The 105,014-nt window shown below is 51.2% G+C and overlaps 4 protein-coding genes and 1 long non-coding RNA gene across 5 annotated transcripts in view; 2 read left to right on the top strand and 3 right to left on the bottom strand.

The window, feature by feature from the left end:
- Positions 1–4,881, bottom strand: part of CCM2L (CCM2 like scaffold protein) — a 20,123-nt gene extending 15,242 nt beyond the window's left edge. Inside the window, exons 1-4 of the mRNA XM_040638136.1 lie at positions 4,789–4,881; positions 2,391–2,558; positions 761–844; positions 481–664 (exon numbers count right to left, since the gene is read on the bottom strand). Of these exons, the coding sequence (XP_040494070.1) occupies positions 481–664; positions 761–844; positions 2,391–2,558; positions 4,789–4,818 (466 nt within the window). The 5' untranslated portion in view covers positions 4,819–4,881. The remainder of the gene's footprint in view (positions 1–480; positions 665–760; positions 845–2,390; positions 2,559–4,788) is intronic.
- An 11,879-nt stretch (positions 4,882–16,760) lies between these two features.
- XKR7 (XK related 7) lies at positions 16,761–39,443 on the bottom strand. The gene is made up of 3 exons (XM_040638135.1): positions 38,857–39,443; positions 18,943–19,145; positions 16,761–17,716 (listed from the first exon to the last, which is right to left on the bottom strand). Exons 1-3 carry the CDS (start codon positions 39,441–39,443, stop codon positions 16,761–16,763), a joined length of 1,746 nt encoding a protein of 581 aa, XP_040494069.1.
- Positions 18,994–37,793, top strand: LOC121104589. Its single transcript, XR_005836914.1, has 4 exons — positions 18,994–19,126; positions 30,723–30,977; positions 35,980–36,053; positions 37,554–37,793. It is a non-coding gene; the product is annotated as an uncharacterized LOC121104589 (long non-coding RNA).
- A 14,294-nt stretch (positions 39,444–53,737) lies between the features above and the next one.
- PDRG1 (p53 and DNA damage regulated 1) lies at positions 53,738–60,435 on the top strand. Its single transcript, XM_008703229.2, has 5 exons — positions 53,738–53,910; positions 55,689–55,764; positions 56,810–56,884; positions 58,814–58,894; positions 59,508–60,435. Exons 1-5 carry the CDS (start codon positions 53,824–53,826, stop codon positions 59,588–59,590), a joined length of 402 nt encoding a protein of 133 aa, XP_008701451.1. The 5' UTR covers positions 53,738–53,823; the 3' UTR covers positions 59,591–60,435.
- Positions 60,436–62,427: 1,992 nt separating this feature from the next.
- On the bottom strand, positions 62,428–99,915 carry TTLL9 (tubulin tyrosine ligase like 9). Its single transcript, XM_040638134.1, has 15 exons — positions 99,901–99,915; positions 96,928–96,971; positions 91,128–91,220; positions 89,073–89,184; positions 88,195–88,380; positions 78,994–79,062; positions 78,067–78,141; positions 76,846–76,936; positions 75,642–75,682; positions 74,658–74,745; positions 70,555–70,613; positions 69,480–69,676; positions 67,694–67,807; positions 66,322–66,446; positions 62,428–62,504 (listed from the first exon to the last, which is right to left on the bottom strand). The coding sequence occupies exons 1-15, from the start codon at positions 99,913–99,915 to the stop codon at positions 62,428–62,430; spliced, it is 1,386 nt and encodes a 461-aa protein (XP_040494068.1).
- Positions 99,916–105,014: the final 5,099 nt, after the last annotated feature.

The following is a 105,014-nucleotide window of genomic DNA, read 5'->3' as shown; positions in this document are numbered from 1 at the left end:
GGTGCCCTTGCTTTTGGGGCCAGTCCCCGACCTCGGCTCCACCCTCGTCCTGCTCCGGGTCTGACCATCTCTCCCAGCCCGGAGCTCCGCCTCCCCGGCCTCTGGCCCTGCCCCCTAGATCAGACTCCGCCCCTCGCCCGAGCTCTCAGCCAGCCGCGGTCCGGCTCTACGTCCCCGAGCTCCTTAACTTTAGGTCCCAGAATTTGGGCTCCTCCAGCCTTCCCAGCCCCGCTACCTGGCCTCAGGCTGGTGGACCAGGCCGTCCACCCTTCAACCTCGACCTCAACCTTGGGCCGCGTTTTCTTGCGTATGTGGCCATGGCAGGCCCTTAATCTCAGGGTACTGTGGTCAGGCCTTTTCCATCACACACCATCCTCCCGCAGCAACCCATCCCGTCTCCACTCCACGTCACGCCTCTCCCAAAACTAGACGCGAGGGCCCTTTCTCTCCCGGTTTGCCTCCCCGCCCTGCCCACTGTACCGGTCTTAAGCACCAGCAGGTGCAGTGCGTCGTCCTGGAGGTAGGAGGCGGCGGCGATCTCATGCGTGGGGATACGCAGGATTAGCTCCTCGTTGTCGCGCCAGGTGAGCAGCAGGCAGCGGGCCGACAGGCTCAGGATACTGTCCTGCTCCGCCGTGGTCTTCAGCGGCAGCTCTTTCAACTGCTGCAGGGTGGGTCAGAACTCTTGGGTCCCCGAGGGCCTCGGGTGGGAGAGGAAGAAGGGGACAAGACCGAGCCCTAACCCTCCCCAGGGCCTCACCCTGGCCGTGTCCAGCAGCTGCAGGAGCTCATCGCGACTGGAGGGGTTCAGTGAGGAGGTAACCCAGGTGAGGTGGCCCAGGAACTGGACAGGAAATGGGAGGTAGGGGTGGGAGAAAGGCACAGAGAGGTCACCTTAAAGCCTTGGATAACCCAGCCTTGGATAACACTGACCCAATGTATATAGACTGAGGTAGAAATAACTGAATTAATAATAACCTGATAATAACTATTAAGGTGGACACAGAAGCCAGACCCCCAAAAATAATGTCCCAAATCAATACAATAATTCTTCATTCATTCTTAGTTATAACTTAATGTTATCACGAACTTTAATGTTATTTAATGTAAGAAATAAACGTTTTTTTAATTTTTAGTTTTGTTCTTCTAGGTGAATTCCACCAAACTTTTTTCTTCTTTTATTCTCTACGAAATTTCAGTCCCCAATTTTTAAGTAGATTTATTGGTTAGCATTACCCTCCATATATGGTTGCCAGGTAAAATACAAGATGCCAGTTAAATTTGAATTTCACATAAACAGTGAATACTTTTTAAATTTTTTAAAAAGTATTTTTAGTCCCATACAATATTGGGGACATATTAATATTAAACAAGTACTCATTGCTTTTCTGAAATTCACATTTAACTAGGCAGGCTGTGTTTGCCAAATCTAACACGCCCACCCCCGTATCAATCTTCCTTGGGTAGTGAGGATTCTCCGATCCTCCTTCATGGTGCTCACGAAACAGTAAAACCCTTGAGTGAGCTCGGTCCTCTCTGGCTTACTGAACTGGCTTCCTTTAGCAAGCTTATCCACTGCCCGATTAGCAACATTACTGTGGTGAAACCTCACAGGAGGGTATGGCTTTTCCCATCTGCTCTCCCCTCGGGGTAGGCTTTGAGCCCCATGTTGAGATGGAAACACTGAGGCTGAGCCGGTGGAGGTCGTTTGCTGAGGGTCCGCAGCATAAGGCAGGAGCTAGGCTGGCAGGAGCCCAGGTCTCTTTCCCCTGAGCCTCCCCTGTGTAGACAGACTGGTGAGGGCTTCGTGTGAGGGAGAGGTACCGTCGCTCCTCGTGGGATCCAGAACACGCTACCCCCAAATATGGCACCTTGGCACACTGGATATGTTAAGCTTGAAGGAGTCGAAGAAAATGGTAGAAGCAGGAAGGTTACTCTGACCTTCCCCCACCCCCACCCCTCTTCCCTGAAAGCAGGAGATAAATCTCCCACCTGAAAGATACCCTTGTGTCCCTGGAGGGAGACCTCCTTCTCACCAGACACAGGGAATTTAGGGCCGAGAAGGCTGTTTAGACAAACCTTGTTATTTCTTCACCTTTTACTCCCCCAGCCCAAACCCCTCTGCCTTGTCAGTTCTTCATAAATTTATTGTTTGTCTAAAAGATATAAAAGCTTCCTGCTCTGGTCACTTCTTTTGGCCTCCATCTCTTGTGAAGGCTCTCGTGGACGTGTAAACATTGGATAAAATGTGCACACTTCTCTCCTTTCATCTGTGTTTGTCGGCTTCATTTTCAGACCCAGCCAGGGGCCCTGAGAGAGTTGAGGAAAAGACGCCTCCTTTTCTCCTCATCCCAAGATTCTGCCCACCCTTCTCCTCATCCCACACGTACCTTGACCTCTTTCTCCAGATAGTCACACAGTAGAATCTGAGGGTCGATGAGGTAGTCAGGGGGGTAAAGGGGCATCGAGTGCAGGGGCCGGCGGCTCACACTGGTCCGAAAGGCAGCCCGGCGCCCAGCCTTGGGGAACACCAGCCTCCGGATGGGGGATACAAAGCCCTGGGAGGGGGAGAGGCAGGGAGATGGGGGGGGGGGGGACAACAGTAACAACAGCAACTAACTTTATCGAGCACTTCCACATTCGGCATTTTACTTCCTTACATAGTACCTAACTTAATTCTCATAGACTCTGCAAAGGGAGTACCTCTGTGATCCCATTTTACAGATGGAGAAACTAAGCCTCAGAGAAGGAACTAGCTGATAAGGTCACCAGCTAGTAGCAGTCGAACCACTAGTGCAGTCTGGCTCCAACACCTCCATTCTCAACACTCAGGTGATGTGGAGGGCCGGCTAAGGCCCAGGCCCGGGCTGAAGGCGTGAGTCTAGGCTGGGGCAAGTAAGAAAAATATTAAGATTCCATGTGGCTGAGTGGTGAATGCGCAGGTGTTTGTCACCCTATCCTCTGCGCTTTCCCCAAATTAGAAATGGTTGTAAGTATGTTTAAGGACAATCCAGCAGACACCTGCATACAAAATGGCCTACAGCAAGGTTCAAGAAGCCAGTTCCAGGGCTCCAGCGCAGCCCAGAGGAATCTAAATCTCACAGCAAAGTGTGAGCGTTACAGTAGAGCAGTTCTCAGGGAGTATGGTTCCTGGGTCAGCAGCAGCACCGAGGAACTTAGGAGAAATGCACATTCTCCCATTCCATCCTAGATACTGGATCAGAGCTTGGGGGTGAGACCCAGTGATCTATGTTTTAACAAACACTCCAGGTGATTCTGATACAGGCCCAGCTCATATTCTAAGACCAGTATCTTGGAGCTTAGATGAAGTATCTGGAAGTTCTGAGAAATGAGAACAAATGATCAGGGAAAGGGCATTCCAGGCGGAGGGCATTGCGCGTGCAAAGCCCCGGGGCTGGCTGAGGCTGGTCTGTTGAGGCTGAATGATGAGATGAATGGGCCACAGAAGGCCTGAAAGCCAGCTACCGAGCTGGGACTTTACTCTGTGTCTGCGAGTGTGTGTGTGTGTGTGTGTGTGTGTGTGTGTGTGTGTGTGTAGTGGAGAGGTAAGCATTTTGTCTGTGGCCTCTAATGGTCCAGCCCTGCCCACCTCTCCAGCCTCATCTTACCCCGCACGGCCCCTCGCTCCTGCCCTCCAGCTACAGGGCCATCTTTCAGTCCTCCCTACTTGCTCCTTTGCTTCCCACTGTGGAGCTTTTGCACATGCTGTTCTCTGCCTGAAATGCTCTTCCCTACCCCCTTTCCTTCCACGCATCAGATCTCAGCTCACACTGACCAGGCTAGGGCTGGGTCCCCTAATATTCTGTATCCCAGCACCGTGTATGGAGTCTCTTACGCAATTTTGTATTCATTGCTTTTTAAAAAAAAAAAAATTAAGAGTTGCCTTCCCCACCAGACTGCAAGCTCCAGGGAGGGAGCAGAGACCTTGTCTGAATTTGCTCACCATTATATCATCACCAGTACCAACCACCGTGCTTGGCACATTTAAGTGCTCAGTATATCTAGAGAAGGAATGAACCCAGAGAGAAGAAACACTATGTCTTGACTCCCTTCTGAGCCCTCATGATTCACACGGGAGCCCTTCAGACCAGCCTGACCTACGTTTCTTAGAGGAACAGGGCTGGGGTGGGAGTTGGAATCTGAGGGACCCCCTGAATGGCAAAGACAACCAGGTGAGGCGCCCAGGGAACCAGACTAGAACACTTCTGACTGTAAGGAAGGGTGAGGATCTAGGGGGTGGGGGGATGGCCCTCAGGCCGAGGTCTCAGAAGCAGAGCTGTCCTGGCATAAGGATGGGGAGGGGGCAGGCTAGGCTGGAACCCAGCAGAGGAGAAGTGCCTGGGTAGGCAGCTTATAGCACAGAATTTGCCCTGGCTGAGGTCCTCCTGTCTGGGGAGGTAAGGAGCAGAGGAACAGGTCTGTTAGGTGTCTGTTTGTCTCTCAGTCTGAAGAACCCCCAGGAAAGACGTGGAAACAGGTTGGGAGTATCTCCCAAAGTAATCTCTCTGGCTGGGTTTCCCTGGAAGGTGCCCGTCTGTCTGTCTGTCTCTTCCAGGGATGGCAGACGCCACTTGAGAGTGGGGAGACAGGTTAGGGAGCTTGAGCCCAAATGTCTGAGTGCCCAAGTTTGGGAAGGACGGTCTTTTCAGATGAGAGGAAAGACTCTACCCATGCCACTCACTGCCCATCACCCCCACCCCAGGCCTCCCACTTCACCAGCTCCAGGGACATTTCTCTCCCCTGCATCCCTCCCAAACTCCCACTTACCTTTTTCCCTTTCTTGACTTCATATTCCATGGTGAAGTGTCCCCTCCACTCTTGTCACCCTCCTGGCCATCCCCTTCACCCTCTCCCCCCACGCAGTTCCTTTGTTCTTTTTCCTGCCTGGTCGGAAACTCCACCAGCCCCGGAGTTCCTGCCGCTCCCGTCTGATAGCGAGCAGAGGTGGGGGGCTGGAGGCGGGTGGAGGACACGGGCTCAGTTCCCTGTAGCTAAGAGTGGAAGGCAGCCCAGCCAGAGCAGCTGACCCGGGGAGATGCCTCAAGCCTCCCTCCAGAAGCCCTGCTGGTGAGGGAACTTGGGGACTGGGTAAGGCTGGGGAAGGGCCCCCCAATTTGGAGTCCAAGAATCCCAAATTCCAACCCTATTTCTGCCACTGACCTTCTTGTGTGACCTTGGGAAGGCAAGTCAGTTCCCTCTTGCACAGCCTCGGTTGCCCAGTCCTCCCGTGAAGTACGAATAAACGCTGCCTCCCTCTCAGGCTGCTGTGGGGAGAAATAAATGCCGGAGTGGGTAGGAAAATGCTTTCTACCCTATAGAATCCTGTGTCCGAGCAAGTCAGGATTTTAAAAATTAATTGTTACCATTAAGGGAGGCAGTATTCATGGGCTTCCAGGATAAGCTGCCTGAGTTTGAATCCTGATTTTGTCACTTACTAGGGTGATGACCTTAGGTAAGTCCCTTATCCACTTGTCTCCCCATCTATAATAGCCGTGTGACCTCATGGTGACCTTGGATTAAATGCACTTAGAAGAACTCCTGATACATATGAAATGTTCAGTAAATATTAACTATGTACCTATCTATGTGTCTGCGTGTCCTGCGCTGTTTTACTGTTTCCTGGGAGAATATTAGTGAGGCGAGTTTCCCTTTGCGGTTCTCTGCTGAGCACTTTACATATTTCATCTGTCCTTTTCCTTACAACACTGGGGTATCATGATACCTATTATACAGATCGAAAAATCAGGCGCAACTGCAGAGGCTGACCCAAAGAAGTCATCAAGTTTATAAGAGGAGGACCTGGGGTTTCTGGCCAGTCTGGATCTGTAGCCTAGTTCCTTATCTCTAGGGCCCGTGTGGTCAGCATGTCCCACCCAGGACAGCTGTGAAGGTTCCAACGGACCCATCCACACCTTGCCATGACACCTGGGTTCTGGAAGCCCCAGTTCTGGAGCTGATTTGCTATATGGTCTAGGGCAGTCTCTGGGCCTCAGCTTCCTCATCTTTCCAATGGGAACAATAATCCCAAATGCCCTGCCCTGTAGTCAGAGGTGTGGTGAGAAAGACCTCGCACTATGCATGAGAAAGCAGTTGGAAATTGTGACGTGCAGGGGCTAATGCATTGGATTGTTCTGAAAGTTTCTTCTGAAAGCACAGGTGTGAAGGAGGAAAGAAAGAAAGAAAGAAAGAAAGAAAGAAAGAAAGAAAGAAAGAAAGAAAGAAAGAGCAAGCAAGCACATGTGTGTCAGGTCAGTGCCCACTGGAGTGGGAGAGAGCTCCCCACTGCCTCTGGGTGTGGGGGCCACTGGAGCCTCCAGCCACTCGCCTTCCCCCTTCCCTCCCCCTGGGGGAGGGGAAATGGTCCAGGCTGCTTAGTGCTAGCTCACAGAGCCGCTCCCTCCTGCTCCCCTGTATCCGGTGGGTCTGGCCATCACCTCCCAGCAGCAGGAAGTGAGAGCTCCATCAGCCTGCCAAGCCAACAGGAAGAAGCCAGGATGTGCAACCCAATTCCTGACTGCCCCAGACACCAAAACTCCCACTTAATTCCTTGAGCAAGTGCCAAATTCCTCAGTATCCCTATCTGTAAAATGAGGACTTCTGTTATTCCTGAACTAACTCCAGTATCACTGAACTGCTGGGAATATTAAATAGGACAAGAAGTGTTCTGAATGCTGTTAGAAATCGCAATCTGTCTTTGCATAACCTGCAGTGCCTACCCCAGGGCCATGAACAAACAGGTCAAGTGCTTAGTAAATGTCAGTGGAAGCAGGTGGAGACAGGTGGACATCGGTTCAAATGTGTATGACCTTGAGCAGATGATTTCTCAGAGTCCCGGAGTCTCATGTGTCAAAAGCAAGCTAATGATGATGTTTGCCTCGTAAGGCTGCTGCAGGGATTAAATGGGAATAGAAGTATATATGATGGTAACATTGATTATTAAAATTGGCTTGTGAGGATAAAGAAGAAGTTGTACATATATGCATGTATACACACACACACACACACACACACACACACAAACACACGCTGGAATATTACTCAGCCATAAAAATGAACAAAAACTTACTCTTTGCAATGGCGTGGGTGGAACTAGAGGGTATTACGCTAAGTGAGATAAGTCAGTCAGAGAAAGACAAATACCATATGATTTCACTCATATGTGGAATTTAAGAAACAAAAGAGATGAACATACAGGAAAGAAGAAAGAGAGAGAGGCAAACCATAAGAGACTCTTTTAAAGATTTATTTATTTGAGAGAGAGAGTGAGCATGCTCGAGACGGGGGCGGGGCCTGGGGGGGCAGAGGGGGAGGGAGAGAACCCCAAGCACACACCCCCAACTGAGTGCAGAACCAGATGAGGGGCTAAATCCTACAACCCACAGCCCTGAGATCATGACCTGAGCTGAAATCAAGAGTCAGATGCTTAACCGACTGAGCCACCCAGGCGCCCCAGGAGACTCTTAACTATGGGGAACAAACTGAGGGTTGCTGGAGGGAAGGTGGGGGGGGGAGATGGGCTAAATGGGTGATGGGTATTAAGGAGGACACTTGTGTTGAGCACTGGGTGTTATTCGTAGGTGATGAATCACTAAATTCTACTCCTGAAACTAATATTACATTATATGTTAACTAACTAGAATTTAAATAAAAACTTGAAACATTAAAAAAAATTAGGGGCACCTGTCTGTCTCAGTCAGCGGGTGTATGACTCTTGATCTCAGGGTTGTGGTTTCAAGCCCCACGTTGGATGTGGAAATTACTTAAAAATAAAATCTTAAAAAAGTAACTTGCGAATCAAAAAAGATGAGAAAAACGAAGTCCTTGATCTCAAGACTCAACAGTTGTGGCAAATAGGATTCATCTCTTTCGAGCCACCTCCAGTGGATTGGCAGGGGCTGCCGTGGGCTCTGTGTAGAAGATTATAAAAACCATATCTACTGTCAGCATGAAAAAGGGATTGATTACCAATGCCTGCCATGGGACAGGAGGCGGGAACGTAGCAACAGGTGCAGAGTGCATATGCTGACCCTGATCCGGCTAGAGAGAAAAACCCATAAACAAAAATGCTGATTGAGGCCAAGCAACTTGTTTCGAGAAGGCAGGATCAGGAGCCATACACCAAGCCCGTTATATTCAAGCCAAGCCTTGAAGGACATATGGAAGGAAGGTCACTCGAGACAGAGGAAACAGCTAGAGCCAACACACAGTGCCTGGGTTGTGATGCTTTGGGCTGCAGAGAAGAGACTGCCCAATCCAAGGGCTTTGACAATAAGGGAAATATACGACCTCTCAAGACAAGAAGTCCAAAGACCAGTGATTTCAGGGCTGGCTAATCGAGCAGCCCCAAATGGCATCAAGTTCCATACATTTTCTACTGTTTTGCTGTTATGGGCTGAATTATGTCCCCCCAAATGTACATGTTGAAACCCTAACACCTAGTACTTCAGAATGTGGCTGTTTTTGGAAATAAGGCCTTTAAAGTGGTAACTAAGTTAAAATGAGGCTGTAGAGTGGGCTCTAATTGAATCTGACTGGTATCTTGAGAAGAGAAAATCGGACACACAGAGAGATACCAGGGACACACACACACACACACACACACACACACAGGGAACACCACACAAGGACAGAGCCAGAAGGCAGCCGCCTACAAGCCAACGAGGGAGCCAACCAACCCTGCTGACTCCTTGATCTCGGCTCCTAGCCCCCGGGACAGTGAGAAAAGAACGTTTCTGTTGTTTTAAGTCCCCCAGCCCGTGGTATTTTGTTATGGCGGCCCTAACAAACTCCTACGGTTGGCCAGATGGCTGCAGCGGCTTTTGGAGTAATACAGACGTGATGTCATTCGTCATTACCCTGCTTTTGATGCCATCGACCCTTGATGCGGCTGAAGCATTTCCCCTTCTTGTGTGTCTTTTTATTGTGAAGGAACACCTGTCCCACAGATGCTTCAAAAGACTTCCCTTAGGAAGTCTAGGAGCCAGATGTATTAGCCAGGATATATTTTGGCTGCAACAAAGACACAAATAACAGTGGCTTAAACATAATAGAAGTTTCTCTCTTCTATCACCTAAGCAGTTCAGGGCAGCGTACCCGGGACTGCTGGGTCTGGGAACCAGGGGCTTCCTATCTTGTTGCTATGCCATACTAGGATTTTGTTCTCACCTTCAACACAACTATGGTCCAGCCAATAGGAAGGGTAAACCCAGCCGGGAGAGCACAACCCCTCCCTTTAAAGGGATGACCTGTAAGTAGTAACAAAATTCTAGGGCTCACATCCCACTGACTAGAACTGGTTTCCTTGGCCCCACCTAACTGCAAAGGAGGCTGGGAAATGTAGTCTTCTATTCTAGGGGTCTACCCGACCCAGCTAAAAATCCCTCTATAGACAAAAGGGAGCATGGATACTGGGGAGCACATAGCAGTCTCTGCCTCACAGAATTGAGTCATATTGCCCCTGCCCCCACCAATCCTAGGTCAGGGGAATGATCTTGGACCAGTGGTTCTCAAACTTGAGTGAGCATCAGAGTCACCTGAAAGACTTATAAAAACATGTTGCTTTCTACCCAACCCCACAGGTAGCTGATTAGGCGGGTCTGGGTGGGGCCTGAGAATCAGCTTTCTAACAAAATTTCCAGTAATGCTGGTCTAGGGACCATATCTTGATAACCACTGTCTTGGGCCAATTGTGACTTGCCTCCTGGGGCCAAATGGGGGCTACATTCCCTGAGCACTGGGATGGGGGACCCCAGGAAATGGGGCTCCACCTGCATGAGAGTCTAGTTAGAAAGGGTGTTGGGTGGCAGCCAGGAGAGGCTTACAAAAATGGGAGGTTGAATGGTTTGGGGAGGCTATGAGGGCCAGGTGGGGTAATGTTGGAGATAAGGATCAAGAAGTATTTGGGGCCCAGTAGTGAAAAGTCAGCATCACGCAAAGGTTTCAATCTTTACCCTGAAGGCCCTGGGTAGCCATGGAGGATCTAAAGCAAGGAACTGTCATGATCAGATTTGTAAGAGGATGAGGATGCATCAAAGCAGTGGTCCTCAAAGTGAGGTTCTCAAACCCCTTGCACCAGAATCCCCCGGAGAACTTTAAAATGCAGACTTCCGGGCAAGCTCTTTCCACCTCCCTTCAGGAGATAGAAACCTGCATTTAAAACAAACCCCCTCTATGCCCAATGATTCTGTGCGTTTTGAAGTTTGAGAACCACTGGATAGAGGGTGGAAACCCTGCAGGCAGGGAGATCTTTAAGGGCAATACTCACTGGAAAGTAAGCTCTATGAGGGCAGGGACCATGCTTGTTTTATATTTTTCTTGTTCAGGGTACCTAGAAGCGTGCCTGGCACATAATAGGTGCTCAACAAATATTTGGTTTAGTGGCGTTAGGAACTTCAGTCTGGGTTCTGATTTTGTCTCAGATTCATTCTGGGACTCCAGGCGAGTCTGTCCCCAGCCGCATCTCTTTTTCCCCTCATTTGTAAAATGAAGAGTTTGGAGATAATCCCTAAAACCTTGGTGGGGGGGCATTCCAGTTGATTGATTGAAGTTCTGTCCAATCAACAGGGATTTCTGTGTACTCTCCTCTTCCTCTCCCAGCCTAATGCTTTTGTCTCTGTAGGGAGCCAGAGGGAACGGAGGGATCGTGGCAGAAGATGTCCTTCCTTCCTTCCCTCTCCCTACTTCCTCTTCGCCTTCCTCTGGCCAGGAACAACCAAAACAACAGGACACAAGCAGCACGTACTGAAATGACTTTTAATATCTCATGTCGCAGCAAAATTAAAAATATACAAAAAGTTTGTGGTGTACAAAAGAGTTTCAGTACAGACACCCCAGCTTGGGGTCTCCTCCCCCTCCTGGGGGAAGCGCAGAGGGGTGAGTGGGGGCGGCGGGGGGGGGGGTACTAAGGATGGCACAGATGTAGTAAATACCAGAAGGTGGAACCAGGAATGGGAAACAGAGGTGGGCAAGGGTGGGGGCCGATTAGGGAGGGAAGAAAGAACCTGGAGGGGAGAATCACCCGGAATTGTGCTGAGGGAGGGAAATCATTCCCTCAATCATGGCTAGTGGTTCCTGGAGATGGAGACAGTGGAAGGGGAAGCATCAGCTGGGAATGTTCTGGTGGGACCCGGAAGGACATGGGCTCCGGTCCCACCCTGCCACCAACTGGCCGAGTGACCTTGGGCTGGCTGCCTCTGGGCCATCCCCTTCAGGAAAACAAGATGCTGGATGAGTAAACCAGATTCCCACCTTGGGATCCCTAAGGATCAGTGGAGGCAGGAATGGGGGCCCTCGAGTGGTCTTGAGAATTATATGTTAAACCCTCCAATATAATACAAATATTCCCCCACCCTCAAGCCCTGAAAGCTAACTTGAGGCCTGGGTAGCATTTATCTATGATCAGAAGCTCAGCTTGAGTTAATTTAATGTGGGAAGATTAATTATTCTTCAAGAAGTGAGGCTTGTTTGGAAGAAAAATCTCCCAAACTATAGGACCCTCAGGGGTGAAAATTCTAAGAGGGGGCTCTGGGAATCATTCAGGTCCTTTCTAGCTATTTTACTAGTTTGGAAAACCAAGTGGTTGGTTGGGGGTTGTGTTTATCTGAGAGCACCCTCCCTCCCCCTACCAAGTTTGGTGGGTTAGCCCAATGGAGACATGTCTGGTTTGGGTTCTGGGATATTTGGATGAGAGAGAGATGGAGGAATATCCTTTTCCCCCCAGTGCCCTTCTCCCCTGCTTTTGTCTCAGGCTACCTTCCAGTCTGGGATTATTGCCGGTGCCCCGGGGCCCCCACCCCTTCAGCCTGGCCTGGGGGTGCCCTTACAATGATTGTGCATAGAAAAAAAGGCCAGGATTGCTGGGGAGAGGGCAGCGCCCACCTTGCTGTGATCGCGGAAACGTGGATGAGGCCAGGCATTAGAGGACCAGCCTTCTCCCCACTGGGGAGTTTTCTGCCTCCAGGAACCAGGCCATTCCTGAAAGGGGCGCGTTCCTTTCCCACTTCCACAGCTTCCTGCTCTTCCTCCTCTTGCCTCTACCTGTAGCAGCCAAGGACCCAGGAATGTTCTAGCCCCTTCCCAACCAGAATGGCATGTTCTAGTCCCTTTGCCCCACCCCAGATCCAGGGTCTTGTTGGGAAGAGGGCGCTCAGCCACCATGCCCGCTGTTGCCCAGGTGGCTTGGCACTCATTCCGTCCCTTTCAATGAGAACTCACAAAGCAGATCAGTATAGAAATGTGTAGCTCCTCCCCCTGGAGGCCCTACCTCCAGCTTTGAGATGGGGGCCAGCGCGAGATGGGGGCAGCTGGGTCTTAGTTTTCAGTCCTTATCCTTTCCCTGGACTCGCCCTTCACACAATGCAGGTTCCTCCTAACAGGGGACCCCAACCCTGGAGAAGACCCCAGTCTCTAAATTGCCCCCTTCAGGCATGGAGGGGCCTCTAGCCCTTATCAGATGATGTTCCCCAGGCAGGGACCCTGTGAAGGCCCAGGTCTCCCTCCCCTGTCCACTTCTCAGATGAGGGGGAAGAAAGGACAGCTCTCAAGTGGTCAGTTGGTAGGGGTTTAAAAAATTCTCAGAGGGAGCCAGGGCCTCTGTCCTTGACTTCCCCAGAGGGGTTATCACATTCTGCATGGCTTCCTAGAACCTTCTCAACATTTTAAACCAGAGATTTCAAGCTGGTGGCCCATGGGCCAAATCTGAGATTAGTTTGACCAGCACAGGGATTTTCAAAAATGTGAGCTTTGGGTCCTAGCGGCAGGGGCAGGTATTCCCCCGTTTCCCAGAGTCCCCACCACCCCCTGCGGTTTAGCACTTGCTCCTCTTGCCTTTCCTTCATTACCTGAAGGCATTTGAACTTGCAACCCACACACTCCTGTCTGGGAAAACGTCCTCACTGCCTGTGGCTTCTGTGAACTCCAAGCCCAGGTGAGCTCCAAGGGAAGGACCTATGGCACGTTAGCCCCTTAGGAGGGCATCGGGCTGCCAGATAAGAGCTGCCCTAGACACTTCCAGCCCCCTTGGCCCTCATTAGGTCTTGTCCTCCCTGGGCTCTGCTTTCCCCAACTCTTATGGTGACACGCCTCTGTGGGACTCAGAGTAGCAGGGAGCTGGCTGGGGATAAGGCAGATCTGGGGGAGACACAACGGTGGGACAGATGAGAGGAGGGGACCAAGAAAGCCTTCCCTGTTGGCAAACCCCTGCTGGGGGGGGCGGGGTGGAGGTCTGTGCTGTCCAATCGGGGTGACAGTTACAAGGCACATGGTTTATCAGTGCAGGGAGGTGTGATGAGGGGTGTGTGGTCCTGGAGAGGTTTGGGGAGCCCAGTCAATAAGCTGGGGGATCAGTTCAAGAAAACTGAGACAGAAGTCTACCCTGAAAATGGGGACAGTGTCTCCTGTGGGTAGAGATACTGAGGGCGAACTTGGTACTCAGTGACCTGTTCTCTTCCTGACAAAAGTAAGATGGACCCAACGACCTCTCTGCTCCAGGAAAAGCCTAACTCTGCCACTAACTTCCTGTGCGATCTTGGGCAAGTCCCTGGCTTTCTCTGGGCCTCCATTTCTCCTCTGTAATAGATGTGGAGGGCAGGTAGCTTAGGGCACCTCGAGGGTCCCTCTGGGCTGTGGTTCCGGAATATTCTCTCACTGCAAGGACCCTGTAGGGATTCTGGGAAGAATTAAGCAGCCAGGCTGGGGTGCAGGACAGAGAGTGGGGAGCAGGAGGCAGGGACCCAGGGGGTCCAATTCTGGCAGGGAGGAGAGGGACGGGCTGAGGTAGATTGTGTCACAGAAAAAACAACAACACGAATGGGCTGGTGCCCCTCCCCCACTCTGACTCCTCTATATCAGTGAAGGAAGAGGACTGACGGGGACCAGATGAAGTGGGGGGACAGGCCAGTGGAGAGCATGACCTCAGGACAAGAAGGGATGGGGTCCTGAGCTCTTGGGCATATGGTGGTCCTTGGTGGCTAAGCTCTTTCCTGGGGGTGAGGAGAAGGTGACTGAGGCCTCTCTGAGGGCCCTTGACTGTGGCCATTTCCAGGGCTTGGTTGTCCTTGCAGGCAGAGGCCCTGAAGGTGGGTTTTGTGGGACGGAGATGCGGGGGGTGGGATGGAGGAAGGTCCAAAAATGTGGCCCTGGTTTCCCTGAGAGCCTCATGCCATGTCTTAGCACTGCTGGCTCATTCCTATTCCCTGGTTCTCTGGTGGCTTCTGGAGCTGTAAGGACTCCCAGCTCCCAGGGAACTTAACTTTTCCTTCTGGAATGCTGGCTAATGGGGCAGCCAGATGGGCCATTCGAGGACGCTGGGGAGTAAAATAACTTGCCAAGGCTGACCCTGATGTCACTTCTCTGAGCCTCAGTTTCCTCCTCTGTAAGCTGGGTTGCCAAGAGCACTCTTGGAGAGCTGCCACCGGCAGGAGCGAGTTTGGGGGAGAAGTGGTCAGCAGGACCTGGGTCTTCTTCCCCAGTGTTGTCACCTGACAAAGGGATTTAATGCGTAACTGGCCATGGAATTGGGTCTCTGGAGATAGATTTGGGCAGAAGAAAAGGTGTCTGGGTGAACCCACTAGAGGGGGCCTGGGTCAGCCCCGGACCTCCTCCACCACCCATCACCTCAGGCCTGGTTCTTGAGGCTTCTGAGGGGTTGGGGAAGTAGAACAAAGAAAGTAGTAAAAGCATTCTTTGTGTGTTGGCGGGAGGGATGCACACACCATCTGGGCCCGTGTGGATGTCTATGCAGTTGCTGCGTGCTGGGGCGGTGAGGTGACTTGTGTTACAGGTGTGATGTGTGCTTGTATATATGTGTATGTGGACAGTCCTGTCCTCTTTGCCTTTGGGGTCACCCTGCACCCTGAATGTGGCCCTCTCCTTGTATCCTCAGTAAATGCACTATCACCAATTACTATCTGATGGGACAGCAGGATTCTGGGACCCGTGAGACTAGCTGCCACACTGGGCCTCAGTTTCTGCGTTTGTCACCCAAGGGAGGCTGAACCAGAGAGGGCAAAGTGTTGCTCTAATTTGCATAGTCTAGGATTCTCATGGGCCTCCTCACCCCCAGCCCAGGTCTGCAGCTGTCCTTAATATTGCCTGTTGTGCCCTTGTAGGGAACGCTCCTTAGTTGGCATGGGGGAGTAGGGACATGGGGGGGTGGCTCCAAGCTCTGTTTAGAGGCTCTGTTCCCTCACCCCACAGAACTGCCCGCTTCTTTGCTCCCATCCTTCCCAACCCTATCCAGGACTGGCTGTCGCAGACAGAAAGGAGGGGCCATGGGCAAGGGGTCCCATGGGCACCCCAGGATGTTCGGGAATAGACTAGAGGTCCTAGAGATTTGTCATATTGGAAGCGAAACAAGCCAGTTTTCCAGCTGCTATCCCAGGGAGCTGCCTCTGCAGCGTGGCAGAGAGCCAAGATTTATGTCGTGTCCCCAGAGCTAATTTTTTTCAGCTGGAAACCAGCTGGCAGTTGAAATGTCTCAAGGGTTGTGAGGACAATTTCCTCGGGGGAAGATGACTGTGGACCAAGGTGGATGGGGCATAGAACTCCTATAAACCCCAGAAATCTAGAACTGGAGTAACCGTTCCTAGAATATTCCACTCACATGGGGTTCTAGAGCCCCCTCCCCCACCCCCATGGGAGGAGCTAGAATCTCTCAGAGCAGAATAGCAGGGCCTTCACCCTCATCACAGAATCCAGAGCAGAGTGACTCCCTGGACATTTTATCAGCTAAGTGTGCCAAAACTTAACCCAGCATGAGAATGTCTCTCTGGAACAGTTTCCTCTGCTGAATGTGCTAGAACCTCATGTATAATTGAGCCCAGAGTATCTTCCTAGACATTTTATCTGTTGTATTCAAGACCTTTATCTAGAAGAAGCGCTCTAGATACTCGTCTAGAACAAAGAATGGCTCCTGGAAACATTTCACCTGAGGGGTCTGGACCCTCATCCGCAACAGAGCCCACAACAAAGGGTGTCTCCTGAGGAGGTCACTTTGGGAACATTCTCTATGCAGTGAATTGAGGGTTCCCCTCCCCCACACCTGCTGTCCCTTCACGCCTCTGCCGGCCTAGACCCCTCAGTTGCCTCGGGGTTCTTCCTCCTGTCCAGCTGCAGCCCTGTCAGCCCCCGCCCCAACTCCCCAGCCCACCCCAACTCCCTCCTTTAATTCCCCTCTTGCCCAGGCTCCGGACCTCAGACCCCACAGGAACTGTACCAACCTTGTCCACCAGACGCTCCCACCTCCCCTCACATCTTCCACGGCCTCCTCCATCCTTCTCAGAGATCTCCTCTCCCCAGAGAAGCAGCCCACCCCCCACACCCCCAAGGAGCACAGGGCCTGGGTCATGGACCCCAGACAGTGGCCTGTCTCTGGCAGGTCCGCCAGGTGCGACATGTGGGTGACTCCAGGCAGGGCAGAGGGTGGGGTGCCCCCGGCACCAGACGTGGTATGGAGGCCTTCATGAAAGTGGGGGAGCTAATGAGGAGTGTAGCACCAGTTGATTCCCTGGGCCCTAGTTCAGGGGAGTTTAGGAAATGGGCCACAGGGCTGAAAACAGGGCCTAGGGCTGGGGCCTCCACAAGGCTGTCCCCTCCCCTGAAAGAACCCAATGGTGGGCCACTCTACCCTGGGACCAACAGATCCACACCCCTTTTAGCTGGGTGGCCCTGAAATTCTGGGCTCAACACTGTGGTTGATGTGGGGTCAGCCAAGCCTGTCCCTCTTTCCGTGGGAGACTGGCCTACACCGTGGTCTCATACTCCAGCAGCTCCTGGGCGGTCCCCACGCTCCGGTACTGCAACCGAGGCGTGGCCGGAGAGGAGTACTCCAGCGCCAGAATGGTCTTCCGGAGCCGGCGGTCAATAAAATGAGCATCCCAGGCAGGGTACTTCTTCCGGGGCAGGTCAATCCGAATGACAGGCCCTTCTGTCCGCAAAGGACGAGCCACTGGGGTGGGGGGCACGCCAGGCCGCACCTGGAAGACAGGTGGCGTGGGGGTCCCTGCGCGCTCGCCCCCCACCGGGGCCCCATCCCGCTCTGCGCCTGTAGTCCTCGGCAGGGACCTTGGGGGACTTGTGACAGCGTCGGCGGGTGGGCCACAGGGTCCGGGGGTCTCCGGGCAGATGCAGCCAGGCGTCTGGGGACCCAGCATGGGCCCGTTGGGGTGCAGGAGGCAGTAGTAGACGCACATGAAGAAGATGCCCAGCGCGAAGCTGGAGGCCACCACGCAGACCAGGATGAGCGAGCGGAAGTCGGTGGAGAAGTTGCGGCTGGAGTACCAGAAGCCCGTGAGCGCGGCGTTCTCCAGCAGCACGATGCAGTAGTAGAGGGCCATGCGGCGGCGGCTGCGGCCCTCCTTGACGTTGAACCAGCAGAAGACGTAGATGATGCCCACCACCATGTTGTAGATGATCTCCTCCCACTTGGACATGCAGAAGTCCGTCTCGCCCTGGATGACCCAGAAGGTCATGACGCACCAGTGGGCCACGATGAAGATGCCGAAGTAGAGCTTGTAGACGCTGGCGAAGAGCGCGAAGGCCAGACTGCGAGCCGCGATGGTGAACAGGTGCCATAGCACCTGGGCCACGGCGCCCTTGTAGGACAGGGGCCGCTTGTCGTCCCGCGAGTCCCGCAGCACCTTCTGGTAGGAGGCCAGCGTCCAGGCCAGGGACACAAGTGAGGCAGAGGTGGACAGGGCTGCAGAGACAGGGTGAGGGCAGGGTGGGCTGGGTTAGGGGTGGGTCTGGGTGAGGGGGTTCTGGGGAGGGGGGAGGGTGCTGGGTCAGGAGCTGGGTTCTGAGGAGGCGGGCGGGAAGGGTCTATAAATCAGGACGGCTGTGGGGAGGGTCTGGGTGGGCGGTCTTCCAGAGCAATGATGGGAGCAGGGAGAGCGGATGGGGCTGGTACTCCTGCAGGCGCAGGAGCATAAAGGAAGAGGGAAGGTGGGTGACTTTGGTCTTCATAAGGTCGGGGCCAAGTCTCTAGAATAGGGATGTCAGGGTTCAGGGGTCTTGGTGGGAGGGTGGGAAATTAAGGTCCAGGATTCTGGGAGCGAAAAAGAAGGTGAAGAGTTGGGGGGGGAGTCATGATTAGGGCATGGAGGAGCCAAGAGGGGACTGTTAGTAGCTATAGGCCCCCAGGGTGAAGCTAGGGTGTGGGGAGGGGTACCCAAGCTGAGCACAGCTGAGGGCATGGGAAGACATCTGCGGTGGGAAGTTTTGATTGGGTCCCAGTATCCTGGGCAAGGGGTCCTGAGGGGCCTGAGAGGTGGTGATAGAATCTTCCGGGTCATTGAAGGTGGGATGGACAGTGTCTGGGTGGGAGGAGCTTTGGGGGGGCTGTTTCTCTGACAGGGAAGGGGTTGGCCTGGTCTGTCGGAGTTAGGGGAGGGGCAAGGTTGGGGGCAAGTGCAGGGGGACCAGGAATAAGCCTGGGAGGAGTCCCCAGGGAGTAAAGACCAGTGAGAGGGTAGATGAACAGGCTCTCTGGAGACTGAGGGTGACTGAGCAGGTCCGGGAGTCAGGGGTGTCCCCGGGGGACGCAACCTGGGATCAGGACAGTTTGGGGAATGAAGGGCGGGGTCTGAGGTGTGGTGATGGGGTCAAGGGCCTCTTTGGACTTAGCAGAAATGGGGTCCTCTCTGCCCTGGCAAGGGGGAGGGAGGAGGGTGAGATCGGGGAGCACCCAGGGGTCCCAAAGGGAGGAAAGGAGGTGGAGGGAGCAGGCCCCTCGGACTCGAAGGGTTAAGTGGGCCGCTGGAGGGGCCACGGGGATCTGCAGAGGCCGGGAGGGCGGTGAGAGTAGCGGGGGTGGGGCCTCCAAATCCCCGACAGCGAGGGGGCCGGAGTAGGGGGGCCCCTGCAGCGGACTGCGGAAGAGGAGCGAGCCCCGGGGCGAGGGGCGGGTGGGAGGGCGGAGCTCACCGGGCAGCAGGTCGGGCTCGCCTCCGTGGTGCACCAGGAGGCTGAGCTGCAGCACGAGCTGCGGCGCGCTGCGCAGGAAGGTCTCCAGCAGGCGCAGCATGCTCACGTCCGCGCTCTCGAACAACATCCGCCAGTAGAAGTGGCGCCGCAGCCTCTCCCCGCGCCAGCGGCTCTGCAGCCCCAGGTACATGGCGCGCAGGTACCTGCGGGAGGGACGCCGTGCTCAGTCCCCGCCGTGCTCAGCCCCCGCGCGCTCAGCCCGCTCGCGGCTCTCAAGCCGCCCCCAGCCCGCGGGCGAGCGAGCGCCAGGGGCGGGGGGGCAGTGTGTCGTCGCGCGCTGCGCCGCACAGAGCCTGTGTCCTCGGCTGTAGAACCAGCTCCGGGGCTGTGATCGTCGGGGAACTCCAAATGGGCTCATTAGCTTAAAGCACTGGCATAAAGTAAGCCCTTAATTCAGCATTCTCATCATCATTCCCTGCTCTGGGGCCTGCTTTCTTTGCAGGGTTCCTGACCCCTTACAGTGCACTGAGGTTAGCCCCGTTATTGTCCTCACCTGACAGATGAGGAAACTTGAGACCCAGAGAGGTTGCCACCTGTCCAAGGTAACACAACTAGAAAGCAGTGGAACCAGGGTTCAAACCCAGGCAGCCTGGTTCTTTCAGGAACAGTCCCTGGTGCCAACCCCCAGCCTCCCTGCCTGTTCCCCAAGCCCACCTCTAAGTGCCCAGGTCTTCCCCCACAGGGCACAGGGAAGCTGCTCATAGGTCCCCTGGCAGGTGAGACTTGGCTGCTTCCTCTTGAGCCCTTTCTCCCACCAAACTTCATGGCTCTAGCTGCTCTGCACAGGCCACAGACCCCGGCTCCTGGTGTTCTCCCTCATTGCTGGGCTTTTGCACCTGCTGTTCCCTCTGCTGTTCCCTGTCCTCCAACTCCACTCCAGCCCCACCCCTATAACTCCTGCTTTTCTTCCATGGCTCAGCTTTTAAACGTGACCTTTCCCAGGAAAAGATCACTTTCCACCTGGGTTAGGGACCTCTCCAGACAGGCTTCTGTCTAACCCACAGTGGGCTGTGACTGCCTGGGTATGCAGCTGTCTCCCCCAGACTGTGAACTCTGTGAGGATGACTAGGTCAGCCTGATAACTGCTGTACCCTCAGTTCTTAGCACACAGCAGGTGCTCCATCCGTGTTGGCTCGAAGAGTGAATGCAGGCATGATTGCAAGTTTGTTTTAATTGAATGGAACTCTGGTCACCCATGAGCGGGTATGGAAGGGATTCTGAAGTCCTGAGTTCAAGTGCTGACTTTGCTTCTAATTTACTGTGTGCTTTTGAGCCAAACCCTCTCTGAGCCCTAGTGAATCCCTTCCAAAGTGGCTGTGAGGATGAAATGGATTTGAAAATGCTCTGTCCCTATAAAGTGCAGTGCCCATGTAGGATGAGAAGGAGTCTGCCACCCAGATCTACGCCCCCAACCCCCAAATTCTATGATTCATGGAGCAGGCACACGCTTTGCTGAAACCAGAGAGCACTCCTCTAGAAGTTGTCTCCCCAGAAATCAGGGAAGAAAATCCCAACACAGATTCAGTGATCCTATTACTTGAATCTGAGATTGGAGAACCAGGTATTTGGGGGTCTATGCCCAGATGTGAAGTGCTGGCATTTTTAAGGTGTTGTTTGGGAACCTGGGGACCAACTGTATTCAACTGTGTGTTGCCAGCCCAGGAGAGGAATCACGGTACTCCCTGGAATTTGGGATCAATGGATACCCAGAGTTTCCCAGACTGAGTATCCCAGGCATAGCAATGGTGTGGCCCTCACTGGGCCTCAGTTTCTCTAACTGCCAACAAGAAGGATGGGCTTGATGACTCCGGAAATCCTTTTAGAGCTAACGTTCTGGGACTCAAACTCTCCTCCCTAAAACATGGCCAGAAACAGTCCATTGAGGGCCCTCCTCCCCATCCCTGGGTCTTCCTAGCACCGATCAGTGGTGTAGACACACCCTCAACATGACACAGTGTGGGACCAGCAGCTGGGAAGGGTAAGAGCGCTGTTCCCTCAGAAGCAGAATCAACAAAAGCAAAGGCCCCTCCGTCTAACTCTCCCATCCCATGCTGGAATTCCTTCGGCAAATCCTAGCCCCGTGTGTTTACTCCTTCCGCTTGCACGCTCCCCAGGATGGGGAGTCCTTACGTCTTGAGGCAGAGCCTTTGCCTTCTGAGCACCTCCAAAACTCGATTGTGTTTCTTTTGATGCACAGAAATTTGTTTCCCTGTACTTTCCATTCTCTAGGCCCCTGACTTCCCCCCACACAAGGATCCCTGCAGCCCAAATCATTCATTCACTACCAAATATATTTTGATCACTTGTTATATGCCAGGTCCTGTGCTCTTAAGTATCTCACACTCCCATGGGACCGGGACAAGATACCATCTGAAGTAGATGCTCTAAGATGCTGTGGAACCCGGAGAAGAGATGGGCAACTTTAGCTGGAGTGGGGAGGAGATCAGGGAAGACTTCCCAGAGGAAGAAACATTTGATCTCAGCTTTAAAGCATGGGTAGGATTAGAAGGCACACAGGAGGCAAAAGGGCATTCCAGGTGGAAGAATCAGCCGACGCCAAGACATAGAGACATGAGAGGGCGTGGCCTTTTAGGGGAATGGATAGTGGTTTGCTGGGCCTGGAGGGGTGGCTTTTCACTGGAAGGGGCACAGGAAGACTAGAATTGTGAAGGGCATCAAATTCTGGACTGAAGAGTTCATATTTTATTTTAAATCTGAATTCTATCCCACAGTCAGGGGATGTGTGATCAGCTTGCTGGCTTAGAAAGCTCGCTCTGGAGGCTGGCTTGGAGGAAAGCCAGGAGAGGCTGGGGTTTGGTCCAGGCCTGAGCTGAAAGGCTGAACTAAGGCAGGGCACCGAGGAGGGGCAGAGAGCAGAGGCGGAGATGGCCAGGGGTGGGGGGCTACGGGAGAGAGACCAGGACGACCTGTAGGGCTTCTGGGGGCCCAGAACCACAGACCACCTTTTCCAGCCTCTATCTTCCCCCAGACCTATTCTCTTCTCCATTCCTGTGGCTCTGGCTTTGAACAGAAAGGAGAGACCAGCTGGTCCAATGTGAAGGGGCCTGGGGAGTTGGGGGGAGGGCGACACCCTGGAAGTTTCTCTCAGGCTGGAGGACCATCTGTTTCCTGGCCCAGGTCAGCATGAGGGAGGCCCTGGCCGGGCCAGTATCCATCACCACCTGACAGGCTGCCTGCCCACCTCCCCGCCACTCCTGCCCCCTCCTCTGCCAGCTCCCAAGGCCCCTTGCCCCAGATAACCACAGACAAAGGGCTCACCCAGGCCAGGGCTGCTGTGGGCCAAGTGGGGAAGGGGAGGGGAAGAAAGGAGGCCTCTGAATCCCAAAAATGTGGCGTTGGGCAGCGTAGAAGAGTCCGGCACAGTCTGGGGATGAGAGGACCTGGGTTCAACCTCACTGACTCTTTTGGCAACAGGACCCAAAACCGTGCCTGTTCCTTCCAGCCGGCACTAAATGCTCGTTGCCAAGGGCCTGCGAGGTTTTCACGGGCCTAGGAAAACGTTGGAGGCCTGGAAAAAAAATTGGCTCTAAAACACAGGGAAAAACTGCAGAATCAAAATTAATAAATGTTTAATTAAATGTCTGCAAAACAGAACATGATATCAGCCAGTCGACTGCAATTTGGCTTTTATCTGGTTATATATAATTTACATTTGGTGTTTGATGTGGCTGCATTTTAATATGCTTGATAGATATGGGGCCCACAAAGGTTTTAAAACAGCCCTGCCCAGGACATGTAACCTAATTTCCCCGTGCCTCAGTTTTACCTTCTTTAAGAAGGGGCCAGCACTCACCATCCTGCCTGTGTCACAGCCCCTGGGGCGGGGTTCCGAAAGGCAAGATGGCAAAATGCTGGACTTGCGGATTTGCTTCCCAGCCCTGACCTGCATGCTGTGTGGCCTTGGGTGGTCTCTTTGCTTCTCTGAGCCTCATTTTCCTCTTTGTTGTGAGGTGATGGGTTTGAAAATAATTTGTACAGTAGGCGGGGCGTGCACGTAGAGAGAGGGAGTACAGGCTAGGTGGAGGCCCTCGGGCTCCTCCTGATCACCAAGCAGCCTCTCTTGAAACCTCCTCCAGGAAGTCCACCCTATTTCACTCTAGTTGACGGGAAGTTGGAAGAAGTTGATTTTCACCACAAATGGGACCAATACCACCCACAGAGAAGGATGCCTCATCTCAGAGAAAGGAATCCCACCTGGGGGTGGGGTACAATTGGTCTCTAACAAAAGGCATCTCCAGTGCATCCATTCTCTCCACTCTGGTCCAGACCACCACCATCTTTTACCTTCTCGGTGGGTTCCCCGTATCCACTCCTGCCCCCCTGTAGTCCATTCTCCACGTGGCAACAGGTGGGATCCTTTAAAAACCAGTCAGATCATGTCATTCCCCTTCTCAAAACCTTCCAAGGGCCTCCCCTCACACTTGGAATAAAGTCCAAGGGTTTTCCCTTGGCTTGCGGGCCCTACACCATCTGGCCCTGCTTATTTCCTCATCTCGAGCCACTGCCTCATTTGGTGCCGGCCCTCCAGCTGCCCTGGAGGTTCCTCGAACCCAGCCTAACGTTCCTGACTCAGGACCTTTGCACTTGCTACTTGCTCTGCCTGGAAGGCCCTTCCCCCAACACCCTCCTGTGGCTAGTTCCTCCGCGGCTCCCATGTCACCTTCTCAGAGCGCCCCCCCCCCCGGGTCACCTGTCCCACGTGGGCCCTCTGCCCTCACCAAACCACTCTCATCTGCCGCACTGTCCCGTAGGGTCTTCTTGGGAACATACGTTATCAATCTTATTAACGTACACATTGATTTTCTGTTTTACCACTACGGCCCTATGAGGGTAGGGACTCAGTCTGCCTTGGTCACCCCTGTCCCCTCAGCATCCGTGCATGTAGTAGGCACTCAGTAAATATTTGTTGAATGAAAAAGGTGAGAGAGCGTTTGCCTGTGTCTTTCTCCAGACCTTGGAGGCCCCGGGGCTCCTCTGCCTGAGTTGGCTTACTGCCAGGACACCTCGTGGGCAACTCCTGTCCTCACTGACTCATTTCTATCCTTCCTCCTCCAGGAAGGCTTCCCTGATACTTCTTAGCCTGGTTGGGCCCCCCACAACACTGACTTCAACTACCCGAGGCCTGTGTGAACCAGACCTAACAGGTTTACCACCACCCGCTTTACCGTGTGTGGGAGCAGATGCTCAGGGGTCTATTTTGGATCTAATTTGCTGACTGCCTGTCTTGTGCTCAGAGAAGCATGTCCAGGAGGAAATTGGAAGAGCAGATAAATGTGTGTTGTTGAAGATGGGGTTGGGGGCAAAAAAACCACACGACTCTAGGGAAGAGAAAAGGCGGCAGGTAGGGTGTGAAACCTCTTACTCAGGCATCCAGAAAGCTACCTCTTCTGACCCCCGTTGCCTCTGAGAGTAGGCAGCAGGGTCAAGAAATGGACGGAGCTCATTCCTTGTTCCCCGGGTCCGGTCGCCTTTGTCCCCAGACCTGGGGGGGGGGGCTGCTCCTCTGTAATGGGTAGAAGGAAGGAGGAAGGGATCTCATGTCCCTGAGAAGCCAGGAAGCTTCTGGACCCAGTGCCTGGGTCGCCCTGTCTCCCCCTTGGTTTTGGTTCTTGTGTCAGCTGGAGTCTCCAGGACGAGTCAGGATTTCTGGTCTGGGCCTCCATCTCCATGCAGACGGCCAGCTTGGACCCGTCCTTTCGTCTGCCCTCACTTCTGGGTCTGGGTCACTGTCTCTGTCTGTGGCTCAGTCGGCCTGTTGTTGTGTCTGTCTCTTGAACACGGGGTTAGCCTATTTATTTGTTTATCTGTCAATCTGTCTGTCAGTCAGTCTTGCCCTGGGACCCTGGGTCCGTCCACCTGTCTATCCCTCGGACTACAGGTCATGTTGTCTCTCAAATACTATGTCTGTTAGTCAGACCGACCCTAGGGTCCTGGGTCAGCCTGTCTGTCTGCTCTTAAAGGCTGGGAACCTGGGTCTGTCTGCCTGTTGGATGTCAGGATAGCTTATCTGTCCCTTTGGATACTGGGCCTGCTTTTCTGTTTGTCTGTCTGTCTCTAGAATTCTGGGTAGGCCTATTGGTCCGTCTGTCTGTCTTCCAGTGTCTTGGCTGCCTGGTCCATCTGGTGGTCTGTTGCTCAGCTCGTGGCTTGGCATGACTGCCAGCTTTCCTGCCATCCTCCCCTGCCTGCTCCTCCTCTCCCCCGACTCTAGGTCTCTTTCTGTCTGTCTGCGTCTCTCACATCCTCAGCTCCTCCATCTGTCGGTCTCGGCGTTTCTGAGTGTGTGTTCTCGCCCCTTTCCACTCCCCCTCACAGCTCCGGGCCAAAAACACAGCAGCTTCCAGCGGCTCCTGCACTCGGGCTCCATCCAGGAACCGCCCCCCTGCACGGCCAGCTCTCCTGTCTCCCCCACGGGCCAGGCCTGCAGACTCTGGAAGGGGAGCAGGTGGCTCGGGGCAGGCAGGGCTGGCCAGAAGGAGCAGGAACTGCAAAGAGCTGAGCCCCTTACTGTTCTGTGGGTCTGTAGGGGGACAGTGTGCAGGTGTGACTAAGGATGATAATAGCTCACATTTATTGAGCGCTAACCGTATGCTAAGCCTTGTTATACAGAATGTCCATTCCTCACAGCCAGTCTTTGAGGTAGGCACTATTCCTATCCTCATTTTACAGACGAAGAAACTGAGAGCCAGGAAGGGAGTGGGGCTTGTATAACGTCCCACAGCCAGTTAGTGCCAGACCTAGGACTCAGACTTGGCCCTCCATGGGCCCCTGCCTCGGAGAAGGTGGTTGGGTTCCCTGGCAGGTGTGCAGTTTGGCCGCCAGGGAAGAGTTGGATGGGGACAGACCTGAAAGCTTTACCTGGCATGGCATTGGTTCGGAGAAAACAGGAGGAGGGGTGACCGTAGTTGTTGGAGTCAGGGGACCCAGGCTCAATCCTTCACTGGACTTTCTGGGGAAGTCCAAGTCCTCTGGGAGCCTTGGGTCTTCTGAAAAATGAGCCCTAGTAACTGGACACTTGCCTACGGACAGGGGTTTCCATCAGGCCCCTCGCCCCACCCATTCAGTTCTGGTAGCAGTTGTCCTGAATCCAAGTCCTTCCCTCCACCAGGTGGCACCACTCTGGCACCGGCCACTGAACTCCAAGCCGAGCCGGGGCGGCCTCCGGCCTCCCTCCTCCCTGGTCTCCTTCCTTCCTTGCCCTCCCCGAGCTGCTTCTTCACACAGCTGCCTGGGGGGATCCTGTAAAATCCTAGATCAGGTCGTGCCATGCCTTAGAGTAAACTCCTCACCACGACCTTTGAAGCCTAGTGAGAGCCAGTGTCCACCTCCAGGACCTCGTCTCCCTCCACCTTCCCCCTCTCATGAGTGTCCAGCTGTTTCCCGAATATCTCAAGCCCATTCCAGCCTCAGGGCTCTGCCTAGAAGGAGCTTCACCCATGCCTGGCAAATTCTCATTCTTTTCGTCTCAGCTCAGTGTCACTTCCTCAGGGAGGCCTTCCCAGATCCCCCTCACCTCCCTTCCAAAACACTTCTACACGCCCCTCTGGCCACTTTCCGTCCTGTCACCCTGCTTTCTTTTCTTAATTAACACATATCACAACCTGAAATGGTCTAATTTCTCACTTCTGTATTTGTTGTCTGTCTCTCTGACGGTCTGGGGACCCTGGTTGTCCTGTTTTCTGCTATGCTCCTAGGGCCTGGCATAGAGTTACTGTTCAACATATATTTGTTTCTTGAATGAGTGAATGTGTGAATGTACTTTATAAACTCTGCTTTATAAGCTCCCCCAAGTAAAGGCGGTCAAGTGCAGAGGGAAAGGACCCAAGCTTGGGAGTCAGGGAGACCTGGGTTCAGATTCTAGATCCAACATTTACTGTCTGTGTATTCTTGGGCAAGCTGCTTCCTGCTTTGAACCCCTCGGCTCAATGCCCACTTTATGGGGTAGCTATGAAATCAGAAAGTGGTGATAGGCATAAAATTCCTAGCCCAGTGGCGGGCACTCGACCAGCGACCAGCGGGAAGTTTGAGGAGTTGTCTGACTCAGAACTAAGCAGGGAGAGGAGGCCTCAGGGCTTCCAGTTTAGTTCCTGGTAGGCCTGAGACCTGCTCCTGGACTGGCCTTCCCAGCTGCTCATTGAATCTGTCCCCAGGAGGCAGAGGGTCAGAGAAGTTCCTTTGGGGAAAATTCCTAGGGCAGGGTCTTCTTTGGGGGGGTCTTTGTCCTTCCCCTGAAAACAACGGCCACTCATTGAAAGGCCTTCTGAACATACTTGGCTAAAATCCTCACTGCAACCCTGGGGGTTTTGGGGACATGATCCCCATTTTCCAGATGAGGAAACTGAGTCTCAGAAAAGAGGAGGTTTATTTGACATTGATTCACCCAGCATTTTAAAGAACCTACTATGTGCCAAGAACTGTGCTGAAAGGGCTGGTGGTGAGCTAGACAGACCCAGCCCACCTGGTGTGGCCCCAGGAGGAGACCTGGACACTGTTTAGATCAGCATGTAAACTGGTAATGACGAACATTCCATGGGTTCCAGACATGCTCCAAACAGGGCTGTGCTCTAGCACTGAGGAAGCCCGGGCCTGGCCCTGCTGGCAGAGGCGTGGCAGGCAGGGAAAGCTTCTGCAGGAGGGGGCTGCTGAGCCGTGATCTGAAGCAGGCACAGGAATTAACCCAATGAAGGAGGGAGGGTAGGGAATTTCCGGTGGAGGAACAACATGGGGAAAGGTCCTGAGTGGCGAGGAAACAGTAGATGGTCAGAATGGCTGTAGCTCAGAGAAGGAGGCGAGAAAGTGAGACGTGAGGGGGCCATAGTGAAGCCTTTGGCCTTTATCATAAGAATAATGGGGAGCCATGGAGAGGTTTTAAACAAGGGAGCAATGGGAGCAATGGGAGCAATGGTAGAACTAGCTAGAACTTCTGCCTTTTAGAGGGAGCACTCTGTGGGGAACAGAGTGGGGAGAAGCAAGGGGGCAAGGTGGGAGCCCAGTTACAGGTGAGAGGTGAGTATGGCCCCCCAGAAGGGCATGGACTCCAGAGGCAAGTAGCAGGCATTTGGAGAAGTGACTCACCCAAGGTCAAAAGCCAGAAGCATCACAGCTGCATCTCAAATCAGGAACAGTGACTCCCCCATTTCACCACAGGGCGCAAATCAAGCTGAGTCAGGCCCTGAGGACCCAGATGCAGTCCGTGGGTCCTCTGGGAAAAACTGGACTCCCCTCCCCGTTACCTGCAAGGGGGCCCAGGAAGCTCTTGTAGGGAATGGCCTTGAGGCTCCCTTCCCATCTGTCTATCCCTCAATGCTGAGCTCTCCTGTAAGGATGCAAAATAGGACCTTCCTGGGGTTGGCAGCCAAATGAGTCATAAATGTCAGAAAAGAATGTGATTTTACACGTTTGGCTCCCATTTCGTGCAGTGCTGAGAGCTGGGCTGTTTCCCTCCTCCTTAGCAGCCCTCTACGAAGTCACGGCACCTCTTTTTTTGCTGGGCTAAGGCCAAACATTTCCCTGCCACTAATTTTAGGCTCCGGCTGAAAAGCTGAGACCCTCTCCCCTCCCACCCACTGCCACCAGCTCTTCTTTTCACTCAGCCCGGAAGCAGGCAGCCCCTCTCCAGCAAAGCATCTGGGACTGGGTTCCCACCTCCTTTTCCCTTCACTGCATGAATGCAGCCAGATCTCCTCCTCTCTCTGGGTCTCACTTTCCCTATCTGTGAAATGGGTGCAGAGCAGATATTAAAGCCCAGTACCCCATATTCTAGCCCAGGGCTCGTTGCTCCCCCACCCCCCACCCCTGCTTCTCTCTTTTCCTGATATCCCTGGGCGGAGTTGTCCCTGTGAGGCAGGGCATGAGCCAGTGGGGGAAGGGGGTTTGATCCAGTCTCCTGGTGGCATCTGAAAGTACTTGGAGACCAAGGAGGGCAAAAAGTGCCACTTCTATCTGTCCCTGGCCTGTGAGCCCCTAGAAGGTAGAGAGGCCAAGCTGTTATTATGGGGTACTCTGGGGAAGGAGAGATGGGTGCCTTGGCTAGAAAGCAGAGAAGCTCTAGCTGATTGCTGCCCTGGAGAATGTTGAGCCCAGTGTGGATGGAATTTCAATTTTTAAAGAATAGATGGAAATTAGAATATTTGTGCAAAAAAAAATTCCAATTTGGAAATACTGGCAACTCATTTTTTAAAACACCATATGAATTTTTATTTATTTTTATTTTATTTTTTTTAAGAAAGGGATAGAGGATGGGGAAGGGGCAGAGGGAGGGGGAGAAAGAGAATCCCAAGCTGGTTCCATGCCCAGCACAGACCCTGACTTGGGGCTCGATCTCACAACCCTGAGATCATGACCTGAGCTGAAATCAAGAGTTGGATGCTTAACTGACCGAGCCACCCAGGCGCCCCTACCATATGAATTTTTGAGAAATTATTATTCCTTTTTAAAGGTGTAGTAATGGTATAACGTATTTTAGTTATACTTTTTAAAGGTCTTTTTATTTATTTTTTTTAAAGATTTTATTTATTTATTTGAGAGAGAGGGAGAGGGAGAGGGCATGAGCAGGGGGAAGGGCAGAGGGAGAAGCAGACTCCCCTCCAGCAGGGAGCTCAATGCAGGGCTCCGATCCTAGGACTCTGGGATCATGACCTGAGCCCCAGATAGATGCCCAACCGACTGAGCCACCCAGGCACCCAAAGTCTGTCTCTTTAGAGATGTACTGAAATATTTATAGATGCAGTGATATGATGTCTGAGATTGACTTCAAAATAACATGGAAGGGAAAGAAATGGGGTGGGGTCTAGACCTATGGTCTCCAACATCGACGTGTCCTACACTCGCCACACATGGCTATTCAAATTTAAATTCATCAAAATTAAATACAATTTAAAATTCAGCTTCTCAGTCACACTAGGCACACTTCAAATGCTCAATAGTCATGCCTGGCTAGTGGCTACTGTACTGAACAGTGGAGGCATTGAGCATTTCCATCACAGCAGAAAGTTCCATTGGATGCCGCTGGCCCAGATAAAGCAAGATTGGCCAGGAGTGAATTGTTGAAGCAGGGTGGTCGCACAAGGGGGATCATTATCCTGTTGTCTCTACTTTTGTATATTTAAAAGTTTCCCATAATAGGGGCGCCTGGGTAGCACAGTTGTTAAGCGTCTGCCTTCGGCTCAGGGCGTGATCCCGGCGTTATGGGATCGAGCCCCACATCAGGCTCCTCCGCTGGAAGCCTGCTTCTTCCTCTTTCACTCCCCCTGCTTGTGTTCCCTCTCTCGCTGGCTGTCTCTCTCTGTCAAATAAATAAATAAAATCTTTAAAAAAATAAAAATAAAAATAAATAAAAGTTTCCCATAATAAAAAGTTTCATCGAGCAGTAGGGAAAAAGTACTGCGTGGGCCAAACAAACACAACCTCAGGCTGGATTTGCCCACAGGCCACGGATGTGCAACCCATGGTATGGCAGCTAAGCCTCGTAAAGCCCCCAACTTCGATCCACAGAGTCTTAAAACTGTAAGGGGCTTTACAGATCATGTAGTTTACCCTCCAAAGCTACAGCTTCCCTGCCAAAGTCAGCCACTTCCGGCTGCACGCGTGTGGCCCCAAGGAGTTCCCAGCCTCAGGAACAGCCTACTCTGTCCAGGGCAGCGGGGGACAGAGTGATTGTCCTGATGATTGTTCTAGATGTCTTGCTCCTATTCAAACAGAGTCTGCCTCCCTTGGACCTTGGGTTGTCATCTGTCCTCACACTATCTCTGGAGCTAGTCTCCTTCCTTGAAAGACTGTCTGTGGATGACCCTGAGGCCCCTCCTCCACCTGCTGTCTTGTGACTACGTAAGTGCGGTGGGCTCTCCCTGGGCCAACAAGAACAGTGAGAGCAGTAAGTACCTTCTGAGCATCGAGTCTGTGAAAGTCCTGTGCATTTACATCATCTAGGGACGTGTTTACAAGAACCTTAACAGGTGGGTATTATCACCATCCCCATTTCACAGATGACGCTAGAGCTCTGGCTGCTGAGGCCATGTGCCCGGGGTCACACAACGAGGAAGTCCTGGAGCCATGAGCCCACCAGCACCCCACGCTCTCTGCTACCTGCCCTCGCGTCTGAGTCCGAGGGAACTCAGCCAGTGTTCTTGGGCCCCTAACTGGACTTGACAGGTGGGGTAACTGAACCTCAGGCAGGGAAGTGTCCTGCTGAAGATTCTGATTTCAAAGACACCATTTGGTTCACATGAACATTTACTGAGCACATACTAGATCCGGCTTGTAAGCCAGCCCGGTGGCCACACCAGCATCCTCCTGGGAACCTAGCCCCGGCGCTGTTCCTCCCACATCTCATACAAATATAAATGCATTGCCTTTAGCCTGCATTTGTCCACTGCCAGTGTGGAAGGCTGCAGATGGAGGCCTAGCAGACCCCAGCCGTGCCCACAACTGCCCTGGGGTCCCACACTGCCTTTGCACCCCCCCACATCAGCCACGGATACAAAGCCTGCTTCAACAGACTCCTGTTCTAGTAACTGCGAGGGACCTCACCAAAGCTGGCCAGGTGCAGGGTCCCCAACAGCAACAGAGGCCAGTCACCGTGGGGACCAGAGAAAAGAAAGGGCAAGGCCTCAGCTCTCCAAAGGCTTGTAATCTGGTAGGAAAACCAGGAAGGTGGGCAGGCGATCACAACAGAACACCATCAGGGCTGTGGGGCTGAAGAGGACTGAGTAATTGTGCCTAGAGGGAAAGTCTGAGAGGAAGAACCCAGCCTGTTAACAGGGGGTACTTTATATTCAAATCAAATTTGAAAAATATCTGATTTTTTTTCCTCTTCCCAAAGCAATATGTGATTGATTGTGTTGTAGGAATACACTGAACTAGCGGAGGACAGGGTTGCTTGGTGGTCACACATGTGGGCTTGGGAACCTGACTGCATCCCTTTAAACCCCAGCTCTGCTACTTACTAACTGGGAGGCTGTGACCTCTTTGTGCTGTAATTTCCACATCTGTAGGATGGGCCCATAACGCTAGCTCATGCTAATTGAGCACTTATGATATGCTGAGTCCTTTGCAAAGTATGTTCCTTATATTTATCGGTAAGCCTTCACAGTGGCTACCTGCTAGCCATGGGACATTATCCTCCCATCTCACAGATGAGGAAACTGACAGAGGTGAAGTGACTTGCCCAAGGTCATACGGCTCACACGTGGCAGAGCCAGAGGTTGAGCTCCACAGTCCTTGTTCTTTATTGCCAGACCCCCTACTTGACAGAATTGTGGTGAAAAAGAACGATCTCATTGAAGTTTCTATAAATGTAACTAAAATTTTCAATAATATCTGACTTTTTAAAAGCAGGTGAATATATGCTTGTATTTCTTGGTTAATTATAAACAAAAGGAAATCTTTTAGCAGTACAAGAACTATCTAATTAGTAAGTGGAAATCTCCATAACCCCACCTCTGTGCACCCCCCCCCCAGATAATGAGGGGAGAGGAGTCTTCTTTATACCTTTTCTGTGTCGCCCGAAGTTTCAACAAGAGCCTATCGTTCCTTTATAAACAGACAAGACAACTAAACAATTTCCACTTTAAAAACAACAACTGGCTGGACTGAGGGAGTGGGAGGTGGGGGCTGAAGGGCTGAGGGCACAACGGGTTTGTTCAGGGAAAGCTTCTCAGAATAGGTAGCATTTGAGCTTGGCTTTGAAGGATGTGCAGAATTTCACTGGAGGAGAATGGGACAGGGTGTTGCTAGAAGGACCACAGGCAGCGGCTCGCAGGCATGAAGGGAAAAAGTGTGTGGCTTGGTTTTTAGAGCGCTGGAGCAGTGAGGAGACAAAGGGCAAGAGGCCAAGGGCTCCGATGCCAAGCTAAAACATCTGGACCTGCTCAAGGGGCAGAGGGGAGCCTAGGCTGGCCCTCTGGGTCCAGAGTGGTGGCAAGGTCAGATCTGAGCATTCGAAATATCCTTCCGGCTGCAGGTGGAGGCGGGATGGGGTGGAGTGGGGTGGGGAGGGGGGAACTGGAGGCTGATAGGATTTCCCAGGGGAGGAATTTCAAGACCCTAACAAAGGCAGGGTGGTGAATGGAGAGGCCAGAGTGGATCCCAACCCATCCTCCTTCCCCTCCCTAGGGACCTGCGCCCCAGCTGCCTAGGTTCAAAGCCATTTCCTGGCAGCCCTCCATCCTCCCCACAGGGCTTCTCCTGTGTGGTCTTTATAGATCAAACAGGGGGCGCTGGGCCCAACACCCTGCAAAGTCAGAACAGGGAGGAACCTTGAGGATAATCATCGAGTTCGGGGAGGGGGGGGGTTGGGGGTTATAAACATGTTTCAGCTGTGGTACAGTCAAAACAAAATCCTAGATAGGTAACCGAAATATCAGAAATGAGAAACTCAGAGATTTCAGGTTGAAACGATGGTGCGAAGGCAGTGAAAGCGTTTGAAAACCACTATGGAATCCAATCCCTGACCCGTTTTATAAAGAATAATACAAATAGTAAAGGCTGAAGAGAATTGCACACTTCCTGTGTTCTAGGCGCTGTGCTAAACACTACGTATACATTATTTAATTTAATTACCCCCTCAAGCCACATGGGAAATGTACTATCATTAGAATGTCCATTTTGCAGATGAGAAAATCAAGGCATGGACAAGTTATGCCATTTGTCCCAAATCCCAGAAAGTGGCAGACGCAGGATGCATAGGGCTGATTCCAAAGTCCGAGTTCTTAGTCATTAACATTCTGGCCCCCGTGGGGAAAATGACAAAAGAAGGACAGATACCCTGTCCACTGTGCCTGAAACAGACCTCTACCCCTGCGGCTACTACTGTGGTCCAGCCCCCGTCCTCCCTCACCTGGATCACGGAGCAGCGTCCTCCTGGGTCTCCAGGCTTACCCTGGCCTCCCGCCACTCTCTTTTCCAGCAGCCAGCGTGCACGTTGTAAAACAGAAGCCAAGACCCTATTCCTCCCCTGCTCAAATCCTCTGGGGCTCCCACTTCACGCAGAGTGAAAGCCCTAGTCCTCCCGAGGCCTATGAAGCCCTGCGTGATCCAGCCCCAGCCAGCCTGTCCACCATGGTCTCCTCCACTTCCCCTGACTCTCTGCTTCGGCCATACAGGCCTTCTTGCTCCTTCTCTTTCCCTCTGCCTTGGGCATCCTTCCCAAGGCCTCCACATAGCTCACCGTCACCTCATTCAGTCCTCTGCCCACATGCCACCTCCTGGCAGGGCCCTGCCCAGACCACCTTTCCTCAAAGGGCCACAGCCTCCTCCCTGGGACTCCGTAGCCCCCTGCGCTGTTTCACTTTATCCATGGCACTTACCAGTTGACCCGTTAGATTTCGTATTATATTTACAATATATATTATATTTGATTGTACTGGTTTATTGGTTCCCCCCGTTAGACTATGGATCGTCGTGAGAGCAGGGCCTTTGTCTTAGTCACCACTCTATTCCCAGCATGTAGCACAGTGCCTGGTATACAGCAGGTGCTCCATATATTTGTGGAATGTATGACTACAGATGAAATGAACAGGTAGCTTCGAGGCCCTCTTGCCCTCCTGCCCCCTCCTTGGCCATGTGCGAAGTGAACAAATCTTCCACAGGGAACAAAGACCAGGCTGATGGCACTACTCACTCCAAGCGTCCTGAATACTGAACAGTGCGACCAGTCCTTTGCTAAATCCTGGGTACACATTATCAGATGAAAGCTAGAAACAACTCAAGAGGTGGTACTATTATGGCCCCTAGATGACAAAGGCACAACTCAGGCACCGAGAGATTATATAGCTTGTCACCACCACATATAGGAAGTGAACTGAGGACATTTGAATCCAGAGTCCATACTCCTAACCATTAAGCCAAGAATATAGCTTCCCAGAGAGAAGACCCAGAAGCTGACTTTCAAACCCAGCTGGTCACTGATTCATTTCAGAACTTCTCTCAAGTGCAGGTTTGTGAGGAGGTGGAGGGAGAAGTGCTGGGGCAGAGAGGGAGTGGTTAGAAGTAAGGCCTTCCCTCTAAAGGCCTGCCTGCCTCCCTCCCCATTTTGGGTCCCCAGATCCTGACAGCCTCAGAGGAATCCCATGCCAGATCATCTCCCACTAATTGGCTTAGCAAACTATGCTTATCTGGGCAAAGCTTGGCCCAGTGAGTTCAAGATTAGGGAAAGCAGGATTCACGGTTTGCCTCTCTGCTGCTCACAGGGTCAGAGAAGACAGGGTTAGGACTTTAATTGGCTTAACAACCCTGAGTGGCTTAACAGCTGCGAGGGTTAGGGTTGGGGAGGGATGAAAACACAGGTTGCTGTCCAGCTCACAGCCAGCTTCATGTCCCACCAAAGGGTTGATTTTCTCAGGGATCCGTCTTTGTGTGGGGCCACTGCTCTGAGAGCCTCCCATGCAGCCCATGTGGGGTGCCAGAGACAGGGCTTGGGCTTGAGAGCTGGAAAAAGCTGGGTTGGCACCTCCCTTCCCCCCACTTCCTCAGTGGATGACCTTGGACGAGTTACTTGACTTCTCTGAGCCTCATTTTCTTGTCTGATGGGGTATATCAATGGCCAAAGAGGAGAGGTTTCAGGGGAGAACGAGATCCAGTGTCTGGAGACCTCACCTCGGGCTTGTTGGGACGAGGTGGGCACACAGCATCCATGAATTCCTTCCCCCCCTCTGCCTCCTCAGAGACCCATTTTGTGTTTAAAATAATAATAATGACACCCATTTCACAGGGTTGTTTGGGAACAGAATCCAGCCTTATCAGCTGAACCCGTGTGCTGCCAGGTCTGTGTTATCTAGCTCCTCCGAGGACTCAGACTTTTGATTCAGCGTTGTTTAAGTTAGAGAAGTTGAAAGCTATTTTTATAATTCAAATTATTTTATTCAGAAGTGCGGGTGTGGGATCAGAAGGTGGGCTGGCTAGTCTCCCAGCTTGGATCCTGTAGGGCTCAGACACACCTCTCCTTCTTCATTACTCCAGGTTCCAGCACTCAGAACATCTGCACCAAGGCCGGCTGAACAGTGAACATGTTCATTGTGGGAACATTTCACGTGGTAAGCAAACATATGCCAACATTGCTTAATTTCTAGGAATGCCAGCCCCGTGGCTTCTATCTTGTCTGGGTTTTCTTCCATGTAGCCAGAACCTCAGCCATTTTAGAATCCAGAGCTTTAGGGACAGGGGTCCAGAGGCTTTAGCTCTGATAGCCAGTCCCAGAGTCAGAATTCCAGAAAGGGGAAGCTCCTAAGGTCATCGGATCTGATATTCTCATTTCACATACAGGGAAATTGAGGCCCAGAGATGGGAAGAGTCTCACCCAAGGTCACCTAGCAAGCTAGTTACAAACCCTGATGGAGTCATGGGTTTCCTGATCCACACCCCCAGTCCAGCACTTTCACCACAATACACACTTTCTCCTCATCCTCGCCCACAATGTTCAAATCCCTCCCCCTCCTTTCACATTCTTATCTCAGTGCAGCAGAAGCTCTGACTTCCTATCTCCTGGAATCTTGGGATCTCAGACTCATAATTCTTTGAGCCTGGGGGACACTTTAGTGGCAGAACTGCAGGGTGGATAAATTGAACTTGGGCTTTGAAGGCAGAGAGTCCTGAGTCCCAGCTCTTCTACTCCTTAGCTGTGTGACCTTGGGCAAGGATGCCCCCTTTCTGAGCCTCCATTCCCTCAGCTGTTAAGTAGGAATAACAATACAACCACATCCCAGGAGTATTAGGAGGGACGCAGCAGATGAAACAGGTAAAAAAGCAACCAACAGGCTTGGCACAAAGTGAATGCTTCATAAACTAATTGTTATAGAACTATAAATTAGGGCTCTCACACCCCTAATGCCTAAGTGAAATGGTCCATATGTGATCAAAGGGAATGAAACTGGACAAACTGAAACAAATATATACCCTGTCTAAATTGCTACAGGCTCCATACTGCTAGATTTCTTTTTTATTTTCCAGGAGAAGCTAGACCTCTGGATTTTTGAAATACTATACAAGCCACATAAGACACTTCTGTATGCCATATTCAACCCCTGGGCCATTAGTTTGTCATCCCTGCAAAATCATCTCATCCCAACGCCCTCACTTTACAACTGGGGAGAGTGGAAATAGCCCTTTTATCTGGGAAGCTATGGAGCTCCATGGACCCTCAGCCATCTCCAGCCACTCCCCTGAGACCTCCACCCCCATCCCCATGGCCATTTTTTTCCCTGTTTGAGGGAAGCTCAGTTTATGTTCAAGAAGGAAGTATTTGTTTCTTGTAAGTAGATTCAGAACAAGGGAAGGAGGGGGTTTGAGGTACCCAGTGAGTTGAGGGGCAGCTGGCCCACTTTAGGCTAAAGGGAAAGGGGGATGAAGCTTTGGCTACCAAGAATAGGAAGTTACCATTTCAGAATCTAAAAATATCTATCACCATCTGTCCACTCGGGCACAGAATGATAAATGCAGATTAGTTCCTGGATGTAGACATGAATATTTTTATGTGTCAAGCTAATAATAATAACACCACCTTGTGTGGATAGAGCTCCACCTCCGTATTCCCCCAGGGCAAGCTAAATGGAATACACACATCATCTCAGCAAGGCATGGATGGGGAAACCAAGGCAGAGAGAAACTCAGCAACACAACAACGGTGACACAGCAAGTGAGCAGCTGGGACAAACCCTGGGAGTCCTGTTTCCAACCCTCGCCCAGTACTGAATCTTCTGAGTTAGGCAGAATGTGTTAACAAGTAGCAGAATAAATATAACAACAGCAGTAATCACCCTTTACATCTCTATAGTGACTTTGACTTTTTCCATGCTTTCCCCACATCTGTGATCATGATGATTTAGTATGTTCCTAAAATACATTACAGTCTGCCAGACCTTCACACAAACCTCCTCTCACCTGACCAACCATCCCAACAGGTAAGAAAATGTAATGGTAGAACAGTAAGAGGAGATAAGTAGGGATTCTCCCTCATTTCACAGGTGAGGAAACTAAGGCTTGGAGGGAGGTTTATCTAAGATCACATAGTGGGCAAATTCCTTCTGGCAGTGCACAGTACAGCCTAAGCTACCAGAGCAATTCTGATTCAAGGGGAACCCCAGGTTCAGAATTCCCCCTGTCACCAATTAGCTCAGCTCAGCAGACAGCCTGGAAGTGGGCTGCTCATAGAAAGCCTCAGTTTTGTTTTACTGCCCTGGGATTAAATGACAGCTAGTGGCCGTCTAATCTCAGATCGAAGATCCCAAATTCCTTCAGCCCTGTTGGGGTGGGGGAGACACTGGGGGAGTCCTAGGAAACAGAAGAAGCCAGACAGCTTCTCAGCAGGGTCTGGCACTTCCTTAACCAGAAGTCCAAAAGTTTGGGCGGGATATTCATTTAGCTGCCTCCAATTCTGTTTCTCCTGGGAGGTTGGGAATGGACTGCAATTCCAAACAGAATCTTTTGAGAGCAAGGAAGGACTTCTGAGATCTTTCCTAAGCTGAGGCTTGGCATTCAGGCAGAGGAGTGGGTCAAGGCTGGAGGAAGACCTGGGGCCCTGTTCCAAGCTTCACACACCCCCTTCAGCCCCAGGCCCTCCTCATTCACACCCCTGAGGATCACTTTCTCTCTCTTCTTGCCCCATCCCTTCCTCCCTCAATGGCCAGATCAGAGAGGATGGCACGGGGGTTGGTCAGAGTTTGAGGGCAGAGGTCAGAGAGAAGCGGGCAGAGAAGAGATCAGAGCTGCAATAGGGTGGGGCGGGGCGGAGGTCAGGATGCAAGGGGGGCCTGGAGAGGTCAGAGTAGGGCTGGGGCGGCAGGTAGCCCCTTGCCACCCCCACTCCTCAAGCTCAGCTCCCTCCACCTGCGCTTCTCCTACCTCCAGACCTGGCCGAGCTGCAGGAGGTGGACGAGGGTCTGCAGCAGCCAGACGCAGAGGCGGCAGCAGCGGCGGCGGTAGGCGCTGGCCGAGGAGGGCGCGGGCCCGGGACCCAGCTGGGGGCTGACTTCTTTGGTCCGGAAGGCGGTGGCGCTGTCCTTGGTGCTGATGGAGGGCCCGCCGGGGACGCTGTCCTTGGTGCTGACGGCGGGTCCCGGGGCGCCCGCGGGATCCGAGTAATCGTAGACGAACCAGCGGAAGCTGAGCAGCTGCACGACCAGCGAGGGCAGGAGCACGAATAGCAACGTGAGGCCGAAGTAGGTGCGCTGACCGTGCAGGTAGTAGGAGGCCGCCAGCCACAGGTCCGTGGCGCCGTCGGAGAAGAACACGAGCAGCGCGCACAGCACCCAGCAGCAGTCCCGCAGCTCGTAGCGCGGCCCCGAGCCCCCCGCCCCGGTCACTCCGGGGCCCCCGGCCGCCGCAGTCGCCTCCTCCCCGTGCCCGCCCGCACCACTCCGGGCTCCTCCGGCCGCCCCCTCCGGCCCCGGGCCGGCCGCGGCCGCCGCTCCATCCGACTTCGCGGCCATGTTGGCGGAGCAGGAGGCGGGGAGCGACTTCCGGGCGGCGGAGGGGGTGGGGTGCGGAGTGGGGAGGACCCTGTGCGGGAGGCTCCCGCCTCCTCCTCTTCCTCCTCTCTTCTTCTTCCTCCTCCCTCTACTTCAATTATTCATTCCCCTCGGCGCCGCCCCCGTCCCTCCCCCACCCCGCCAGGGCTGCGGCCGGATGGGGGCAGCTCCCCAGGGAAGAGGGGGAGGGGAGGGGAGAGCATCCCAGGTCACCCTCTCCTTCCTTCCTCAGAGGCGTGGGGCCTGAGCCACACGCTTTCTGCCTCTCATCTCCACCCCACTGCACTTCCTTCTGCCTTCTTTTCTTCACCGCTCCCTTCTCCATCCTCTCCTCTTCCATTTATCTCCTCTGTTTACCTCCAGTGGCCTAGGTCTGAGGAGGGTAGAGGTTAGGGGACTTGGAAACAAGGAGCTGCCTAGGCGAGCACCTCAGGAACTCTCTAGCAATCACTGGATGCTAACAAGCCATTTCCTAGTTTCCAGAGTGTTTGCGTATTGTTCCATCCCCGTCTTTGATCTTGAAGAGTCCCTTTTCCTATTGTCTTTTTCTTATTGGTTTGAATGAGAAAATTGCAGCTCTGAGAGTTGCTGTCTCTTCCCCACTCTCCCCTTTCCCTCCCTCAGGGACTGCTTTCATCTGGCCACAGCCCTAGTAGAGTTGGGCAGGGAAGGGGCAACATCAGAGGGAAGGGGATGGGAGGAAGCACCAGGTAGAGGGAAGACCAGGTGCAAAGGCCTGCAGGCCTGAGATTTGAGGGCATATTTTCAAGGAATTCCGGATCACAGATCCAAGGAGGTGGAAAGCTGGAAAAGATGGGGCTGGAGAGTTCTGAGGGATGAGATCCTAAAAGTCCAGAAGATGTACGTTATCCAGGAAGCAATTGGAAACTACTGCAGAATTTGAGCAGGAGACAAATGTGATCAAGTCTGGATTTGGAAAGAAGCCCCTGAAGCCAGAGGAGAGAAATGCTCACTAGGAAACAGCTTGAGGGTGGAGAAGCCAGAGACAGAATATAACAGTAATTCAGCAGAGGAGGTAGGGTTGCTTGTACATCCTGGATACCCCAGCTCACCCCCAAACCTTTTGCTCAGATTGGATGTATCAGGCATTTATTGTAAAAAAAAATTCATGTAGCAGTTTCTCTTTGCCTGGGACACTGGAATCACTATACAATTACTAACTCACTTTATCCTCACAATTTGTGAAGTAGTTTATGTTTTTTTCCTCCCATTTTACAGATGAAGAAATTGAGTCACAGAGAATTCATTTGTTTGGAACCACTCAGTGCTAGAGCAAAATTCAAGCCATCATGTGGCCCTAGAGTAGGCTTTGCTATCTCACAAGGGGAACAGAGTTTGGGAAGAAGGGGAAGAAGTGGGGGGAGGGGAGGCTTGAGGAACACCCTGCATCAGAGTAGCTGGGAAGGGAAGATGAAGGGTGACAGCTGCCCTGGGTCAGAAAGGAGCAGCCATCTGCAGTCCTGCAGCCCAGCATCCCTTTTGTGTCCAGGGACTGTTTTGGTCCCAGCAATGCTCAGGAGGTTGGAGTGCCAGCTGTGGCCCAAGGCTGAACACAGAGAAGGAAGAGTTAGGGATTAAGGGAGTTTTCTAGGCTGCATTCAAAGCTAATAGTCTCTATCCGCAGGCATGTGTAGACTAGTGGGAGTTTTTGTGGATTGGGCTGGAGGGGAATCTGAATCCCAATGTGATTTAGGCAGGAACAGTATCTTCTCCTTTTTTTTTTTTTTCTGTTCTGCAGCCCTAAGCAGGGAGACTCATGGGGTCTTTGGACCCACTATTGGCCCTGGGCCAGTTCTGAACATGTCTGGATCTCTGCCTTCTCATAGGTGCCTGGATGGAGCTGATAGTTAAGTCCTTACCTCTGGGTCCCAGCCCAATGGAGGCAGCTCCTCTACCTCCATGCCTAGCCACATCCTAGGATCAACCTGTTCAAACAGGTAATAGATGACATGCTTTTATGTCTTAGACTCTAGAACCAGGAAGCCTGGGTTCGAAACCTACTCACCTCTTCCTGACTCCATGACCTTGGGCAGTTACTCAATTTCTCTTAGCTTCAGGGAAAAAAGCAAAATGGGGAATGGTAACCAGTGCTCTCCTTGTGGGGCTGGGGTGAGGACAAGTAATGCTAATTACTAGCTAGGGTGATGCCTTCCACAGAAAGCTCTCTTGGATTCCACACCCAACTGTGCTCTGCTTCTTATCCCTCAGAGAAGTCTCCTTGACACTCCCCTATTACGAGCTCCCATGACATTTTAGTCTTTTCCTTCTTAACATCAGTACACTGGCAATTTATCTTTTTATGTGTGCCTGTTTGGAATTGCCTGGGAGCTCCATGAGAGTTTGGACAATTTATCTATTTTCTTCACCAACAAATTGCTGTGTGTCCAGTGTTGTGCCTGGCACCCAACAGGCATTTTATAAACATCACTGAATGCATGAGTGAGTGATCAACTGTATGAAATAGCTTCCGTTGTTCTCCCCATTTTATAAACAGGGTAACTGACCCGGTCAGTGGGCAGTGACTCATAGAACTATCAAGCCCTCCTGTATGTCAGGAATTGTGCTAAGAACTTTATGGATATTACCACATGTTGTCCTCAAACCAGCCCTTTTTTTTGCACGAGGAAACTGAGACCCAGGCGGGTGCTGCCACTTGCCCAAAGCCATTAGTTAGGAAGTAGCAGAGCTAGCATTCAAGAGCTCTACTTCAGGCAACTGGAGCGGTGACAGAAGAAGGATTTGATGGGCTGTCTGAGGTGTGGACCAGGAAAGCGTGACCCATCAGTGGTACTATGGGAGGGGGGCTGATCTGAATGGTTTGGACTGGTGTATTCTGAGTGGCCTGAGATCAAAGATCAGGGATTCAGACTAGAACCGATAAGGGAGTACAGGCATGGTGTTTTAGTGGAAGTGGGGTGGGGCGTGGGGCGCAGAACAGCTTGAGCAAAGGCTCTGCAATGGGACTGAGTCAGGCTCATTCAAGGGCCGAGAAGAGGCTTGGGTGTGACTAATGTGGAAGGAGAAGGTGAACCACAGCTGTTTAGAACTGGACAGGCCCTGAGATCTTGTCCAGTTCCCCAAGCCCCTCTCTCATTTTACAGATGGGAACACTGAGGCCCAGAGAGAAGTCCCACATCCAGCAAGTGGCAGAAACCAATCTGGGAGCCTTTCCTTCGTCCCTAAGGGCATGGTCTCTGAGCTTCTTTAGGAATCTTGGGGATCATTCTGGGGAAAAGTCTTATTTTTATTTTTATTTTTATTTTTATTTGAGAAAGGAGCATGAGCAAGAGAGCACAAGCAGAGGATCAGCAGAGGGGGAAGGAGAAGCAGACTCCCCACTGAGCAGGGAGCCTGATGTGGGGCTCGATCCCAGGACCCTGGGACCATGACCCGAGCCAAAGGCAGCTGCCCAACCGACTGCACCACCAGGCACCCTAAGGGAACAGTCTTTATCATAGCTGCAAGTTCAGTCCATGCCTACTGCACCCTCTACTTGGACCAGTTTCTAATAATGTTCCTTTAGTTCTTGTGTAAACTACGCACAAGATAATTGGCACAGCATTGTTTATAACTTCAAATACTGGGAATGACCCAAATGCCTATCGGTAGGGGATCGGCTAAATAAATCATGGACTTTCTGACAACAGAATAGCACGCGGGAGTAAGGGAGGTGATGGAGCTCTCCGTCTCCTAATACAGAGAGGCCTCCATGGGGACAAGCAAGGGATAGAATGGGAGGGTGGGGAGTGAAGCCGGGTAACAGGGAAGATAATAATCTATCTTTGCGTTTGTTGTATATGCACAAAGAAACTTCGGAAGTCTACGTAAGAAAATGAGATTACCGAAGAAGGCACTGGGCAGAAGGGGAACAGGATGGGAGAGGGAGATTTCATTACATGCCCACTTATAATTTTTCTTTTGGAATCACGTGAATGTATTTACCTATTAATAAAATATAATAATAATGAGGACAGCTGCTACTCAGCTAAGGCTGAAGGCTGTCATATGGGAATAAGCGGTCAGTATGGTCAGATTTTCTAATTACTCGAGAGAAGCCAGAAATCTGGATTTTATTGTTCAATCGCTTGATTTTTAAATGTTGGCTCCACTTTTGCTCAGACATTTTTCAGGCCAAGTAAATAGGTCAGTGGGTCAGACACAGCCTGAGGGCCACCAGTTTCAGCCTCTAATGGCTTCCTGCTCCCAGGGCTGGAGTTCTCAAGCACCCCAGGGCCCCACCCCCATGTGGGCAGTGAAGAACAGAAAAGCACCTCGTCCTGCCCCCTCTCCTGGCACACTCAAACCCTTGCCCCTTGGGGCTGTGGCATTTGGGGCTTTTAACTCAAGATCTGGAAGGCAGAGAGGGGTTACGAACTCTCAGATAATTCCCTCCCCCGGGGCCCTGCCGGCTTCGAGGCCCAGCTGCCTCCTGCTGCCCACCCATCTGTCCCTGGGAGGTGGGGACCGCAGTGAGGCTGGCAGTGATGGGGGTGGGCAGGAGTCCCCGCTCTGAGCCTCAGATCACTGGGCTCTGTCCAGACTCAGAATCCAAAAGGACAAATCTAGAGACTGTGAGAAAAGGAAAACGGGTGTGGCTGCACCTACGTGGTGTACACCGAGCTAATTCGCGGAATTACCCGACGCCAGAACTGGAAAAGCCCGAAGGGACCATGTCATCCAACTCCTTCATTGCACAGACGGGGAGACCCATGTCTACTCCCCACCCACCGCCCCAGGTTGTGGCCTTGTCACCTCTCTCCTGGACAACTGGACGGCACCAGCCTCCTCATTGGGCTCCCTGCAGCCCCTCTTTAGCTCCTAATGTTCAATCTTACCCTTAGCCGGAGGGGCCTTTTTAAAAAAAGAAATCTGATCAGTTTCCCCTGTCTGCTCAAAGCCTTCTGACTACTTCCTGCCCCACTTCAAGCCAAAGTCCTCAGTACTGCCTACAATCTCTCTCCTGCTCTCCTCTCTAACCTCACCTCCTCCTGTCTTTCCCTCCTTCGTTCTGTTCCAGCTACTGGCTCTTGGCTACTCTCTTACCAGGCCAACCTAATCTGTCCTGTGCGGCTTTGTTCCTGCAATTCCCCCAGGTATTCTCAAGGCTCCATCTTTCTTTTCTCTAAAATGTTGCCTCTTCGAGGGATTTTCCTGGTAACTTCCCCCTGACACTCTGTCTCCTCACCTGCCTTATTTTTATCCACAACGTTTATCACTGTACAATGTTATAATACACATTTCTTTGTTTCTTGTCTAGAATATAAGATCTGTGAAGGCAGCAGTCATGCCTATGTCGTTCACCACTGTGTCCTCCACACTTGGGGCAACTTGGCACGTAGATGTATAGAGCTCCCGAGCCAGTCGTGACATGAAAGGACACAGGTCTATAACTGAAATGACAGCCGGTCCTGAGTCTGCTGTTACTTGCTTAGGTGACCTTGAGCAAGTCACCTCACTTATCTTCTCTGGGCCTCAGTTTCCTCATTTGTTAAACAAGACTGTCACTAAGACACCTTCAGTTCAACCATCCTGGAAGGTCTTCCCTGTTCAGATGTCACTTTTTTCTCGATAGAATCTGAAAGGCCTTTAAATAAACATAATTATGTTTATTTATTTACTTATTGAATAGTTAACATAGTCACATGGTTCAAAGTCCAGAGGTGCAAAGGGGACCCATTTGTCTGTCCTACCTTGTCCTCCAGCCATCAGCTCCCCCTTTCAGAGGCAATCAATGACAAGTTTCCTCTCTCAGTCTCTCTCTCTCTTTCTCTTTCTCTCATCTACTTACCTTTAAACCCTATTCCACCATTTTGAAACACATGGTAGCTTAATTATACATAGTTCTGACCTTTGGCTTTTGTTCACGGAATAGCAGTTTGGGAGATCGCTCCTTGTCAGTGCAGAGAGAGTGCCCTTGTTCTTTTTATGGCTTCACAGCATTCCCTTGCATGGGTGGTCCATAGTCTACTTCACCAACCCCCTAAATAACGGGCAGTGAGGTTGTCTCCAGCCTGTTACCACAATCTGCTAGTGAATAATTTTGTGGACATACCATTGTGGGTGTCTGTAGACTAAATCCGCTTGCTGATGGAATGGTATGTATGTATGTTTATGATTTAGATAGATGCCTCTATAGGGACCATACCAATGCCTCCCACACGTACTGGAATTGAGTAAAAGTGCTTGTAAAAGGGCTTTATAAAGGACTGCAATATGGCCTCAAGACTCCTTGCAGATGGGGAGAGCACTCCACCTTGCTAAGCCTGTCTCCTCTTCAAGAAAAGTATCCTACTTCATGATGTGTGGTGGTGAGGATCAAATGAGACAGTGTAGGGAAAGTGCTGTGCACCTTTCCTGGCACACATTAGGACTTCTATAAAGATTAGCCATTCCTCCTCTGCTTAATGTTATTATCTGCCCCCAGACTGTGGGCTCTGTGGGAACAAGGACCTTGTCTGCCTTGTTCACTGCTATAACACAGCTCCAGGATGATGGAAGGTGTCCAATAATTACTTACTAAGGGAATGAGTCCATCTCTCAATGTCACTTTGCCCACCAGGCCCTCCATTGTGACCTAGTCCTGCCTACCCATTCAATTTCATCTCCTATCCCTCTCTCCCCCTCTCCTTGGGCTCTGGCCGCATGGGCTTTCTCTAGGTTCCCTCCTGCCACAGTGCCTTTGCACATGCTATTCCTCCTGCCTGAAACAATTTCTCTACCTCACCTTCACCCATAGCCTCTCCATTTGCTTAGTTTATTTTTATTCATCCTTAGATCTTGGGTCAAATGTCACTTTTTAAAGAAAGCTTCTTTTACCTCCATTTCCTGATTTAGGTTAGGTTAAGATATATAATCTTATTGGACTCTGAGCTTTTCATTTGAGCCTTATTGCAGTTAGGAATGGTACATGCATGAATGTCAATCTTATCCTTGTGACTGAAAGCCTACAAGACTCAGGACTAGGCCTGTCCTGTTTACCAATGGGTCCCCATGGCCTGGCACAGGGTAGACCCTCAGTAACCGTTGCCTTGAGTGAATGAGTGAATGCCAACACCTATTTTACAGATGAGTTGAGCCTCTCATCTCCACCCAAGACAGGGGAAGTCTTGATTGCATGTTCCACCTTCTTTCCAGTGGAATGAACAACTCCTGAAAGGTTCTGGTTGGGGAAGAAGGAGAGGAGAGGGGAGAGAGAGACAGGCGGACAGACAGATTGGAATCTTAATTTCCTCCAACACATGATGAGGACATGGGCCCCCTCAGTTGTTCAGTAGACCTCTCCTGCAAGTCCCGGGCATCCCTAGCCACAGTGGGCTCCAAGGCCAGTGAGAAAGCCAAAACAGTGGCCAAAAAAAAAAAAAAAAAGTAGCCCCAAACAAGAAAGTGATTGATGTCAGAAGAAAAGAAGGACCAAATTCCCTCTGGAAGGCCTGAGAGAAAGTGAGCTTCCTGGGGAATCAAGGGTGTGGGGGGAGCGTGTCTTCTAGGAGGAGGGGCATTAAGGGAAGTGTAAACACTCAACAAGTGGAAAAGGAAAATAAAGAATATTCCAGGCAGAGGGCAGAGCCTGAGCAAAGGCAGAGAGGTGAGAACGTCGGGATGTGCTGGAGGACCAGGGTTCAAGAACTATGGAGGAAGATGAGGCAAAGAAGTTGAGCTCACAGACAAGCCTCAGGAGGCATGGACCTGAAGGGTCATTGCAGCACTTCTAATAAGATGGAAAACAGCTTAAATATCCTCCCACGAGAGAACTGTTTAGTAAAACCTGTAGGGGTGTCGACGAGAACAGCCGTTCTGGAAAGGAGTGGGGCAGTATTTAGGGAAAAGGAGCGTATTCATGCCTTACGACAAGGCAATAGCGTGCTGGGGCGATCAGGGTGGCTCTGTGTGGATTGATGGGGAGAAAAAAGGGAACTCAAGCACAACCAAGGGAAAAGACAAGTGAAATGTGAGGGAAGCAGCTTGGGTTCTCTGGAGCTTCCAGAAGGAAGTAACTAGAGATACACAGAGTAGATGGATAGAGCTGAAAATAACATATGAGAAAAAAAAGGAGCAGGACATGAACATGAGTTATATCACAATAATATTTATCGGGATTTGAAACGTCATATCCAGTTCATCTGTATCTATTAAAATCGGACGTACCTAGCAACTCTGCTCCTGGATATACACACAACAGAAAGGCACGCGTATGTGTGTATACCCAAAGACACACCACCGTTCCTACCTGCACTTTGTAAGAGCCCCACACTAGAAACCACCATATGTCACCCACAGCAGCAGAATGGTCTAATTGTGGTGTAATTTGACCAGTGGAAGACTTCACAGCATTGAAAACAAGTGATCCATCCACAACTTTACACGATAATAGAGATAAATCTCACAAACAAAATGCTGAGCAAAAGAAGTCAGACACAAAAGAGCACACACTGTGTGATGCCATTTGTATAAATTTCAAAAGCAGACAAAAGCAATGTCTGGTGTTAGAAGTCCGGGTGGTGGTGACTCTTAGGGTAGTGTTTCCTTGGAGGGAATCTCCTAGCGCTGTTGTTTGATCTGGTTATATAAGTGTGTTCTGTTCTCCAAAGTTCACGAACTGTCATACACTTACGATTTCTCTTCTGTGTATGTGTGACGCCTTCATTGAGATTTTTAAAAATCCGTAAGCACATAAGACAACTACTATGCATTTTGTAAGCAATCTCAAGTATTTAAGGACATCTGTCAAACACGGAGAGAGTTGAGGTGAGGTCAGAATTGAGCGGAGGCAGGGAGGAAAAGGAGGAAATGGTACAAACAAGAGAGGATCCTTGCAGATTACCTCCTGTACTAAGAACTGAGCAGTACTATTCAACCCTCTGTACTTTAGTGCATAAGAAATAAATGTAAATTTTAATCTAGAAAGCTAGAGAAACAAATGAAATATGGTGCTTCTACACCATAGAAAACATGGTAGCCGCCAGAAAACAGGAGAATGATCTAAATATACCAATCAAAAATGTCCAAGAGTAAACGGACTACAGAGGGATGCATTTGCAAGCAGTGCCCTCCACCCGCCTTCCTGCCCTGCCAGCCACACAATGGTCTCCCATATTTTCTCGGGGTTCCTAACTATCCCTTTAAATGAATATCACCATTCTGAAAAGAAACACTCAAACTGGGACTCTAAGGGGAACTGGGATGGGGGAGGGGTGTCAAAAAGGAACTTGAGTCTTTTCTGCAATGTTTTCAATTTTGGTAAGAAGAATCTCTTCCTGGAATTTAGAACAAATAGATTTAGTATTCAAGGTAACAGTAAAGGCCAGTGCAGGGAGGCCTGGAATGTTCTGGCCTTGCATTCTCTTTGAGGTCACTTAAGATTTTTCAAGTCAAGCCATGGGACCATCTGTTGCCTGATGAAATCGGGGTAAGGGGAGCTGGAAGACAGGTCCCCACCTGGCGTCCCCATCTGGCTGCATGACCTCGGGAGGGTCCCATCCCCTTTCCGGGCCTCAGTGTCTTCATCTGTCCTACGGGAATCAGGTTTCTGTGTTAGTGGGGGATGTAGGAGGATGAAGTGAGGGCACAGAGGAAGATCGTATGAATATAAGGATTATTCTCTGGGTCAGAGGAGGAGAAGGAGTGGAGCCCTCCCCTCCACCTGCCAAGCCCAGAGGGCGCACAGGAAGCAGAGGGAGGAGCTGGGGACCACCCAGGAGAGCAAACAGTCCATCTGTGGGACAGGGGCACATTGTCAGCAGCTGGGAGGCCCGGCCTGAACTACTCACAGGCCACAGCCTGTGAGGCAACCACCCAGGCTGCCTGGAGAATTGGGATGTTGAGCGGGCTTCTTGCTGCTCCCAGCCCCAGGGCAGCCCCGGTCCTGTTGCCTCTCCAAGCCCCCATCATCAGTCTCCCACCCTTAACACCCCACTCCCAGAGCTGTACCCCTCCCCCCTTTAAGCCCATCCTAGCCCCACAGCCAGAGAGTGCTTCACAAAGCAAACTCCATCATGTCCCATACCTGTTCAAAACCTTCCAGTAGCTTCTCACAGATGAATGAACAAAATCCAATCCTCTTACCTTCGCCAACAAGTCCTGGCATGATCTGCCTCTCCCACCGCCCACCTCCAGCGTAGGGGTTAAGAGCCTGGCCTCAAAGAGAATCTGCCCGGTTAAAGTTCTGGCTCTTTTCTTCTTTCATTCACTCAAAAATGTCTATTGACCACCTACTATGCGCCAGGAACTCTTCTAGGCATTTGGGATACGGCAGTGACAAATGAGACAAAGATTCCTGCTCTTCTGGAACTCCCTTTCTAGCAGAGGGAGATTAACAGTAAATACAAGTAAGTTAATTACGTAACACACTGGAAAGTGACAAATGCTATGAAAAAAAGGAGAAAAAGTAGAGCAGAGGAAGTTGATCAGAGTACAGGGAGGGGTGGGTTTGCATTGTTTAAATGCAGTAGAATGGTCAGGGTAGGTCTCATTGAGAAGGTGAATTTTTTGTTGTTGTTTATTTTTTTTTTGTCAGAGAGGAGAGAGACAGAGCACAAGCAGGGGGAGCAGCAGGCAGAGGGAGAAGCAGGCTCTCCTCCGAGCAAGGAGCAAGCCAATGTGGAGCTGGATCCCAAGACCCCGGGATCATGACCCAAGCTGAAAACAGGTGCTTCATCGACTGAGTCACCCAGGCGCCCCGAGAAGGTGAAATTTAAGCTAAGATCTGTAACAAGTAAAGGAGGAGACAAGAAGACATGAGGGCAGAGAGGACCTTGGGGAGAGAGGTGGGAAGTGCCTCAGACAGGCAGGGCAGGGCAGGCAGGGTCTTGTGGGCCTCAGCAAGGAGTCTGGCTTTTACTGAGTAAGATGGGAGTTTTGGGGGGCTTTGACCATAGGGAGTGGGGGAGGCAGGACAGGGAAGGAGAGGAAACTGAGCAAGCCTTGCAGATGTCACGTGGATGGCAGCTTCAGCCGGATCCCACAGGGTGTGGGGGGGAGGACTGCAGGGTGTAAGTTATACTTTGGAGTTATCCACCCACACCCGCACCAGCCTCCCAGGCAAGGAAGGTGGGCTTTCATATCTCTGAAATAATGGGTTACAGCTTACTTGGAAGGAAGTCAGCCCAGGAGGCTCCAGCAGCCTGTGGACAGTCCTCCCTGAGGAGCGAAGCAAGGGCTGGTCACCGAACACATACCCAAAGAGGGTGCACAATAAAAGGGGATCCTAGGGGGATGGGTACAGCATTGCCCTTGTTGGCTCCAGTCCCCAAACACCAAAGTCCCAGCAGCCATGTCCCTTTTGGCCTGGGCTTAGGGTGGCTAAAGATTGGGGGCATGCCCAAAGTGACCAGGCAGGGTTTTTCTGGTTAGGGATCACCACCCCCCCCCAGACCTCTGCCCACTGCTGAGCCCCCACCCAAGGCTTCAGAGGGATTCATCCTCTGCAGTACCCTGACCACGCGGCAGTCCAGGCTTCCTTCTGGGATTCGAACTAGTTACCTTCACGTTAGCTCTGTTCATCTTTGAATACTTTGGATTTTAGAAAGTTCTGTTTCATGGTGAGTCTACTCATTCATTCTGTAAACATTGGCTGAGGACCCACTGTGTGCCGGGCACCATTCTAAGTTCTAGAGATACATCAGTGAACAAGACAGATATGGTTTCCTCCCTTGACCTTATGGTTGGAGAGGGAAATGATTGGAGAAAAAGACAGTATTTAAGCGCAGAGATCAGCAAAGCTGGGGAAGCTATGTGGGCCTAGAGGAGATTCCTGACCCTTGGGAAGAGGGGACACCAAGCTGATAAGTGGAGGTGTGCCTTGGCACAGGTACAAAGGTAGGAGAAAATTAATCCAGGCTAATGGAGGAGTGAGTGCAAAGGCGCTGAGACGTCCCCCATTGCCTGCTACCCCCTTGCTACTCCCTAGCGCAATGACCATCCTCTCTCACGTGGATGGTTGTAGCAGCCTCCTCTTGGGTCTCCCACAGAGGCGCAAGAAAGCTGGGCTATGCAGTCACTAACTCTTCTCCCTTCTTGGTTAAGGGTCACTCCTGTGGGCCTTAACTCACCAGCATTCCCCCACTCAGCTGGTATGGGGGGGGGTGGTGTGGAAGCCACAGGCTTGTGCACCATTGTCTTCAGGTGACCTCCAGGGAGGGCTTTACTGATTTGGGCGGGGCACCTACAGCCCCCTCTCTAGAACCGTCTGTTTAATGCCTCCTTCCCCTTTCTAACCTCATCTCCTACCTCCTTCCCCTTGCCCTTTCCGTCCTACCAAATAAAGCCTCATCTCAGGGCCTTCGTATTTGCTATTCCCTCTGCCTAGAACACATTTCCCCCAGACATTCACATGGCTCACCCCTCACCTATCCCACATCTCTGCTCCAGTGCAACCTCTTCAGAGAAGCCATCCCTGACCACCTTGTTGCAAGTAGCCTCTCCATGATTTTGTCTCTACCTTGTCCCGTGTTATTGTTTTCCATAGCCTTTATCTACCTGACACATGATATATTTACTTGTTCGTGTGTTTATCATCTGTCTCTCCTGCCAGACTGGAAGCCTTCTGAGGGCAAGGACCATGTCTGGTTTTTGCTCATGGCAGAAGCCCTATAATAGGGTCAGGGCAGCCAATAAATATTTGTGAAATAGATGGTTCCAAACATAAATGAAACATATGACTTCCCTCCCCAGCACTTCCAGTGGCCAAGGGTGCTCTCTAGGGGCCAGTCACAGTCAGCTGGGAGCCGACTTCAGCCCTTCCCCATCCAGGCCCATCTGGCAGGGGTCAAGGGTCAGCCTGGTCTAGCCCTCTTTGGGCCCCCATGTGGAGGAGACCCATTCCTGGGGTCTAGGCCCCAGGGATGCCTGGTAAGCCCTGTTCTCCTTTGGCAGATGTTCCTCCCTCCTTTGTAGAGCGTGGGCCTGCGTTTCTGAACCGGAAGGTGTTTACACAAAACATCTTGGGTTTGGCGACAAAGTCACCCTCAGTGAGGAATCCTTAATGAATCTCTTTCTTTCCCCATGCAGGGCAGCTGCGGGGAAAATTAGCTCTGCCTCTGGCACTTGAAGGAAGCCAAAGGCCAGGCAAAGAGGAAGTGCTATTGGGGCTTCTGGTGCCACAATCTGGGGGAGAGTTTTTTTTTAAGGGTGCAGGGACAGCTGTGGTATGGAGACCAGAGTGCTTCTAGACATAGGTTTGCTTCTGACTTTCTGTGTGACAAAGCATTACCCTTCTCCTGGCCTCAGTCTGCAGCTCTGAAATGGGCAGTAATAACCTGTCTGTACAAAAACTGTGAAATTCAAGGAAGGCAAGGGATGTAAAAGGGCTTGGTTACAGGGACCTAATGGAGAATAAAAAGCTGGAATCAGGGAGGCAGGAGGTCAGAATTCTAGTCTCAGGTCTGTTGTTGACTTTGTAAGATCCTCACCACTCAGCTGGGCCTCAGCTTTTTCAGCTGTACAATGAGGGGTTAGGGCATGAAGATCTCTAGGGACCCTTCTTGTTCTGAAAGGCAGCCACATTCCACCTGCCCACCTCTTCTTGGAGGTCCTTCCAAATCCCACAACCCACGCCGATTTGCTTTCTAGCACTCAACAGAACTTCTTTTCTGAGCTGGCACTTCATCACTCACTGCATGTAGTTTTCCAGTCCCTTCCTTGGGTCTAGGTCAACTACTCTGGACATTGGGCCCAAGACAGGGGCTCAACGAATACTGGTGAAAGCTGAATTTTAAAAATGATTCCTGCCCCCTTCTGATCCTGCAGAGACACAGTGAGGGGGATTTTTATTCACTCTCATTTTATAAATTGGAAACTGAAGGTGTCAGAGATTAAATGTAAGTCACGCTGACACATGGGCCTTCTTGGTGTTCCTTAAACAGGGGAAGAATGATTTGTATTACTCCAAAACACTTATCGCTGCTTGCCATAGTATGTAACTACTTGTTTTGTCATGAATTGTCGGTGTTTGCCACTAGGATGAAGTTGCATGAGGACAGGGACTGTGTTTTGTTCGCTGTTGCACCCTCAGCACCTAAACGGCCTGGCACCTAGCGGGTGCTCAAGAAATAGGGAGGGAGGCAGGCAGGCAGGAGGGGTAAGAGGCAGCTCCGCGGACTATGCTCTCTGAGCCTGCAGGGGGCGCTCCAGCCCCTCCCCCAAGGCTAGGCCCCGCCTCTCGCGTCCAGCGGACGCGAGTGTTGGAGCCTGCGCGCCACTGTTCTTTTAATTGCGCTTGCGCGCCGGAAGCTCTGCCCGTGCGCGTGCGCAGTCGAAGCGGATCCCAAACGGAATTTGAGCCGTGTCGCAGCCGTTACGGGTTGAGTCGGAGGTGGTGGGCACTATGCTGTCACCCGAGGCGGAGCGGGTGCTGCGGTACCTGGTGGAGGTGGAAGAGCTCGCCGAGGAGGTGCTGGCGGACAAGCGGCAGGTAGGAGGCCCGTCCGCGGCGCTGGGGCCGGGGTTCGCTCGTCGGGGCCTAGCGGCGAGCGCCGTAGGGCCGCGCGCGGGGCCCGGAATCCGGCTCCAGCGTGGGTTCCCAGTGGGCCGGTGGGCTCACGGCCGTGACCACAGACGTGGGGCGGCGGTGAGACAAGGTGGGCCAGACACCTGGCACGGCGCCGCGCTTCAAGCATTTATTCGCACGTGTTAAATGAGCGCCTGCTCTGTGCCAGGGATTCCCTGTCTCTATTCTTCCTCCGTCCCTCGCCGTGCCCTCCGGATCCCGAGCCATTACGTCTTTGGGTTTATCTGAACACCTTTTTCAAAATGCAGTTCCTCCTCAGGCCCCGGCCCGCTGGCCGGGGGTGCACTGTCTTCGCCAAGGCTCTCAGGGGAGAAGAGGAAGAGAAAAGAGGCCTGAGTAGTCTTGAGATTGGGCAGGTGGGGACGCTTTGTACACCTGCATAGAGAGTCTGGGTCTTGTGCTAATTTAAGTGCTAAGTGTTTGGAGGGAGGTAATGGGGGAAGGGAGGATGATGTAATTGGATTTAGGCTTTAAAAGGATTCCTGTGGCTGCTGTGTGGAGCACAGAATATAGGGGGACAAGGGGCCTGTGAGGGGCCACTGCCAAGGTTCAGGCAAGGGATGGGTGTGGGCCGGGATGATGGTGATGGAGGAGACAAGTGCATGGGTCAGAGGTATATTTTGGAGTCAGTTACATATAGGAGGTGAGGGAGTAGGAAGAGCGAAGAATGATTCATAACTCCTCATTTCCAGTTAGAATAATTGGGTGATTGGTAGGGTATTTACTGAAAAGGGGAAGACTTGGATAAGTGCCCATTAAATTAAACACTGTATCAGGGTGTGCGGGATGATAATAAAGTAGCGATTAAAATGTCTCAAGCACTAACTGTGTGTGAGGTGCTGTGCTAGCTCCTTTTGTTCCTGGCTCAGAAACCTGTGAGGTAGGTGCTATTCATATCTCCATGTCTCAGAAGGTAAAATGACACAGCTCACAACGGGCAGCAGGATTCATACCTGGGTATTGCGGAGGCTCTATAGCCAGCACTCTTAAGAGACTGCTGTCTCCTTAGTTCCTTAGTAGTTTCTGTGGTGTTAGTACCATCTCAGTGCCCCCCACCCCTGCTTTGCTGTCTAGTGTGACTGGGCTTCCTGTGATACTAGTCAGAATCAGCTGGACAGGGGCGCCTGGGTGGCACAGCGGTTGAGCGTCTGCCTTCAGCTCAGGGCGTGATCCCGGCGTTATGGGATCGAGCCCCACATCAGGCTCCTCTGCTGTGAGCCTGCTTCTTCCTCTCCCGCTCCCCCTGCTTGTGTTCCCTCTCTCGCTGACTGTCTCTATCTCTGTCGACTAAATAAATAAGATCTTTTAAAAAAAAAAAAAAAAGAATCAGCTGGAGGAGCTTGTCCAGGGGTAGGTTTCTACTCCCCTGGTGATTCTGAAATGCCCTGAAGCTTGAGCGTTAGCACTGCAGTGAATAATAACGAATTATCTGTTTAATCAGCAAACATTTCCCCAGCACCTTCTCTGTGGAGAGGACTCCTGCCCAGAGCATTGTCTGTAAGGACCTGGAAACTGAATAGGGGAAGAAGTACATTTACACATCAGTGTGTTTTGGGCGTGACATTGGAAGAAACCCAGGAATGATGCCTTGTCTGTTGGGTTTTTACAGCCCCTGGTCTGTTGGGAGGTGATGGTTTGGGGCAAGAGGGAGCTGAGTTCCATCTTGCCCCTGTGCTTTGCAGATTGTGGACCTGGACACCAAAAGAAATCAGAACCGGGAGGGGCTACGGGCCCTGCAGAAGGATCTCAGCGTCTCTGGTAAGTCAAGGTTTCGTCACTGCAGCCCTGGAGGTGTGTTGTTTTCCTTCTAAGGCTTTCAGCTTATCCCTAATAGAGTCAGAAGCCATACATGCATGACACAGCCTGTGGAGAGGAGGGAGAAAATGTTGCAGGTCTGACGCAGACTATGGTTCAGGGTTTCAGCTGTGGTTCGGGGGGGTGCGTGGGCTGGGGGGGTTAGCTGCTCAATCATCGATGGCACTAGGAGGTGCTGGGAGAGGGTGTGAACACAGTGCAGTTCCTGTTCTTGTGTTCTTACAGATAAAACTACGTGATACATAATTGGAAGCTGTGAGAAAGTTGAGGAAGGAATTGGACTTGGGGTGGGTGTTGGAGGAGGGGATGAGGGCTCTTGAGAGGAGGCCAGGTGGGTGTGACGGGGGTGGGGGGGCGGGGGGCAGTGGTGAGGCTGGAGAGATGGGCAGAGGCCAGGCAATAATGAAGAGCTTTGGAGGCCGAGCATTTAAAGTGCACCAGAAAGCCTGAAACCTTCTCGTTGCTTCTCATCTCACCAGAGTAAAACGCAGAGTCCTGCAAGACCCCCTTGTCCTCTCCAACATCCTCTCTGCTACTGTGCCCTCACTCATCAACTCGGTTCACACTGGTCTGTTTGCTCTTCCTAACACCCCAAGCAAATTACTGGTCTTTGCTGTTCCTGTTTCCTTTGTCTGGCTCACTCTTTCCTTGGATGTCTGCAGGGCTCATGCCTCAGTTTCTTCAGGTCTCTGCCTAGATGTCACATAAATCAGTGAGGCCTTGTCAGACCAGCCGGTAGAGTAACAGGTCCTCCCCTACTCTGGCATTCCCCATCCCTCTTACCCTGCTTTATTTTTCTCCAGAGTACTTAGCCTTATCAGGGTCTCACGAATCATACCTTATTTATTCCTTCTCCTCCACTATATCATAAGCCCGATGAGGGCAGAAACTGTCTTGTCCTGCTGTGTTCTCAGCATCTAAAACAATGCCTGGCAGAGAGTAGCTGCTCAGAAATATTCGTTGAAAGAGTGACCATTTGCCGTTTCAGAAGACGTGATGGTTTGCTTCGGGAACATGTTTATCAGGATGCCTCACCCTCAGACGAAGGAAATGATTGAGAAAGGTAAGGCCTTTTGGGGGTGGGTCAGGGCCATGGCTCCCCCGCCAGCCTCAGTCTTAACCCAGCACTGAGAGGCTTTGGGCTATTTGGTGAGAGGCAGCTGTGTTACAGGGCTCAGACAGATGTGAGTGTTAATCGCTGCTCTGGCGCTCGGAGTTATTTCCTCCTCTCTGAAGGAGGGGGTGCGTCTGCAGAGCATAGTTGTGAAGTGCAGATAAAACTGTGCGTACTTAGCCTAGTGCTTGTTTATCACTGAGGAACGAGCTGGGCCACAGATACAGAAAACCCGACAAACGGAGGCTTCAGGAAATCTGGTTCTGTTTTCCTCATCAGTAGTTGTCCAGAGGTGGGCGGTCCAGGACTGGCACTGACGATCAGCACGGTCACCCTAACGTATTCTTGGAGGGGCTGTGTCGTCATTGCAGGCCTCGTGTCCACAGGCCAGGCTGCAGGAACGGCAGAGGGCTTTCTCCATACATGGCCTTGCCTTCTATTTCACAATAACACTGTGCTCCTCGGAGACTTCTGACATCTCGTTGGCCAGAACTAAGTCACGTGGCCCCCCTCCCCCCAAGGCTGCAAGGGAGCCTGGCAGAGTGCGCTTTTATTTTTCACATCCCCTGCCATAGTGACTGCACTGAAAATGGAGGTTTGGGGAGAGCGAGTCTCTAGGGTCTGCCACAGCCTGGGCACTCAGCGTGTTACTCAAATCTTCATCGTAAAGGCAAAAAGTCAAGGTGCAGTTGGGTCCTTGGCTGGAAAAAGGAAAGATTATGCATGTTTTCTCTTCCCCCACCCTTGAAAATGTATGTGCCAAGAGGAACACAAGGTCACCCGAAGGCAGAATCTCCCTATCCCTGTTGAAATAAAATTTTAGCAAAGGAGACTATATCAGCTTAGAGAAGTTTCCAGCTTCCTGTCGAAAAGTACACACTAATATTATGGTTATAAAATTAAGAGTTGTCATTGCTCTTGAGTGGTGGGCTACAAGGCCCCTCAGGCTGAGCTTTCAGAGGGGGTCACTTGCCTGGGTTCAGGATCTGGTCCTCAGCTGTCTTGGCCCACAAATGTGTGCTTGTCACCGTACCTAGAAGGGTTCTGGGACCTTATCATCACTCGTTCTCAGGGGTCGATGCGAGCTAAACAAGTTCCTAAGAGACCAGGGTTCTCATTTACCATGAGCACTAGAGCCATTGCCCAGGCCAGAGGGCTCGGCTGCTCAGGGCTTGTCCCCATCAGAAAGAATGAAAATCTGTGGGGAAGACAAACTAGCCAGCACGTCATCGTGAGCAGGTGGAGTCGGGTGACAGTAGGCAATTTTGTCACCAAGCATTGTAGCCTCTGCTTCTCTTCATGCTGTTTGCCTTCAGGTGCGATCCGTCTTGGCAAGATAACCTCTCTGTGCACGGCGAGTTGGGTTAAGCTTGAGCATTCGGCTGGCCCGCTGGTTGTTTAGGTCACATGTTACCACGGTCACGTTGTTTGAAAACCGCTCACCTTGATGGGCTTGGGTTTGTAAGATTCCTTAGCCACACATTTTCCAACCATCTTGGACGGGCTGGGTCTAGGTTCTGCATTCTGGTCTGATGTTTCAGTTTTTTGTAATTTCACTGTGGGAGGGGCACCTAAGGTCCAGATACTGCCTTCCCCGCCCACTGAGCAGCCCAAGGTACTTTGCAGAATGAAAACAGGTCAGTGGACAGAGTGGCAGGTACTCAGTCCTGTCCTGGGGTCACTCAGCTGTCTTGGGCAAATCACCTTCTTTCTCTAGCTCTTCAGTTCCTTCCTCAGTTGGTCTCTGAAGTCCCCTTTTTCCCGAATGCCAGGAGCCCTCGCTCTCAAGGAGGCCGGGGAGAAGCTGACATCCCTGGCTGCCTTTGGGTCAGTGTGTCTGCAGTATAACCCCATCCTTTGCCTGCCTCATTTTTTCAGATCAGGATCATCTGGATAAAGAAATAGAGAGACTCCGGAAACAACTTAAAGTGAAGGTCAACCGCCTCTTTGAGGCCCAAGGTATGGGCCTGGAGGGAACTGGGAACCAGGAGAGGAGAGAACTGTCAATGTCAGCGTGGACTTTACAGAGCAGGGGTGGGAAGCCCCTCCCAGGTGGGCGGGAGAGGGCCTGGGTGGCACATGAGCCTCCTGGAGGCTGTGGGCAGGGGCAGGGGCCGAAGCCACCCAGAAATGGAATGGGCAAGGTTTGCGGGGTCTTATTCCTGTCACAAGTCTTTTTCTAGCCATAAGGGGAACGGCCTGGGGTATCTCACGTTATATCCTAGGGCATGGTATAGGAACCAGGACAGCTCTGAGGGGACGCAGAGGGCCTCAGTCAGATGGTCAAGGGCAGAGCTGAACTTCTGGGTAAACCTCACCACCCCAGATTGGTCACAGGGCTGGCAGAAATCGGTAGGTTTCTGGGCAGTAGTCGTGACTCTGCAGGTTCTTAGTGACTCATGTGCTTTGTCAGTGCATTGCAAAATTTGAGGCCCTTCCCTGTTGGACCTTAAGGCCAAGTGTTTGGCAGCCTGAATGCAGCATAAGCCCCTTTCCTGGGCCTGACTCCAGGGCCAGCAGGAGGTTGGATAACAGGAGGCCCAACTCGCTGATGGATTGTTTTCTCCCCCAGGCAAACCAGAGCTAAAGGGTTTTAACTTGAACCCCCTCAACCAGGATGAACTTAAAGCTCTCAAGATCATCTTAAAAGGATGAAATTCAAGAACCAAGACGGGGGACCTAAGACAGCATCCCCCCTCTGTGGTCATGGAGGACCCAGGACTCCCCAGCTTTATAACCTGCAAGGATATGATTGCCCTGCTAGGAGACAGGCGTCAGCAGTCTGCGCATGAGAAGCCTCTGTCTGTGGGGATTGGCTGCTCTGTGACGGCAGGAGGGAGCCCTCAGCCTGCCAGTGTCTGCTGGGTCCGACCGCTGGAGCTGGATGGACACAAGACCCATTGATAGACCCCGGCAGCCACCAGTGGTGGGTGGGGGCTGTGCCGGTGGGGGGGTGAGAGTGACCGCAGCAGGCACTTGGAACAAGGGTCTCTGTTCACATGGGCCCCTGGCAGCGGCGGGCAGCGGGGGGAGCATCATTCCTGCATTCCTTTCAGGAAGAGAGGCATTCTCAGGCAGCACGTAGTGGAACTGGAATAAAGCGGGAAGCCCACAGGTGGTTTCTGAATGAGGGACAGAATCTTGGGGCTTTGTAGGTCACGGCAGCCATCTGTGGGGCAGACACGCCGTTCCCCACCATGGCCTCCGCTTCGGGCTTTTCCTGCTTGCGCCTGGGATGGAGCCCAGAGCGGATGCTGCGGATCAGACTCTGCGCCGGCTGTTCAGTCAGGAAGGCCTCCCACGGTCCTGCAGCGGGGGTGGGGGAGGGAGCTGCCACCTCGCGTGGCCCTCCACCACCTCTGACGGCAGGGCCGGGCCAGACCGCCCAGTGTTCCCACCCGCCGGCCTTTAGCGGTCTCTCGGATCCTGGGGTGAATGTGCTGTGAAGGCGGCACCGTGTCTTTCCTGTTCATTGAGGGCTTAATAAACATTTCCTAAACGAATGGTAGCTTCAATTCTTGACGTCATCTGGGCCTTCATTGAGGGCACACTGCCTTGAGGACACCACCTATGAAGGGATACTGGCTCCTGCTGGGAAATGATAACAGGACTAGATGGGCAGTAACAACGATGGTGGCCTTACCTGGTCCCCTCGCCCCACTTGGCTTCAGCCCATAATCATATGGGAACATAGGCTGGTACGGCCAGATCCTAACGTGTTTTGTTTTGTTTTTTCCAAGAGCTAGAAATTTGGATTTTTAAGTTAAATCTCTGTCTTGTAAATATTGCTAATGCAGGAATTTTTAAAGACTTGGGTGTTGGCCAGACAGAATACCTTACATAAGCCAAATTTGGCCCATACCTATGATTTCACATCTTCTTGAGTTTTTAAAGTAGAATTAGCATGTGTTTCCCCCATGATGGCCCTACAGTGGGGAGGTGGAATTGGAAGCTAGGTGTCTGTCCATAGTAGACTAGTTACAGGAATTGGGAGCTCCAGACTGTGGAATACGGTACACCCGTCATCAAGAGTAAGGAAGCTTTCTAAGCACTGACTGGGAACACGTTCCAAGATATAAGAAAAGCAAGTGGACCGACAGGGTCTAATCCAATCACTTGTGTACAAACACTGCATCATCGTGTGTCGTCCCCCCCAACCCCACCCCCCCAAGACAGAAGCTGCACGCTTGGAGCGCAAGGGTGAGAGACGAGGACGCAACACTGGTAGTGCCTGGGATGTGTGCCTGGCTCATGATGCATATCAACGTTGCCCCTTCCTGTCCTCCTGTCCTCCGGCAGGGTGATGGCTAGGCCAAAGAAAAGCCAATCAGATTGGCCGTCCTGGAGATGAAAGCCTGTGCCTGGGGCTATCTGGTCTTGCCTCCCTCACAGGGATGCAAGGAAGTCCCCACGCTCTGGAGGCAGGAGGCCCAGAGTGGCCTGGCTTCTGGCCCTCCCAAGGCTGGCTGGTTCACTTCAGGGGTTTGCCAGTATTTTTCCTTCCCAAAACCCTTCCCCTCCCTAGGCAGTCAAAATCTGCTATTTGCAGCCAAAAAGCTGTCCTGCCACTGGGAGAGTTGCAACGGGAGGTGTCTGGGTCCCATAGCAGGTCCCCCATGGAGCGGTTCGCCCACAGCCCGCTCTTTTGCAATCTCTCCTAAACCAAGAGTAGGCTTAGGAATGGGGAATATGGAGAAAAGGCAGAACTTTTACTCTCACCCAACTCCCTATGCCATCTCCTTGCCTGCCAGGCCAAGGCTTTCTGGTTTAAAAAGCTCCCAGCTCAAACAGGAAGGTGCAGACAGGCACCTCCATCACCCAGCTGACTCATGAGACCCTCGCTAAGTAGCTGTGCCTTCCCGATCTTTACCTTGTTCACCTGGGACATGGGGATGCTCTGGCCCACCTGTTTGCAGATGGTCAGGGGAGCTCCATGAGTTCCCTGACACACCAGGTCGGGGTGTTTGAAAGGAGACAGAGCCCAGTAAGCACAATCTAAGTGCTTGAGCAAGCACACCTTAGACCAGTTCCCTAGCCCCTGAACCCCTCCTCCTGAAGGATCATTTTAACGTTTGAGCCATCAAAGGGTCAAATCCAGGAGGACTTGGCTTCAGCCAACAGCATCCCCTGAGCCAGGCCCAGTGCGCAGTGACTCCAAGTAATACTTGGCCTGTGCTCATTTATTAGACGTGGTGAGGTGGGATAGCAGGGCTTGCCACAGCGGTCCTCGCTGGGCCTGATCGCCAAGCCAACCCCGCAAAGTTAAAACACGTCCAGTCCCAGGGATCGGCTGTCTCCCCGTGCAGAGGTGCCCGGGGTGGGGTGGGGGCAGCCAGGGGACCCAGATAAGCCCCGAGCGGCCCGCCCAGCCTGCAAAGCTGCGGTCAGGCCAGAGAGAGGGAGGCGAGTGGCGCTGCTATGCTGGAAACGGGTGGGGAGGGGACTGGGGCGGCACCTCCCGCCCGGTCCGGTCGCTGTTCCTGCCGAGGGGACTAACTGGAGGCTTTCTTCTGGCTCTGAAGGGAGCGGAACAGCTGCCTCAGCTGGGTGTTCCGGTCATTGACGCAGCCTGGAAGGGAAGCCGAGTGTTAGCTGGGATGCCTTGGTAGTGGAGGCTGGGGAGGGGCCTGCACCCCCGGACGGCCAATGGTTCGCGTCCTGACTCCACTCTGCAGCCCGCAAGCAGGTCATTTATCTGCCTCCAGCTTAGTTTTCTCACCTGTAAACCAGGATACCTGCTTTCAGGAGCGAACGTAAGGATCACCAAAAGAAAAAGGTAACATTCATTTCGGCTTACCTGACCCCAGGTGCTGAACGTGGAGGAACGTGTTGAGCCCTCACAGGAATGATGTGTAGAAACTGAGGCTCATAGAAGTTAAGAAACGTGCTCTAAATCACACCGCAAGTAGCAGAACTGAGACTTGAGCCCAGGCTCTGGAGCGCCTGAGGCCAAGCTCTTAACCACTGCTCCACACGACCTTTCCTCTTGGCTTTGCTTGCTGGAAACGCCTGGCCAGCTAGCATAGTGTCTGGCCCCTAACAGGTTGAGCATTCGCTTCCTTCCCTTCCCCAACCCCCTCGGGCAGGCACAAGTGGTTAACAGACCCATTTTCCCCACAAGCGGCCCCTACGCGCCTGGGAGTGTGTCCCAGGCAGTCCCCGCTTGTGAGGCCAACACGAGCTTCCGAGACACCTCCTCCCCCAGCACATTCACCGTGTCACCCACTTCGTGCTTGTCCTCGAGGCAGGTCCATGGGTTTAGTTTAGTTGTGCCAGGCACATGGACGGCACTCACAAATGCTGGCTGAGTGACTGGATCGCTGTGGCCACAGCTATACTGGCCTGGCAGCATCTGCCATCTTTCTTAGCAGCCCCGAGCCCCATCCCTGCCTCCCAGGCACTCGCTGGTCATCAAGGCTTCACCGAACTTCAGGGTTTGCCAAAGTGAGTTCCGTGGGACCCAAGCTTTAACAGGTTCTTTCATAACTCCCAAATCTTCGTGTCCAGTGCTAACCTTTTTTTGGAGTTCTACACTAATTTCTGAGTTACCTGCCGATCTTTTCCCCAGGAAACCCTTCAACACTCCCCTCACTCACTTAGTCCACGCTCTTCCCACCCCAACCAGCCTGCCTCGTACTCACTACCATCCACCCAGACACTCCACAGCAGACTTGGGAATTATTTTTGAGACTTCGAAAGCAGTGGCTGTCAACCCAGGCTGCACTTCAGAGTCAGCGGGACCTTTTAAAAAGACTAATGGCCAGACCAGCTGTATCTTTACCTTCAACAGGCATTAGTGTTTTTGAAGGCTCCTGCAGGATTCCTGTAGCAGCCAAGACGGAGAGAACCACTGGCCTGCATCTTTGCCACTCAAAGCAGGTCCAGGCACCAGCAGCATTCATACCCGAGGCGGATGATTGGCAAAGATGGCTGCAACGATCCTTCCGCCCCTCTAGGCACTCGTCTCTGCAAGGTGCTTGGCTGCTCCTCCAGCTGGAGGTGGGGCCGTTTCCCTGCCCCCTGAATCTGGGGTGGAGCGGCTTTGACCGATGGATTGTGGCAGGATGACACTATACCGTGGGGCTTCTGAGACTTGGCCTCAAGATGCTTCCCTAGGACTTCTCTCACCTTCTCGGAACCCTGAGACTGCCATGTGAGAAGCCGGGGCTGGACTGCGGGAGGACGAGTGGTCACCCGGAAAAGACGCCCAGCTGACAGCCAGTATCAACCGCCACACGTGTGAACGAGGCTATTCAAGGCCACTGGGTCTCAGTGAATCTGCCAGGTGCCGACAGCCCTCTGAGCAACCCCAGGCAAGACCTGAAGAATCAGCAGGTAAGACAGTAGTTGTGTAAGCCTCTGGGTTTGGGGAGGGCCGGTTTGTTATATGACAACAGTTGACGAATAGAGCGCCCCCTGGGAGCTTGTTAGAAACGCAGACTCTGAAGCCCCCACTCCAGACCCACTGAATCATAATCTGCATTTTAATAAGATTTCCAGATGATTATGTGCACGTCAAAGCTTGAGAGCACTGGATAGTCAGCTTCTAACAACACAACACAGCAGACCCTAGGGAATCGGCTGGAGAGAAGCCTTCCATAAATGCCCTCTCATCCGCCTTCCTCGAGCCAATTACTTGACATCCCAGGCTTCCTTGCAGCTGAGGTGGCCATGTGACCCAGTTCTTGGCAGTAAGGTGTCAGCCCTGGAAGGGTTTCCCTTTTGAAATAGAGTCAAAACCTGTAGGAAAAGCCTTGGCCTTTGGGCTTTCCTGCTTCTTCCTACCTGGGACAAGGACACAGCGTCTGAAGTTGGAGCAACCCGGAAAAAGAGTAGTGCCCTCTCTGGGGGCCTTTTGCATCCATGATGTCAGCCCTGCCTGGCCCACCCCAAGACTTCCTGTGGCTCCAGACAGATCACTCCCTCTCCGTAACTATTAGTTGGCTTTTCAATTGCTTGCAGCCAAACTCAATCCTAAAACATACCAAACTCTAAAAAAGATTTAAAACTTCTTTTCTTAAAAAAAAAAAAGCCACAAATTAAATTTAAAAGCAAATAACAAATTCAGGAAAATATTTACCATAAGTTTGACAGAGGGGTAATATCATCAATGTATTAACATCCAAGCCCTTTATAAATTTAGGAAACAGCCCACTGAAAAATACACAAAGAGTATGGACAGCTTACAAAAGAAGAAATGCAAATCGAAAAATCTGAAACCTCACCAATGATTAATGGAACACATAAAACAAGTCAGAACTTTTTTGCCTATCAAGTTGACAAACTTTTTTTTTTTTATTTAGAGCAGGCAAATTTGTGTAATCTTTCTAGAAAGCAATTTAGTTGTAATAAGTCCATCCTTCTGAAGTAATTCTACTTCTAGGAATCTGTCTTAAAGAAACAGCAGGAAATTTCAGCTGAGCTTTGTGAGAGAATGTTCATCATGGCATAGCATTATTTATAAAAGTAAGAAATTGGAATCCTGCCAAGTGCTCAATTATAAGAAACGGATTTAGTAAGGTTGGCATATATACAAGCTGGAATATTTTACAGCCATATAGTAGTTTTGCTTTTAACTGTGGTCAGGGACAGGATTTTCTAGGGGCCAAGCATTCAGGTTATAGAGTAAGAGAGACTAGGGTTCAAGTCCTCGCTCACCATTTATAGCTGGGACCATCAGCAAGTTATGTAACATCTGGAGACCGTGTCCCCATCTGTAAAATGATAGGAGCTGCCTAAAAATAAAATAATGTTTGTAAAATATTTAGCTTGGACCTGGCCAAAAAGTTTCCAGAAGAGAGGCTCTTATTAATATCGTTGAATGACGTGGAATACGCTATGTGGAAAAGTGGGACTCAAAACTCCAGCCCAGTGTTCATTTTGGAAAAGAAAAAGTGTGAATATATGCATTTTTGAAACACTGGAAGGAAATGCAACAGATTGTTAAAGTTAGTTCTGTCTGGATGTTTTATTTCCTTTTGGTTTTCAAATATTCTACAAGGAATGAATACTTTTTATAATCAGGAAAAATTTTCACTTTTTAAAAACCAAGTTTAAAGTCAAGCCCTGAAGTCCTTAATTTCTTTTAACATAGTGTGCTTTTTTTTCCCCACCTAAGCCTTTTGAAATCCACCTCCTGACAGATTAATAATATCTCTTCATATGTACCAGGTGGTGTTCTAGGCATATACTGAGAGTAAAAACTCTTCAATTTCCATTTTATAGATGAGGAACAGAGAGGTTAAGTCCCTTGCCCAAGGTCACACAGCTGGTAGATGGTAGGTCAAATGAAAACAGTCTAACCACTGTGCCAAGCTGTCTCCTAGACTATGTGGCTCCTCTCACGACCCATCCCCAGTGCCCATTCCCCACCTGGCCCCACGTACCAAGGTGTGTGTTGGTCACAAAGTTCCCCATCCCCGACAGGTCAGGAGCTCCCTCTTCTCTGCTGACAGGGCCATCATTCCACATGAGGTCAAAGCCTCCCACTCGCTTCTCCCTTCCTGTGAGCCTGGATGGGCAGGAAATACGAGGGGGTAATGAAGGTGCACCAGGTGGGGCCCGAAGACCCAGGCCAGTCCCCTGCTCCCATCCTGCACCCTGGTGCCCACACTGTCAGAATTCCTTCTTTTGTCCACCCATTTCCTGGGGGCCCACACAGGTCTCAGAGGGGGTCATCTCCCACGTTGTCCCAGGCTCCTGCCCTTACCCTCAGTAACATGAATCTATTTATACTTAAAGTCTGCCATCCTTTCTGGACCACAAAATCCAGGAAAGCAGGGACTAGGTCTGTTGTGTCCTTTACTGTGTCCCCAGAGTGTGGCACAGGTCCCGGCACATAGTAGGGGCTCAAATATTTGTTGAATGAATATGTGATGGTGGATATAGAGGACACTTGAGGTTCTGCCTGCCCAGCACCCACTTCAGCTTCTTTCAGCCTAAGGGTACTTGGCTTTTCGTTTGAGAACTACTCCTCCCTCCCTCCCTCACATGGCTCAGATGGGGCTGATCCCACCCCCCTGGGACATGGGCACAAGGTGTAGGCCCAGTCAATCAGAGTCACAATGATTGGTTCAGAGACGGGCATGTGACATAATCCCCACCAATAAGAATGAGAGCCCTCAAACTTTTGCTGGATTAATTGGGAAAAAGCTAATGCATAGGAAAGAGGTGAGGGGTGGGGAGGGGGAGAGAGAAAGGGAGAGGAAGGGAATGAGAGAGACAGAGAGAGACAGACAGAGCCAGTGAGCAGAGAGACCAACAAATACCAACTGAGCGCCTGGATTCAGCCATTCCTGAAGTCAGACCCTGGATTTTTCCCATTACATACACATTGTTGTAACAATGTATAGTCTCTTACTGAACACTTACAGTGAGCTAGGCACTTTACAATAAATAATCTTGGTAAATTAATGTAACAATCTTAAGAGGTAAACATGTTTCCCATTTTATACATGAGGAAACTGAGGCTCAGACAGGTGAAGTCCAGTGCCTCACGGTCAGGACGTATGGAGGAAATCCTGCTGGGCTGAATCTCAGGAGGCTGCAGTTGGTCCTTCTCTGCCTCGAAAGTGCTGAGCCCTTGGACCAGGATCTAACCCTGTGTGGACATCTGTTTGTCCATCTATAACACGGCAAGCAGGCCTCAGCCACCCCTACGTGCCGCTGTGAGTAAGTCCCAGTGCTGTGAGTTCTGTCTTCCTTGCGGGGAGCGCCAGCTGCCATGTACAGCGGTGCCTGAGTGAGGCTGCCCCTCACCTGGCCTCCATGTCCACGACATGCAGGGTGTCTTCCAAGAGGCGGGTCTTGAGCTCATAGTCCTCCTGGCTGCTGGCTGTCAGCGACGGGGACGCGTTGACCTCCAGGAGCCACCTGGGGAAGGAGGGGAATGGAGGGCCTTAGGGTTACCTGGTCCTTGGGGACCAGGAATTTCGTGGAGAGGCTACACGTGGTGCCTGGGCCCAACCCTCAATTCAACCAAGGTCGCTCTTTCCATTTTTCCACTAGAAGAAAGGTCTCAGGGGCTAAAACTTTTTGAAAACAATGGTCACAAACTCGAAACCCCCCAGGGGCAGGTGGTACCTGAGTGTGGCCAGCTGGAGGGGGAGGAGTGATCTCGCCGTCCTCCTATTGCTCTTCCTCCTTCCAATAGAGCCATGAGTGCGAGACCGATTCCCCTTTCCTAGTGAAGCCTGGCCTGCCAAGGGCAAGCGCCCGGCCACTGCGCGTGGTGGGTGGCGGGAGCAGGGAGGGGTGGAGACTGGCGAGCGGGAAAGAGCCAGCCACAGGAGAGCGCTTGTTGCCCCGGCCCCTGCAGGAGACCACTGCCCTGTGGGAGTGTGAACCCGGGGTCGGCTGACCCTCTGAGTTTTCCAGAAAAGGCAAAACTCCAGATTGTTTTGTAACTGTCTCCCCATTTTTTAGAGATTGTCATGAACTTAAATAAAAAAACCATCTGGGGGCACCTGGGTGGCTCAGTCGTTAAGCGTCTGCCTTTGGCTCAGGGCGTGATCCCAGCAATCTGGGATCGAGCCCCACATCAGGCTCCTCCGCTATGAGCCTGCTTCTTCTTCTCCCACTCCCCCTGCTTGTGTTCCCTCTCTCGCTGGCTGTCTCTATCTCTGTCAAATAAATAAATAAAATCTTTAAAAAAACAAAAAACCATCTGAAGTCCAAACTCAAAGTGTCTATGGGCCAAAAGCAGCCCAGGGGCCTCCAGCTTGCAAACTCTGGTTTTGCACAACCCGGTCGTTGCCGGACAAGAACTGGGGCCCAGGGAGGGAAGGGCTTACCCAGCAGGTCCGTGACAGACACAGCCCCTCCACTCCCATGTCCACTTTAATGCCCGCAGCAGGGGGCAGAGAAGAGACCCCCTGGCTCCAGGACCCTGTTTCTCTCGAAGCTGTGTCTGATGTAGGTCTCATTCCAGGGCTCCAACTCCTGGCTCCGAAAGCCCCTCCACACCTGTCCAGTGACCCCGGGGAGGCGATGGGCTCCAGGAGATGCAGTGCTCGCCCAGAAATGATGACCCTGGGTCTGGCTCTGCCCTTGACTTATTGCGTGGCCTCAGGCACCCAGAACAACCCCGCTGGGCTTCTGAGTCCTTTTGTATCACATGGGGGCCATCGCTGTGGTGCCTGCCGCCTCAGGCATGTTTTCCTCATTGCAACCCCCTCCGTGGGCACTGTGGGAGTGCACCAAATTCTTGGCAGGAAGCGACATGGTAACAATATCCCCTTACGTGGCACTTTGCATCCTGAAAGCGGTAGGGCTTACAGAGAAGTCTCTTGCCTGGTACTAGGGAAGGATCCCTGACTCAGCAGATGTTCTGGAAAGGTCTCTCAGGGCCAGGCATGGGGTTCAGGGCTTTATAGACAGTACCTCATTTATCCCTCATACTAATGCTATATGCACAATGCCCATTTTACAGATGGGCAAACTGAGGCACAACACGAGGAAGTGGCAGAGATCAAGCGCGGGCCGTCCGGGTACAGCGTGCGTACGACACCCCCCCACTCCCCGGGCCGCCAGCCTGCCCACTTACGGCTTGAGGTTCTGGTCGATGAGGATGTCATAGCCGTACAGCTCAAAGCAGTGCTTGTCGCTGATGATCACCTTCTGCACACTCTGCAGGCTCCGGACGAAGATGTTGTCCATGTCGCCGAAGAGCGTCTCCACCGCCTCGGGCCCGTGCTTGGATGCGAGGTACTGACGGAAGCGCTGCAGCATCCACTTGCAGCCCTGGGGCCCCGAGCGCCCAGCGTGGGGTGGGAGAGGGAGCCTCAGCTAACCGGGACCCGGCCTGCTGGGACCCCCAATCACCATTGCGTGGCCCTTGGGCTTGGACAAGAGGGGCCCAGGCCTGAGGCCGGTGATTAGAACTCTGACATTGTCCCTCTTGTGGGGCAAAGCTACTGCATGCTTGGGGGGCGGGGGTGCCTACCCAGAGCCTGTGCCTCTCTTTCTAGAGCACAGCCAGGGTACCAAGACCCCATTAGTCGCTGCCCAAACACCCAAACAGGCCACTCCCCCTGGGCCTGCCTTCCTGGGGACAGACTGCACTGACCATATGTGTACCCAAGGCCCATAGCCGACCAACTGGTTACTGTTTTCAGGAAAATGGGAGATGTGTGCATGCAGGAGACCCCCACTGTGTGGGATGGAGCTGGGGGAGGGAAAAGAAGGGAGTGGGTGTGAGCTGGGGGGCTAGCTCTCCCTGTGCCCCACTGTTCTGGCTCTTAACTCTGGGAAGTCTGAGAATTCTAAATTTGAACCTGGCCTTGCAGGTTATTAGACAGGCGGATGGATGGATGATAGATAGATAGAAGGATGGATGGATGGATGGATGGATGGATGGATGGATGGATATATACTTGTCAAGGTAGGAAGATAGAACACATTTTGTTACAGGGTGTGTTTCTTTGAGTTGTAACTTAACTATTTAGACACATGACGTGTGGGTCTCCATCTGTACTCTTGCTCCGGGCCCCGCAAGTGGGAAGGGTGCTCCTGACCTCACTGGTGAACTCTGAGCCCAAGACAGGCCTGTCCCAGGCTCCTCCCCACCCAACCCAGTCCCAAAAGGCTGGACCCGGAGGGCAGAAGCCCAGCTTCCTCACCTTCTTTGGGTGGTAGTCAGGAGATGTCTTCTGCACGGCAACATTGGTGAGGTGAACGTCTGGGAGAGGTTGGTGGTTAAGGACTAGTGTGAACACGAAAGACCAGCCCTGTCCCATGTAGCCCCCAGAGACCAAACAAGACTCGTACTTGGCCATTGATGAGGAAGGCTACCGAACAGCCCAGACAGCAGGGATATGGGCCTTGGAATGAGATGGGCTTGGGTTCAAATCCCGCCTCCATCTTTACTGGCTGTGCGCCCCTGAGCAAGTCACTTAACCTCTGAGCCTGTTTCCCCACCCATTAAGTGGGGTACATAGGTGGGGAAAGAGGCAGAGAGTAAGCAAACCATCAAAACCAATCTGTAGAGAAGTGAAACTGATTAGTTATGAAATCTTTCAGCAGGAAAATTTGTTTGGCTTAAAAATGACCATAGAAATCACAGAGGAAGTCCTTGGATGAGCCAACCATGTAAACATAAAAATAATCAGATATCAAGGCAAGAATGAAAAGCAAGCATGACTAGAGACAAGATTTGTAGCAACTATGACAGGTTAATGTTTTTGTCACATGAAAATCCCACATAAATTGTTAACAATAAAAATTTATGACCCTAATAGATAAGTAGATAAAGGGATAGGAACACATCAGAGGAGACGTAACTGACAAAAGACCATCTGGGATAATGCCTGAAGTTTCCAGTAATAGAAGATACCCAATTTTAAAGGGATGCAAATGGGGCAAAGATACAATTGTCGGAAGAAATGCAAATTCTAAGGCAAAACCCTGGTTCCCCATTAAGTCAGTTGCATATTTTTTGACCTTTTTATTTGGAAAAACTCAAAACTCACAGAATCATCACAAGTATAATGAATGCCCATTTACACTTCACCTACACGTGCCAGTTGTTTTAGAAATGTCTTTTTAAAATGGTTGTCTTCAGTACTGGAGAGCAGGGATAAAATGGGCCCTGTCAATGGAAGGGTAAAAATACAAAAGAACCTTCTGGAAAATAATCTAGCCATAAGCCCTTGACCCAGAATTTACACTTCTGCAATGTCATCTGAAAGAAAACATTTAAATATAGTAAAAGATTTATGAAAAATATGTTTCTTTGCGGCCTTATATGTCATAATTGTAGGAAATTGAATACTTCCGTAATGCCTGTGGCATGGAGGATTAGTAACTCAGTAAATCCACTCAGAGGAATTTTTTATAACTAATAAAAAATGTCTGCAAGGAAAATACTGACATGTTTAGTGGGAAAACAGTTATGTTTATATGTTGGGATCACTCCTTTATAAAATACAAACACCGACAAAAAAACCATACAAATGAACCTGGGAGGAAATGCATCAGAAGGGTAAGTAGCTGTCTCCAGAAAACGGGACTAGAAAAGGCTATTCTCCCGCCTCCCCCCTTTTTATACATTTTCTGAATTTTCTGATTTGTCTTTAAAAAGCTGTACTACTGGTATTGCGAAAGCTGTACTCTTTAAATGTGTTATCATTTTTATTATTAAAGTAATACATAATGGTTGTAAAAACAATTCATAAAACAGGAAAACATGTCAAATGGGAAAATTACAGTTCCTGGCCTGATTCTAATCCTCCGTGTTTTTCAGAAATAATAAATTAGTGAACATCCTTTCTCACCTTCTTCTAAACAGCAACATCCTTCCTTAAAAGCCAAATCAGGATCATGAACCTACCAGCCCCACACCTGCGTGTTGTTATTCACTTAATAGTCTGTCTTAGATGTCTCTCCGTACCGTTCAACTAACCTCATTGCAACAGCTGTGCAATTGCACGCAGATGCTTTATTATTCCTTTTACCACCCCGCAAGGGAGTTTTAACTGATTTCTATTTATTTTTACAGTGTTGAGGTGGTTATTTTTGTATTCTGTGTATGTATGTGTGTATAATATATGTATATATATATATATATATGCATATAGTATTTGAATAACTGTGTGAACCATATTAAAAAATTGAAATACATATATTTAAGGTCAGGTTAAAATATGTCGTCTTATTTTGTGATCCAAAGTTGCTTTATTACTTTCTTTTCTTTTTTTTTTTAAAGAAGTATTTATTTATTTATTTGAGAAAGAGGGCGAGCAGGGGGGAGGGGCAGAGGGAGAGGGAGAGAGGGTCCCTAGCAGACTCTGCGCTAGGCTCGCGTAGCCTGACGTGGGGCTCGATCCCAGGACCCTGAGATCACGATCTGAGCTGAAATTAAGAGTCGGTCACTCCACCCACTGAGCCACCTAGGTGCCCCCAAAGTTGCTTTATTATTTTAAAAGTTGGGTGTGTCATAGAAGCAAATATGGCAAAATCTTAACATCTGTCAAATCTGGATGATGGATGCCTGGATTTCTCTGATAGTCTTTTCTACATTTTTCTATGTGTTTTATTCAACGTTTAAAAATTAAAAACAATGAAAGGAAGTTGTGGAAAATAATGTGTATTCACTCACTGCGCAAACAGCAAAGCCTCGCTAACTGGAAAGTAGTCCTGGAGGAGGCTGGGATTTGCTTATTAAGGCCCCAGGACCCCAGAGATACACAAACACTTGTCAACAGGGGGGAGGGGACGACTAAGGCGTGCTGAGCGCTCACTCTGGGCTCAGCACTGTCCTAAGTGCTTTACGTGGGTGATTGAATCTTAACAAAAGACGTGGTGGCCAAAAAATGAACCTAAAATAGATATTAGCCTGCATATGATGAATGCTTGTTAGAGTGACAACGTGAAACGAACACATTAGAAATGTTGAAGTTGGAAAGATGGGGAAGCTGTAGGAAATAGGAAGGCTCACTCCCATTCCTACGTGCACGCAACACTCAGGCCATCGATCAGACACGTAATCGAGAGACAAAATTTAGGCGAGAGGTAGGAATTGGCCGGAAGCCTTGGCTGGGTTGCCCATGCCAGCGGTGTAGCAGACACAACACCTTCCATTCCTTCTCTCCCACATGCAGGTCATCTAATCCTGCTGATTGCTCATCTCCCTGTTTCTGGATTGTCAATCTCTTTTCTTCTGATGCTCACATCTAAAAGCCTTAGAAACATCATTTTTGATGTGGATCTTCTAACCGGATAATATACTCTCGTGGTTCAAAAGTCAAAAGGCATCGAAAGGTGTATGAGGACACATCTCCTTCCCGTGCCTGTCCCCGCCGCCCACGTCCCCTCCCAAAGGCAACGACTCTTTCCAATTTCTTGTACTTCCTTCCAGAGACGTCTGTGCACAGATAGAGAGAGAGAGAGAATCTGTAATGCGAATGGAAGCATACTTTGCTTTTTTCCAATTGACAACATACCACCGAGATTATCTCATATCTGTACATAAAGCACGGCCCCCTTCCTTCTTAACAGCCACATGGTATTCCATCGTGTAAATGAGCCATCGCTTTTCTTTTCTTTTCTTTTCTTTTTTCTTTTTTTTTTTTTTGCTCTCACAAACAAGGCTGTGCAGAGCATGACCTTTCAACTTCTCTTTTCCTACACTGTGAGTGCACACGTAGGGGAAATTCCCCGAAGGGAATTGATTGCTGGGTCAGAGGGCATGTGTTTTTGTTTTTTGATAGACATTTGCCCGATTGCCTCCGAAGCAGTTGTACCAATTTACACTCCATCAGAGACAAGTATATCACCCCAGCCTCGCCGGCACAGTGTGTTACCGAGTTTCCGGTCTCTGCCAGCGCGCTGGCCGGAAAGGACATTGCGTGTGGGTGAATACATGAGCCAATGACCAAAGCACGTGAGAGGATGCAAATGTTCTCCAAAGGGGCTCGAACTCTCCCATCCAGTGACTCTGACCCAGGGCGGATGGCAGGCACACCTCCAAAATGATCGTCAGGCAGAGCAGTTTGGGGTGAGCTGCTCTGAGCTGAATGGGGCAGCTCTCCTGGGATCCCTGGGGGCTCCCCCACCCCTACAAGACTGTCAGGGCCTGGAGGAAGGGACCAGGTCCATCTTGTTCGCTGCTGTGTCTCTGTGCCCAGACCACATCCTCTGTGGAATGAATACGTTCTCCCAGACCAGCTGGGGGAGGGAAGGGGCAGGGTGCGTGGGGGATGGGTAGGCAGCGATCCCAGGATACACTGGTCGTCAATGCTGCTCAGGGTGAAGCGGGTGTTGGAGAACCGGGCAAAGCCATCCCGGTAGAGCCAGGCCCGAAGCGGGATGTACTGCGTCCAGGAGGGAAAGGAGGGAGAAGCAGGGGAGGGGGTGAATAGGGGCCCTTTTACCCCTCCGAGCTTTTGCACCTGCTGTTTCCTCTGCCTCGAGCACCCTTCCTTCCTTCCCACATCACCCCTCAAGAATCTGCTCCAATGTCAGCATCTGATTCTACCCCCTCCCTCCCTGGTGTTGGGGGCAGGAAGAAGATGCAGAAGGGGACAGAATGAACAGGCCTCTTCTCTACTCCACCACCACGGGTAACACCCCGGCTCAGGGTGGGTCCATAGCCCCACCAGACAATAAGCTCCAGAGCACAGGGGCTGAGCCTGCCTCCCACACCCCCGTGTCCTGTGCCCCGCAGAGCCACATACCATGACGGTCTGAACGCTGCTGAATGAGCGGGTGGGGGAGGGAGCATAGGAATACCTCATTTGAGAGTAGGCCCCAGGGCTAGGCTGTCTGGATTCGAACCCCAAATCTGTCAGTCACCAGTGTGTGACCTTGGACAAGTCCCTCAACCCCTCTGTATCTGTTTCTTTGTCTGTAAAATGAGGATGGTAACAGAAGCTACCTCCCCGGTTATTAGGAGGGCTGCATGAAACAGAATCTGCCAAGTACCGGGGCTTGGTACTCGGCAGTGCTCAGTAAGTTAGCTGCGGTTACCGGGGATGGTGAGTGAATGAAGGACAGGTAGAGGGCAAATCCAGACTGCGGGGTCTCTAAGACGGCAAAAGTGGGATCGGTTTACCCACCCCCACCTTGTCCTCAGATGCCTCCTGGGCTCTCCCAGGCAGGCAAAATCAGACAAGCTCGCACAGGTGCCCCCCAGAATGGCTTCTGCCCCGCCTCCCGGTCCAGCTGTTCCTCACCTGTGGCTGGAGGAGGCCCCCTCTTAGCTACTCACCGACATCACCAGCACATAGACGCGCAGGTCAAACTTGCGGCCTGTCGGGCGAGGGAAGCATCCATGCAGCCAGTACTGACCGTGGTCCAGGCACCGCGCTAGGTTTGTGGGTTATAGTGATGGACAGACAGACGGGAATGCCAATAAAAGCACACAAGGTACAAGGAGAGGGTGACTGGCAGGGAGGGTTAATACCCGGGAAAGCCTGGGGCGCCTGGGTGGCTCAGTGGGTTAAGCATCCACCCTGGGCTCAGGTCATGATCTCCAGGTCCTGGGATCGAGCCCCAGCCTCAGGCTCTCTGCTCGGCGGGGAGTCTGCTTCCCCCCTCCCTCTACCCCTCCCTGCCCCCAGCTGGTGCTGTCTCTCCCTATCTCTGTCTCTCTCAAATAAATAAATAAATAAATAAAATCTTAAGAAAGAAATGGCGCAGAAAGGCCGAAGACATGGGGTCAAGGAAGGCTTCATGGAGAAGTGGTGACCTACAGGAACAGAGGTGCCCACCTAACCCAGAGGGGCAGGCCTCAGGGCTTGGGGCAGGAGGAACGGCCGGGGCAGAGGCCCAGAGGGGGCAGAGTGGAAGGAGACAAGGTCAGCGAGGTCAGCGAGGTCAGCGAGGTCAGCAGGGGCCAGCTCACGCGGTTTTTGGATTGTGTTTTGCCAACCATGGGAAGCCACTGAAGGGTGTCTTGTCCCCCTGGCTACTGGGTTGGAACGGAGCACAGGGGACCAGAGCAGCAGTGGGCACCAGTGAGGACAGGAGGGGGATGGAAGTGGTCAGATGGATTCAAGAGTTGCGTGGGAGCCTGATGGAGGGCAGAGGTGGGAGGAGAGAGGGACACGGCCAGAATGGTCTCCCACCTCTGGCTTAGCAACCAGGGGCTGGAGGGGCCGGGGACGTGGGGAGGCTGGGGAATGAGCCACATGGCGGGAGGAGGGCGAGGTCGGATTTTAGGCTCGCTGTGGGGCTTGAGTTGCTGGGAGGTCCCCAAGAGGTCGGGCCACAGGCTGTGGGACATCAGGATCCGGGGTGTCGGGGTGAGGTCTCAGCTGGAGACAGAAAGCCGGGGTCACTGGCATCTGGGGGTTGTTTAAAACCACGAGAAAGGATGGGGTCCCTGGGGGAGGGAGGGGAGGACGTTGCCCAGGGAGGTGAGAGCAGTCAAGCAGCACAGACACTGTTCTGGGCAGAGGCGTCCATCTCACCTCCTATCAGGTAGGGATTTTCGATATAGCGCTGAGCTACGTAGTTCTCCACAGGGATATCATCCTTCTGGTCATCAGAACTTCTCGCATCCTGGTCGTGATAATAACTATTATTAACATTTATGGAGCATTCCTTGTGTAGGAGGCATTGTGTTAGGTACTCTCCTCGGGGTATATCAACCCCTATCAGGGAAGTACTCATGTTTTCCCTGGTTTATAGATGAGAAACGGAAGCACAGAGAGGGGGAGTGACTTGCCCAAGGTCACACAGCTGTGCAGTGGTACAGCTGGGAAGTGGACCCGCAGGCTGGGCCCAGAGCCTCGGCATTTAACCTCCAGACCTGTGCTGTCCATTTACATGTAAACTGATTAAAAGTAACTGAAATTAGATACTCCCACATGGATGAACCTTGCGGACATTACGCTAAGTGAAATAAGCCAGACACAAAGGACAGCTACTGTCCACTTAGATGAGGTCCCTAGAGTCATCAAATCCACGGAGATGGAAATAGAAGGGTGGCTGCCAGGCGCTGGGGTGGGAAGGGGAAATAGGGAGCTGGTGTTTCTTGGGGACAGAGTTCTGGAAGTAGATGAGAGAGATCTGGAGGTGGACGGTGGTGATGGCTGCACAACAGTGTGGATATACTTCATGTCACTAAATTATACACTTAAAAGTGGCCAAAATGGTAAGTTTTACGTATGTAAAAGAAAGAAAGGAAAAGAAATTTAAAATCCAGCCCTCGAGTGGCACCAGCAGCTTTTCAGGCGCTCAATGTCAACCCGCGGCTAGCAGTCGCCACGCCGGGGAGAGCACAGGTGCGCACCGTCCCACCTCTGTAGAAGGTTCCATTGGTCAGCACTGCCTACAGCACCTCTGAGACGCCCAAGGACGTTCCGGCCCCTTCTCTGCCTGCGAGTCCGCCCCCCGCCAGCACAGCCCAGGAAGGCCGCAATGCCTTCTCTCGCACCCGCACTGAACCTCACATCCGCAGCACCCTTTCTCACCCTCTGCCCCCCTTCACATAACCTGTGAGGAAACCGGGGCCCAAAAGCAAGTGTCACATACTTGGTGAAGTCACACAACAGCCCTGTGACAGGGAGCCCCTGGAACTCAGGGTTCCCGGCCCCCGGAGCGGAATTTTCTACTCTTACTGTCACCCCTCCCCAAGGTAACCTGGCCTTCCCTTCCTGGGCCCCGGACCACCCCCTACCTGTACTCACATGGCTGCCGGAAGGATTGACCGCGCTCCGGGCTGGCGGGGCCTCTAAGCTGGCGAGCTTCTTTCCCACCGTACCCTGCCGTTCCATGGGAGGAATGAGGACACACAGGGGAAGGGGAAATTCATCTACCGAGTACCAGCTCGTGAAGGAGGTGCTGGTCGTGTAGGAGCTGGTCATCCCGATCTTCTCACTCACCCTGCACTGTTAGCATCTCTAAGGTTCAGAGGGGTTCAGCAATTTCCCCAAGAACACACAGCAGTTGAATGGCAGAGGCAGGACTGGAACCAGGATTTCTGCTACACCCGTGTGGGGGGTAGGGATGGGGTGGTGGGGAGGGAGGGAGTGACCTGAGGCCCAGCCTAGGATCTACAGGAAGTGTCGGCCGGACTCTCTCCAACAGGTGACCAGGGGGCCCAGGTACAGAGGCCGTGTTCTCCGGTTTTAGGCATATTAACTCATCGTGTCCTCAGCAGGTGTTGTCACTACTATCCCCCATGTCCTTGGGCACAGACAGGTGAAGTATCTTGCCCAAGGTCACACAGCCCTTAAGGGGCAAAATCAAGATTTAAACCCAGGCCATCTGCGGGGCACCTGGGTGGCTCAGTCGGTTAAGTGCCTGCCTTCAGCTCAGGTCATGTTCCCAGGGTCCTGGTATCAAGCCCCACACTGGGCTCCCTTCTCAGTGGAGAGCCTAGCTTCTCCCTCTCCCTCTCCCCCTGCTTGTGCTCCCTCTCTCTCTGTCAAATAAATTAATTAAAAAAAAATAAAATAAAATAAGCCCAGGCAATCTGGCTTCAGAGACCCCCTTCCTAGGGGCCCCAGAGCTTCTCTGCCAGCCCTCCAAGCTTTGAAGGGGGGAGGGCGGGGCCCCTCATTGCAGCAGGGGCAGAGGGAGGTTTCGGGAGCCAGGGGGAGAGGCAAGCTTACCTTCCTCCAGTCCATGATGTCCTTCAGCCTCCGGAAGAGGAAAATGCCCTTCCCCTGCGAGCGGGCTACCTGGGGTGAAGGTGAGTGCGGACAGGTCGGCTCTCAGCTCCATGCGGCTCCTTGATGGCCCCTGTGCCTGGGGCACCAACCCACCATTTCTCTGTCTCTATCTTCCCCACGGGCTTCCAGCTCTCAGAGGAATGGCCGGGGCCCAGCGCCATGGGGCCCAGCCACAGAGAAGGCACTGAGCCTGGCGGAAGGGAGAGGAAGCAGGGAAGAGAGAGAGGCCGACTTCGCTCACAAAGGCATACAATGGCATGAATAATACAAAAGAGCAGACAATTAAAAAACCATTTCTAACAGTCTTGGGAACACATCATCCAATTCTTTTTTTGGAAATCAATTTGCCTTCCTAATTAGGTTTTGCTTCAGCTAATACTGATCAGTCTGCCGTTACTGAATCCCAGCATGGATAATTCATGGCTTCAGAGTCTAGGGGCTGGAAACATCTTTAATATCATGCAGAGCAGTCAGCACCAAAGGCATTGCTCCCTCCTGTGAAATCCCTCTGTAATGGTCACCGGCCTGGCCTGTCCTGTCCACAGTGCCGGGGAGCTCGCTACCCTCCCCCACCTCCTGACGCAGCCCATATGTTGCAGGATAACACTATTCATCAGTCATCCCAAAGGTATAGATTAGGTGACTACCGTGTGCTGGGCACGATGCTATCGCAGTGACCTAGACTTCATAGAGCTAACCTGTGTTGAGCTCAAATTTGCCAGCTGGCTCTGGCCTGTAGGGCCTCCTACAACAACTCTAATCCCTGGGCCCCAGAACAGCGCTTTGACCATCTGTAGCCACTAAGCAGGTCCCCCTGAGTCCTCTTTTCTCTAGCAGTAAGGCACCCACGGAATGCAAACTCTCGTTTCCCTCTGTTCTCCTCTGAGCACGGCCCAGTTGGCCAGTGTGAGGCTCTTTGTACAACACAGGGGCAGGCAGAGCGGTCGGGCAAGGCTGGCCAGGTTGCCCACTGCGTGAAGGGCTCCCAGTCATGGGGGCAGTGGGAGCCCAAACCCAGCCCCGCCCTGCCCGCAGCGCCGTGTGCGTGATTCGGGGCTATGTACACCCAGAAGACGAGGTGCCCACACGGCCGTGGAGCACTGGGAGGGCTCAGGGGCAGCCACCTGTGCACCGCTATTCTGGAAAGCAACTCATCAGTGCGCATCAGCGGTTCCCACAGCTCACGGCCATGCAAGACTTAAACCCACTTCACGGAAGAAGGTCACCTCATGGAAACAATGGAAAGTCACTCAACTTCATTAGTCTCAAGGAAATGCAAATGAAAACCCCAAGAGGATACCACTCTGCGCTCCTTGAGAGTGGTTAAAATTAAAAACGAACAATAGGGGCGCCAGGGTGGCTGGGGGGGGGCGTTGAGCGTCAGACTCTGGGTTTCGGCTCAGGTCACCATCTTGCAGTGGTGAGGTCCAGCCCTGCATCGGGCTCTGTGCTCATTGTGAAGTCCGCTTCAGATTCTTTCTCCCTCTCTCTGCCCCTCCCGGCTTCCTCTCTTTCTCTCTCTGTCTAAAATGAATAAATAAAATCTTTGGTAAAAGATTAAAACAATGAAAAACGAACAACAGCAGGTGTTGGTGAGGCTGTGGAGAAACTGGCATTCACAGCTGCAGGTGGGAGTGCACGTCGTTGGAAACGGGCGGCTTCCCTAAAGCTGAACACAAGCACCTGCTGGGACCCAGAAGGTCCTCTCCTAGGCCCCTACACGGCAGAAGCGTGTGCACCCCGGCACCCACGGACACACACAGGGACGTCCACGGTGGCACGATTCACAGTGGCGCCAACCTTGAAATTCCCAGGGGGTAGACTCACGCGGTGGAACAGTCTACAGCAGGCTGGCGAGCAATGTGTGCTCGCCTGTGGCAGCCGGGATGGGTCACGCAAACATAATGTTGCCGGAGAGAAACCAGGCCCAGTGCAGCTCTCCCTCCTGTCTCCCGTGATACAAAGTACACAGGCAGACACGTGCATCCATGCTGTTAGGGCCCAAAGGGCAGTGGGTGGGAGAGGGCCTGGGGGAGCTGCTGAGGGGCTGGCACTCCTCCGTCTACGGCCTGGTGCTTGTTACTCAGGTGTGCTCACCTCGTGAAAATTTACCAAGCTGCGCCCCCATAACTCGAGCATATTGTTTACTAAACTTCAATTGAGAAGTTTTATAAGGCTCCTGCCTTTTGATCTAGAAGCCTGCACCCCCACCTTCGTTGGCTGCCTTCCCTACAGTCATTCCCTTCCTTCTCTCTGGCCGGCAGAGCCCACCTGTCACACGGAGGCTGGAAAGACCACACACCTGTTTTGTCAGCCTTCCTTGCAGCTCTCGGGAAACTCGTGACTAATTCTGGCCAATGAGACCTACAGAGATATCCACTTGGGGCTTCGGGGCTTCTAAGAATGATTTTCTTCCTTCTTAAAAATATCAGGGTCGGGGCGCCTGGGTGGCGCAGTCGTTAAGCGTCTGCCTTTGGCTCAGGGCGTGATCCCAGCGTTCTGGGATCGAGCCCCGCATCGTTCTCCTCCGCTGGGAGCCTGCTTCTTCCTCTCCCACTCCCCCTGCTTGTGTTCCCTCTCTCGCTGGCTGTCTCTCTCTCTGTCAAATGAATAAATAAAATCTTTAAAAAAAAATCAGGATCAAGGAGGAGGAGAAAGAGAGAGGGAGGGAGGGAGTACGAGGGAGGGAGAGAGACAAAGAGATGTCTGGCTCCTTTCCTTCTTTCTTTGAATGCTGCAGTCTGAGGAGGTGAGGCCTATAGCTGCCACACAGAGAACAACACACAGAGAACACAGAGTGCTAAGACAGGTAAGAAAGATAAGGAACCTGGGCTTTTAACGGCATCCTTGAGCCCATCCCCAGACCTGGAACTCCCTGGCTTTCGTGTTAGCTGAGGTAATAAAATGCCTTTATTCTTTGAAGCATTGTCAGCATGTTAGCAAACATGCCCGTTCCAGGAGATGCCTTCCTAAGGGAAGAATCCCCAAGAGTGGAAAATAAACTTCCTGCATGGTGATACATCAGGGTTGTTAAGACGGGAACTCACCTACTGTCTAGCTCCAACAGATTGTAGTTTGCAAAAACAGTCACAGAAATATTTCCAGTCCCATAGGTTTTTCCAGAACCTTGCTACCCCCACCCTCCATCGAGAGGTGAAGTCGATGTGCCCTCCCCTTGAATCCGGGCGAGCATTTAGGGCTGTCTCTACTGATTGCATATGGCAGAAGTGACGTTCCGTGGCTTCCAATGCTGGGTCATCCAAGGCAATCCAGCTCCACACAGCTTTGTCTTTGGGCCTGGTTGCCCTTGGAACCTAGCCGCCCTGCAGGGCGGGAGCTCAGGTCATATGGAGGGGCCCCCATGGAGGGCAACTGAGTCTTCCAGCCCTCCACCCTGGCGGAGCTCCCAGCCAACAGCCAGCACCGACTCGCCAGCCGAGTGCACGAGCCAGCTTGGAAGCAGATCCTCCAGCCCTCGCGGGAGCCGTCCCAGCAGATGCTGGAGCAGCCAGGAGCCTTCCCTGTCAGGCGCTGCCCCAACTGGAGGTTCGGGGGCTGAATAAGATGTGATTTTGTCTCCAGTTGCCGAGTCTTGGGGTGCGGCAATAGAACCCGGACACTACTGTCAGGGGAACGGTTTACAACAACGGCAGGTGTTTCCTACGTGCCAGGCACCAAGATTTCCGCACCTCACCTCGTTAAAGCTTTTCCCCAAAATCCTCTGTAGGCATTAGCACTATCCCCATTTTGCAGCCAAGGGAACCGAGGAATAAGGCCAAGCACTCTGTTCAAGGTTACCCGACCAGTAGGCGACTAACTCAGGGAGTTAAATCCGTGCTTCACGAGCCCGAGGCCGCGCACCTCCGGCCGAGTGCCCGCCAGTACACAGACTCACAAGACAGACACGCTCCTGCCCTGGCAGTATTGGTCTTGATGACTTGGGAGTAAAACATATTATTTTTTAAAAAGATAAATTAACTGGAAAATAATAGGAATGGATTATTAGAATGAGCCATACTTTGATTTTGCACCCCCTGGAGCCACTCATGGCCCTTGACCCGCTGCCACGGCCTGCCCTGCCCCTGTGGGCCATTCACACGTGGCATTCATTGTATGGCATTCGCTGGGTGTTACAGATGTGGTTGGTGGTCTACTCAGCAACCCTGAGTAGGGGAAAAAAATTCCCTTTTTTTCTCTGCCAACAGAACCCCATTTGGTTTTTTTGTTCGTTGAATGTAAGCTCTACCCCCCAAGGTGGGGCTTGAACTCACGACCCCGGGATCAAGAATCACAGGCTCCACCCACTGAGCCAGCCAGGTGCCCCCAACAGAACCCCATCTGGATCACCTCTTCCCGGTGGTCCTGGCCTCCCAGGTGGTCCCACGCCCCTGCTGCCACGTGACTGGTGCAGGCACGGGCCAGCAGGTGCCAGGGGAAGTCTGCGGCAGTGACCTCTGGGAAGTTCGTGTCTTCTTCAAAAGGGACACAAGATCAGGGTGTTCCTTTATTCCTGCGGCAGGTAGAGGCACGAGGAAGCGAAGCTAAGGGTGTGGCAGCCGCTTTGAGACTGAGAGGATCAGCGAACCCACTGGGGTGGGAATTGATGATGCTGTTGAGCTGCCCACCAAGGTTGCTCGATCACCCCTGGAACTGACCTTTCATCATTAAAGGCAACGTCCTGGCGCCTGTAAACTTGAATGAGAAGAGCATTTTTCATCCTACACTAAGATTTTCCCATTGCCTTCCATTATGAATGCAGACAACAAACCATAGTAATATTAGCCACGCCTGCGACTTTACTTTCAAAACATCTCAGTTATTTTTATATCACATGAAGGTTGTTGCGGGTATCTCAAACTATTGTTTATGCTCATTATGACTTTGAAATTATGGTAAGTATGGGTCTGCTATTAGACTGTCTTTAGTTTTTAATGAAACTGCTATGGCATAAAGAAGGGGCGCCTGGCTGGCTCAGTCGGTTAAGCGTCTGCCTTCAGCTCAGGTCATGATCCTGGGGTCCTGGGATCGAGCCCTGCGTCGGGCTAAGCAAGGGAGCCTGCTTCTCCCTCGCCCTCTGCCTGCCGCTCCCCCTGCTTGGGCTCTCTTCCTCTCTCTCTCCCTCTCTGTCAAATAAATTAATTAAATTAAAAAAAAAACATGTCATAGTTTGTGTGGCCGTCGTGAGACGCTCTAGCTGGTCTCTAACAGCAGGACCCTGCTGACTGCCCTCAGCGCTGTGCCTGCCTGGCTCCCCTGCAGGGGCTGCTCCTGCCACTGACCAAGGACGGCTGGGACACGAAGCCTGGCCCACTCCAGGGAGACAGGGACCTCCGCTGGCTGGCAGCTTCCCTGAGGCCTCTAGGTGCCTCTCTTCCTCTGCCCTCTCCCTCACTGGGGGTCTGACAACTGTCCCAGCTCCCCCTCCCCTCTCCCTCCCCCTATTCCTTACAGGCAAAACTCCCAGAATGTTCAATCGTGCCTTGGCGTCTGTTTCTCAGAGGACCCAGACTATCCGTTTGTTTGATAACTGTTTTTCAATATAGTTGCTTCCTTTTATAGTCAAATTACTTTAGCCTTTTAAAAACACTCCTTTGGGGGCGCCTGGGTGGCACAGCGGTTAAGCGTCTGCCTTCGGCTCAGGGCGTGATCCCGGCGTTCTGGGATCGAGCCCCACATCAGGCTCTTCTGCTATGAGCCTGCTTCTTCCTCCCACCTGCCCTGCTCGTGTTCCCTCTCTCGCTGGCTGTCTCTATCTCTGTCAAATAAATAAATAAAATATTTAAAAAAAAAAAAACACTCCTTTGTCACAGTGTGAAACAGGATTTTTGCCAGATGCCAGAGAAACCCATGACGTGAGAACAGTGCAGAGCCCCTGCCCTCTTGTCTGAGCTCCCGTTAGTCGGGCTTCTGCTATGTGCTGCCCAAAGCACCCCCAACTCTTAGGACATTGCAGTGAAAAGATCTGAGAAGCTCTGGTGGAGGAAACTCGCGAAACAGAAGGTTAAATTCTGTTCTTCCTGTCCTGCAATTTGGACAGACGCCCCCAGAGCTGGGAGCAGCCTAGTGGTTGCCCGGGATGTACATGGCCCTGAGTGAAGGGTTAAACCAGATCTGTAGACACGCAGGGACCGCAGGACAGGCCCCAGGGCTGATGGACAGGCCTGAGCCCTGACAGCCAGACCCTGCCCCCCAGCCACGTGAGGGAGGCTAGACAAGCAAGCGTGGTCCCGTGGTCTGGGTCCTGCCTCCCTCCTGCCTACCCAGAGGGCCTGAGCTGGTGGGAGGGGAGAATGTTCAGATGGAAAAGAAGTTTGAATTAATGCAATTTTTATGTCACCTGGGCTTTTAAATGGCAAAGCCAGGGGCTTGTTCTTATACTCTGAGAGTGATAGCAAAGCTCTGAGAGGGGCTGGGGCTCAGGGTCCGTGGGAAGAGGGGTCCCTGAGGGTGGCATGGAGGGAACGATGCTGCTTATTCCCTTCTGAGTCCAACTCGCCCCCTCATCGCCCCTGCTCTGCTGCCGCTCGCTCGAGAGGAAGATGAAGACTCAGCACGCCCTAGGGAGCCGTGCAGAGGAGACTCCGGAGGGAAAAGGCGGCCCAGTGGCTGCCCTCCCTGGCCCCGCCACGGCAACTATGTGAAAACTCTGGCATGTGGGTGCTCGAGGACAACCCGGCTCACAGAGACAGGCCTTGTGGGAAGAGTGGAGGGATTTGAGATTTTTTTTTCCCTCTATTTTCTAAATTTGGAGTAATGTCCTATTTTTTTTTTTTAACACTTTCCCTACCCCGAAGGAATCCAAGCAACAGGGTTTGTGGACTGATTTTGCCCCACCTAATACTCTAGCCCCGTGGATCACAGAGTTCTGTTGCTCCGGAGAACCCTGGCTGCTACAACTGGGACCTTGTTAGAAACGCAAATTCTTAGGCCCCACACCGGGCCTACGGAATCAGACACTGAGGGATGGAGGAGGGGCCTTAATAAGCATTCCAGAAAATTCGCATGCACTCTCAGGTTTGAGAATGACTCCTCCACAGTCTCAGTCCTCAAAGTGTGGTCCGTGGACCAGCAGCAAGGGCCTCCCCTGGGAGCTGGTTAGAGATGCAGGCTCTCGGGCCCTTCACAGACCTGCTGAATCAGCTCCGCCTTGAACCAGATCCCCGATGACTGCGGGCACATTGTGGATTTGGGGAGCACTGGCCTAGTGCTTTCCAGGGGCAAGGGGAGAGAAGGTGTTGCCTGGACTCCCGGAAATCACAGTAAAGCTGGGCAATGACTGGACCCCTAAGTGCCAAGCCCTTTGTATAACTTGTGGACCTCCCGCGTGTAACATGCTGTGAGTTCACCGGATTCTCCCAGCCCTGTCAGGTAGGCACACTCACGAATTCCACTTCACCCACGGCGAGGACGCGGACTTCGAGGGGTGAGGAACTTGCTCGGGGTCAGCCGGCTCATAAGCAGCGGGGACAGAGTTAGAGCCCAGAGCACCCACTCTCCGCACCCCGCACCCCAGACAGGGTGTCGCAGCTCTGCAGGGACGCAGCCAAGATGCCGCCCCTTAATTACAGCCGTCTTGCGTCTGCCTCTAACAAAGGCCGTGGGCTGGGAAAGGAATCAACTTAATACGCGATTGCTCTTCCCAATTAGCACAAATTACCATTTGTCTGGGAGGATAATGCTGGGAGCCAGAACGCCCAGTGGGTTGCTGTTCTCCTCTGCCCAACCCCTTCTGCTCTGGCTACAGAGAAGACATGCAAGCCTCCCAGCAGGCCTCCCAGCAGGCCTCGCCAGGGACAGGAGCAAGAGGCAAATGCTGCTCTGGAACCCGGCTGGGAGCATCCTGGGAGCATCTGTGGTTTTCGTCTGCCCGTCCGAGCACCTGTGCTATTGACTGAGCATCGGCCAACACCGGCCCTAGTCCCCAGCTGCACAAGGAAGGGCTGTCCCCACTCTGCTCCCCACAGCTCCCTTCCTGGGGCCTGGCACGTTCCCAAGCCCGGGAAATAGTAGGAGGCTTTGCTGATGCCATTCAAGGCTCTGGTGGCTTTGTGGTGAGAAAGCAGGCCTGGCGTGAGGAAGAACCGAGGGGCTGGTGGGTACTCTGCCACCCGTGCCCTCCACTCAGTTTCTGGATCCCTGAAGGGTTATCTCTGGATGCAAGGCTTTCCTGCATACAGTTCCCTCTTCCTGGAATGCTCTTCCCTACCTCTGCCCTTGTCCAGGCTGACCCTCTGCCTCCTTCAGGCCACAGCCAATACTAATTCTTTTAATAACAACAACGACAACAGCAGCTGTCACTTACGGAGTGCCTTGTGTGTGCTCTGCCTACAGTAACTCACTTAGTCACACACACGTTATGCGACAGGTACCGCAGTCCCACTTTGCAGATGGGGAAACGGGGGAGCAGAGAAGTTAAGTAATCTGCCTGAGGTCACACAGCTAGTAAGTGGCACAGGTAGTATTTGTACTAAAAGGTCTGGCCTCGGAGCCCAGTCTCCCTTCAGAAAAGCCTGCCGGGCAGCGGGCAGCCTCCTACTGTTTCCTCTCTACTGACACTTAGCACAGCTGGACGCACACATTCGTCCTCTGTATTATCTGGCCCCAGGAAGGCAGAGACCCACTTCGACTCCCTGAGGGCTGCGTCGCCAGCGCCTAGGTCTATGGCTGGCGCATGGCAAGTGCTCAGTGAGTGTTTATGGAATGTTTGAATACACGGGTCTCAGTCTCCTCATCTTTAAAATGAGGTAATAGCTCCTCCCAAGGGCCATCCTGAGAACCAGGCAGCGCAGGTAACGTGCTTGGCATGGCCTGGCCGCCACTGTCCCTCTCCCGTCAGGAAGAGAGGCGGGGATCTGAGCTCCAGCAAGCCTCTAGATTCCCTGCCCTGGTGTCCTGAGGATCACTTGTTCATCCAGTAAACACGCATTGAGCACCTACTGTGTACCAGCTGTCATAGCTACTGGGTCCACACACTGCAAAGAGGAGACGAAGTCAGCCCTCGGGGGGAGGCCGAACCTAAGGCTGAATTGCCAGGCAGAGTTCTGTTTCGGGATGTGTCAGGAGGGATCCCTGCTCTGTCTGGTGCCTGGGAAGCCCCCCTCCCCTCTGCCTCTCCCCCTGCTCCCGGCCCTGGGCACGCACAGGCTTCATGATCCAGGTGATTCCCGGGTTTTTGCGGAACTCCTCCACGAACAGGTGGTACTCGCATGGCATCTCAAAGGTTTTGGGGAAGAAGTCGCACTTGGCTGCCTCCAGCTTTCCAGCCTCACGCTCCAGCTGTTTCCGGAACCGCTTCAGATTCTTCACCATGTAGTTCTTGCGGGTCAGCTGGGCAGCAAGGTGGGGGAGCAGGCCGTGAGTGCTTGTGCCCACTGTCCTGCCCCAGCTCCCAGCCCCACCACCACAGCTGGCCCCCGCAGCCTCTCACCCGCCCAATAACAATCCCAGTAAGAGTAACTCCGAGAGCCTGCCGTTCTATAGCAATCCCCACTTCACAGGCCGGAAAACTAAGGCTCAGAAAGGTTAAGTCAGTTGCCCAGAGTCACCCAGCTAACGGAGGCACAGCCAGGATTTGACCTGCACCTGTCTGACTCCCAAGTTCATGTTTCTAACTGCTAAGCTGTACTAACCTTTCAGATCTCAGCATCATTGGCTCCTCCGGTCCCATCTTTGTGTTCTGGTTCCTCCCAGACCTCCCTCCCATCTCTAGACTCCCAGTTGCTCAACTTGCCTCTCCCCTGCAGTCATCATACGGCTCAAAAGTCCTGCTCCTTCGCCCTTGCCCCACCCATCTCCAGTGCTGAAATGCCAACCAGACTGTGACCTCAGTCCCCACCCCAAGGCAGCCTGTGCAGGTACCAGACCCTTATTCTCTCACACTCTTTAGCGCCTCACGGATCTTGGGCACGTGCTCCCCCCCCACCCCACCCCGGCATGTGCCCCACCTTCCCTTCCACTGCTCATTGCCACATCCCGTGACATGAATTGGCCGACTCAGTCCACCGGCCTCCCCAGCTCACCTCGTAGTGGTTCCGGAAGTGACTGATCCGCACGTGCTCGTCCATGTAGGTGTGATCAAAGTTCTCCCGGAGCCAGCTGACGTCACACCAGTAGAAATCCCACTCCCCTTCACTGCGGGTGGGGGGAACAAAGGTCACGGCCTGAGCCGTGCTGGGGGTTCTGGGCCCCAGGGAGGTGACCCGGAGTTAGACAGGGCACGCCCTTTCCAGATGAGAGTCCCCACCACTCCCTCTGGCCCCCGACAACCAGCCAGCCTCACCTGATCATGTGACCTGCCTGGGCGCTGGAAGCATCTCTGTTTCCACCCCCAGCCCACATTACCAAGCAGTGCAGTTAGGTAACATTTTCAAGCCCTTCCCGGTCCAGAAAGCCCTCTTCTCACTGACTCCTCAGAGCAGCCTCCAAAGGCGACAACAGTCTAGAGCCCTCAGATGAGGCTGGCCCTGCTCGCCGAGGCCCTGCAGCACTGGGATTCCTACCCAGGCCTGCCCGACTCCGAATCCCACCTGCTTCTTCACCACCACACTAAAGAGAGGGACAGGACAGCAGGCTCATCTACGGAATCTGATGCCAGGGCTGTGGGGCAGAGACGAAGCGCTTGAAGAATAGGGGGCGGGAAAGACAACTACGCTGCCATGATTGCTTCCAACATCTTCAGTAAAAAATTACAGCTGTGACTGAAGCTCCGTGTGGACGAGACTAGACTCCAGTCCCAGGCAATGGGAATCATGGATTCCCCCAGTTACTCATTAGTTTCCTCATTCATGGAGAGGCTGCTGGAACAGGGTGGAGACGAGCCTGGGACTCCACACACAGACTGACCGGGTGCAGTCCTAGCCCAAGCCCTGACAAGCTGAGTGACCTCAAACATGGCGGGTTTTGCTCTTCTGTGTCCAGTTTTCCCACTTTCAGCAAATGGGTATGATGACAGCACCTCGCAGAAGGTCTGCTCAATGAGTCAGAGGTCATGCAGGTAGAGTGCTAAAGAGCGTCTAACAGGCTTAGCTACTGTTAGGCAACAATATTCACTGGGTGCCATGTCAGGGCAGCTGGCTGCCCTCACCCCTCATACCTATTCTCTCCCTTTCTCTACAGTAACAGGATTCCCAACATTTATCTGGGAAAATGTCATCACGTTCTCCAAAATAAAGATGACATTTTCCAGATTCTCTTGCAGCTAAGCTAAGTTCTGGCCAATGTGAGAGACTTCTAGGCTGTGTTCTTCAAGGGCAGGGCAGGCATTTTCTTGCCTCCTTCCTACCGACTGTGGCTTGGACTCTGGCTGTAAGGCTGGAGCTTAGACTGTCCACCTTAGACGGCGAGGACAAGGGCCTCGCTCAAGGTATAGCAGAATGGAAAGATGGAAGCGGGTGGATTCACACTTCTATACCGCCTCCGAACTTCCTACATCTGGATTTCAATGGGAGACATCAAGTTCTAGTCTGTCAAAGCCTCTTTTACTTTGGGTCTCTGTTACATGCACCCAAACCTTAACCCTAACTTATATTATGGGCCAGGCATTGGATGCTTGTTCATCTCGGTATCCCCAGGGCTCAGCATAGAAGAAGAAATGTAGGCTTGGGGTCAAGTAACTTGTTCAAGGTCACAGAACCAGTAAGTGGCCAGGGAAGAGCAGCCCTTGACCTGGAGCTGCCATCACTGGAAAATTCCAGCCAGCTAGTGGAGTGATGGCTGCATTCCTTGATTCTCCGGAGAGCTCTAAGACCCTGGCTGTGGAACAGTCCAACTGAACCTGGTGTGAACCCCACTCAGACACTTACATGCTGTGTGACCTTCAACAATTGGCTTAATACCTCTGAACGTAATCATATCTTGCTGGATGGTTTTAAGGCTTAAATAAGACAGAGGGCATCCGTAAGGCGCCTGACACATTTTGAGTGCTAAATAAATGTTGGTCCCTATCACAGCTCAATTGGGACAAGTCCCAGCAGCCACTCAGGGGAACTGGGAGAAAACAGAGGGAGACAAGGACCTGTGAGGCAAAGGGAAGGAGGGACGAGGTTGGCAGGGAGCGGGGTGGGGAGGTGTCTTACTCCTTTACTTCCACCCATCCTGGCCTGTGGCGAAGGACATCCATGAGAGTATTCATGAGAGTGGTCTTGAATCGGATTGATGCTCTCTGCTCTCTGCAGACAAAGCAACGAACACTTGCTCAGGATCACACAAAACCCTGTACAGGGATGTTCGTAGCAGCTTTCTTAATAACAGTCCCAAACTGGGGGACACCTGGGTGCCTCAGTCGGTGAAGTGTCTGCCTTCAGCTCAGGTCATGATCCCAGGCTCTTGGAATCGAGTCCCACAATAGACTCCTTGCTCAGTGGGGAGTCTGCTTCTCCCTCTGTCTGCTGCTCTCCCTGCTTGGGCTCTCTCTCTCTGACAAATAAATAAAATAAAATAAAATAAATAACCTTTTTAAAAAATAGCCTCAAACTGGTAACAAACCCAGATGTCCTTCAATAGGTGAATGGTTAAACAAACAGTGGTCCATCTATACGATGGAATAACAGTCACCAATAAAAAGGAGTGAAATATTTATACATTCAGCCTAGATTCATCTCTAGGGAATTATGCCGAGTGAAAAAGGCCAATCCCAAAATGTTATTATATACCGTACAATTCTATTTATATAACTTTTAAAAATGACAAAATTATAGAAATGGAGAACAGATGAGCAGTTGTTGGGCGTTAAGGACAGGGTGGGGTTGGGCTGTGGGAGAAGGCAGAGGGAGAAGGAGGGAGTGGGTGTGGCTACACAAGGGTCATGCAAGGGATCCTTGTGGTGATGGGAATTTTCCTTACTGTCCTATATAGTTTTACTCTGTTACCATTGCGGGGAACCAAGTACAGGGCACATGGGATCTCACTGTATTATTTCTTACAACTGCATACGAATCCACAATTATCTCAAAGTCAGTATTTAATTTTAAAAAATGTAACACATCTTTAGAAGTCTGGATAATGGCTACTTTTGTGGGGGAATGATTGGAAGAGAGCATGAGTGGCATTCTGGGGTGTTGGCGATGTTCTGTTTCCTGCATATTGAGTTAATGAAAATTCATTGAGCTGTAAACTTATGATGTATGCACCTTTCTGTATGTACAACAGAACTCTGTAACAAAATATACCACAAATAAAGTTAAAGGATTGGCTATAGATTAAGATAAAATATTTACAATGCTTACAATCCATAAGACATTAGGACCAAGTACAAAAAGAGCTCCTATAAATCATTAAGAAAAAGACAAAGAACTCAATAGAAAATTGCCTAAGGGATATGAACAGGCAAGTCACAGAGGAGAAAACTTACCAGTATGCATGTGAAAAGACACTCAACCTTCCCAACAACCCAGTAAATTAATATACCAAGGAGAGGGTTTCTGCTACAGGTTACAATATAAGAGGATGTGAAAGACTTTCAGTCCTATAGTCACAACAAGGGGAAAAAATGTACAAAATAAGTATCACACTTGACTACGGGTCTAGTGGAGAGGAATGGATAAAAGGAAACGTGACCAACTGATTCCAGAGAGAAACAAGCCCTTCCTGGGGGAGCAGAGCAATGCTGCAGTTTCTAGGTCTGGGGGTACCTGAGGGCGGGCAAGTGGAGGAATGAGCCAGCCGTGGGGAGACTTTGCAGGCACCAGGAGAAAGCAGCTGAGCTTAGACAATACGTAGGGTGGCCAACCAAATCAAAATCCGGAATATCACCCCGCTTCCAAAACCAAACCAAACCAAACCAAAACAACACTGCAGCAAATATGCTTAAGAAAGAAGCAGTAGTTCGGGTGCCTGGGTGGCTCCGTTGGTTAAGCAGCTGCCTTCAGCTCAGGTCATGATCCCAGGGTCCTGGGATCGAGCCACACAGGCTCTCTGCTTGGTGGGACCCTGCTTCTCCCTCTCCCTCTGCCTGCTGCTCCCCTTGCTTGTACTCTTTCTGTCAAATAAATAAAATCTTAAAAAAAAAAAACAAGAGGGGCGCCTGGGTGGCACAGCGGTTAAGCGTCTGCCTTCGGCTCAGGGCGTGATCCCGGCGATCTGGGATCGAGCCCCACATCAGGCTCTTCTGCTATGAGCCTGCTTCTTCCTCTCCCACTCCCCCTGCTTGTGTTCCCTCTCTCGCTGGCTGTCTCTATCTCTGTTGAATAAATAAATAAAATCTTTAAAAAAAAAAAAAAACAAGAAAGAAAGAAAGAAAGAAAGAAAGAAAGAAAGAAGCAGGAGAGGACACAGTAAAGCAGAGAGAAAACCCATACTCCTGCACTTTGATGGGGTGTGTGCATTTGGGCAGCCCTGCCAGAGTTGAATCCAAAAATGAACCCCAAAACCATAAACAACCAGAAAAAACGGAACTGCCATCCAGCCCCCACCCAGGACAAAAGCTCAAAACAGCAGTACAAGAGGCTGGGCTTGGAGTGAACTCAGTGTATTTAAAGCTTCAGTCTAGCCCCTGTTCCACTCAGCTCTAGGAGGCATCGAATGATCAGCCCCCAATCTAACTACTAGTCAGAGGAAAGGGCTTACGGTCTCTGGAAACACAATCTCTCTCTCTCTTTCTCTCTCCACACATTATTCCTTTTGTAGGTCTGAGTCTCCATCTGGTATAATTTTCCTTCAGCCTGAAGAACTTTCTTTAGTGTTTAAATACATGACAAAAATAACAGCACGAAGGACCAGAGGGGCGTAAACAGAGCGTGCTGTGCTAGGGTTCTTGTGTTGTGCAGAAGGGGTATAATATTGATTCAGGGTAGACAGTGATGAGTTAAGGATGCATATTGTAATTCCCTAGAATAGCGGTTCTTGATGGGTGGTCCCAGAATTCCTCAGGGTCTCCAAGCCTTTCAGAGGTTTACAAAGGTCTCTCTTTTCCAACTACGTATCTTTGCGAGGCTGGATTTTCCTCCTATTCTTCAACAGAAACAACATATCACAACAGATTGAATCCAAAAGATTTGGGAAGCCAGATGTTTTCTATTGTGCCAGACATTAAAGAAATTCACAAAAATGTAAAAACAAGTACTACGCGTCTTAGTAAATTTGGGGGAGGGAGGACACAGCTATAGTTCATAAAAATACATTATTTATGCTACCAGGTAGAGTACGTTGTTGCTTTTTAAATAAATTAATAAATATTTTTCAATTTTTTAATTTTAAATTTCTAATATGATATTGATAAATAAAAGCCACACAAAAATTAATAAGAATCCACAATAATTTTTAAGTAGTAAAGAGATCCTGAACTCAATTTTTTTTATTATGTTTAGTTAGCCACTGTATCATCAGTTGTTGATACAGTGTTCAATGATTCATTAGCTGCGTGTAACACCCAGTGCTCATCGCATCACGTGCCCTCCTTAATGCCCATCACCCTGTGTTCCCATCCCCCAACCCCTGTTCGCTCTGAAATCCTCAGTTTGTTTCCTGGGGTCCATAGTCTCTCATGGTTTGTCTCCCTCTCTCATTTCTCCCCCTTCAGATTTCCCTCCCGTCCCCTACTGAGCTCAAATTTTAAGAACCACTGCTCTAAAGTAGTGAAGTAAGGAGTATTTAAAATTTAATCCAAAACAATGAAGACATACAATTTCAAAATCCTTCAGATTGGGGGAAATGTTTAAAATCAGACAAATACCAAGTGTTCCCAAGAATGTACAAATGATAATTACCCTATAATGCTGATGGAACTGTAAATTGGACAAATCTTTAGAGAGCAATTTGGCATATTAAAACTGTCAGGTACTATTCATACACATTAGACTGGCAAAAATCTAAAAGTCCACGTTTGGCAACAATGTGCTAAAATTGGAACCTCTTCCTGGGCTGGTAGAAGGCACTCTGGAGAACCACATGGCACTGTTCAGTAAAACTGAATTAGCACGTACTCTAGACCCAGCAGTTCCCTCCTAGCTCTATGCTCCAGATAGATACCCTACATATGCAACTGGGCATTACATGTACAGGGGTGCTCGTTTTGTAACTATTTAGATTTTTTTATAGAAATAACCTGCAACACACAGTTGATGAGCCACCCTTGTTCCTTGGGCGTTCTCCATTCCTGTGCTAGTCAATCAGAAGGCTTTCCACTGCCAGCCCCAGCAGCTCTTTGCCGGAGGGCTTTTTCTGGCCCCCAGAGTCTGCTCGGCCAGTGCTTAAAGCAAATCCAAAGTGCCCCGCCCCCAACAGCACACAACCAATGACAACTGGAGTTGATGGATAAATCCTCCAGCCTCTCATCGCTCCGTTGGGATGACTCTGCCATACGTTTGTACTATCTCCTAGGAATCCCCGTGGGACCGAGCCCCACCTGCCCACCACAATAACCCGTCAGTAATGCACCTTTTATCGGTTTCTTTCCCTTAGCTGTCTGACATCCCCTCTTCTCCGCCAATGCTTACTGGAATCACCTTTCAACCTTCCAAATAAACTGCTCTCTCATCCTTGTCTCAGGGTTGGCTTCTGGAGGAAATCAATACTAAGACACAGCCTAAAGGCCTTTCAACAGGAAGTGGAGAAATAACGAGTGGTACACAATGGCACACACACAGTAGTTAAAGCGTATCAGAGCTTCTCACACCAACGAGGAATAAATACTGTAAATAGAGTTTTGTGTGACAAAAGCAGCACGCAGAATAATAATGGTATAACATCACCCATGTAATAAATCACCCAGTCTGATAGTCGTAGCGTCACGCAGCCAGGAGGGTCCATGTCATGCAATTCTGGTCAGTAAGAGAAAAACGTAAGATTGCTAAAGAGGGTGCGTTCTTGGAAAGCATTGGTTCTTTTGATTAAACTAAAGAGAGAAAGAGCTGTGGCTTGAGTCTTCCTTGCCCACTTCTTCCCATCTTGATCTTGACATGAAGGCTGGAGCTGTAGCAGCCACTTGGTGTCCATAGGGAAAAGGTCAAGACCATCACAGAGACACGAGCTCTGACAGTGTTGAACCACTGCACCAACCCTCCAGACTCTGTTACATGAGCAAAGTTATTACAATTTTTTTAAAGCTACTATTAATTGGGTTTCCTATTACTTGTAGCTAAACACATTCCTAATCGGTGTTTGCCCTAATAAAACAGATCCCATGAACTGATGTGCCCTTTGTCTGGCTGGGGCGGGAGTGGGCGTGTAAGTTGAGGGTCAGCACCTAGAAGAGTGCTGCATGACGGAAGGGTCAGAGACCACACATGCCCACCTCGGTGGCAGTGCTGCCAGAAGTGACATTAGAAAGAAGAGAAATATCTAATGAAATAGAATAGACATATCTAAACTCTGTGCCATAGCGCGTGTGATGTAACCTCTTCTGACTCCCCACAAAAAAACTTCAGTCAAGTCTATACCCGGGTTACTGCCGCAGAGGGAAGCAGAAGATGGGGGCAGCGTGGACATTGGGGTTATCAAGCCATCACATGGTTGTTGAAGGAGGCAGGAGGGCGTGGGTAGATACAACATGGGCCCTGGAAACCAACAGGCTCTGCCACTAACTGATCCTACAGTCTTGAGCAAGTTACCTAGCCGCTCTGAGCTTCAGTGTCTCCACCTATAAAACGGACCCAGTAGTGGTATCTGCTTCAAAGGATTGTGGTAAGGACTCAAGGAGCTAATACAGCCTGGCACATGGTAACTGCTCAGTGGGTGTTTATTATTATTATCATTATCATTATTGAAGTAAAAAAGGGGTATGGAGAGACAGAAAAAGGGGAGGAAGAAAGGAAGGAAGGAATGAAGGAAGGAAGGAAGGAAGGAAGGGAGGGAGGGAGGGAGGAAGGAAGGAAGGAAGGAAGGAAGGAAGGAAGTTAGTTAGTTAGTTCTGTGTTTATTAGATGGTGTGGGACCACTCACCGCTCTTTTCCCTTTGACAATCCATGGCCCTTGTAATTTTGATTCTGCAAGGAGAAAAGGAAAGCAACGTAACTGGTCCTGCATACCCACCCTGCCTTCCCAGCTCGATTTACTGCAAATCTGAAAATGCTCAAACCATCAGACACAACACTACCCGGATCCTGAGACGTGAAAGACCGGCCTGGCCAAGTTCACATTGGTCAGCACGTGCCCAGCAACTTGGTCCTCGGAATAAATCTCCAAGTATTCAAGAACCCACTTTATGGGATTGTTCCACAGGCATGAGTAGTCGAGTGAATACCTAGTTTTCAGTGCTCCAAAGGTCCAACCCTGAACCCCAGTTTTGAGGCCTGAACTCAGCAGGCTCTGTGAGAAGGAACTGAAACTTGAATGTTTGATTAGATCCATGATCCAGAAGGGGGCTGGGCCAAAGACTCAGAGAGAAGTTAATTTCTTCCAACCAAAATGGACCTTTCAAATCCTCAACAGGGGGTGGGGGTTGGGCATTATTTTGCTTCTACCATGCCTAAAACAGTTTGGCCTTTAGTCCTAGTAAGACTGATTCCCAATGGCAGGTATGAAGAAAGAAATCAAAACTGGTCTTGTACAGGATGACCATTGCAACTTGGACAGACTTGTCATCAGCATTAGTTTTCTATGCAGTAAGCATGCCAAATTACCACAACCTTGGTGGCTTAAAATACACCACATTTATGTCTTGCATTTTCCATGGGCCAGGAGTCTGGGCAAGGCTTAGCTGGATCTTCTGGCCAGGTCTTACAATCCTACAACCAAGGTGATAACCCAGGTTATGGTTCTCATACATGGGCTTGGGGTCCTTTTCCAAGATCATCCAGATTGTTGGCAGAGTTCAGTTGCTCGGGGTTGCAAGACTGAAGTCCCTGTTGACTTGCTAGCTGTTGACTGGGGACTGCCCTCAGCAACTAGAGGCCCCCTGCAGTTCCTTTCAACGTGGCCCCCTAGGCAGTTCACAACATGGATTTTTGCTTTCCTCCAGGCCAGCAGAAGCTCATCCCTCTGACCCCCAACCCTCCCCACTCCAGATCAGCCACAATAGAGTCTTATATGATGCATGGTATACAATCATGGTAGTAACTATCCCATCAAATTCACAGGCTCCACCCACACTCAAGGGGAGGGAATTCTACAAGGTGATCTAGGGGCCTTCTAGAATTCTGCCTACCACACCATCCTATTCCTCAAAGAGCCAGTGGAAAGGATAGAGGATACTGCTTTATGAAACTGATAGAAATTAGTTTCTACAAAAGCACGTGAACTCTTAACCTAGTAGTACATTTAAGCCCCTAGCGCTAGTAAGGTGTCCTACTCTTTTTTGATTATATCTTTTATACTCTTTCATGTTTTCAGTTCTATTTTCCTTATGTTTATCCAGTTGTTGGTTGAAAAACTTTTCCTGGGGCGCCTGGGTGGCTCAGTTAAGCATCTGCCTTTGGCTCAGTTCATGATCTCAGGGTCCTGGGATCAAGTCCTGCATCGCGCTCCTTGCTCAGCAGGGAGCCTGCTTCTCCCTCTACCTGCCGCTCCCCCTACTTGTGCTTTCTCTTTCTGACAAATAAATAAATAAATAAAATCTTTAAAAAATTAAAAAATTGAAAAATTTTCCTTTCTCCACTGAATTGCATTGATTCTTCTGTTAAAATACAGTTGACTGTGTATATGTAGGTCCATCTCTAGACTGTTTTATTATTTGTCTACCCTTACGTTGCTACCACCCTATCTTAATTACAATAACTCTCTAGTAAATTTTGAAATCAGGTAATGTAAGTCCTCTAACTTTGTTTTTTTCAAGATTGTCTTTGCAATTGGGGTCATTTGCACTTCAATATAATTTTAGAATCAGCTTGCTGATTTTTAACAAAAAAAGTGTGTTGGGATTTTATTGGGATTGTACTGAATCTACAGATCATTTTGAGAAGTGACATCATCAAGTATTGAGTCTTCCAATCCATGAATATGGTCTATCTCTATTAATTTAAGTGTTCTTTAATTTCTTCCCACAATATTTTCTAGTTTTCAGTACAGAAATCTTGGACGTTTTAAATTAAATTTATTCATAGGTATTTGATTTTGTGACGCTATTTTAAATAATATTTTTAAAATTCCATTTTCCAATTATTTCATGATAGAATATTGTGGTAGGCAAAATAATGTTCCCCCAAAAGATGTCCATGTCCTAATATCCCAGAACCTGTAAATAGGTTACATTACAAGGGGAAATTAAGGTTGCAGATATAATCAACTGACTTTAAAATGGAGAGATTATCCTGGATTGTGTGAGTAGACCCAATGTAATCACTCGTTTTTTGTTGTGAGAGGGAATTAAAGAAATGGGGGTGCCAACTCATGAGAAGTAGAACACGGGATAAGAAGCAGGCTAGTGTGGGGGGGGGAGTGTTGGATTCTAGAGTAATTTATTTCCCCTCTTTGGGTCGCATTTTTCCCATTTTAAAGTGGGGGAGTTGGCCCGTGCACTCCTAAAGGACAAGGACTTGTCTGATTCACCTCTGTGTCCTTACTGGTCAGCACTGGGCTCAGTTTAAAGAAGGCACTGATTAGCATTTTAGGACGAATGTGTTACGAATGGATGGGTGGGTAGGCAAGAGGGAGGCGGGATGAACGGATCTCTAAGAGCTTTTCCAGGTCAGGAAATCGAAAATTCTGAGGTTCCCCCAGGGTCACACAAATCGTTGAGTACAGTTTAGAATCCCAGATTTTCCTAACTTTCCCGCCAGCAAGCCTAGTGGTGGACTCGCGCAGCACCTCCGGCGGCGCGCGGTCAACCGGAGCTTGAAGTCCTTTCTCCGTATTCATCATTTTCCTCCCACTCTATCCGGAATCACTCCGCGGGGACCCCCCAAGTCGGAATGCCTCCGTGGCCTCCCTTCCTTCTCTAAGGACGATGAAAGCATCTGGATCCCCTGGCACTCTTACCTTCGGGCGCGACATGGTACGATTCCCGAGGGCCGGACCCAAACCGCCACCTCGCAGCGCCCAAGCCTGTGCGTCCCGTTGTCAAGGCGACGGAGGGCGCCCGGACCCGCCGCTCTGATTGGATGAGCCAAGGGCCCTCCTCGCCGCGTGGTTCGCAGGCTAGTGTCCGATCCCAGTCCCTGAAAGGTCTTGCGCGCCAGAGCGGCCCAGACCTCCTTACTCGCTTGACCTTTCTCTTTCTCTTTCTCTCCCAGCCCCTCTCTCCCGCGACCCTGGGCCGCCGCACCTGGCCAGAGACTGGCTGCCCTCGGCGGGCACTGACTGCCCAGCGCCTCCTCCAGCTGCCTTTCGCTAGACCTACGAGCGCTCAGTCTGTAAAGTTGTCAGCTTTTCCTTACTTGGTACCTCACTAAGTCGCCTTGTCATTTGCTTAGTTGGTCATGAGGCCAATCAGTCACTTGTTTTTTCTCGGCCACTCTCTCTAATTCTTGGGCACCAACTAGATGCCAGGATTCACCTCAACACATGTAGTAACCTCCTGACCAGTCTGCCAGTAACCACTCTTGCCCTATCCGTTGGAGTTCATTCTTGGTACTGCAGTTGAAGAGCACAAATTTGTGAAGAACACAAATCCGATCCAGTCTCTCCACTGCATGTAACCTGAAGTAGCAATTTATTCATCATTGCACCCTGAATTGGCTCCCTGCCTTTCTCTGCCTCGCTTCTCCACTGCCCTGGGATCTATACGCCAACCATAGCTGATTAGAAACTGTTAAAGAAATGTGTTGTTTGTTTCTTAGCAACAGAATATAAGTTATGTAAGAATATATCGAATATATGCAAAACGTTTTATTAAATGACAAATTCTTATTAAGCCTCTAGTCTATGGCATGCCTCATTCTTGACTCTATGATACAGCAATGAACAAAACCAACAAGTATCTGCCCTTGCAGAGTTTATATTCTCATAGGTAAAATGACAAAACATTGAAGGACATTAAAGAAGACCTGAATAAATGGAGGGATATACCATGTTCATGGACAGGAAGACTCACTATCAAAAAGATGTGTATTTTATCAAATCCAACCAGGACTTTTGAGAGACTTTCTCAACCCGAGAGGCAAATATCAATGGAATAATATGGGGATCCAAGAAACAGGTACTGGGGTGTGTGTGTGTGTGTGTGTTAACTTGATGTACAATAGAAGTGGCATCATAAATCAGTGGCATCATAAACCAGTAAATGGCATTGAGAAACTGTTTCCATAGGAGTGAAAAATAGATGCCTAATTCAAGCATATTAAAGGATAAATATGGCAAACAAATATTTCAGGCTATTGGAAAAAATATTAAGAATATATATATATTTATATATGGGCATCTGGGTGGCTCAGTCGATTAAGCATCTGCCTTTGGCTCAGATCATGATCCTAGGGTCTTGGGATCAAGTCCTGCATCAGGCTCCCTGCTCAGCAGGGAGTCTGCTTGTCCCTCTCCCTCTTCCCCTGCCTTCCCCTCTGCTCGTGCTGTCTCTCTCACTTGCACTCTCTCTCTAAAAATAAATAAAATCTTTTAAAAAAAAGAATATCAGTACTACGATAGAGGAAGAAGTTTAGGATGCCTTGGGAATTCGTAACAGTGGGGTTTAACCATGTTTAATTGGGGTCAGCAAGGACTGGCAGGGGGAAACAGGAGCTAGTCTGGTAAAGGGGATGGGAAGAGCATTCCAGGTGAAAGGAATGACATGTGCAAAATTGGAAATCAGAGAGAGAGAAGCATGTTTGTGGAAGCGAATGAGGATCAGTGTCAAGGAAAGAGTGGGGAAGAGGGGAGAGATGAGGCTGCCAAACCCCCATGTTGTTGTTGTTTTCTTTATTACAAATGTGAAAACAGAGCCCTAGTGAGGAGAGCAGAACCAGGGCCTCCTAACTCCCAGTCAATTGCTCCGTGGTAATAATAATGACAATGATAAAATGATGATGGACTGTGTGTTGGTCTCTCTACTAGGTACTTGAAATATATCCTCCCATTTAACCTCACTACAGACCTATAGAGGTTTCTCCTCCCCATTTTACAGATGTTGAAACTGAGACGAAAGTTAAGAAACTTGCTCAAAGTTACAGAGGCAGACACCAGATCCAACAAGCCCTTGTGTGCAATGCCAAACATATTGAACGTTTTCCTAAGGGAACTGGTGAGTGTATTAGGTTCCTACTGCAGCTGTAATCACCACAAACTAGTGACCTAAAAGAACTCAAATGTAGGAGCTTACAGTTTTTGAAGTCAGAATTCTGAAGTGGGTTTCACGAAGCTAAGATTAAGGTGTCAGCAGGGCCAGGTTCCTAGGAGGCCTTAGGAGAGAATGTGTTTCCTTGCTTTTCCACGTGCATTCCTTAGCTCGTGACCCCCTTCCATCTTCAAAGCCAGCAATCATAACACTCTGACGTCTGTTTCTATCATCAGATGCCCCCCACCCTGACTCTATTCTCCTGCCTCCCTCTCTCACTCATAAGGACCCAGAGAATGACATTGGGCCCACCCGAATAACCCAGGGCAATCTTGCCATCTCATGGTCGGCTTATTAGCAGCTTTAATTCCATCCACAGCCTTAATTCCCCCTTCCCATATAACATAATATATTCACAGTTTCCAGGAATTAGAGCATAGACATCTCCAGGAAGACTGTTATGTTGCCTACCACAGTGAACCATGCTGAAGGGTTTTAAGCAAGGCAGTGACAAAGTGAGACCTGCATTTTAGCATCTTCATATTCCTGGTTTTGTGAAACACTCTCTCCCTGACTTATTTAAAGCAAATGGAGCTTTGCGACAGCTAACACTTTCGAAGGCGGAACAGTTCATAGACATTAAACGTGTTAAGCCTAATAACTTCAGTTGGTGTTTTTACAGAGTTTTTAACATGATGGAGTTCCTTCGTACGTGCGACTTGATTACTCCCCCAACAACCACGTACGAGTCCAAAGCACTGTTAATTACTGCCTCTTTACGGAGGAGGAAACTGATCCAGGGACATTTGGTCGCCTGCCCAGGGCCACAGAACTGCTAAGGCCAGGGCCAGGACTAGGACTAGTCTTCAGACCCCTCCACCAATCTTTCTTTACGCCATCTGTGGGGTGGGCGTTCTGGGAAACTCAAGGCAGACAGCACATCCTTGGTGAAACTTTTCAAGTATGACTTGGTGCCCAATAAACTTCTGTTGAATAGACGAGTTCCTGTTTTCACTTCTGTGGCACAAAAAGTGGTTTTCAAGGCAGGAAAATGGGGAACGGTCTGAGAATTCCTCCCTTTCCCCCACATCCAATCTATTTGCAAGTCCCATCAGTTGCACTGCCAAAATATTAAGTCTGTCCCCTTCTTTCCAGTTTCTCTGCTCCCGCCATGTCCCAGGGCACCGCCGCCTCACTGGCCTCCCCGCTTTGCCTCTCTAATATACTCACCTGGATAGGGGCTAAAGTGACCAACTTAACATGCAAACCAGATGACAGGACCGGCCTCCCCTGTTGAATGTTCCCACCAACTTTCCATCATAGAGGAGGAAAACCTAAACTCTGCGTTATGGCCATACAGGGTCCTAAAGTCTTGGCTCCCCACTCCCTCTTTAGCCTCAAGCCCCTTGGCCACCCTTCTCTCCAGTCCCACTGGCTCTTCACAAAGGCCAAACTTTTCCCACCACAGGGCCTTTGCTTGTCTTGTTCCTTCTGCTGGAAATCTCCCTACTCTTTAAATACCTGGGTCTTTCTTATACATCAAGTCTCAGCTCAGATGTTGCCTCTTTAGAAAGGTTCTTCCTGCCTCCTTTTGTTTCCTTCACTGAAAATTGTGAGCGTTTGTAAATACTTTGTCTATTTGCTTATTTTTTGCCTTCCCTCCTAGACCTGAGATGTCCGACACGTAGCTACCAGCCACATAGGGCTGTTAAGCACACAACACGTGGCTAGCCTGAACTGAGACGTGCTGTAAGTGTAAAGTACACACTGGATTGTAACGACTTCATACAATAAAAAGGATGTAAAATGTTTCAATACTTTTTAAATATTGATTGCATGTTGAAAGGATAATATTTTTGATATACTGGATTAAATAAAAACATTATTAACAATCCATTTCTTTCTAGTTTTTTGATGTGGCCACTAGAAAATTTAAGATTACATACACGGCCCACATTATATTTCTATAGGGCAGCGCTGGTCTACACTGTTAGCGGACGAAGGTAGGAACCGCCTCTGCCTTAGCCACCTGTGTCCCCAGTACCTATCCTATAGCAGGCGCTCAGTAAGCGTTTGTGGAATAATTTAGTTTTTATGAGAGATGAGACAGGCAGCCCCATGTACGCTGTGAATTTGAGGAAGAAAGAAATACCAAAGACAGTTTTCTCTCTCTCCAGTCACTGCATTTCAGTCTGTCAACTCTCCGTCCTGCTCTGTACCAGCATTTCCCCCGTCATCACCTGCCACTATAGATGCAGGGCTCTGTACCAGCATTTCCCCCGTCATCACCTACCACTATAGATGCGGGGCGGAGGGTGGCTGGAGGAGCGGGCTCAGCTGCTTCTATTTCAGACCCACAGGAGGGGCCGCGTCTCAACTATTTTACCTTCTTCAGCGCTGGTCCTAGCAGCTGGAAAGGGCTCTCACCCCAACACACTGAGACACGCAGATAGGGTCGCTGGGAGCCAAGGGGAGCCGCCCAGGGTCACCCAGCAGGTCAGAGGTGAACGGGGCCTGGAACCCTCTCGGGTACAGGCCTCTAACTACATCCTACTGTAGTCTCCTTTATTCCAAGGGACCCAGGTGTCTGGACGCCCCCCCCCCCTTGCCTCCCTCTCCTCACATTTTACCTCTGATCTCTTGAGGCCCCTGAGGGCAGTTCTGCTTGGTCTCTGCAGAGCTACCCAAATGGCACCATCCGCATAGAGGCCAAAGTGCATGCGATGAAGGGATGGGAGGGAGGGAGGATGGATGGATGAATGGATGGACCGAGGGAGGGATGAATGGGTGGACTGGAGGATGGGAGGGCAGATGGCCGCATGAGTGGGGGAGGAGGACGTCCGGCTGGTAGGATGTCTGCATGGGGGCGGGGCAGGAGTGAGGATGC

The sequence above is a fragment of the Ursus maritimus genome, unplaced genomic scaffold, assembly GCF_017311325.1.
Source record: "Ursus maritimus isolate PB19 unplaced genomic scaffold, ASM1731132v1 scaffold_22, whole genome shotgun sequence".
NCBI lineage: Eukaryota > Metazoa > Chordata > Mammalia > Carnivora > Ursidae > Ursus > Ursus maritimus.
The sequence above is the reverse complement of the archived record's forward strand: the minus strand, read 5'-3'. Positions and strand labels throughout refer to the sequence as shown.

Bases quoted from the DNA above. Each gene is read 5' to 3' on its own strand.
- PDRG1 (XM_008703229.2), top strand. From the start codon at position 53,824: ATGCTGTCACCCGAGGCGGAGCGGGTGCTGCGGTACCTGGTGGAGGTG. The intron at 53,911-55,688 runs GTAGGAGGCCCG...TGTGCTTTGCAG, and splicing joins TGCTGGCGGACAAGCGGCAG to ATTGTGGACCTGGACACCAA. The intron at 55,765-56,809 runs GTAAGTCAAGGT...TTGCCGTTTCAG, and splicing joins GAAGGATCTCAGCGTCTCTG to AAGACGTGATGGTTTGCTTC.
- TTLL9 (XM_040638134.1), bottom strand. The intron at 79,063-88,194 runs GTGCGTGCCCAG...CCTTCACCCCAG, and splicing joins TCACCTGGATCATGAAGCCT to GTAGCCCGCTCGCAGGGGAA. The intron at 76,937-78,066 runs GTGAGTACAGGT...TATCACGACCAG, and splicing joins TCAATCCTTCCGGCAGCCAT to GATGCGAGAAGTTCTGATGA.
- XKR7 (XM_040638135.1), bottom strand. From the start codon at position 39,443: ATGGCCGCGAAGTCGGATGGAGCGGCGGCCGCGGCCGGCCCGGGGCCG. The intron at 19,146-38,856 runs GTAGGAGAAGCG...TCCCTCCCGCAG, and splicing joins CAGCTCGGCCAGGTCTGGAG to GTACCTGCGCGCCATGTACC. The intron at 17,717-18,942 runs GTGAGCTCCGCC...CTGTCTCTGCAG, and splicing joins CGAGCCCGACCTGCTGCCCG to CCCTGTCCACCTCTGCCTCA.